We start from the raw sequence: 143,203 nt of genomic DNA on the forward strand, positions 1-143,203 counted from the left end.
TATACATATGTTCCCATATCTCTTCCCTCTTGCGTCTCCCTCCCTCCCACCCTCCCTATCCCACCCCTCTAGGCGGTCACAAAGCACGGAGCTGATCTCCCTGTGCTATGCGGCTGCTTCCCACTAGCTATCTATTTTGTTTGGTAGTGCATATATGTCCATGCCACTCTCTTGCTTTGTCACAGTTTACCCTTCCGCCTCCCCATATCCTCAAGTCCATTCTCTAGTAGGTCTGTGTCTTTATTCCTGTCTTACCCCTAGGTTCTTCATGACATTTGTTTTTTCTTAAATTCCATATATATGTGTTAGCATACGGTATTTGTCTTTCTCTTTCTGACTTACTTCACTCTGTATGACAGACTCTAGGTCCATCCACCTCATTACAAATAGCTCAATTTCATTTCTTTTTATGGCTGAGTAATATTCCATTTTATATATGTGCCACATCTTCTTTATCCATTCATCCGATGATGGGCATTTAGGTTGTTTCCATCTCCGGGCTACTGTAAATAGAGCTGCAATGAACATTTTGGTACATGACTCTTTTTGAATTATGGTTTTCTCAGGGTATATGCCCAGTAGTGGGATTGCTCGGTCATATGGTAGTTCTATTTGTAGTTTTTTAAGGAACCTCCATACTGTTCTCCATAGTGGCTATATCAATATACGTTCCCACCAACAGTGCAAGAGGGTTCCCTTTTCTCCACACTCTCTCCAGCATTTATTGTTTGTAGATTTTTTGATGATGGCCGTTCTGACTGGTGTGAGGTGATACCTCACTGTAGTTTTGATTTGCATCTCTCTAATGATTAGTGATGTTGAGCATCCTTTCATGTGTTTGTTGGCAATCTGTATATCTTCTTTGGAGAAATGTCTATTTAGGTCTTCTGCTGACTTTTGGATTGGGTTGTTTGCTTTTTGAGATTGAGCTGCATGAGCTGCTTGTAAATTTTGGAGATAATTCCTTTGTCAGTTGCTTCATTTGCAAATATTTTCTCCCATTCTGAGGGTTGTCTTTTGGTCTTGTTTATGGTTTCCTTTGTTGTGCAAAAGCTTTGAAGTTTCATTAGGTCCCATTTATTTTTGTTCTTATTTCCATTTCTCTAGGAGGTGTGTCAGAAAGGATCTTGCTGTGATTTATGTCATAGAGTGTTCTGCCTATGTTTTCCTCTAAGAGTTTGATAGTTTCTGGCCTTACATTTAGGTCTTTAATCTATTTTGAGTTTATTTTTGTGTATGGTGTTAGGGAGTGATCTAATCTCATACTTTTACATGTACCTGTTATCATCATTTATTTAAATGCTCCCCTGTTAGACATCGTTTATCGCTAATGTTTCACTATTTATAAATGTGCCAGTGATTGTGCCAATCATTTGGTCTATATTTTCAATTAGTTCATTTGGATCGAGTTACAGAAGTGGAATTACTGGGATAAAGGATGTGGACTTTTTGGGGTTTTTTATTGTATTAAATATTTTATTTTTAGACAGGAAGATGTACAAGTGGTAAAAAAAATTCAGACGGTATAAGAATATACAGTGAGAAGGAGGTCTACCTGAGACTCCTGTCTCCCAGTTTCCCACTTAGTGGCACCAAAATTGCTTTCTTGTGCATGTTTCCAGAGATGATGAGTGTAACATCAGATATATGTCTATATAACCCACATTTTTTTAGAAAACTAAAATTGGTATACTACAAACACATCTTGCCCTTTTTACATAGTATAAATTAGAGATGTCTCCTATCATTACATAAAGAGCTTCCTCATTCATATTAATAGTTGCATAGTATTTCTTGTTAAGGATAGACAATAATTTAATTAGGGATATGGGTGTTTTAAAGATGTTTGATGCATATCAATTAATCAGCAGAAGTGAGCTCTGGTTTACAAGAGAGAAGTCCATAACCCCGGCTAATTAGTGGAACCAGGATTAAAATCCAGATCAGCTCAAAGCCATGCTATCTCTGCAAAGATGTTCAAAGACTAACAGTCCTGGAGAGGGAACCAGTTGTGGGAGAATACCTTCCTCATGCCTCCCAGAGAAGATCTGACTGAAAACGACTCATGAGGTGTAAGGCCTTCCGTTTTTAAAAGAAAGAAGATCGGATACCATCCAGATAATTGAATCCTTAGAGGGGGTGCTTGCAGTGCAGAGCGGATGGCCCGTGGCTGTGTGAGAACGGGCTTGCTCTACCTAAAGGCACTCATGTTCAGACACATGTATAGACTATGTTGAGCAACGTCAGCTTGAGACCTTCAAGATGGCAAAGAGATCAAACTGTGCAAAGCAGGAAAAACAGCAAGCTCTGTGTGGGCATGTGGCTGCCTGTCTAGGTAGGTGGACACTATCTCCATCAGAACCCTGAGTATCTTTTCTGAGGTCTGAGTCTTCTTGCAAATCCTCTCAGGTATAGCATGGAGAGGAAGCAATGCTGGTGAATGCCTTCCCCAAGTGGCAGGGAGAGTGGCCTACAGAGGACATTCCTGGGGGGGACAGAGCCTATCTTGGTCCCATCCAGGGCCAGCTTCCTGGGCACGAGGCCTGTGCAGTCTCGCAGGGTCCCACATTTAGTATAACTCTGCCCTTAGTTTAATGGTTTACTGTTTTCAACTTGCAATTCTTAATTTTTTTTTTTTTTTTTTTTTTGTTGGTACGTGGGCCTCTCACTGTTGTGGCCTCTCCCGTTGCAGAGCACAGGCTCCGGACACGCAGGCTCAGCGGCCATGGCCCACGTGCCCAGCCGCTCTGCGGCATGTGGAGTCTTCCCGGACTAGAGCACGAATCTGTGTCCCCTGCATCGGCAGGCGGACTCTCTACCACTGCGCCACCAGGGAAGCCCCTGAAATTCTTAATTTTTGACCAAGGGCCCCCAGATTTTTATCTTTGCTCTGGGCCCTGCAAATTATGTAGCCAATCCTGTCCCTCTCATTTATAGGAGAGTGGTGACACAATTTTTGGCTGCCTTAACCCTACAAAGGCAAGACCCTGGATATGCCTGGAAGGCTCCTAGGTCTCCTGTCTTAGAGCAGAGTTGTGAGCGCAAGAGTGCTTTGCCTGGAGATAAAGGGGGAAGAGGGCGGGAGGAGGTGGACAAGAACCCTGGAAAGGTTTTGTGCCCTGCCCGCCCTGAAATCTCACCCACTTTCTTCACCTCTCCACAAAGGTGAGGTACCCAGGGGAAAAATGTGGTCAGCAGCCAGCACACACCGATGCACTTAGGATCTGAGCCTGGCTGTGTTTTGGTCTGATCCAAAACCTGAAGGGAAAGAGCTTGGGTGCCTGCTCTGGGCTGGACTCTGGGATAAGCGCATTATATTGAAACAGGTACTGTACAGACAGTATTACATCTCTTTTACCAAGGATGAAACTGAGGCTCCATGGGTTAAATAATTGGCACAAAATCTCAACTGTATAAAAGTATAACAAACAAGGAACAGGAATCACTTCTAATCCCATGATTCAGAGGCAACCACTGATAATATTTGGTAATTTCTAAATTAGGAACTATCTCTGGAAAGATACACAAAAGTCACTGCAATTGTCTCTGCGAAGAAGTGGTGGGAGACCGGTTTTACTTCTTACCTTGGTACCTTTTGAATTTTGTACCATGTACATAAAAAAGTATTATTTTATATAAATAATAGTAAAGAGTAGGCTCTTTGAACTTTATAAGAAATAAATTAGAAGTCTTGTCATTTGGACTGTTTGGAGTATATAACATGTGGTTTCTTTTTAAATTAAGCTCATCCACAGTGAGCTTAAAATGTGTTTATAAATCTTCACTTTAAATATAACCTCCCCGAAGCAGACCTCGATCTAAGCAGGCACTCCTGTGTCGTTTCAACATGGCTCCGGGCATCATCATAAAAAGTCAGCTTCCCATAGGCCTCTTTTCCCTATGTGCTCACCTTAGAGTTAGAAAACCCATATTCCAGTTTTGGCTATCGTACTTACAGCTGTGTGACCTTGAGTGAGTTACTTAACTTCTCTGAGAAAGAAGAGCCTTGCTCTCTCCCTAAGTAAAATAAGGATACAGAGCCACCATTCCTCATTCATAACTGCAAAATCCCAGAAATTCTAAAAATTGAATTTTCCCCTAAGTTTGGCTATAAAAACTGGTTAGGTGATGAAATCTGACCTGGGCTGATGTGAGGCCATTTATAGTTTTATTTATCACACTTAATGTGACTCAAAACATTTCACTATGGAAAAGTTACTGTGTGGGCTACACAGTGCTGTACCAGACCCCCAGTGGGGGTATTATATGACACACAGTGTAAGCCCCATATCACCTTTATAAAATCCAAGGAATTCTGACTTCCAAAACACATCTAGCCCAACAGTGACAAGAAAGATAAGGTATAAAAATAGCAGGGCAGGTATTGCTAATTGCTTACCCGATATCCATTCTTATCGTCTTGCTGAATATAGAACGTGGATTGATTTTATTAAGAATAGAAATGTGCCCAGCTAAAGTACTGCTTTCCAGTCTTCCTTGCAAATAAAAGTGGGCAATGAGATGTAATTGGAAGTGGTCGGGTGGGGCTTCCAGGAAAACAGCTCTTTTCTCCTGGCCCATCTTCTTATTTATTTATTTATTGAAGAATAGTTGATTTACAATGTTGTGTTGGTTTCTCGTGTACAGCAAAGTGATTCAATTATGCATATATGTATCTATTCTTTTTCATATTCTTTTCCATTATGGTTTATTACAGGGTTCATAGTTCCCAGTGTTATACAGTAGGACCTTGTTTATTTTATATATAGTAGTTTGTATCTGCTAATCCCAAACTCCTAATTTATCCCTCCCCTACCTCTTTCCCCTTTGGTAACCGTAAGTGTGTTTTTCATGTCTGTGGGTCTGTTTCTGTTTCATAAATAAGTTCATTTGTGTCATTTTTTTAGATTCCACATATATAAGTGATATCATATGGTATTTGTCTTTCTCTTTCTGACTTACTTAATATGATAATGTCTGTGTCCAACCATGTTGCTGCAAATGGCATTATTTCATTCTTTTTTATGGCTGAGTAATATTCCACTGTGTATATGTACCACATCTTCTTTATCCATTCATCTGTTGATGGACACTTAGGTTGCTTCCATGTCTTGGGTATTGTAAAAAGTGCTGCTATGAACACTGAGGTGCATTTATCTTTTCAAATTATAGTTTTCTCCAGGTATATGTCCTAGCCCATCTTACTGCCTGAATATGGATGGGATGGCTGGAGCTACAGCAGCCATCTTGAGTGTGTTTAAGCCACAGTTTGATATCTTTTAAAGGTAATACTAACTGAAGCAATGGCCTAAGAAAAAGTCTGAAGGCTTATAAGTGTCAAGAAAGTCCATAAGAGCACAAAAGAAGAGATGTGGTACCCATGGAGATGTTCTGATGATGTTAAGGACAGCCCAAAAGGAAGGAGTGAGCTGGTATCCCCTCAGCTTTCATTTGAGCCTGAGTTCCTGCCATGGGAAAGAAGCACTCAGGAATCTTATTGGTGTTCAATTTTCCAACCAATGATGCTAGCTTCAGGGAGAGAGGGATGGGGCCTCTAGGGTGGGAGTATAAGAGCCCAGGAGGGGCCCTTGGCCCCCTGGAGGACTTGCAGAAAATGATCAGTCAGTGGTGGTGGGCTTTCATCTAATCCTGTTCCTGAACCCAACAAGTCCTGAGAGGATCAGTCTTATGAGGGTTAGGGTGGGGTGAGGGTTGGGGGTTGCGAGAGCCTTGCCTCTGAGTGGTTCTGGGGAGGACTGCACGTCTGGAAGGCTAGAGTCAGAGGGTGGAGCCTGAGGCACACTGCAGGACTGCTATGGTCGGGGGAAGCCTAAGACATGGTTCACAAAGTGAACACTCATTGCTTCCACAAAGGCTACCGAGGGGCCCACTGGGAAAGGACAGGAGGGCTCTTGGTGCTGGGACCGGGTAGAGGGGTCTAGAGGACCTTCTGCAGGGCTCTGAGACCAGAGAGACCATGGGGATGTTGGGACCCTGCGTTAGTTAATTGTTTGAGGTCACTGGATTGTTCATGATGTGGTTTTCTCTGCAAAATTCCTGTGACTTCTGTCCAATTACTTCTTGTTTTTGAGTATCTATGTCGTCACTTGTCACAAAAGCCTTGTCCTCTTCCAAGCCATATTACAGAGCAATACTTTAGAATAATCTGTGAAGCTGGGGAACCCAGAGAGCAGTACTGTAGACAGAGTGTCTTTGTTAATATGATTACAAAATATTGAAATGTCCCATAACTGGATGAAAAAGTGCATTCATAGATGCTTCTTAACTCCGAAAGATAAAACCGTGCATCCTTCTTAACTCCAAATTCCACGATATACTGCTAGAACTGACAACTGTTTATGCCTGAAGGTTAGTATCAAAGTTGAATTGTGAAAGTGTAAGTCACATCTGTTGACTCCTCGGCGTTGTACAGAGCCTGCAGGTGCTGGGTGGAAGGTCCTGAGCAAGTGTGTGCAGGCCTTCCTGCCTTCTCGTCTCTGGCCTCCTTCCTCCATCCCCAGCCCTTCCCAGCTCCACAGAGATCAAAGCTGCTCCCTCGACCATACAAAGCCATTGCTGGAAAAGCCACAGCAATGCAGCAGCTCTTTGATGACTGGGGCTGGGAGTGGTGCCAGGCCAGAGATTTCGGAAGGGAAACCTTCCAAAGGCTGGATTAAGCCTCTGGAGCAGATGTTGCCTGTGGATCGCCAGCATTCAGAGAGCTGAGCGGGAGGTAGGCGTGGATGGGAATTTGGCTGGCTCACAAAACTGTTGAGCAAAGCCCTGGAGACACTGTCCCGATGGACAGGCCGAGGGAGGGTCAGCTGTCAGGGTCCCCAGGATAGCCCCTCTCAGTGCCTCAAGAGACCGGAGTTGCAGTGACTCATTTCAGACAGAAAGAAAGGGCACAGAACAGGCATTCCTATGAGCACCTCCCCGATACCATGTCCACACGGTACTCCATGGATATTCCTCCTTCTTTCAGCTTTACACTCAGCCTCCTCGTTTGGAAAATGGGAACAACTTAATGCCTGAATTTTGCTTTCAGCAAAGGAGTCAGGCTTTAAGAAACAATAGGAATAATGTAGGCACCATATCCATAAACCATGTGTTTTGTACACGGAGCCCAGAGCCTCAGACAAAGCTGATCTTGCCCTTTGGAATAAGTGAATGAGGAACCAGAGAGGTATGCCAACCGGAGGACATCTCTCTCCATGGGCATGTTATCATGCCTGAAATTCTACCACTGCCAGTCGGAAGAAGTGGGTGGCTGAGTCAGGTCAACGACGACCCAAAAGGTGAGGCCAGGAGGCCTAAAAAGATGTGGTGAAAGATACACTTTGCTGGCTGTGCTAATCTGCCTAAGGACAGCTTTGGGACAAAGACGTATTATTCAACAGGGTGCATTGGACTTGGAGTCAGGTAGACCATAGTTTGAATCCTGCTTCTGACAATTACTGGCTGGGTGACTTTGAACTTGTTACTTGACTTCTCTGATTCCCCATTTCCCATCGCTAAGGCAGGGTATTGATTTCTGCCTCACAGGCTTGTGATTGTGAACACGCTCTCTTACTGAGACCTTGAGCACATGTGTAATTTATTAGCAGTGGCAGCCCCGAAGTGTCACTGGCATTGCCGGCGCCGGGACGTTCTGTTAGCCAAGGAGATTCTCTCTGCTGTGATTGTTCTTCTCAGCCCAAGACCCCTGCTTGTTCTGGGGCGGTTACTACAGAAGCTGTGGTGACATTCCCTGCAAGCTGTTGAGAGGCTGGCAGCTTGGATTTCACCGAAGCCTTAAAAGGTATTTACATTTTGAGGCTGGTTTCCCTTTGTCATATTTTTTCCATTTATTTTCAGCCTTAGGGAAAAGGTTTTCATCTTTCTGAAATTAATCTTTCTCTGGAAGTATTTCTTACCGCCAAGGAAGATCTAGGCCTGCCCCCAGACACATTTGCAAAGGAGAGCAGGACAGAGAAGGAAGAGCTGGAGAAAAGTTGGATTGAAGTCGGGAAAAGGAATGGTGTGAGAGCAACAAATAGAGAAAGTGCAGGAAGTCAGAGGGCAGAGGAAGGGGGCCTTGAACCTGGAGGGTCTCTCCCTGAGTAACTGTGGGAACCGGCAGTCCCCATGGACATGCTTTCTCCCAGGGACTCCTGTCCCCACCAGAGCAGCCTGCTTCCATGGAGCTGTGCAGGGGATGCTTATGTGTAGATTCTAAAATCAACATCTCAGGACTTCCCTGGTGGCGCAGTGGTTAAGAATCCGCCTGCCAGTGCATGGGACATGGGTTCGAGTCCTGGTCTGGGAAGATCCCACACACTGAGGAGCAACTAAGCCCGTGCGCCACAACTACTGAGCCTGCGCTCTAGAGCCTGCCAGCCACAGCTACTGAGCCCATGCGCCACAACTTCTGAAGCCCGCGCGCCTAGAGCCCGTGCTCCGCAACAAGAGAAGCCACCACAATGAGAAGCCCGCGCACCACAACGAAGAGTAGCCCCTGCTCACGGCAACTAGAGAAAGCCTGCATGCAGCAACGAAGACCCAACTAAGCCAAAAATAAAATAAATTAAAAAGACACAAAACAAAACATCTCATTTGCCCTCAGAGTCTTCTAGCTCTCCTTTCCATATGCCCTCCTGCTGCCTCTGAGAGGCCCATGGATTCTGCTGGTAACTGCTCTCACTAAGCCCCCTTTCATTCACTACCTATCACTACTCTTTGTGGGGTAGGCTTCCTGGGTGTGCTACCTGTGTGGTTATACCAGGTCCTATGCTCCAAAAGGGCATTAAATCTGCCTTGGTGTTTTGTTTTTTGGCCGTGCCGTGCAGCTTGCAGGATCTCAGTTCCCCAGCCAGGGACTGAACGCAGGCCCCAGTAGTGAAAGCCTGGAATCCTAACCACTAGGCAACCAGGGAACTCCCAAAATCTGCCTTGGTTAATGCTCTTCTTCTGTCTCCATCTTGAAATTCTTAATAATTTATCTTTTGAAATAGATAAGTGTTTTGTAAGTGAAATCCAGTGGATCAATGGAGCACACATGAGACAAGACAACAGATTGGGTAGGCAACAGGAACACAGAACAATGGGCTTAGTGGCCCCACGTGCACATGCCTGCCTGGCACAGTCTGGGGCACCACTGGGCTCCAACGTCGCTGGGCCAGACCTGGGCCCAGATTGGTGGCAGTGACAGTGGTGGCAGCAGCAACCACAGGAGCAGGGAGGGGCTCTACAGGAAGGCAGCACTAGATACCCCACTGGGAGGCCTACTTGTGTCCCTGGAGCCCATCCTTGCAGTGTCCGTACAAAAATTAACTCTTGGATCTGAGCTCCCAGACAGGAATTCCTGGCCTTCAGGCAGTAGACTTTGTCAGTAAATTATTACAAAATAAAAACATATATCTAGACATTGTAATAGAGCATATCAGGGAATTATTAGAATTCTTCAAGGAGTTTAGAATCTTTAAAGACTACTGAAAAATTGCAAAGCAAGTATTCACAGGCTTAGAAAGAAGGATTAGATTTAAATCGAATTGTCTCATTCAATGAAAAAGAACACTGTATTCATATGAAACTTGGATTAAACCAATCATTAACAAGCAAGACAATTTCAAAATTAATGTTTCTTGTAATTGAAGATACAATGAAAGAATGAAGAAGTAGGTGTTTTAAATTATATACAAAAGATGAAGCCACTTTCAGTTTCTTACATGACCTCAAGATACAGGAAATGTCAGAAGAAACATTAAAAGGCCATTGTGTAGTTTACATTTAAAATCAAATTCAGACTTGCATGAAACTGATTTGTATGAAGAATTAAATCTGCCTAGAAAAATTTTTCCGTGAGAATCTTCAGCTCTAAATGTACTAAAATTTGTATTTTGAAATAATTTATCAGAAATGTATTCACAGCCCGTAAAATACTCTTAACAGCTTCAGTAACAGTTGCATCAGCAGAAAGCTCCTTCTCAAAATAAAAAAATTATTGAAAATATTGCAATCTTACATTTGCCAAGAGCAACTAACATCACTCTCCATTATACTGATTGAAAATAAAGTTGCTAAAATTATACATTTTTATGACCTAATAAATGAATTTGCAGAAAATCAAGCCAGAAAATTTTTATAATCAATCAAGATCTAACACTAATGAAGTATTATTATATACTGAATTATGTAAAATAAGTTACCAAAAATACATTTTTACAATTTGTGAGTTTATGTTGTTACTCATGTATCTCTATTACCCCTCGTAGATTCTACAAGTAATAAAAATATTTCAAAGGCAAAACCTTTATATTCTAGTACCTTTAGTGGCACATTTTTCCTGCTCTTTGAACAGGGGCTCCCACATTTTAATTTTGTACTGGACCCACAGATTATGCAGTCTGCCCTGCTCGGTACCTTGAAGGCTCTCTAAATTCCAGCAAAGCCCATAGACATATAAACTCTTACAATTTTTTTTTTTTTTTTTTGCGGTACGCGGGCCTCTCACTGTTGTGGCCTCTCCCGTTGCGGAGCACAGGCTCCGGACGCGCAGACTCAGCGGCCATGGCTCACGGACCCCGCCGCTCCGCGGCATGTGGGATCTTCCCGGACCGGGGCACGAACCCGTGTCCCCTGCATCGGCAGGCGGGCTCTCAACCACTGCGCCACCAGGGAAGCCCAACTCTTGCGTTTTAAGAGTTTTTCCAGACTCCAGAGCAGTGGTTCTCAACCAAGGGCGATTTTGTCCCTCACGCAGGGGACATGCGGCAGTATCTGGAGACATTTTTTGTCGTCACAACTAGGGGGCTGGTACTGGCATCTAGTGGGTGGAGGCCAGGGGTGCTGCTCAATGTACAGGACAGGCCCACAACAAGGAGTTACCCGGCCCACAATATCAATAGTGGGGCTGTTGAGAAACCCCGATCCAGTCTCCAAGTGTGATTCTGGACCAGCAGAACGGCATCCCTGGTGGGTTGTTTGAAAGGCAAACTCTCAGGCTCCACCTCAGACCTGCTGAATCAGAATCTGCATTTTCACAAGCTCCCTCAGGTGATTGGTGTGCACAGAAAAGTTTGAGAAGCGCCAAGCTAGGGGATGTGAATCTCTAACGGTGTATTTTAGACATGTGGGAGGAGCTGTCTCTGACCCTTCAGTCATGCCAGGTCAGGCCAGCCCTGCAGAGACCCTAAGGACCACACTGTTCCTGCCACTTTCTTCATGCTTCTTGTTCATCTCCCAAGCCCCAACCCCAGACGTGTGATGGGTAGGCCCAGGTGCAAGGACACCGTGAGCAGTGTCTGGCAGGAACTCAGCCCAGGCACTCACTCGGATTTTGACCTCGTACCTCTGTCAAACAAGTATGCAGAGAAAGACAGCAGGCTGGTCTCAGACCTCGGAACTTCCAAGTGCTGGCCTGACTCCAGCTGGTCCCAGGCTTCCCTCTGCTGCAGTGGGCCCGAGGGCTCTGCCACATGCCTCCATGTCTTAGCGACTGGTCTGCAGGCATGCCCCTGCTTTCAGAGCACCGTTTCCTCCTCCAGTGACAGGTCCTTTCCCTCTTTATTTGCCTCCCGCTGAGGGTTCAAGGCTCACTCACCTGCTCATCCTGGAGGCTTTCTGTTTTCCTCAGGGTCCCCATAGCTACCAGCAGACAGATCTGTGACAGTGGCCCCAAGCTCCAGGGTCTTCAAGACAGGGAAGGTAAATGAGGGCCAGCTGGAGACTGTGGTATACGCAGAGCCCACGACCAGACAAACAAATGCAGGCCCAGCATGTACAAAGCTTTGGATTTTGAAAGAGAAGCAGGAAGTCTTGCTTTTTATGTGAAATCTTCTCCTTTTCAAATACTGGTAACTAAATAAAAAATTAAAACAAACTGAAGGCTGACCACACCCCTCTACAGGAGGCTAGAATCTCCGATAGACAATTTGCTGGTCGATGTAAACACTTACTATCTTGCATTGTCATTATTTGTGGACATCTTGGTCTTCTCACTCAGCCTGGTGGCAACTTGAGGGTGGGACCTGGAAGAAAGTAGTCCTTAACACATATTTGGTGAGTGAATGAACGAATGAATGAATCAGTGGATGCTGCTGCTACTTCTTGTGAGCCCTGGTCATCCAGTGGGTTTAAAGCCATGTTTCATTATGGGCAGTGTCACCTCCTAGGGGTTGTCTAGACACCTGTGAGGGTATTTTTGGTTGTTATGATGATTAACAGCACCATTGGCATTTAATGGGTGGGAGTGGTCAGAAGGACAAAAATAATATTTAAACACTTACTTTGTGCTCACTGTGTGCCAGGCTCTCTTCCAAGCACTTTATTGAAAAGAACTTATTTAGTCTTTACAACAGTCTTACAAGCTAGATACTGCCATCATACCCATTTCACAGACGGCAGGGTGGGGGGGGGGTACCAGTAGGTCTGCAATGGACAGGACAGCCCTGCGCATCAAAGAACCACCCTGTGTTCCACAGCTTCTTCTTTTTTTTTTTTTTTTTACGGTGCACGGGCCTCTCACTGTTGTGGCCTCTTCCGTTGCGGAGCAGAGGCTCCGGACGTGCAGGCTCAGCGGCCATGGCTCACGGGCCCAGCTGCTCCGCGGCATGTGGGATCTTCCCGGACCGGGGCACGAACCCGTGTTCCCTGCATCAGCAGGCGGACTCTCAACCACTGCGCCACCAGGGAAGCCCTCCACAGCTTCTTGTATGCCCTGCTGGATGTTTATGCAGGAAAAAAAAGCTCCTTTGTATAACAATCAGAAATACAGCAATCACAACAATTGCAGGAAGAGTGTGCTTTATTTTTCAGCACTTTACCAAGAGCTCACCATTTCAGAAAAATCATGCAACAGGCAGCAACAACGCTCAAGGCATTTGAGTCACTAAAACTACATACCTACATCCATCTGTGTTTATAGTTACCAAAGTCATGGTAATTCTAGGTGCAAGCATTGGATTGATTGATGTTTTTGGGTTTTTTAAGTAAATTTTTTATTAACTAACTACATACTTCAAAGAAGTGAACAAATCATAAGAATATACCTTATGAACTTTTGCAAAACGAGCACTTGTGTAACCAGGACTCAGGTCAAGAAACAGAACGTTCTCAGCACCCCGGAAGTCCCCTCATACTCCCTTCTACTCACAATGCCCCCCTAAAGGTAACATCCTGACTTCTAACACCTTACATTCATTTTGCCTATTTATCTTTGAACTTTATGTAAATGGAATCATGTAGTGTATACTTCTTTTGTGTCTGGCTTCTTTCAGTCAAGATCATGTTCGTGAGATTCAGCCACATGTTGTGTGACTTGGAAGTTTGTTCATTCTTGTCACTGCATAGTATTTCATTGTATGAACATACCAAACGTGTTTATGCCTTCTGCTGTAATTGGACTTTCGGGTTGTTCCAGTTTTCGGCTATTGCAAATAACGGTTCTGTTAATATTCTTTTTTTTTTTAACATCTTTATTGGAGTATAATTGCTTTACAATGGTGTGTTAGTTTCTGCTTTATAACAAAGTGAATCAGCTATACATATATCCCCATATCTCTTCCCTCTTGCATCTCCCTCCCTCCCACCCCTCTAGCTGGTCACAAAGCACCGAGCTGATCTCCCTGTGCTATGCGGCTGCTTCCCACTAGCTATCTATTTTACATTTGGTAGGGTATATATGCACATGCCACTCTCTCACTTCATCCCAGCTTACCCTTCCCTCCCGTGTCTTCAAGTCCATTCTCTACTAGGTCTGCATCTTTATTCCCATCCTGCCCCAGGTTCTTCATGACCATTGTTTCTTTGTTTTTAGATTCCATATATATGTGTTAGCATACAGTATTTGTTTTTCTCTTTCTGACTTACTTCACTCTGTATGACGGACTCTAGGTCCATCCACCTCACTACAAATAACTCAATTTCGTTTCTTTTTATGGCTGAGTAATATTCCATTTTATATATGTGCCACATCTTCTTTATCCATTCATCTGTCAATGGGCATTTAGGTTGCTTCCATGTCCTGTCTATTGTAAATAGAGCTGCAATGAACATTGTGGTGCATAACTCTCTTTGAATTGTGGTTTTCTCAGAGTATATGCCCAGTAGTGGGACTGCTGGGTCGTATGGTAGTTCTATTATTAGTTTTTTAAGGAACCTCCATACTGTTCTCCATAGTAGCTGTATCAATTTACATTGCCACCAACAGTGGAAGAGGGTTCCCTTTTCTCCACACCCTCTCCAGCATTTATTGTTTGTAGATTTTTTGACGATGGCCATTCTGACTGGTGTGAGGTGATACCTCATTGTAGTTTTGACTTGCATTTCTCTAATGATTAGTGATGTTGAGCATTCTTTCATGTGTTTGTTGGCAATCTGTATATCTTCATTGGAGAGATGTCTATTTAGGTCTTTTGCCCATTCTTGGATTGGGTTGTTTGTTTTTTTGACACTGAGCTGCCTGAGCTGCTTGTATATTTTGGAGATTAATCCTTTGCCTGTTGCTTCGTTGCAAATATTTTCTCCCATTCTGAGGGTTGTCTTTTCGTCTTGTTTATGGTTTCCTTTGCTGTATAAAAGCTTTTAAGTTTCATTAGGTCCCATTTTTTAATTATTATTATTATTATTATTATTTTTCTGTGGTACGCGGGCCTCTCACTGTTGTGGCCTCTCCCATTGCGGAGCACAGGCTCCAGATGCGCAGGCTCAGCGGCCATGGCTCACGGGCCCAGCCGCTCCGCGGCATGTGGGATCTTCCCGGACCGGGGCACGAACCCACGTCCCCTGCATCGGCAGGCGGACTCTCAACTACTGCGCCACCAGGGAAGCCCCTCATTTGTTTATTTTTGTTTTTATTTCCATTACTCTAGGAGGTGGGTCAAAAAGGATCTTGCTGTGATTTATGTCATAGAGTGTTCTTCCTATGTTTTCTTCTGAGAGTTTTATAGTGTCCAGTCTTACATTTAGGTCTTTAATCTATTTTGAGTTTATTTTTGTGCATGGTGTTAGGGAGTGTTCTTATTTCATTCTTTTACATGTAGCTGTCCAGTTTTCCCAGCACCACTTATTGAAGAGGCGATCTTTTCTCCACTGTATATTATTGCTTCCTTTTTCAAAGATACGGTGACCATATGTGCGTGGGTTTATCTCTGGGCTTTCTATCCTGTTCCATTGATCTATCTTTCTGTTTTTGTGCCAGTACCATACTGTCTTGATTACTGTAGCTTTGTAGTATAGTCTGAAGTCAGGCAGCCTGATTCCTCCAGATCTGTTTTTCTTTCTCAGTATTGCTTTGACTATTCAGGGTCTTTTTTGTTTCCATACAAATTGTGAAATTTTTTGTTCTAGTTCATGAAAAATGCCGTTGATAGTTTGATAGGGATTGCATTGAATCTGTAGATTGCTTTGGGTAGTAGAGTCATTTTCACAGTGTTGATTCTTCCAATCCACGAACATGGTATATCTCTCCATCTGTTTGTATCATCTTTAATTTCTTTCATCAGTGTCTTATAATTTTGTGCATACATGTCTTTTGTCTCCTTAGGTAGGTTTATTCCTAGGTATTTTATTCTTTTTGTTGCAATGGTAAATGGGAGTGTTTCCTTAATTTCTCTTTCAGATTTTTCATCATTAGTGTATAAGAATGCAAGAGATTTCTGTGCATTAATTTTGTATCCTGCAACTTTACCGAATTCACGGATTAGCTCTAGTAGTTTTCTAGTAGCATCTTTAGGATTCTCTATGTATAGCATCATGTCATCTGCAAACAGTGACAGTTTTACTTCTTCTTTTCCGATTTGGATTCCTTTTATTTCCTTTTCTTCTCTGATTGCTGTGGCTAAAACTTCCAAAACTATGTTGAATAATAGTGGTGAGAGTGGGCAACCTTGTCTTGTTCCTGATCTTAGTGGAAATGGTTTCAGTTTTTCACCATTGAGAATGATGTTGGCTGTGGGTTTGTCATATATGGCCTTTATTATGTTGAGGTAAGTTCCCTCTATGCCTACTTTCTGGAGAGTTTTTATCATAAATGGGTGTTGAATTTTGTCGAAAGCTTTCTCTGCATCTATTGAGATGATCATATGGTTTTTGTCCTTCAGTTTGTTAATATGGTTTATCACATTGATTGATTTGCGTATATTGAAGAATCCTTGCATTCCTGGGATAAACCCCACTTGATCATGGTGTATGATCTTTTTAATGTACTATTGGATTCTGTTTGCTAGTATTTTGTTGAGGATTTTTGCATCTATGTTCATCAGTGATATTGGCCTGTAGTTTTCTTTTTTTGTGACATTTTTGTCTGCTTTTTGGTATCAGGGTGATGGTGGCCTTGTAGAATGAGTTTGGGAGTGTTTCTCCCTCTACTACATTTTGGAAGAGTTTAAGAAGGTTAAGTGTTAGCTCTTCTCTAAATGTTTGATAGAATTTGCCTGTGAAGCTATCTGGTCTTGGGCTTTTGTTTGTTGGAAGATTTTTTAAAAATTAATTAATTAATTAATTTTTGGCTGCATTGGGTCTTTGTTGCTGCGTGCGGGCTTTCTTTATTTGCAGCAAGTGGGGGCTACGCTTCATTGCGGTGGCTTCTCTTGTTGTAGAGCATGGGCTCTAGACACACGGGCTTCAGTAGTTGTGGCACGTGGGCTCAGTAGTTGTGGTTTGCGGGCTCTAGAGCACAGGCTCAGTAGTTGTGGCACACAGGCTTAGTTGCTCCGCGGCATGTGGGATATTCCCGGACCAGGGCTCGAACCTGTGTCTCCTGCATTGGCAGGTGGATTCTTAACCACTGCGCCACCAGGGAAGTCCCTGTTGGAAGATTTTTAATCACAGTTTCAATTTCAGTGCTTTTGATTGGTCTGTTTATATTTTCTATTTTTTCCTGGTTCAGTCTCAGAAGGTTTTGCTTTTCTAAGAATTTGTCCATTTCTTCCAGGTTGTCCATTTTACTGGCATAGTTTTGCTTGTAGTAATCTCACATGATTCTTTGTGTTTCTTCAGTATCAGTTGTTACTTCTCCTTTTTCGTTTCTAATTCTACTGATTTGGGTCTTCTCCCTTTTTTTCCTGATAAGTCTGGCTAATTGTTTATCAATTTCGTTTATCTTCTCAAAGAACCAGCTATTAGTTTTATTGATCTTTGCTATCATTTACTTCAGTTCTTTTTCATTTATTTTTGATCTGATCTTTATGATTTCTTTCCTTCTGCTAACTTTGGGATTTTTTTGTTCTTCTTTCTCTTACTGCTTTAGGTGTAGGGCTGGGTTGTTTATTTGAGATGTTTCTTGTTTCTTGAGGTAGGATTGTATTGCTATTAACTTCCCTCTTAGAACTGCTTTTGCTGCATCCCATGAGTTTTGGGTCATTGTGTTTTCATTGTTATTTGTTTCTAGGTATTTTTTGATTTCCTCTTTGATTTCTTCAGTGATCTCTTCGTTATTTAGTAGTGTATTGTTTAGCCTCCATGTGTTTGTATTTTTTATAGATTTTTTCCTGTAATTGATATCTTGTCTCATAGCATTGTGGTAGGAAAAATACTTGATATGATTTCAATTTTCTTAAATTTACCAAGGCTTGATTTGTGACCCAAGATATGATCTATCCTGGAGAATGTTCCATGAGCACTTGAGAAGAAAGTGTATTCTGTTTTTTTGGATGGAATGTGGTATAAATATCAATTAAGCCCATCTTGTTTAATGTATCATTTAAAGCTTGTGTCTCCTTATTTATTTTCATTTTGGATGATCTGTCCATTGGTGAAAGTGGGGTGTTAAAGTCCCCTACTATTACTGTGTTAGTTTCTATTACCAGGGGAAATTAAAAGAAATATTCATAGTACACCTCAGGGGAGGTGATGGAACTGACATACTTTGGGGGCATCAAATCTTTTTCACACACATTCCCTGGTAAATGGAGAATCTCTAGGGTCTGGCTGTCTCTTAGGGGTACCCCACATATTCTCTGCCCTCATTCGCCTACTGGCTTTACTGTTGAGTGTATCTAACCCTAGGCCACCTATGCTGGGTTCACCGTTCCTACATGGCAGCTTCTGCAGGCACACGTGCTGGTAAATGTTTAACAACTTGTTCTGGGAGTGAGGGTTGATTTGTAGGGTTTGCTAATTTCTGTGGTGCAAGTACTTCCACCATGTCTAATTTCAAGGTTTTAATGAGATGTTGTTGAACCTGGAATTGGGAAGAGATTCTAAGTAATATAATATTATACAGTATTTCCACCATACGTACATAATGGATGTAAATAGACTTGAAAGCATAGGTAAAAGCACAATGTAGTACAACTAGGAACTGATAAGTTTGGGTATTTATTACTTTAAAACGTAATTTTTTTAGTGTAATGTTAATGCCATTATTTATTTATTTATTTTTATTGAAGCATAGTTGATGTATTACAATAGTATATAAATTTCAGGTGTACAACAAAATGATTCACAATTTTTAAAGATTATACTCTATTTATAGTTATTTAAAATATTGGCTATAATCCCTGTGCTCTACAATATATCCTTGTAGCCTATTTATTTTATACATAGTAGGTTGTATCTCTTAATCCCCTACACCTATATTGCCTCTCTCTCCTTCCCTCTCCCCACTGGTAATCTCTAATTTGTTCTCTATATCTGTGAGTCTGTTTCTTTTTTTGTTATAGTCACTAGTTAGCTTTATTTTTTAGATTCCATATATAAGTGATATCATGCAGTATTTGTCTGACTTTTTTCACTAAGCATAATACCCTCCAAGTCTATCCACATTGTTGCAAATGGAAAAATTTCATCCTTTTCTATGGCTGAGAAGGAATCCATTGTATTTATTTATTTATTTATTATTATTATTATTTTTTAACATCTTTATTGGGGTATAATTGCTTTACAATGTATTTAATTGTATTTAAATTGTATTTAAATACCACATCTTCTTAGAGGGTCAAGAGGAACAAACTTCTAGTTATAAAATAAGTATGTCATGGGAATATAATGTATAGCATGGTGACTGTAGTTAATGGTATTGTATTGCATATTTTAAAGTTCTAAGAGGGTAAATCTTAAAAGTTCTCGTCATGAGAAAAAAATTTTTGTAACTTTGTATTTTAGTAAATTTAGTAACTTTGTATGGTGACAAATGGTAATTAGACTTTTTGTGATGATAATTGTGCAGTGTATACAAATATCAAATCATTATGTTGTACACTTGAAACTAATATAAAGTTAAATGTCAATTATACCTCAATAAAAAATAAATCCACCTCTAAAAAAAAAGTGCCATATCTTCTTTATACATTCAACTGTTGAGGAATACTTAGGTTGCTTCCATATCTTGGCTGTTGTAAATAATGCTGCTCTGAACATTGGGGTGCATGTATCTTTTTGAATTAGTATTTTCTTTTGTTTTTTTTTTCAGATAAATACCTAAGAGTGGGATTGCTGGGTCATATGGTAATTCTATTTTCAGTTTTTTGAGAAACCTCCATACTGTTTTCCATAATGGCTGCACCAATTTACATTCTCCCAAAGCTAAAATTTATTTCATTTTACATATATAATTTAATTTTTAATAAAGGCCATGTTTAACAACTGGGGCACAAAAATCTTGGGAATTTTACAGTTGGTTCTTGAGAGACAGCATGAGCAGGCTCCAGCACAACACTGCAGGTAACTGGCTCTGGTTTCCCTTTAAAAAAATCACATTTGGGGGACTTCCCTGGCAGTCCAGTGGTTAAGACTCTGTGCTCCCAATGCAGGGAGCACGTGTTCGATCCCTGGTCAGGGAACCAAGATCCCGCACGACCAGGCCAAAAAAACTACCCCCACCAAAAAAAAAAAAAAATCACATTTGTTTTTTGCAGTGCAAGTTGCAGTTGCATTCCGTACGAGGTAAGCAGGCCTGGCCCTGCTACTTAACTGTAGCCTTGGCCTTATCTTTAACCTCTCAGTACCTCAGTTTCCTTCCACAAAATGCGGATAACAGTATTAATACTAACTTCACAGGTTACTGCAGGGATTAAATGAGATCATGTAGGTAAAACCATTAGCACGGTGCCTGGCAGACAGTATGGGGTACTTAGTAAATCGGCAGTGGCACCAGAGCTTCACAGCCCTGCCTCTGCCTCCCAGGCCCATCTGAAGGGAGGGGGCCACTCCATCCTCATCCACTTGCTGTCAGCGGTAGCAGAGCCAATCACACCATCTGCCTTCCCACCATTAAGTCACTTGAAAATGAATGGTCAGGACAGACTTGAGAAAGAAACGATTGGGTGTCAAGTGACCAGGAGCAGCAAGGACGGAAGGCCACTTGTGTCTGGAAGGACGTCAGGACACCACTGCCCCCAGGGCCTTCCTCCTTCCCTGCTGGCAGCCCCCCAGAGCCACTGCCCAGCCCTCGGGCCAAGGCCAGGGAGAAGAAGTAGGAAATGAGGCTGGCTGGCACCTGTGCAGGCGGCATCTGGGCAGTTCCCGTCTGAAGACACAGCAGGTAGATGCTCTCTTTGCTGCCTTGGCTTATCTTGAGTGTAAAATGGGGCTGATACTTTTACCCTGCTTACCTGGTCTGTGTCAGAGATACAGATATCATCAAAGACTTGTCAGTGCTTCAGAACAACAGGAGGGGTTGGCTCATCCCCTTACACACACCTGCTGACTGGGCAGCCTCAGGTATACTTTTTCCAGGGCTGGGCTCAGGGTTGGGGTGAGCAGGGAATCACAGTTGCCGCTCTGGGAAGCCCCGCTCTGACCTCTGACCTCTGCAAAGCCCCTGGAGATCGGTGGCCAACAGGGACTGGGCCACCAAGCCTGACTCTCACAGGTTCCTGACACGCTTGGGGAGAGGTGCCACGGTTGACGCACAGCCACCTGAGCTCAGGGTCTTCCTCCCCCGCAGTGGGAACTGCTCTTCAACTCTGCGTGCCCAGCCTTGCCTAGCCCACGCACCTTGGATTCTGACTTGCTGTGGGGAAGGTGGCTTGAATACCTCCACCTCCCCTGGGGTCAGATGGGTTTACTTGTTTACTTTGAAGGCTGCCCAAGGAATCTTTACTCAAAACAAGAAACCCCATGCTAATTCCCGCCTCAGGTTAGGCAAGCCAGAAGTCTGCTGGATGCCTCAACTTCCTTACAGGTAAAACTGGAGGATAATAATGTCTCACTTTATGGGGAGGATGTGTGGATAAAATGAGCTGGTGTGCAAGAAAGTCCTTTCAAAAAGATCAAGAAAGACCATTTGGGTCATTATTTGCTCTTTTTAAAAATTGGGGACAGGAGAAAGCATATGATTTGTTTGAAAAAGTGTGACTTTTTTTTTTTTAAACTCGGGACATAGTAGTATCTGCCCAACAAATTAACAAATTAGGGCTTCACATTTCTTTTTTCTTATGAGTTCTGGTTATTTTTTTTTTCTTTTACTATTTATTTATTTATTTAGGCTGCACCGGGTCTTAGTTGCGGCACGCAGGATCTTCGTTGCAGCACGCAGGATCTTTAGTTGTGGCATGCGGACTCCTTAGTTGCGGCATGCGGACTCCTCAAATTCTTAGTTGCGACATGCGGGATCTAGTTCCCTGACCAGGTATCAAACCTGGGCCCCCTGCATTGGGAGCGCAAAGTCTTACCCACTGGACCACCAGGGAAGTCCTGAAAAAGTGTAACTTTTGGAACAGACAAGAGTGGATTCTGGTTTTGCAATGCTATGTAGTTTCTGATGTCACAGAAATCTCTCAGAGACTGTTTCCTCACGTGTAAAGTGGTGTTGACAATATTTAACTTGGGGGTGTTGTCAAAATTAGTGGTTACATGTATAAAGTCCCTACCAAGTATCTGGTACACAGTAAGTGCACAATAAATAGTAGCTGTCATTCCTGCTGTTATATGTAATAGTGATAACAACAGAGATACCAAGTACAGCTGACCCTTGAACAACACGGGTTTGCACTGCTTGGGTCCACTTACATGCGGATTTTTTCCAGTAAATATTACAGTACTATATGATCCCCATTGGTTGAACACAGGGATGTCAAACCGTGGATACAGAGGAACTGCATAAAGGTGGATTGACTGTAAATTACAAGTGGATTTCTGACTGCAGAGAGGTTGGTTCCCCTAACCCCACCCTGTTCAAGGGTCAAGGTACAAATTCTGAACCTTTTTTCGCTTTCGCTTTCAGGGAGCCAAGCTCCTCTTTCCTGCCCTCTAAGTGGTAGAGGCACAAGCTCCTAGATTCCTGGGAGAGGGAGAAGGAATACTGTGCCCTCTGACTCATTCCATGGGAGTGACCGATTCTTCCTGGTTTGCCCAGGACTGTACTAGTTTTAGCACTGGAAGTCCATGTCCCTGGAACGCCCTTTGCCCCAGGCAAACTGGCATGATTGATCACTCTACTCACCATCAACCTGGGTCTAGCCACCAAGCCATTTTCCAGTACCTAGATTTAGAGTATAAAGATTTGTACTGGAAATCTGGATGGACCTAGGAATATTAGCTTGAAGAGCCATCTTAAGCCCTTTTAGTACAAGGCAGGGGCTATATAAATAAGTGAAACTTAAAAAATTAGCTCTGGCCTTAAAATTTATTATGCTAGGTGTAAGATACAAAAAAATCAATTATGAAGACCACATCTTGTAGGATTCCATATACAAAATGTCCAGTATAAGCCAACCTATGGAAACAGAAAGTAGATTATTGGTTGCCTAGGGCAGGGGTTGGAGTGGGAGGAAATGGGGAGTGATTGCTAATGAGTATACAGTTTCTTTTGGGGATCATGAAAATGTGCTAAAATTGATTGTGGTAATGGTTGTACAGCTCTGTAAATATACTGAAAACCATTGAGTTGTACATTTCAAATATACAATTATATATTTAAACTGTGAGTAGTATGGTATGTGAATTGTATCTCAGTAAAGCTGTTAAATTTTCAAAAATATTTACAAATTTTAAAACAATTTTTTAAATTAAAAAAATAATCAACTGTTCCTCCCACTTGAGAATCTCTAAATTTAAATTATTCTTAACTCTCATCTTGGGAATTATCTCTTTAATGGCCTAAAAATATTTAATCTCTGCCAGGGAGTACCATCCCTATTTTGCAGGTGAGACGAGCAAGGCCCACAGGCAGAATGTAACAGGGGCTTTTGCTCAGCTCTATAGAGGAGGCCAGTGGAACCTGGCAGGAGGGGAAGTGGTGGGAGAGGAGAGGCTGGGGAGCCAGCATTTACAAAGGGAGAAAAGAGATTCACCCCTGATCCTGGCAATATAAAGCAGAAGGAAATATGTGCTAAACTGAGGATCATCCAAAATGCCACAGAAGAGCAGAAGGGAAGCTCTAGAAAGGTTGCAAAGGGTGACTGGGGAGGGCATTCCAGGCAGAGGAAACAGTGTGGGCATGGGCTCTGAAGTGTGAAAGTAGGTGGCTTGTTAGAGGCGTGCAGGTGGTGTGGGGAGGCTGGAGCGTGGGATGTGTGGAGGGATGGAGAGGATCTGGGCCAGACTGTAGGGTGCACAGTCCAAGACATGCTCCAAGTTTGATTTTGTTCTGTGGACACTGGGATGTCCAGGATAAGATTTTTAGATAGTAACAGATTTGCATAGGGTCTCAGAAGCCATTTTACAATGTGAGGTAGAGGGTCTTGCATGAAGTCACCGATCACTTAGTGGCCAAACTGACTGCAGTGCAAAACTAGGGGCTCCAATGCCTGGCCTAACCCATCTTCCATCATGCCAAGCTGCCTTCTAGGATGATTTGCCCGCTTTTCTTTTCTTCTTCTCTCATCTGTCTTCTCTGACTCCTCCCTAGCCCTTCCTTTGCTTCCAACCCGCTTGTTGCTTTCCTGGCCCTTGGGTCCGCCTGGGGTTTTCCTGCAGCTGACAGCAGGTTGCTGAACTCTTGCAGATCCAGGCAGATCTAATGTTTGCTTTCAACCCCCTTAGTGGTCTGGGCAGTGAGGCCCCAGTAGAGGAGGAAATGAGTAGGAAGGGAAGGTGTCCATCAACTGCAGTGAGTCTGGACCTAGGAGATGTTAGAAAACAAAATTCAACCAAGTAAATTTGAAGATCTAATTGTCTTTATTCAATGATTCAGGAATCAGGGAGCATCCCATCTAGCAACTAGAAGGGTGCTCAGAGGAGTTGTACAAAATGGAAGGATTTTATAGGAAGAAGGCTGGGGCAAGGGAGCTATTATTAAAAGAAAAGAAAGGATAATTTTTAGGCCTGAAGGTCTTCTTTTTTTTTGGTGAGGGGGAAGAGAACTGCCAAGGGTTCTATTATGCAGATTGCCTCTTCTTCCTCTGGGGAATGGAGAGGGTCCATGTGACAGATTACTATGTGATAGCACCTCATTGGTGCTGACCAGAAGATTCCAAACTGGTTGATTACATTTATGGTGAAGGTCAAAACTGCAATTAGGTTAGGTATTAAATCTAGGTTTGGTATCACGGGCTTTAGCACAAGTGATGCCATTTTGGGCCTGTGGGTTTTCTCTTTAACAGAACTCAAGGAGGAAAGAAGGCAGAACAAAGACAGGCTTATGGAAGAGGAAGCAGCAGCCATACGTTCTGTGGGGCCCAGAATGGGATGGGTGTGTGTGCATGGTGGTGGTGTCGGGCGGGACTGGGGTCGGCGTGACACCCTGCTTGCTTGCTTTGAGCTACCTCGAAAATTCAACCAAAAATTCAATTCAATTCACAGCACTCTTCCAGAGAACCTGCTAGAACTAGGCTAGGTGAGAGGCCCTGAGAGGGTGTCCAAAGGGCATCAGAAAGGAGAGCCTGCCTTACCCAATCTGCAGCAGAGGCTTAAGTCTCTGGGTCCGAGCGCAGACTCTGGCACTGATTCTCAAGTAGGAACGCCTCAACATTAATTGAGCTCCTCTGAGACAGGCACTGTTCAAGGCCCTGGGCCACAAAGTCAAAACTGTTGTCATTAAGGGGTCACAAGCCCTGTAAACACAGAGGATGTATCTCCTAGGGCCGCAGTGGGATCACTTATAGATGCTGTAGCTATAAAGTCCACAAACTAGCATATGTTGGAAAATAGCCCCAGGAGGCAAGGCTCAGGATGGGAAATAAAGTTAGGCGGTGGCGGGGTTCTAGCCCGGACTCTGCCAGTCCGCACTCTGAACTTCAGTTTTCTGAACCTTGAGATCCGTCGCGTGCTTTTAGTGTGATGAGGAATCCCTTAGGAATGCTTTTTAAGATAGATTCCAGAGTCCAATCGTAGCTTTTTCGAATCAGAATGATGGGACGTGGGACCCTAAATCTGCATTTTTACACCTGCACCGCCGGGACAATTTTGAGGTTGGTAGGCTTTGCAACATAGTTTGAGGAGTACCGCTTAATAGGGAGAAGTACCGCTTAGCGACAGGCCTGGCGAGGGATTCCTGAGCTAAGAAGGCAGCAGGAATGAAAGCGCCTTGTCGACCGGAGAGCAAACCAATTCTTTGCAAATAGTAGTAATCCAAATAATATCCGAATAATCCAAAAAATAATACAATAATAATAGTAAAATAACTGGAGAGTGCAGCGCAAAGGCATCTCAGTCTGAATCTGTACCACCGCCCGGTCCACTCTAGCAGCGCTGGCGTGACGGTGCCTTTAAGAACACCCCCCGCCCACCCAGTCTCGCCTCCCGCGGGGCGTGCGGGCCGACCGGCGGCGCTTGCGTGCTGCCAGCCGTCGACTGGCGGGGCTTCCCAGCGGGGCGGTCGCGGCAGCGCGACGCCGGCGCTGGTTGCGTGCGCGCCTGGCCCCGCCCCTCGCCCGCCCCTTCCCCTCCCCCTCCGCGGGCCTCCCCCGCCCGCGCGGTACAGCTGGGCCGGTGACGCGCGTACTGCTGCCGTTGCCTCTGCTACGGCCGCCGCGTTCCATTCTCCTAAGCCGGCGACATCCTCGTCCCCTGCCTCCCGCTTCCTCCTCCTGCAGCGCCGGCCAGCGCCAGCCAGACAAGGGCACACGGGGTCTCGCCTAGACCCAAGAGGGCTGCGGGCGCGCGCAGGCGGCGGAGCGGATCCCGGCGCCGCGGAAGCTGCGAGCGTCCGCCTCCCGGAGGTCGCCGCGCCGTTCCCCGGGTGAGTTGGCACCGCGGCCGGGGGGCGGCGGGGCCGGGCATTGTGTCACTGGCGCCCTCGGCCGGCTGTCAGGGGCGCAGGACCGGCGCACCGCCCGGGAGGGACGTTGGGGAGCCCGGACGGCCGCCCCGCGTCGGCTGCTCTCCGCGCTTCCTGCGCCGGCCCGGCTGTCACCCCGACGTCCGGCGGCGAGCCCGGTGCCGGCTTGGGCGGAAGGGCGGCGGGGGGGAGCTGTGCCGAGGCCGGGAGGAAAACCGGCCGGCCGGCTTGCGGCCGGGAGCTTGGTGGCCGGGATCGGGGCGTTCCGCCCGGGCCTCGCCGGGCGTGCGGGGTCGCGCTCCGGCTCGGAATTCACGGTGGAGACCACATTTTGTAGGTCGCTGGGAGGTAGTCACAGGCTGGCTGTCTTAATTACTGTTAATGTTTTTTCGTCAAGCCAGCTAAAGCTGCGCGTCCTGCGCTGGGGCAGGGTTGGCTTAGCGATGGTGGACTTCCGAGGGCACCTTGGAGCCCGGGTGTGCGAGCACCGGAGCTTTCTGGAGCCCCCGCACCTCGTCTGGTCTTTAATCTCAAAAACTTTTCTTAGTATCCGGGCTGAGACGCACCGAAACCACTTCCTGTTTACGTATGTAGACTTTCTTTTTTCACTTCTGGTTTTTAGAGACAAATACTGGTGTCGGTCTGACCCTCCCACAGGGTTGTGACTGTGGGGCTGCTGAAGTGGGAAAAGTTACCCGTAAGGAGGTCAGGAGGGGGAGGTGGTTTTGGGGACCGAAAGACCCAGGAGAAAAGAGGCGTCGAGAACAAATCTCCAGCTGGTTCGAGGGAAGTTCAGCAGTGAGGCCTGATGCTGCTGTTCCCATAGAATGTCCCCTCGTGTCAGGCAGCTCGCTGGGCTTTACTGCTCTTGCTAACTGGGCTTGTGTGTGCTCTGTACAGAGGTGCAGTGAAACTACCCAGTTCAATTAAACCGTAGGTATTTTACACCCTTTATAGGTCTGCAGAGGTGACAAGAGTGTCTTTCCATCCTTTACACTGGTTAATTCACTTCTGTTCTTTTCATTGCTCTGATTTAAAAAATATGTATGAATGGGGTGAATGCATACATACTCCTTTTCTGTTTTGGGAATTCCACGCCCAAATTGTCACCATGTAGTGAGGCTAGTAGAGACATGTGCTTGGCATTGAGTTTTGAATTTTCTGGGCTTTCCATTTTTAGCTAGATGCATATTCAACCAGAAATGAAAATTTTCAGAGTTTGGGGCATGGGGAGTACATCTACCTTCCCCTCAGTAGAGGAGATATTTAATAATGAAAAAATAATAGCAATAACAGGGGAAAGTTCTTGAGGACTTACTGTGAACTGAGTTTTGTGCCAAGAGCTTTACTTTCTTGATCTCATTTAATAAACAGCAAACTTTTGTGGTAGATTTTGTCATTATTCTCATTCTTTCAGATGAGAGCAAAGCCAAACAAATAACTTGCCCAAGGTCACAAAGGTATCTCATAGTAGAGCCCTCACCCTGAACTACTAGATTATACTGTTAATTTCTAGTTTGCTTACCATTTGGTAAAATTGAAACTGGAGTCTTTCTAGACTCTGTCCAAAGCACTACTTCCTCAGGCTTTCTCAGATCATGTGTGCATCCTTATTTCTTTCTCCAAGGTACACATTTATGGTATGTTTGCACAACATTCGTGGGTTCATTCATTCTTTTTTTTAATTTAGTACTGACAAGTATTTGTGATACAGAATATATGCTGGGCACTGTGCTAGGTATTGGGGTTACTGCAGTGAATAGGACAGAACCCTGCCATTTCTTACAGAGTTCATGGTTTTTAAGTCAATTTATTTTGGCTTATGTTGTTAATTTTCAGTGGTGTCCATTTGCTGCTTAAGGAAGTCCTGAGCAGTGCGTTAAATAGAGAACAATACTGATACCAGTCATGATAAATAGAACTCCCTGTCCACAGGGTGGTCTTTTGGGTACTGTAGTAGAAATGGCATATGAAACCAAACCATACCTACAGCTAGACGGGGACAGGTCCCTGAGTGCTCAGAGTAGGACCTGCCTCTCCGCCCTGCAGTGTTAAACCCGGAGAGCAAACCCACTGTCAAATGGCAGTTCAACTTATTTACTGAGGCTTGCCTTCTTAAAGTCCAGAATGTGGGCAGATAGAAAGAAGAGGAAGAAAGGTAGAATGAGGTGTTACAGATGCAGGCTGGCAGATGAAGAGACCTCAGCACTTTGTCTGGTTTCCTGGCAGGTCTCCATTATGTGGTGACTGAACTTGTGCTCTTACATAATGGTGCATCTCCTGGCAGGGGGTTTCCTCCTTGCCGTTCCCAGGGCAGCAATTCCTCTAGCTACCCTCCCCCTCGATACACACACATATGCACCGTCCAAAGGGAGAAATTTATCTGGCTTCTTAAAAGTAAGAACTTATTTCAACTTTATTGCTACTCAGCGTTGTTTCACTTCCTCTATGCTTTTACATCCTCCAGAAGAAAACTTGCCTTATGTTTTAAATCTTTCCTAGTACTCTCTTTCCGCATTCTTAGCTCTTCTGATAGCCAGGTAACTACTGGTATCTGTCTGTGGGCTCAGAGAATTACAGTATTTTTTTAAAAGTTAGTGAGCCACGTAATCTTCCTTGTTTCTGTACCAAAACAAGTGAACTGGGGAGAATGTCTTTAGCAGAGCCTCTTGCAGGCAGAGAAGGAAGGCCAGAGAGCACATGTGCTTGTCTTCTCCTCTAGTTCCCCATTACTCAGGGACGATTCACTGAGAGGCAGCAGCAGGGATGTGATTTCTGCTTACGGGCCTGAAATGCCTACTTGGAGGCCTGAATGTCTGCAGACCCACTAGGCCCAGTTGTGTAATTGCCATGCATGAAGCGTTTTACTGAGCTCTTAAATTTGACATGCGATCTCCTAGTGAAAGCTGCCGAGCAGGATTCATTTTCCCTCTTTCATCCCCCTAGACAGTAGGGAAGTCTTGTGTAGAGTGCATTCCCTCAAGCAGTAGGAGAAAGATGGGAAGGAACAAGGAGAGGAGGAAGCCCAGTGCCTTTTTTTTTTTAACTTTGAAAGCAAATATTGCTGTGGTGCAGACTTGAGTGTTGAGGATTAGGACATCTGCTTGTATGATAATAGAGCCTCTTTCCCCTGGTTTCTCCTCAAGATGGCTTCAGTCTAGGGGCCACCCACATATCCCACCGTGGTGAGGCTTCACTTAATGGGAATGGTTTTTTAAAAATTAGTATTTTTAAGTTATGTTGCCGCATTGCAGGAAACTAGAGCGGTGAGAAATGATACCTGTAACGTGGTAGGGCTGTTTCCCCATTGGCGGGAATGAAGGATGCAGCTCAGGGTTGGGGCTGGGGTGTGTGTGTGTGATGAGTATTTGAAGGTGCCAACAGCTGTGGATCTGAGACTAATGACAGTTTCAGGACAGCATGGGGGGTGACCGTCCTTGAGCATCAAGATGTGTTCACTCCTGCCCCGGCTAGGATTCAAGGCAGCAGCTGTTGTTCCCTTAGATGGCTGTAAGTTCCAGTGTATCCGTGTGAAACCTTTATCTGAAACAGTAGAGGTACTGGGGAAAGAGGCACCTCTTACAAGGGTTAGGTTTTAGTGGCGGAGCCTGTCGGGCACCTGTGGATGTTTCCTTTTTCTTGTGCTCACCTGTGTCTGTGATGCTGTCCTTTTTCTTTCCCTTTTAGTTCTTTGGCCTAGAAACCAGCAGGATTCCTCTATTTGCTCTCTCATCCTCTGGTTCTTACCTGAGTGTGGAAGTCTCCACTCTGTTGGTAGGCCTCTCGGTGGTGTCAAGTTGGGTCACTTCAGCTGTGAAAGGCCACCTGTGCTGCTGTCAGGGCTAGGGGACAGTTGAGTCTCCGTGAGAGACTCAGGGAGCAGAAAATGCAGCGACTGTGGTGAGAACTGAACGGGTTTCACAGACTCTCGTGTTGCCTGTGATGTATTCTCCCTCCCTGGCTCTTATATCTCAAAAAAGGAAAATAGCCACGCTTGAAGCATCTGAAGCCGCGTGCCAAGAATTCATGCAGTACTCCAGAGACAGGATATTATTGAAGCATTTTTCTCAAGCAGAAACAGATGTAGCTCCCTGTTACTGTCGCCAGTGTTGGTGGATCCTTAAAATTACCTGATAGCAGTGTGCCCTTAAATGTATTCTCTCCTCCCACACACACGTACCATTATTATTATTATTATTTTTGGCAGAGCCCCATTGCTTGATTTGGGGACAGGTAGCCTGGGATTACTGATGATAGTAATAGGTTCTCAGCGGGTTTGCAGATGGCAGAGGTGGTGACTGACAATTATTTACTACTCAGAAGAGGATCTTCTGTGGTGAAAGATTAAATGACTCAGGATTCTTTCCTCCTGTAGTTGGAGATTGGACACAAAACCTCAGAGGACAGACACAAATAGGGGCTTTTCCCCAGCTTCCCCTTTCTTTCTATCCTTTTTTAAGGAGGGGGAAAGTCTGATCTTTCCAAATCCAGCCTCCTGCCAGCAGTGACTTGCCTTCACCCACAGAAGTTTAAGAACAGAACATGAGTTGCCCTGTGTGTAGACTCTCCTTGCTGAAATTTTGGCTAGACTTGGCTTTGGTTTCTGACAAAGCCAGGAAAATGAAACTAACTTCTGGGAATAGGAGAGGAGGAGTGTTTATCCCGTTCTTCCTTCTTTGAGTTCTCAGTTGATCTCAATAAACTAAGTGGATGGAAGTTTAAAAAAGGGAACTTGAAAAAGAGAACAAAGTGGTTTTGCTTATTTTGCATTTTAAGTTGTAGTCAAGGCAAACTGAGGGAAGACTGAGGGGTTTTTTTGGTTTTGTTTTTAATCGTCAGTACGCTGGGACAAGATTACGGAAAGCTTGGAAAATAGAGGGGGGGAACCACTATGATTCTACCAACCTAACACAAACATCATTTCCATGTATTCTACTTTTTCTTTTAGTTGGTAGTCCTTGTAACATTCAATTTTGTATTTCGTTTTTTTTTTCATTTAATGTTATAGCATAAACATTTTCCTATAATAACACATAGCCTTTATAATTATTTTTAGCGGCTTTATAAAATTCCATCAAATAGATCAGCTGTGATTTAAATACCCTCTCTCATACATCTAGATTATTTCTAAGTTTTCTCAAGGAGATATTTTTTTTTGGAGGGGTGATTTTATTTTGTCATATGACATTTTTTAGAAACAGCTTTAAGACGTAATTTATATATCATAAAGGTCATCCATTTAAAGTGTACAAGCAGTGGATTTTAGTATATTTACAGAGTTGTCCAGCGATCACCATAATCCTACCTAATCTAATCTTAGAACATTTTCATCACCCCCAAAAGAAACTCCATTAGTAGTCAGTCCCTATTCCTCTATAATCCTCCTAGCCCAGGGGCACCACTCATCCGCTCTATAGTTTACCTGTTTGGACCTTTCGTTTGAATAGAATCATACAATATGAGGTCTTTAATGATTGGCTTCTTTAACTTAGCATGATGTTGCTGAGGTTTATCCATGTTGCAGCTTACATCGCTACTTCATTCTGCTTTGTTGCTGAATAGCCTGTTGTTTAGATATACTTCTGTGTTTTGTTTATCCATTCATCAGCCGATGATCGTTTGGGTTGTTTGTGCTTTTTGGTTATTATGGATAATGCTGCCACGAACCCATGGGTTTCCTGTAGACATATGTTCTCATTTCTCAGGGAGATATTTTAAAAGCTGCATCCATATTTCTACTTTGGAGTTAACGTTCTACTTGGTTACGTAGTTTGTTTGGGCAAGAACAGTATAGCGAAATCTCTTGATCCTGTGGTGTTGAGGGTATTGCCCTGAATTAAGAAAAGGTGCTACATACACATATACATATATATACCTATATATATGTGTGTATATATATATAGGTATATATATGTATATATATACACGTGCGTGTGTATGTATATATGTGTGTGTATATATATATATATACACACACATATATATGTTGATATATATGTGTGTGTGTATATATATATAGCGTTTAAGAGGGTTGAACTCTCCAGTAGCATTGTTTCCAAATCTTTGGTGCGGAACTTGAAACAGTAGTGAGTTGACAGATGCGTTAGTGCCTAGATTCAGTGCACATGTACTGCTGCTTTAAAAAAGGGGGGGCGTGGTTTCAGCATGAAGCCTCAGTTGTAAATTGCATCATTGTGTCTTTTGGAGAGAGTGTTACCATGAACCCCACAGAGCCTTCCTTATCAATGTAATTTATAGTTCTCAGAAGTTTTCCCTTTCCTTATGAAAAATTCCATGCGAGGGTTCTGTGCACCTGCTTGGAGGCTGCTGCTAGACTGGGGAGTGGCATGCTTGCTGAATAGAGAGCCAGCCCGTGAGCGGGGGAGGGAGAGGGGCTGTGAGTGTGGTTTAAACGCAGGCCTGAGAAAGAATGTTCTTTAGAAATGGGTTCTTACTGGTGGACCTTAGTTGCACCCGAGGTTTAAAATATAGATCAGGCCAGACACAAAGAGGAACAGATGGTGCTGCTGGGAGTGTCATTTCCTCTACAGATTAATCTACCCCTGGGTGGTTTTACATCATAGTAGCCTCAGTACTGAAATAGTGCAGTGCCTCCTTTCACTCTTGTTCTAATTGGAATTCCTAGCATTCATGACCAATAGCTGGTCTTGCTTTTCCTGCTCCTAGATCCCTCCCAGAAGCTCTTGAAATTGTGCATGTGTAGGCCACCTAAGGGTCAGAGAGTCAAGATGGTTCTACCTCAGAAACACATGGGACACAGGGCACATGCCCTTTGTCCAACAAGCCAGACAAAAACTAGGAAGTTGAATCATCTTCCCCTGTACCTGTTTCAGGTTCCTTCACCTGGAGCCAAGTCCAAGGACCAGTTTTTCCAGAAAGTTCCCTCATGTGTGTGTGTAAATGTGTATGAATACAGCCATAACTTCCCTGCCACTGTTCACTGCCAGAAGCTTTAGATTTGGAGTGGCTCTACCTGGTAATACAAATTCTGTTCCCAAGTACTAGGAGTCTCAAAAGGCTGAGTAAGGAGACAGGACTCTTATCTGAAGATTTGAATGCTTGACTGTAGTATCCAGATGTTACCAAAACTTCTTGCACAACAAGCCAAGCATGTGACCAGAGAGAGCTCATGAAATGCTAGAGTTGGGAGGATGGGACTCCGAGGATGGTCTCATTTTACAGCCTCACTTAATAGAATAGAAAAATGGGAAATGGTTGCTCAGAGCTCATTTTCCTGAGTGGTGACAGGGCCAGGGGAGAAGCCAGGGCTGCACATTCCTAGCCTGGTACTTTTTCTATCCCAGTGTGATCAACTTTTCTTCTCTGGGCCTGTTCCAGGAAAGGGGATTGGAGCCCAGAAGGGTATGTGGTTGATATCGTTAGGAACAAACTCCTATCCCTTCTGTGATTGTGGTTTTGAGTCTAATAGTGAAATTACAAAAGGGAATGAGTCTTTAAATTCAGTTCTTAAGAAGGACTGTTCTTAAAATGGGAGTTGGGCTTAGGCTGGGCCTGCTTAACTCTTTTATCTCTGTACTGTGCTTCCTTACAATTTAGAAAACACCCCTGACTCCAGGCCAATGGGATGTGCTTCCTGAGTCATTTTCCCCTTTGGGTCTTGCTCACCCAGGTGGGACAGTGGCAGGTAGGTGCTGGTGGCAGCCTAGATGTAGTAGGACTGCCCAGTATTTGAGAATGTGCTGTCTAGGACGGCTGATGGCCCCTCCCTCCTAGCAGACTGAAACCCTTCACAACTGTGGTTCTGATATCCTCAGGTTTATTTCATGTGGGTCAGCCACCCGTCCAAATGCAGTGTGAACACACGTCTCTAACTGTGTCTCTAACCAGCCAGGAAGGAAATAGACTTCCTGGGTTGAGGTGTCATATATGCTAGCTTTCTCCATCCCAGAAAACCAGTGAGCAGTTTGGTGTTCAGTGGGTGTTGTTCTTTCAGTTGGCACGCTCAGAACATTTTTAGAGAATTAACAAATGGTATGTTGGCTGGTGCGCACTTTTATCAATCCTTGATTCTCATCCACTCCCAGGTAGACACTCTGCCATGGGAAGGCCATCTACCGCCTCGTTTCAGTCCTGTGGGAATTTTGCTTGTTACACAGCAGGATGGCAAGAAAAACAGGCTCTGGGTTGCATAAGGTTTCATTGGTCCATCTTATTTTCCCCTTTACATGCACCTTCAAGTTCTCATAATTTGTGAGCTGAAAATCTGGTTGGGCTGTGATGTCAGGCTGGTGGGAGGTGGGTAGAGGGTTGCTGCAGAAACCAAGAGGAAGGAAGGAAGTCAAGTCATTTGTGTGGCCGGTATTCAGTGAATGCCCGTGGTGGTTAAGTGCTAGGTATGCAGTTGTGAACAAGAACAAAATGCACACAGCACTTGCCCTCATGAAGTTAACAGTCTGCGGGAATACCCACGGCTTATTTAGTTTGACAGTAGCGTTGGAGGAATCTGTTGTGTAAAGCAGGCTTTCAGCTTGGCTGCTCTGAAGGAGTGGCTCTGGCTTTTTCAGGGACATTTGTGCTCCAAACCAGCAACCACCCTGGGAGCGAGGAGGACTTGAAAAATACCCTTGGAGAATTCCTCCTGGCCTCTCTAGCAAGAGAGCAAATTGCCTTTCTCTGTAGAGCAAGCTCGGTCTAGGAGTTTGGTGTGAGGATTCCGTTTTTCCAGCTTTACTTAACCAGTTTTTAATGTGGGAATGTTTTCTGACCCTGACGTGTTTTTTTGTTTTTTTTTTTGTTTTTTTTTTAGTTTAGAGAGAAAAGCGGGTGTGAATTCAACAGTGAGAAATTGGGAGAAGGGAAATAGGTAGGATCAGTGGTGTGAATTCCTTAGGGAATCTTTTTTTTTCTCCATTTCCTTCAAGCCTCAATTTTAGGTATGTTAATTTGTGTCTCTTCCTGATATATCTGGCTTTATAACTTGCTGGAGGCAGTAAAGGACCTAGTACACTACTGGCACAAATAAGGGTCCCAATAAAAGCACATCCCCGTATGTTTTACCTCTGTGGGTAAGCCATCTCCGTGTAGGCTCAGGTTCTAGGCTGAGACTGGAAGTTCCCTGAGGTCAGTGACTGTCTTGTCCACTTCTTTATACTCAGCTGGTTGAGAAGGATTGACCAGGTATAGAGGATAAAAGTAAAAAGGGTGAGAGGGCAAGGTGACCTTGAGTCCATAAGCCTTGATGACAAGGAATGTAAGAGTGGTATTATCGATGAAATTCCAAAAAAGAAACATTTGGAGGGAGGCTTGGTTTGAGTGAAAAACAAATATAAACAAGGTGATAAAAAGCTGTTAACATTTACCAAGTTTACTCTGACTGGTGACAGGAAAAGAAGACAGCTCGGGAACCATGGAGGTGGGAGGAGGAGAAGCAAAGAGAGGGTATTGGCTGTTGTCCAAAATGTTTTAGCAAGGCCAGTCAAAAACAATCTATAGGAACCCTTAGGAATTTTGATCCGAGACCAGAGAGTCACCCCTTCTAATTTTCAAGTGCAGGTCTTTGTTTCTGGAAAACGGTGTCATTCTTTTAAAAGCCTCAGGAGGCATCAGTCATACCCTAAAGCAAATTTACATGTGTGCATCTACTGGTTTGGCCTTTTTTACATATATATATGTTATCCACTGTGAATCTGGTTGCAGGCAAGGAAGTAGTTAACACAGGATGACTTGTTTCTGTTTGTTCTCCAGAACTGAGCTCTTCTGGGGGTGGTTCTTTTGCTCCTGGAATTACAGAATATAATTGCGTGGGTCATCTCATTTGAAGGTCTGTGAATGCTTTTGAAGGATCACATCTTTGAAAGAAGGGCTGCTCTCTGCAAACGCTGATGGTTTTTCTTGGGATGTGTGTGTGTGTAACAGTGAATGAACAGATTCCAGAGCCTTTGGTGTTGGTACAACTTTCTGTGGATGGTAACAAGTAGATGTTTGTTAAGCAGTGCATCTGAACTCATTTATTAATTGAACAAGTATTGGATGCTCTTTCCCATATAATCATCTCCCCACAGGGATTCTTTGCAGCACAGTATAACCAAGGTTTTGAATTGTTCCCCAGTGTTTTGGTTAATCTTTTCCCCTCATAGATGTCAAACCCCTTGAGGAGGGAAGGGGTGGTTTAAGTTTCCTCTTCATTTACTCATGTAGGTTGGGCATTCATATTACTAGCAATAAAGATTTATTTATTTTACAAAGTGCTTTCACATAAGAAATCAGATAATTACTGTGAGGAAGGTTTCAGTCCCTTTTTACAAATGGGAAAGCCAAGGCCTTTGGTAACCAGTGGACATTTAGCATCCACTGTGCTTGTAAATAGGGATGCTGAGTCAGCCAGGGCTGAGGCTGAATCAAACATTGGTATGCTGCTGGGGAATAGGAAAGCTCTTGGAATTGCAGACTTGATAAATTTTAACTTCTGTGTGGAAAGCAATGTAACAACCCCTTTCCTCCTCCCTACCCCCATCTCAGCATAGGTACTCTAAAGGTCGGTATGTTTTTGTGTACTGATGGGACAGAGATGTGAAAGCGTGTGTAATTAGAAAGGGCAAAATTTCATCTCCTAACTAAGGAAAAAGCATTGCCATATAGTCTGAGAAGGTTTTTACTTTTATTTTTTGGAGGAGCAGGGAGGCCACAGGGGCAAAACCCTGGTATCTAGAAACCTGTGCAGTTTTCAGGTTATTAGAGGTCCATTTGGGGGTGAGCCAGAGCAGAAATTCTAAGTTCCTTGGGTTCTCAGGGCCCTGTGATGGGGATTTTGAGGGCTCTGCAGTCTGTATCAGCATGGTTGCAGTCTTGTTCTGTCTTTCTGCAGGTGTGTTCTGACTCTAGGCACCAACTGTGGGTCCGGGCCTTCCTGAGATGCCCCCCGCAGCTGTTTCCAGAGGTGGACTGTCTTCGCTTCAGTACTCCTAAGAGCTCCCTGAAGAGTGTCCTTTTTTGCTGACAGGGGGGTCCAGGGTCTCCTGTAGGCCTGGCTTGACCTCCTCTTCCCCATTGTCCTGCCCTTACTTTCAGAGGCAGAAGATGAGCCTGTCTGGGCAGTGAGGAGGTTGGAGGTGAAGGTCCTGCCTCATCCAGGACAGCTTAGATTTGAAAAACATAAAGCAGTGCCAATGTTCCTGGGGCAGGGTGTGCTCGGACAGCCTGTCTGCTTTTTCCATTTGGTTGGGAAAGTGGAGAAGTGAGACTGGCTGTGGGCCAGGCAGAGCTTCCCCCTTTCCTATGGTGAATGAAAATGGACGATTGTTTCGAGGAGTGGGTACTGAGTGGGAGGCAGTGGAGGAGAGCGGGCCTTGGGATCAGCCTCGCCCTGCTTCCCGTCTCAGCTCAGCCACTTCCCAGCTGTATGGCCTTGAGCAAATTTAACCTCTCAGATGCTCAGTTTTATCACTTGTAAAATGGAGATGATAATATTACCACTACCTATCTCTAGAGGGGTAGCTACCAGAATATTAATGATTACCTGGGGTGGGAATTCTGGGGTGATAAAGGGTAACAGGAAACTATAGCTTCTTAAACTTTCTTTTTGTTTCATTTGAATTTTCACTATTGGCATGTATAACTTAAATAATTAAAATTATGTTGAAAAGTAACCCCTCATGGGATTGTTATGAAAACCAAATAAAATGGGATAGTTAAAACACTAGGTTCAGTGTCTGTCAAGTAAAAGATACTCATGGCAGTTTATTTGGGGAAGAAGTGGTATTAATTAGTATTTGACCCTTGCTTTTTGTAGTGTTAGATTTTCTGTCTGGCTTGTGTACTTCGGATAAGTTTCTTTGTTAAGCCCCGGTTCTTGAACTGAAAATGGGGGTTAACATCAGTATCTACTACATAGGGGGGTTTGGAGGAGACGTGGAAAGCAGCTAGCCTGGTACCTGGCCCATAGTAAGTGCTCAGTAAATATTATCTGTTACTGGCTATTATCGTCTCAGTTACCCTGGAAGTGAGGTGGGAGTGACGCCCACTTTAAAGTTACAGAATGTGAGGCCCAGAGTAGTTTAGGACAAGTGTCCTGTCTTAAGGCCAAGGGCTGAGTTAGCAGCAGAAATGGTGATGCTGGTGTGGCCTGTCGGCCCAAGTAGCGAACCAGGGAGGTCTCACCGATGGGCAGACACGAAGCACCGGCCAGGTGCCGGATGTGAAACATGCTGCTGGTCTGGACAGCGGAGATTATTGAGGGTCAGTTTGTCCGAGAAGGGGAGAGGCCAGTTTAGGGCCACATCCTTCCTCTACTTTCTAAGGCAGATGGACCGCATCCAGATTGACAAAAGGGAGGGGCTTGTTTCCTCTTGCTTTTCTTTCACATCCTCCTGGCTTGTCAGGTGGTGGACTCCTGACCACTGCCTTTGTTGTGGGTTCAGTTTTCTCAGCTCCTCCAGTCTGGCCTTCTCTGTTAAACTGCCCTGCTGCTGGAGTCCACGCCGACAGCCTCCCAGCCCTCCTCCTTCTGTCCTGGAAGGCCAGCACAAGGACGCTCAGCTTCTCTGGGGTAGGCCTGTTTCCACACCACTTTGGTACTGCTGGTGGCTTCCTACCTGCTCCTCAGCTAGCTGCCTGTCTGTGCGGCTGAATGGGTGAGTTGAAGCCACACTTGGTGGGAAATCAGTTTTGAGCTTCGCTGTGGGCTCCTGTTCTGTGTATTCACATTTTGAGAGGAAAAAACGTTGAGTGATTTCTGCCCAGCATTGTTTTCAGAGAGTGAGAGATTCTCATCCCCAAGCCCAGTTGTGAGGCCATAGCTGATTATGCCCCAGTTTCTCACCTTCGGTTTGTACTGCATGCTTCTCACCCTTGCCTTCTCAGTTCTCTCTTTACCACCTCTGCCTTGCTCCATCTTCACAAGGGTCATGAAACACCAAAAATTGGTGAACAATACGGGCAATACAGTGTTTAAAGCTTTACCAACCCAGGTTTGCTTAGTGGACTAGAAGAAGGAGTGTGCCTATTTGAATATTTATGTATTTATTTGGCTGCATCGGGCCTTAGTTGTGGCACGCAGGATCTTTGTTGTGGCATGTGAGATCTTTTGTTGCGGCGTGTGGGCTTCTCTCTAGTTGTGGTGCACAGACTCCAGAGTGCGCAGGCTCAGTAGTTGCAGCACGCGGGCTCTCTAGTTGTGGCGTGTGGGCTCCAGAGTGCATGGGCTCAGTAGTTGCAGCAGGCGGGCTTAGTTGCCCCACGGCATGTGGGATCTTAGTTCCCTGGCCAGGGATCGAATCCGGCGTCCCCTGCGTTGGAAGACGGATTGTTAACCACTGGACCACCAGGGAAGTCCCAGGGGTGTGCATATTTGTACAGGCTCTTGCACGTGATAGTTTCTATCCTGTTTTCATGTGTTTCAAATACACCTTTTTCCATTTGTGTTTAGTGGTGGCTGGTGAACCTTGTAGTCCATTTTTCTTTGGGGTGTATCCTTGCTGTAGGTGTTGGGTTCACATTTTATGCTTAATTCCCCGTCAGGATCTGAAGAATAGGCCTGCTGTTGAGGCACCACAAACCGAGTCATTGCACCTTGAGACAAGTCTGCTCTGACTCCCAGGCTGCTTTCTTTTCCTTATTTATGGTGGCCTGAAGACCTCCATGAAGTGCATCAAAGTGTTTCCTGTTGGCTTGGCAAAAGGAAGGTACTTGGAGGAGCTTAAAGACCTCGTGGAGGGGACCCTCTTACTCTTAGCTAATTGAAAAATAAGACTCTTCAGTGGAGAAGCTGCCCTCCCACCTGGTTTATGAAAGCCCCTCTGAAACACAAGTTGTTCCTGCTGTTTGTCATGTTTCTGTAGTATTTATCGGGTTTTTGAAGACAGACTTGCTTAAATTAATTCTGGTTATAAGGGTGATGCCTGGAAGTTTTGGAGGAGGTACTTACAACAGAGTCAAGCTACGGGCTTATTTCAAGTCTAATCATGAACTAGCAGTAGCAGCCTTCGGGCCCCAGGGAGGGAGGGGTGGCACACTGCCTTGGAGCTGTCATGGAGGATGCCACCTTTTGGGAACCAAACTGTAGGCAGTTCCTGGCCTGTGCGAAGTTGTGCCTGGGGCTTATCAGAAATGAACCAGATGGTGTTTCTAGCAAAACTGGCAGATGTTCTTGCTGTCAGAAGTGATTTAAAAATTTTACATGTAAATGTGGAATTATGGGAGTTTTCCTTTTGGGGTTTTTAGTTGCATGTGGAAATGCTACCCTTACCTTACAGAGGCCTTTATTTATCTCCTGCTTCTGCCACAAGTGACTCTCAACTCCGTGTCCTCCCATCCCCTCTGGTTACTTTTCTCATTAAATGGGTCATTTGTGGTGGGGAGATAGAAGGTGACCGGTCCTCTCTTTAGTGTAATTTGAAGGTTGCTGATGGGACCATGTGCCCAGAATGTGCCTGCTACACAGATAACATTGGGGATTAAAATGTTCCTCATTTGAGTCACTCCTTTGAGTTGAGACCTTTGGATGTAGCAGGTGTGATACCTAGAAAGAGTGACTGTATCAGGGTCACAGAGCCCAGGGAAGAAGGAAGAAGAAAAATCCCGTGGGGAGTGGGACAAGGCAGGAAGTATTGAGTGCACGCTCTGTGCCAGGCCCTGTGCTAGGTGTTGTACCTAGGAGGGCCTGTCTCCACTTCATGGATCAGAAAACCAAGCTCTGAAAAGTTAAGTACTGTAAGTAACTGTGTGCAGCCCGAACCAAGGTTGGGAGGATTCCGAAGCCTGTGTTGTTTTCATGGCAGATAAAATACATGTGCATTAGGAAGTTGTTGGCGTGGAGGATGAGGTGGTGAGGGAGGCAGAAGACAAATGCCTGGAGAGCAGAGGACAGGGTCAGGTGGGGAGCTGCTGGGGGGCCGCTGGGGAGTGAGTGGTGCTGGGTGCAGGATGCGGAAAGGGGAGGTTGCTTAGCAAAGTGATCTGAAGTGGAAAAAAAGAAGAAAAAAAAAGGGTTACGGTATCACTTTGAGGGGGTGTACCATTGGATGATGGCAGCTCTTCCCTGAAGGAAGTGCTGTGGAGTTTGTTTGGGGTCTGGAGGGCCAGATAGACTCTGTCTTTAGGCCGGTGGCAGTCGGGCCCCACAGTAAGCCTTTTAATCCCTGGTGTTTATAGACTGGCCTGTACCCTACTCAAAAGCAACTCCCATTTCAGTTAGTGAAGGCAGCATTATTCGCCTTTGAAACACCGCATTTATGGATCCCCGTTTGGCCCGGCAGGAGGGGCTGGGTAACGCCGTGTTATATTTTCCTGATTCCCTGCTGCCTCCGAGGTTGTGCAGGGACAGTTCTGCTATTTCCCTCTAAGTGACCTCTGGCTGCTCCCTCTCCTGCAGCTGCTCCTTTTCCTCTCGGGGATGAGGTGGGAGTCAGGACTAGGAAATTAGCCCTCTTGTCTCTGTGTTCAGGGTAGCCAGGAATTCCCTAGAACAGGGACTCTGATTTGTTCCCCCGCTCCCTGCCTTAAGGCTGGGGTTGCTCTGTTTATAGCACGGCTAGCCCTTGCTGTAAACCTTCAGTGCAGTTCAGCCTTGATTTACTGACGCCTGCTGGCGTGTGTGTGGGGAGTGGTATCCAGAGATGACGGAGATGGGTCTCTGACCCAGTGACTGGGACTAATGAGCAAACAGCTCATGAGGAGCAGGCCAGGTCAGTTCCTTTTCCTTATAGCAGGAAGCATCCATACACTTTAAGGCCTGTCTCACTTAAACGGTTATTGTGAGGGCCGATTGTAGTAATTATGAATTGAGACTGCTTCAAAAATATAAAACTCTAGATTCATGCAAAACTTTCTTAGTACTGCAAGGTGGAGTCATAATAAAAGATAACACGTATTGAGTGCTTTCTGTGTGCCAGGCATTGTTCCAAGTGATTTATATATATTAGTTGGTTTAATCTTCGCAGCGACTTCAGAGGAGGTTGCTTATATTATACCCATTTTACAGTTGTGAGAATTGATGCCAAAAGAGGATAAAAAACGCTTTCTGGGATGGCACAGCTGGTATGTAGCAGTAGAAGCAGACAATCTGAAGTCTTGGCTGGACTGTGTGGCCTCTGTGAAGACCCTGAGGAAATCAGAGAATAGAGGGGGTCCCACCTCAAGGGGAGGCAGCAGCCAGGACTTACCCTCAGAGACCAGAAAGGATCAGGGAAAGGTCACTGGTGCCCAAGAAAGCACTAGCATTTCTGTACAACTTAATCAAATTACCAAAACCGTTTCCGAACTTGGAGCCATCTTTCTTGGATAGTAATGCAATTGACATAGATAATTTAAGCCAAAGAGGAAGGACAGAATTGGTGAGCTCCCATATGTGGATGGACACTTACTAACTCTGACTAAAACACGGAGAGGCAAAACCTTCAAGCGAGAGTGCATCTTTATTCAATTTACAAATGAGTGCAAAGACCTAGGCAACAAGCTTTGTGTTGGGACTTCGAAAAATCACACATTTAAAAAAAAATAACTCTTCCCCACTCAGCCTTTTGGTGTTGAAGTTTCTATTAAGGATATCTGAATTTGGTCATTAATATGCAATGTTAACTGCATCTTTGGCAGTTATTTTTCAGAGGAATCAATCTCATTTTGGGGGGCAGCTTCTAGCCAGGTTATTTCAGATGTGGAAGATTAGGGGCACATGGCTTCCTCAGATGATGCAGGTCTGTAAAGAGAGCTTTGGGAATTGAAGTCACTGAATTCCTGCTTCCCTCCACTCCATTCTATCAACAGCTTTCTTCACATGCGGTGCCTATGACTGAAAGTGATTATCTGTGTCATTAGCGGTTCGGGGGAATTAGTCATCAACATCTAATGACCTAGTTCTCAAATCCTGCAGTGGCTTCAGAAGCTTGCTAGAGGGGCTTCCCTGGTGGTGCAGCGGTTTAAGAATCCGCCTGCTAATGCAGGGGACACGGGTTCAAGCCCTGGTCCGGAGAGATTCCCACGTGCCGCAGAGCAACTAAGCCCATGTGCCACAGCTACTGAGCCTGTGCTCTAGAGCCCGTGAGCCACAACTGCTGAAGCCCATGTGCCACAACTACTGAAGCCTGTGCGCCTAGAGCCCGTGCTCTGCAACAAGGGAAGCCATCACAATGAGAAGCCTGCGCACCACAACGAAGAGTAGCCCCCGCTCACCACAAGTAGAGAAAGCCCACGCGTAGCAACGAAGACCCAACGCAGCCAAAAAAATAAATAAATCAATTAAAAAAAAGTTTCCTAGGATACCCCAAAGCAGTGTTTCTCAATGTGCGCTTTAGAATCACCTGATCCACCGTATACCTGAGGAATCCTTCCCTTGTTGGGGCCCTGGAGTTGGTCTGCATGTTAAAAGACTTCCCCCTCTGCTTAGGTTCTGAAGTAGAGCTGGGACGCCAAGTCCAAGCCCACTCGAGAGGGTGTAGAGCTGCAAGCAGCAGTATGAACAATCTTCAAAGCTTCCTGTTTTCTTGTTATAGTGAATGGAAGTTTTGCCTCTTATTCCATAATATATCCAGGATAATTCTAATACTTAAAATGAATTACATTATGTAACATGGAATTGATTTGAACCTCTAGCAAGATTATATGCTTTGGGGTCAGCCTGCTTAGTTTGTAACCTTGCTATCTCTGTGACTTTGGACAAGTTATTTAACCACTGTCCAGAAATGGAGATAGTAGTAGTACCTACCTTTTAAGGTTCTTGTGAAGATTAAATCAGATATTAGATGGAGAATGCTTAGATTCCTGTGCAGTGATTAGACAGTCAGGCTCCAGGTAATAATAACAATGTTGTTATTATTGTTGTTATTTTTATTATCCTGAGGTTTCATGTTACTGGGAGTATGACCACCCCAGCTACAGAGTAGAGTCCTGCAGGGTAACAAAACATCCCTCTCCCACTGACACAGCCAAGCCACCGGCTTATGAAAGGCCTTTTGCCAACCATAGGAAGCCTAAACCAAGCACTGGGAAAAAGCTTTGTGATAACATATTCTCAGCATCCCAGTTTTAGTCCTCCGAGCCCCTGTGTGAAGGGTGTGGGTGACTGTTCTCAGGCAGTCAGGATATGTCACAGGTGGGAGGGAAGCACTTGTTTAGAAAATGTCAGAGAATCCACCAAGTTGTTTGAACCAATAACTGTTCTTCATTCAGTCTGCACTCTTTTTTTCCTCTTATTCTTGTTTAATGGTTAGGGAAGAGGGCTAAGTTGCACTTTCCCTTTGTAATGATACACATGTCAAATTCATTTCCGCCATCAACTTACTTGTTTTCAAAAAATTTAAGAAACCACAAGTTCTACTTGTTTCTTGAAGAAAGAATAGGAAAAACAGGTCACTTGCAATCATGGAGGGAGAAACTCAGCCGTGACTTTTCCTTCCACAGGTCACCACCGTTCTCCTGTTACTGTGCTGCTTTGGTCTAGGATGATCAGGGATGGCGGTGGCTGGCAGGGTGTCAGGGTTCTGAGGAGGGGCCACCTTTTTGGGAGGCTGGCCTTCCTGTGGCTCAGAGCCTTGCACTGGGCAGCTCTACTTCGGGATGAGCGCTTGGCCGGTCCTCAAGCGTCGTCTCCCCTAGAGAGCAGTTACTGTGGAAGGCCAGCTGCTTGTTCCCATTGATTCTGTGTACTCCGAGTGTTCGGGGCCTGCTTCGCGCTGATTCTGCCGTCCTGATCGTGTGCTCATTTTTCACGTAGCCGGGTGGGGTGGGATCTTGGGCCTCTTTTCTCTGTAGGAACTGGTACTGGCTCTCAAGGTTGATACTTTTCCATCTCTTGCCTCTGCCTTGCTAAATGCCGCTGGGGAGGCTCTGCCTGGGAGGAAAACTCACTGGGTAAGGAGAACACTGCCTCAAGGCTTTTAAAATGTAACGCTTCCTCCCCCTTTTCTCCTCTTCACAGAATGAGAGCTGCCAGTAAAACTTTAGGGCAGGACTATCGAGACGTATTTATTACTGTTGTGATGGACAACGGAATTGTCAACTCCTCATCGATCTCCTTTACCCCCTTGCAGATGGGAATTACAGGAAATCACAACTAGCATAAAGAACTGTGTGTGGATGGGAAGGATGGAGTGTGTAACCCTCATTCCCAGAAATGGGCAGAATGGTGGAGCCGACTGACCTTAGCATTAGGCGGTCAGTGGGCCAAAGCATGGGCTGAAGGTATGTCACCATCTGGGAACTGAAATCCGAGTCGTCCTGCTCTCTGACTTTGCGTCATCGTGACTCCCCTCTTATGAGCGCCTCCTGTCTAGTCAGTAACCAGCTCCTGCCATTTCTTTCTTCTGTAGGTTTCTGTCACCACCACTCTGGCCCAGACCTTATCATCCTGTCTGGCCTCCCAGGCTACTTTAGTCTCTCTTGCCAGGTTCATGTCCGGTTAACATTGTTCTTATCTCAAGTGAGACTAGGTAAGAGAATGCAGCCCTATGTGTGTGGGAGGTCATATTACCATCCCTTCCCATGGTGGCGGTGCTCCTTGAGGGCGAGGACTGAGTATTCTGGCGCCTCTCACACAGTAGGCCTTTAGTAAATGCCCGTTGAATTGGATTAGGTCATGTTTCCTGCTCGAGAACATTCATTGGCTCCCCGCTACCTACTGATCCAAAGCTGAATTTCTCTGCCTGTTTTTCATAGCTGTACAATCTGGCCTTATTTTAAGTATTCGGTTGAATACTTAATACTTTGTGGAATAACCAGAGTCTGCTATGTGATAGATACCAGGAAAACCGTAAGAATTGTCCCTTGCCCTGAACGATCTCAGATGGATTTTTTTTTCTGTTCTTCCCTGATTCTTGACTTCTTTCCCCACCCCTACCTTCCTAATTTATCATGCGTACTTAAGCCTTCCAGCCCCAGAAGTTCTCTCTTTCTATCTCCATACTTACTCAGCACTCAAGGCTTTCAGGTCAGATCTCCCTTCCTTCTTTTTACGGCCCTCTTTAATTGTCTTGGTTCAGATCCATTTCTGTATCTTTTTTTCTTTCCATTATTCTGTCCATAACTCTCAAGTAGTTGCTGTTCTTCCTTATTTTCTAAAATTCATACCTCACGATTTAGTGGTTGTGTTTTTTTTTGGCCGCACTGCGCAGCATGTGGGATGATCTTAGTTCCCAGACCAGGGATCGAACCCATGCCCCCTACGGTGCACGTGTGGAGTCTTAACCACTGGGCCACCAGGAAAGTCCCGACTTAGTGTTTTATTGCACCCACAGAGACTACTGAAATAGATACTCTTGCCTTATTGTGTGCCTTGATTGTTTGCTGTCAGGGTAGGCAGCTTCTCCAGCTCCACTGAAAGTTCCTGGTGGGCCGGGGCCTGTGCTTTTTGTACATTTTGCAAGCTTTATATAGAGGACCGTCAGGAAATGATGATTCACAGAGTGGACAAAGGTGAAAGGTGATCTGACAGTGCTTGGGAGTGGGGTTCCTAGCAGGATTTTGGATGGCCTGGAGCAGAGCATGGGCTGGAGGCTGGAAGACCATCAAGGAATTTTAGGGCTCTGGAAACCCAAGACCTGAGAGAAAATGGAAATGTCAGAAAGAGTCAGGCTTGTCCCCCAGGAGCCGGTCTCACGCTGAGATTCTCCTGAAAACCCAGTTCACATGGAAATTTCGTTCATCCTAGAAGTCGGCCAGTGTTTCTTGGGGAACTGTAGTGAGGCCAGGTGCACGTGTGACGAATCCTCTCAGAAGTAGGGTGTGAAAGGTACGTGGCCACAGGGAAGCTTGTAGCTTAAGGGAACAGACCATTAGGGGGCAACGGTGATTTATTTGTATTAACGGCATTTGTATTGATTCCTCTGGGAAGTTTAGGGATTTAAATATATTCCGTAAATATGTTTTCTTCTTTGCTTTGTCACTGATGGGGCTTATGGCTTATGTTGCATTTTTCCTTCTAATAATAGACTCTTGCATGAAATTAAAAGCAGTGTCTTCCTCTTCTGACTTGGGCAGAATTATAAGTGTAGCACTGACTCCCTGCCCTCCTTCCCCCACCCCCCTTTATTTCTCAGATCCAACTGGGACTGTGAAAACAGGTTGGTAACATTTATGGGCTGGGACCAGTTTCAGCCAGCTAAATTCCCTGTAATCCAGTCTAAATCTGAGGGGCACACCTAAACTTCCTGGAATTCTAGGTAGGAAGTGTGGTTACGGAGGCAAAGCCATTTAATTGTAGCTTGTATGAAAATAAAACCAGCTTGAATACTCTTCTCACAAACTTTCTCTGAAACACTTCTTTAGATCTTTTATTTTTGGCAAATGGGTTTTGGGGTGGCAGCCTCATTACTTGTGATGGAGCGGTATAATAAGCCCGTGGGTGATTTCCCAGAATCCTGAGCCTTTGAAAACTGCTGTTCCTTTTGGGAAGTAAGAAGCGCAGAAGCCAGGCTGCGCGTCTCAGATTTATACCCTCTGCCCATTCTCTCTCCACTAGTAACTACCGTGGCTTCAGTCGGCCTAAAAACATAATGGCTTAAATTTGTTTAAATGTTCGTAGCACTTTGGTAATGAAGTTTAGCCCTTTAGTGATTATGGTGATGATGATAAAAATAGACAGTAGCAGGCAGACTGAGTTGTGAACTGCTTCTTTTAAGGTTCCCAGGAAGAAAATCACTACCTCACTTTACATGTCAAGGTCTTGGTGTTGAGTAGAGGAGGCAGCACAGTGGAGTGTAGGGAAGTCATCTGCCCAGAGGTTACCCTTTAGACAAGTACTTTGAAGGAAGTTGTGTTTTTCTGTTTGGAATGGGCTGTGTTGCTTCTTCTGAGAAGCCTTTTTACAGTAGTATAATTGTTCCTCTGGAACTCCTAGCAGGGTTCTTTGTCTGCCCTCTCCTGTGTTTACAGCTGCTTTTTCTCCCTAGGGGAGCAGTCGTCTGTTTTAAAAAGTGAAGAGAGAAGACCAGAAGTTCTCTCAAACAGTGAGGTTTGGAAGTCAGAACTGCATTTGCCTTTCAGGAGGGCAGGTTCTAAAGGGGTGTGGTTTGGGCGGAAGTAAAGGAAGTAGTGTCCCCGTTCCCTACCCTTACTGCACACCCCACGCTCTACCCAGAGCTTCCTTGTGGCGGCTGTGAAGGAGTTTGGGGTACAAGGTGCCCATTATGGCCCTTTGTTGTACTGGACCAAACATTGCTTTTCAGCTCCTGAGTAAGTCAGTTTTTCAGGCAGGCTACTTTCTGGCCCTGAATATCCATGTCCAGGGTCCTGGGCTGGTGTTGGCCCTAAAGGCCAGGACGAGCCTATGGTGATAGCACTGGAGTGTAGGGTCAGAAGCAGCATCTGAGGGCGTTTAGGGCAGGCAAGATCTCTGATCATCAGGATGCTTTCATTATACCAGTGCTTCAGGGCCTTGAAGCTGGCGTTTGCCAGGCATCTAGATGAGGTTAGTAAATCAGCTTAACCTCAATGCCCCTTAGCCTCTTTCCACCCAGTTTTTACCAGATTGCTGGTTGTGGACATGCATCTTTGTTTTATAAGAAGAGGAATTCTGCTTTGCAGTTGCATAACTGTGCCTTCTATTTAGGTTCTGTAGAGGGTTACATTTGAAAAGCTAATGAGTGTTTTCTTCCACTGTGCGCGCACACCGATCCAGAGTGGGCTGGAGGCTGGGGGACCTTTATGGAGCAAATGCTGTTGAAGGTGGATACTGAGGTGACAGTAAGGGCAGCTGGTGTGCCGAAGCTCCAGTGGCCTGGCTCCCTGGCTGATGGCCCATCCCCCAGGGCTAGGTCAACTGAGAGGGCTTCGGCTTCCCTGAAATGACTGCTTCTTACAGCTAGGTTAGTGTGACCAGCCAGAGGAGAGGGTGGGTTTCCTGGGGAAGAGGGTGGGAGGGTCTTAATTAAGCCAGTCTGGTTTGGCAGTAACTCAGACTCGCCTCCGTTTCTGTGTTGGCTGATAATTCCCTTCAGCTCTCGGAACAGCCCTTTTTCGTTTCCAAACACACACACACACACACACACACACACTCTCTCTCTCTCACACACACACACTCATTCACACACACACACACACACTCACACACACACACACTCACACACACAACAGTTCTTGGAGACTAATGCTGCTGGACTTCCTAATCTGGCAGAATTACGAATGGGCGGCAGCCGTTCCTTGGGGGCTCAGAATGGACAGAGCACAGTGAACAGTGCTGGGGCTGGCACTCTGAGGGGGCTCAGTGGTTAGACTCTGATTGGGAGATATTTGGGGAACCTTGTTTATTAGTGAGAGTTGGGAGAACTTAGTTTTGGTTCAGCCACTAACAAGCCCTGTGTCCCCAGGGCAAGTCATAATACCGCTCCAGGCGTCAGTTTTTCCCTCTTAACATGGATAGGTTGGACTTCAGGCTGTACTGTGTTCGGATCCCAAGGCAGACCCATGAGTCTGCTCCTGGTAAAGAAGGTGACCAGAGGCAGCAAAGGTGGGTGCAGGAGAACCTTGGATAATGCTAGAGTTGTTTTTGAGGCTCATCCCACTGTGGCAGAGCACTGGGTGACGTTGCTACCCCACCCCCAGGGTGCGCTTTCCAGAGGATGCGTCCACCTGGGTTTGGGCCTGGACCTTGCCCTGCTCCGCGCCATCTTCAGCCGTGGGGCAGGGGCGGGCAGGCCCGTGCAGGTGGCTGTCTCTGCCAGCTGCCTGGGGCTGGGCCACCTGCTGCTTATACCAGCGCGTGGGGTGAGGGGCGAGCAGCAGCCTAATCTCCTCCACCGCACCGACTTCTCAGCAGAGTCCAGCCCCCCTGCCCCCCACATTCTGTCCTCTGTTCCAGCGCTCTGTTGTGCTACCCTTCAGCGTGGTCTTGCTTTGTTCCAGCTGCCCCCACCCCCAGGAGAACCCTTGCTGCGTTTTTGTTTACTCTGTGTGTGTGCTTTGCCCTTTAGCCTGTGCCCGAAGAATCTTTCTGTAAGGTAAGACAGCAGCAGCAGCAAAAACAAAAACACAACTTAAGAAATGAAACTTTGGACCCCTGTTGGTCTCTGTTCAGATGCAAATGATGAATCTCCTCCCATCAGAGTTTGTACCTTTGGGTTCACCTTCCCTTTTTCCATCCCGCCTCCTGGGGAATCTTTGAACAGCAGGGGTGGGCTGAATCACTCTCAGAAAAGCTCTAATTTGGCCTGTGCTTCAAGCCTGGCTTCTTTCTCCCCTTGTGTGGATGTAGGAAAGAGGCAAGGAGAAAGGAACCTGTCCCCATGACTCTTGTGACTCTGGATTTGGAAGTTCTGAACTGGTGTGTGTGTGTGTGTGTGTGTGTGTGTGTGTGTGTGCGTGCGCGCGTGTGTGTACATGTGCACAGGGTGTGCAAGGAGGTGGGGTTAGGGTAGAATGTGGACAGAGTCTTGAAAGTCATCTTTACAAGCGAGGAGATGACAAAGCAGAGAATAATAGAAGGGCAGCATACCCTAAACCAGGACTTCTCAAACTTTATTTATTTTTCAGTTTTTTTAAATTTAATTTAATTTAATTTTTAATTTTTTACATCTTTATTGGAGTATAATTGCTTTACAATGGTGTGTTAGTTTCTGCTGTATAACAAAGTGAATCAGTTATACATATACATATGTTCCCATATCTCTTCCCTCTTGCGTCTCCCTCCCTCCCACCCTCCCTATCCCACCCCTATAGGTGGTCACAAAGCACCAAGCTGATCTCCCTGTGCTATGCGGCTGCTTCCCACTAGCTATCTACCTTACGTTTGGGAGTGTATATATGTCCATGCCTCTCTCTCGCTTTGTCAAACTTTAGCATAGGAGTCACCTGGGGAATCTTATTAAAATGCAGATTCTAATTCAGTAGATCAGGGATGAAGGCTGAGATTCAGCGTCTCTAATAAGCTCCCAGGTGATGCCGGTGCTACTCTTCAGTGGCCCTAGCCTCCCGCTTCTCCTCCAAACACTGGTGAAAAGATTGACACGGGAAAGGCAGGAGGGAGGCTAGTAAGGACTTTCATGTTTTAAACCTGAGGGCCTGGGCTGGACTTGCAGCCAGTGTTTGCAGAGCCCTTTCTGGGTCGCTCATACCTGAGCTCCAGGCTTCTCTGGACCTCCCCTTGGCCGGGTTCGGTTTCCACAGTAGAAGAACCTCTGTCCTTCAGAGGGTGGATGTGCATACTCACGACTAAGCTGGATCCTTCCCCTTTCTCTTTGGCTCATGATAAGGCCAAAGCTAGCATTTCAGATAGAGCTGGAAGAACGCTCAAGTCATCTTTTCCAACCTCTCTATTTTACAGAGGAGGAAATGGGCCCAGAATAGTTTTGTGACATGTCCAGCCAGTATGAAACAGCTAGTGGCAGAGATGGGGTGAAAACCCAGAAGTCTGAACCCTTAAGCTCCTCTCTCGAGGGCCTGTAAGCCTGTGTTAGGGACAGCGGGAGGATCAGGGGACAGGTGGTAGGACAAGAGGCTTTCCAGTGGTGTGAGGGAATTTGCAAGACATGCACATCTGCTGGCATCTGCTGCAGCTCAGTGCTCATCCACTCAGGCCAGGGTTCTCACCTGTAGCACGGTTGACATTTGGGGCCAAATTCTTTGTTCTGGGGGCTGTCCTGTGCATTGTGGGATATTTAGTGGCATCCCTCACCTCTACCCTCTAGATGCCAATAGCACCCCCCAAGTTATGACCATCAAAATGCCTCCAAATGTTGCCAGAAACCCTGGGGCTGGGGTGGCGTGTAGAAGTGTCCCCAGTTGAAAACCTCTAGTTCAGGCAGTAAAGTATTTTGGGAAGGAGGGTCCCTCTTGGACACCTATACTGGGTTTTTTTGAGAGTGTGGTGGTCTCAGAGTTACAAAGAAAGCATAAAAAACAGATGGGGCCCCAGCTTTCCCAGGACCTTATAGTTTAGTGGGGAGACCAGACCAACCAACGCCCAGAACAGATAAATTGCCATTTTAATGGTCCCTCCAGGGTAACGCCCCAGGCTGGACTCTGAAGAATGGGGTGCCAGCCCAGGTGCTTAATGAGGAGGAGACTGTGCTACCCTGGGCTGGATCGCGTAGCTAAGAATCGAGTAACTCTCATTCAGCTCTTGAGTTACTCTTACCTATTTCTCAAGGAGCATTCTTCCATTCTGAAAAAAACCTTTTATCTGAATCTGTAAAGGCCAGTCAGACACATTAACCAATAGAAGTGTACACTTGAGGAGAGGGAGGCCTCGTCAGGCCTGATGCTGGTGAGGCTAATTCATTCCTTCATGAGATTTACTTTTTATTTTTTGATTTTCTTCTGCTATGGGATGAATCCTCTGATAGACCTTTCTTGTCTTTTCCAGTGTGTTAAGGAATATGACTACATAAGAGCTATAGTCTGTAATGTTCTGAGTACATAGGTATAAAATATGGGTAAAACATGGCTCTGTATGAACCTAAGAGCCTTCATAGGATACTGTACTTGCAAATGTTTATAAGGCCACTGAGCTTCCATCTTGTGCTCAGCACAGGCCTCCGTGAAAAATGTTACTGCAGAACACAAAAAGCATTCGTGATGGGAACTTCATAGTTCTTGTCAACTTTTCCTTAACCAGTGTCAGACTGATTTTTTTCCAGTGCTTTGAGCATGATGCTCCATTGCCTCCTGGGCTGTTTTGTTTATAACAATAGACTTGCTGTAATTCTTTGTTCCTCTGAATGCATTGTCTCTCCTCCTAACCCCTCATGGCTGCTTTTAATATGTTCTCTTTAATGCTAATTTTCATCATTTTGATTACAGTGTACCTTGTGTTTTCTTTTTGTGCTGCTTCTTGGGATTTGATGAGCTTCTTGAATCTGTGGGTTTATAGTTTTCATCAAATTTAGAAAAATTTCAGCCATTGTTAAAAAAAAATATTTGTGCCTACCCATATGCCCTCCCCGTGCCCCAATTATATATATGTTAGGCTGCTTGATAGTGTCAGCACTTCTGACTCATGTTCAGTGTATGTCACTTTGGACAGTTTCTATTGCTATGCTTTCAAGTTCATTAATTTTTTTCTTCTTCAGTGTCTAATCTGTTAATCCCATCCTGTGTATTTTTCATTTTAGATATTTGTATTTTTCCCTCTAGAAGTTCAATTTGAGTCTTCATTTTGTCTTCCATTTCTTTCCTCATCATGCTCACGCCTTCCTTTTTTCTCTTGAACATACAGAGTATATTTGTAATAGAGATTTGAATATCCTTGTCCACTAACTCTGTCATCTGTGTCATTTCCTTGTCCATTTCTATTGTTTGATTCTTCTCCTCATGTGACCATATGTCATGGTTATAATTTCCTGCCTCTTTGCATGCCTGTTAATTTTTTTTAAAATAAATTTATTTATTTATTTATTTTTGGCTGCATTGGGTTTGTTGCTGTGCGCGGGCTTTCTCTAGTTGCGGCAAGCGGGGGCTACTTTGTTGCGGTGCGCGGGCTTCTCTCATTGTGGTGGCTTCTCATTGCGGAGCACGGGCTCTAGGCACACGGGCTTCAGTAGTTGTGGCATGTGGGCTTCAGTAGTTGTGGCTCGCGGGCTCTAGAGCGCAGGCTCAGTAGTTGTGACGCACGGGCTTAGTTGCTCCGCGGCATGTGGTATCTTCCCAGACCCGGGCTCGAACCTGTGTCCCCTGCATTGGCAGGCGGATTCTCAACCACTGTGCCACTAGGGAAGCCCTGCCTGTTAATTTTTGCTTTGAAGCTAGACATAGTTGGCGCAGACATAGTTGTGTGTTGGTGGGTGCTGGAACTTTTTGCATTCCTTTAAAAACTCTTCAGCTTTGTTTTCAGAAGCAATTCAGTTCGTACTTACAATTGGTTTGATCCTTTCAAGGCTTACTTTTCAGTTTATTAGGGTGGGTCCAGAACAGCCTTTCGTCTAGGGCTAGGATGGTCCCACTGCTGCGGCCAAACCCTTCTGAAGATTCCTTCCAGTGCCCTGTGGGTTAGGAGATTTTTTTCCACCTTGGCCCGTGGGAACATGTAAATTTCTGGCTCTGTGTGAGTGCCGGGGGTTCGGCTGCCTCTTTCTTTCCTTTGGTTCTTTCCTCAGCCTTGCTAGTTTCCTCAAACACCTGCGCAGATCAGTATACTCAGGCTCTGCAGATCTCTGCACTTTTTTCTCTTTGCAGCTCCCTCCTTTCAGTTACTTTGCCCTGCGCATTCTAGCCACCTTGGCATCCCCAAATTCCCAACTCTGTCTCTTCAACTCATTGAAATTGTTGAACACTTTCAGGTTTTTTTCTCCCTCCTCTGTGACCTGAAGACTCCTTTAGGGGATTGGTTGGGGCACTAGTAGGACTCACTGCATTTCTTCCCCTTTTTTCAAGGGTCACTGCCCTGTGCTGCCTATTGTTGAATGTCTGCTACCCCACTTTCATATATAAGGAAACAAGAGGCTCACAGCAGGTAAAACAGTACACCTAGCACCCCTAAGAAGCAAGAGGCAGAATCAGGATTTGAACTCCCTTTTGTATGACACTAAAACTCACATTGCGATTGACTCTGTAATTAACCGTTTCATTTCCCTCTTCTGGCTCCAGCTTACTTCCCTGTTTTGTCCTTGATACTTTGGCTGTGTATCTCCAATGTGTTTTCACTTTTTACCTCATTATAGTTATTTGTGTATGTATCTTATCTGCCCCAGTAGACTGTGAACTCTTTAATGGTATGAGCTTTCCCCCATCTTTGTACCTTTCGTGTGAATCTAGGGTAAGTAGGTGCTCATTATATGTGTTGAACAAAGTCAGTAAGCTTCTTAAGAAACGTGTGTTGGGAATGAGGGAGATATCAGATTCCCTTATTAAGTTATGCTGTTTCTTTTCTTTTTTATTTTTTAACATCTTTATTGGAGTATAATTGCTTTACAGTGTTGTGTTAGTTTCTGCTGTATAACAAAGTGAATCAGCTATATGCATATATATATATCCCCATATCCCCTCCCTCTTGCATCTCCCTCCCACCCTCCTTATCCCACCCCTCTAGGTGGACACAAAGCACCGAGCTGATCTCCCTGTGCTATGCGGCTGCTTCCCACTAGCTAGCTATTTTACATTCGGTAGTGTATATATGTCAGTGCCACTCTCTCACTTCATCCCAGCTTACCCTTCCCCCTCCCTGTGTCCTCAAGTCCATTCTCTGCATCTGTGTCTTTATTCCTGTCCTGCCCCTAGGTTCTTCAGAGCCATTTTTTTCTAGATTCCATATATATATGTGTTATGGTATTTGTTTTTTTCTTTCTGACTTACTTCACTCTGTATGACAGACTCTGGGTCCATCCACCTCACTACAAATAACTCAGTTTCGTTTCTTTTTATGGCTGACTAATATTCCATTGTATATATGTACCACATCTTCTTTATCCATTCATCTGTCGCTGGACACTTAGGTTGCTTCCATGTCCTGGCCATTGTAAATAGTGCTGCAATGAACATTGTGGTACATGACTCTTTTTGAATTATGGTTTTCTCAGGGTATATGCCCAATAGTGGGATTGCTGGGTTGTATGGTAGTTCTATTTTTAGTTTTTTAGGGAACCTCCGTACTGTTCTCCATAGTGGCTGCATCAATTTACATTGCCACCAACAGTGGAAGAGGGTTCCCTTCTCTCCACACCCTCTCCAGCATTTATTGTTTGTAGATTTTTTGATGATGGCCATTCTGACTGGTGCAAGGTGATACCTCATTGTCGTTTTGATTTGCATTTCTCTAATGATTAATGATGTTGAGCATTCTTTTATGTGTTTGTTGGCAATGTGTATATCTTCTTTGGACAAATGTCTATTTAGCTCTTCTGCCCATTTTTTGATTGGGTTGGTTGTTTTTTTGATATTGAGCTGCCTGAACTGCTTGTATATTTTGGAGATTAATCCCTTGTCAGTTGCAAATATTTTCTCCCATTCTGAGGGTTGTCTTTTGGTCTTGTTTATGGTTTCCTTTGCTGTGCAAAAGCTTTTAAGTTTCATTAGTTCCCATTTGTTTATTTTTGTTTTTATTTCCATTTCTCTAGGAGGTGGGTTAAAAAGGATCTTGCTGTGGTTTATGTCACAGGGCATTCTTCCTGTTTTCGTCTAAGAGTTTTATAGTGTCTGGCCTTACCTTTAGGTCTTTAATCTGTTTTGAGTTTATTTTTGTGTATGGTGCTAGGAAGTGTTCTAATTTCATTCTTTTACATGTAGCTGTCCAGTTTTCCCATCACCACTTATTTAAGAGGCTGTCTTTTCTCCACTGTATACTCTTGCCTCCTTTATCAAAGATAAGATGACCGTATGTGCGTGGGTTTATCTCTGGGCTTTCTATCCTGTTCCATTGATCTATATTTCTGTTTTTGTGCTAGTACCATACTGTCTTGATTACTGTAGGTTTGTAGTATAGTCTGTTGTTTCTTTCTTATCTGCTGTGTTTATCACAATCTCTTAACGTCTTCTAAGATGATACCTGGACTTTATGAAGTTCTTCATTTGATACCTCTGCCTGAACTTTGACTAACTTGAGATAACTTTTGAGTCTGTATTTGGAGATTTAAGGGAATATTCCTTCTTGTGAGTTAACCAGATTCCTTTCTTCTCCGGTCCTGACTTAGAACCCCACGTGGAGAGAACTGGAGGTATGGTTGGAGCTAGACTAGAGCATGCAGGCATTGGTGGAGGGGCTCTGTACAATGAGAGGGTCACGTAAGGGTAGAGGTGGTGCTGGGGCGTGGCACTAATCAAAGGGGAAGGAACAGTAGGCAAGTTCCTGCTTCTCATTTTTGCTTGGGGCCTTTCAGTCCAACCTTGACAACTTACAGGAAGTTTGGGTAATTTGTGAGGAGGAGGACGGGAAGAGTCATGGTTTGGTTATAAATTAGGAGGCTTCTTGGAACTTACACAAGATGGAGAACAATTTGGAGCCAGAAGGCAGTGTCTTGTTTGTTCTAAATGTGTACCTCACTGGGGCTGTTAAGCTTCAGTAGATGGAGGTGAAGAACATGCTTCTGGAATCCTGAACCTTAGGGGAAAATACTCGGCTGACATTTGAGTAGAAAGGAGGGAAATGGCAGAAATCGAGACCATATTTATGGGGCACCTTAAGGCCTGAGAGACACTAAGTCCACTTCTCTGGCCCTGCCATTAGGTTGACTGTTTCTTCTCACTCATGAATCCTACAGAAGAGGTAGTAGTTTTGGAAAAGGGGTGATGGGGTGGAGAGTCTTTTGTTGTTGTTGAACATTAAGGAAGCAGGCAGGTCTTAAATATTCATCCCCAGCGTCTCCACAGCTTTGGCAACCATAGTGTGTGTGTCTGGGTGCTCATTCGGAGGGACTCTCGATTGGGTTTGGGGGGAGGGTGTCTCGGAGCTATCTGGGCAGTTCCAGAAGCTTTAACTGAAATCCTTGGGTTAACTGAGAAAGTACAACTCATAATATATTTGGAGCCAGAAGCCATCATCCAGTGTTTCTTCTCCCTTCTTTTCCAGTTCCACCCACCCCCAATTGTTTTGCCCTTATTGTGTCTGCTTTCTCACTTTGAATTCATGTTAAAGTCAACATGATCTGCCCTCACCACTCTAATAAATGTGCTCTTGAGGAGGTCACTAGTGATATCCTAGTGGCCAGGTCCAGTGGGTAGTTTTTAGTTTTTATTTACTGGACCTTTGCTGCATCTGCCACTGTGCCCCCTCACATCCTCCTTGAATCACTCTGTCCCTACCTTGACAGCTGTGATGCACAGGCTTCTGGTTTCCTTGTGCTTTTTGGAGTGTCTTTCATGGTCTCTCCTTCCTTGATAGGCCTCTTTAAAAAGTTAGTGTTCTCCCCAGGATTCTGGCTTGACTCTCTCCTCACTCATCTCTCTCACCTAGGTGAGCTCATAGTCTATTTTGCATGGTTTCAGCCATCACTTTCAGGCCAGTCACTCCAGGGCAGTACCCGAAGTTCGGAGCACTTTGCAGACTTTCATACTCATTTCTAACTTGCCTGCTAGACTTTTCTACCTGGATATCCTTCAAGTACCTACAATTCAACCCACCCAAAAATAACCTGAACTACATTCATCATATTCTTCACCAAAACCTGCTTGTCTACCTGTGTTCTTTCCCTCCTGTGGTAGCTTCTACCGTTCACACAGTCACAAGCCAAAAACCTAAGTGTCATCCTTTATTGTTCTTACTCATCCCATCCTATTAGTTTCTGGCATCTTCTACAGCCTTTGGCACATTATGGACACGGAATGAATAAAAGAAAACGCTTATTAATTTCATCTGAAGTTAACTACAGTTTAGCACTTCGGTTTTGATAAATCCAAACATCTCTGATTACTCGTAACTTTCGGGGAAGGGCATTTGATTTTTGACCACATTCAAATTATATTAAGGAGAAGGCACTTTTTTGTTTAAAACAGGAATACTTTGTGGGGGGATTAGTTATTATTAGAAATGGGTGGATTAGCCACATGCTGTCTTTTCGGGCTCCCTAAGGAGCTGCTCACAGTTAAAGATAAGGTGGATGAAGTCGGATTGTGCTGGCCCAGGAGGGTGCTGTCCTTCATGAACATGGGAGTAGAGGCAGCAGTTGTGGGTGAACTTGCCATGTGCTGTGGCTTTCATGTGAGTCATAGATAGACTTTTCCCTTGGGGAGGGTAACACGCCCCCTTCAAGCTCATTGATGGATTTCCTTAATTGTATTCTGGTGTTTCTAACACAAACATTGAGGATGTGTCAGTAACTGTCATGCTTCTCCGAGTTGATCTCCCTTCCTTTCCATCTAACCCCCCCCTCCAAAAAAAAATAGAAAAGAAAATAAAGAGAAAAAAAAAGAAAAGGAGAAAGTGACTTAAAGAATCATAGGATTTTGGAGCCAGAGAATTTCTTCAAGTAGTGGCCATCTAGCTCGGCCCTTCCGTTTCCAGATGATGACGACAGTAATGATAGGTGGTGACATAACTATAACACCACTTTTGATGACTTACTGAGTGCCAGACAGTATACTAAGTGCTTTATATATACTTCCCATATGATATTTACAATAGCCCTATGAGGTAGCTGTTATTAGTGCTGTTTTATAGATAAGGAAACTGAGGTCCAGAAAGACTGGAGAACTGTATTGGGGCTAAGAGGATGCTGAAGCAGCTGTTGTGCAGAGATGAAGCGTCTTGCTTTTTCAAGGTCACGTTTTCCACTTAGAGGCAGAACATTAGTAGAATCCAAATCCCCTGACCTTGAACTCAGTAAGCCTATATTTTTGTTTTCACCTGAGAATTCATTCTCTGTGGTCATTTCTGTCTCGTCTCTCGCTCAGCCCCTTTTAATAACAGTGAAATTGAATGAAGTAGAGGAAAAAGTAGAGTTGGGGTTTTTGGTGAGTTTTTACAGTTTATTTTTAAATAGGCAGCATTCCCAGACTGACTGGGTGGGAATGTAGCAGAAGGCCTGAGAACCAGGAAGTGACACAGACCTGTTTATACCCTTCCACTTGGGAGCCTTTGGAAAGCGATCCACAGAGACAGTAAAAAGTAAACACAACTGCTTCAACCAGTTCTCTTGGGTTTGCTATTTTTGACCTGGAGGAGGTGTTTCCTACACAGCTATGAGTACATACTTTGAAAACCAAAATCTAGCACTGAAACATCCCCTTGAGTGAAGGTATATAGATAGATATTTATTTCCTGTTACCAGACAGCAGCATTCAGTGACTCCTGGCAGATAAAATTATCACTTTATTTTTCCTCTCTCCCTCTGCCATCCTTTTTTTTTTTTTTTTCCCCTCTCTCTCTTTATAATTAGCACTGTGCATGCAAAACTGCCCCGGGGGCTTCCCTGGTGGCGCAGTGATTGAGAGTCCGCCTGCCGCTGCAGGGGACACGGGTTCGTGCCCCGGCCTGGGAAGATCCCACATGCCGCGGAGCGGCTGGGCCCGTGAGCCATGGCCGCTGGGCCTCTGCGTCTGGAGCCTGTACTCTGCAACGGGAGAGGCCACAACAGTGAGAGGCCCGCGTACCGCAAAAACAAAAAAACTGCCCCGGGAGCGCACTAAATCTGTGTGTGAACTTCAAGGTCCAGCTCAAAGCTTTCTCTGTCACCTCCCCCTACTCCCAACCAGAAGCCTTTGTTCTTATCTCCTCTGTGTTCTCATAGCACTTTTTAAAATTAAAAAACAAAACAAAAACACAAACCCTTGTAACAGTTTCACAGTGTTATGTAGATAAACATGTAATTCCTCTCACATAGATTGAGAATTCCTGGAGAGTAAGAACTATGCTCCACTTCATCTCTGTGATCACCCAAGTCTTGCACTGAAGACAGCCAGTAAATATTTGCTGAATTGCAGTAGAGTCACTGCAAACACTGAGCCGTAAGAAATCAGATTTAGCAAATCAGCTTCCCAGACTTTATTTGCCAAGTGGGTATTGAAGCCTGCTCCACTCAGCTCTGATAGGAACCAAGAAGAGGGGTGTGATGACACATAGATGTATCTCTGGGGTCTAGGAACCAATTATAGCCACTTCTGCCAAACATCTGTTTTGCTACCTGGCAAAACTTCAGGATTTATATACCCTTTTCCCCTCCTGTTTTATATCTGCTGCTACTTTGCCATCTTGTATTTCCTATACAAATGATGGGTTTGGGGTTTATCTTTTTTTCCCCTTCCTGAACAAATAAATGTTGAGCACTTTGGGGCACAGAAAGAGGCGGAGTTGGTGCTCTGCAGGAATTTACTACCTGCAGTAAATGTAGCATGCAACAGTTAAGTAACTGTGAGTGGGCCTTGGGGGAGAATAGGATTGGTTCTCCCAGTCTTCCAGGCAGTGATGCTATGGGTTCAGAAGAGCCTTCCATGCTTGTGGGCTCAATTGAAGAGTTTTCCCAGAGGAGATGCAAATAAGCGTGACCTTGTATTTGGAAAAAAGAACAGGGAGTCCTTTGCAGTAGGAAAGCAAGAGGAGGAAAGACTTCTAGGCCCCTTTGATTCCATCTATCTGTAAAATAGGCATAATGGCACCTATATAATGAGGTAATGAGTGTGTGTGTGTGTGTGTGTGTGTGTGTATATCTCAGACATGTAAGCTCTGTGCCCTTATCCTCTCCTGTAGCATATTCAGGCTGGAAAACCTCCTTGGTCCCTCTAGACACAAATATCACTTCAGTATAGTCACATACATGATTATTTAATTTTGGGGGAGGGAATGTTAAGTTCCTTAAAAAAATATATTTTCAGAACTTCATGGGAGAGACCTTTGGAGGTTCATTTGTTTAACCTCTTGGCTCTTCTTTCATCTAAACTAACTGTGTTTCGAGCCTAGTCTGGGGGCATGTGTTTTCAGCCCAGCTGAAACAGTACCCTTCAGGGGTCTAGTGGGGGCTCAGTAACATCCTGTTAGAGCAGGAAGGGGCCTTCAACAGCACTGATTTGAGGGCCCAGTGTTCCAGACACTGTCCTGATCCTTCACGTTGATCCCATTTCCACTTCACGACAGCCCAATAAGGTGGGTGTTATTTATCCAGTTTGTAGATGGGAACTGAAAATAACTTGCCCTAGGCCACCTAACTAATAATATCCAAGCAGACCAGAGATTCTGGCACAGCCTACCAGAATCTTTCCACGGATCCAGGCTCTCTGAGAGAGAAGTACTTGAATTGTTTCGTTTTACTGATGAGGAAGCAGAGGCATCAGGAGGCGAACTGATTGGTTCTAGTCTAGCCCATCAGTCTAGAGAAGAAGTGGTTTCCTGCCTTCACTGTTGGAAATTTATGGCCTGAGCCAAGTGCCTGTGAGCAGGCACTCTGCCTTTTCTCTCCTTTTTTCTGTCCTGTCTTGAGCCTGTCTTGTTTTGTTCTCTTGTGTCCTTCTCTCTTGCATTTTCTCTTTCTCTCTGGGCCCCTACAGCTCTGCAGTGATCCGTGTGTGTGTGTGTGTGTGTGTGTGTGTGTGTGTGTGTGTGTAGGCTGGGGTTTTTTGATCAGATGTTTGTTATTTTTGGAAAGCACTTTAGGAACACTGTGTACGGATGGCCTATACAAATGTGCTGATGGATTGATTAAGCTCTAAATGGAAAAGTTGGAGTCTCCTGAGTTTGCTGCAGTGCAGAGGGAGATAGATTCTAGGATAGGTCTGGGGAGATGCAGGGGGAAAGGACTGCTCTGCGGAAAAAAGAGGGTGGATTTAACATTTCTTCCTTCTAGTCAGAACTTTTGTTGACTTATGTTTTCAGGAGAAATACTTCTGGGCTTCTCCTTTTCCCTAGAAGATATTCCAGATTCCTTAGAACTCAGAGGGCATTTGGGGATCATCCAGACCTACCCTGTGAGGACCAGGAAGAATGATTGACTTGCCTGAGGCCAATCCGCTGTTGGTTGGTGGAGCTGGGACTTAAGGGCTGTCTCCTGCACTCAGATCCATGCTGCAGTCATCCTGCTGCTAGGTTCTAGAAAAGAGATGCTGGAGACTATTGAGGAGAAGGTTTAGTGTGTCTGCTGGTGTCCCTGCTGTCTGAAGCCTGAGCAGTAGCGTAGGGGAAAAGTGGGACAAGAGGATGTAGTGAGCAGTTCTGGGGAGTGAGACAAGAATACAAGGAATATTAAAGCAATTCAAGAAAGCCTCAAACACCTACCCTACCCTGGCTTCAGTGGTTTCTGAGAAAAGCTGAGGGTTATTTTTGTGATTTGTAGGAGGTAAATTTTTTTTTTTTTTTTTTAGGAATTTTATTTATTTACTTATTTATTTAATTTGGTTGCACCAGGTCTTAGTTGCGGCAGGCTCCTTAGTTGTGGCTCATGGGCTCCTTAGTTGCCGCGTGCATGTGAGATCTAGTTCCCTGACCAGGGATCAAGCCCAGGTGCCCTGCATTGGGAGCGTGGAGTCTTAACCACTGTGCCACCAGGGAAGTCCCTGTAGGAGGCAAATTTTAACAAGAGTTTGATGTTTGTGTCCTTTGGGCTTTGGAGCTGGAGATGAAAAGGAAATGGATAAAGGAACTTATGGCTGTCAAGGATCTCAAAGTCCGATAGACAACTTTGTGCCTATTGAAGTACTCAGCTGCTGGTGGCACAAAAGAAAGGGGAAGATACAGAGGTTAGGAAGATTGGAAGGAGCCATTTATCCCCAGGGAGGAAAAAAGTAAACTGAAGACATCTAGAAGTAATACAGTTTTGTCATTTTGTGGGGGAGGAGTGGGAGGCACTAAGATCTGATACACATTTAGATACCTTTTGCTGCTGTGGCCCAGCCATTTCAGGGTGAGTGGGAGTGAAGGGGGGGACACTGCAGGCAGAAAGGGAGAGGTAAGGGAGGGCCTCCCAGCACGTTATTCCCTTCTCTTATCACACCCTCTGGGGAACTTTGGATCCCAGAGTTAGCACTTCTTATGTTTACAGTCTAAAATGTAATGGTTAAGTTCTGTTCCAACTTCATGAACTGTTCTTTGTCTCCCCCCATCACATGGTAGTGTTAATCAAAGGAACAGACTCTTATTCTAGATTCTCCCACCGCCACCATCCCCCTTCCAGACTAGTCTGAGGCAAGAAAAGGATTTATGTTGGTTGTACCTGTCCAATTCCCTCTTGTAACTAATGGAGAGATGGCCATGGTATAGGAAATAATCTGTCCTGAGGATTACATGTAAACGGAGGCTGAGCTCACAGAGATGTAGAGAAACTCACCTAGCCCCTGGGCGCCAAGCATGGCTGAGTCAGGACCCTTTGCCTTCACAGAGGAGCGCTCAGTGGAGTGTGACAGGACTGCGCCTCGGCAGGACTGTGACATTCTCCACCCGCAGGGATAGGCCCCAGGGCAACCCGGACGCATGAGCTGCGGAGATCGGGGCCCTGCCCTGCGTGTCTAGGGGACTGGGCGCCCTGGCTGTTCCATGGCTCCCCACTCCCAGCCCCTCCCCCAGCTGCTGCTGCCTCCCTAAGCTATGAGCCATTTTTCAAGGTGACTCTAAGGATACATTTCACCTTAGGCAGGCTTTTTGGTTAATCTGGAAGCATCTGTGGCAACAACAAGGAAGCAAATTGTGTGAACTTTGAGCTCGTGTTACAGGTTCTCCTCAGCACCAGAAGCCTGCCATGCTTATCATCATCTTTTTTATGAGCGGTTCCTCAGATCACCCTCTGCTGTCTTGGCTTATAGGCTAAGACTGAAAATAGGAGGACCTGAGTCTTCTTACTAGTTTACAGAGCAAGCAGTCTTTTATATTTTGTCCCTTTTAAACCTCACTATAGACTGGTGAGATATTCACTGGTGAGATATTCAAAGCAAGCAACACCTCCATTTTACAGATGAGGAAACAGAGGGAGAGATGTGGGACGGTTCTTCCCCAAGTTCAGAGCTGTGGCTTAAGGGCAGTGTCCTTCCTCTTGGAGGGTCACTCTGGACAGGAGACGAGTGTTCGTGACATCACATTCAGCAGAGCAGCCACTCAGCTTTTGATGTTTTGGGTTCACAGAGGTGGGGAAAGGCCAGACCCTGACCTTACGGGGCTGGCAGTCTAGCTCATGGGGGTCTCCCCTTGCCACAGGCTGTTGAGGCGGCAGCGTTGGTCCCAAGAAGGAAAGTCAGAAGGGTGAACGCAGACTTCCCATGACACTGCCCCACCCCGTGTTTTGGAAAAGCTGGAGGAAGAGATAGGTTATACAAAGAGAAGCGTGGATGCTCTGGAGAATTCTGTGATTGAGAGAGACCTTTGAGCTGTTTTTAGGTGTGAAAACGGAAGCCAGAGAAGAGTGGTATGAAGTACGTTCATGATGTGGAGCAGCCATCACCACCATCCGTCCCCAGAACTCTTTTCATCCGGCAAAACGGAAACTCTGTACGCATTTAAACACTAACTCCCCCCTCCCCCCCCCCCCCCCCTTAGCCCCTGACATCCACCATTTTACTTTATCTCTAAATTATAATTTTTTTAAATCAGGGGAAGTGGTCACTAACACACCAGCGGAATACTGAGGCGAAATGAATTCTTTTTTTTTCTTTTAACTACGTTTTCGTCTATGTGTTTCTCTAAGGGTAATAATGAATACTTAGTCTTAATTTGTTCTAAGTGTTCTTCTTTTCACTTGGTCTAAAGCCATGATTCAAGGGCAGGCTTTATTTTGTTTTTTAAAATTCTGTGTTCTAAGTGGATTCTTTCTGAAAATGATTAGACGTCGTGTGACCCTTTCTTCATAGTAGCTGGGTTTTCCCATTTGGGGTGATATCCTGGGGCTGTGGGGATTCACTTTTCTCTGTATTATTGTATTATTTCTGAAGCACTAACCCTTGGCTCAGCCTAGCATAAACATTCCTTGACTCTCCTCTGTTCATCTTTTCTCTTCTCTTTGCAGAGCCCCTTTTTCCATCACCCCATTCGTTTTGCACTTGATCAGGTCTTAGGCTTCATGGTGGAATCGGTCCCTTGGCCCAGGTAACTGCTTAAACAGTAAGGGAGGAACCAGCTGTTTCTAGAAAACAAAACAGAACATGGGCTCATTTGTGTGCATCTTCTCCCCAGTCCCATACTGGCTCCTCCCCCACAGTGTTCATGAGTTTGGCAGACATTTGCTGCCTGCCTGTCAGGTGCCAGGCCCTGTGCTGGCTTATGAAGGTTCCAAGTTGAGTAATTCACAGTCCCTGCCTTCAAGGAAGTTTGAGCCTAGTGAGGTGAGACAGATAAACAGATACAATAACTTGATAGAGGTACAGTCAGAGTAGCGTGCTCAGGGCACTTTGGGAGTAAGGAGGGGGTTAGTTCTACTGGAGGTGGGCGTGACATATCAGAAGAGTTCCTCCAGGAGATGACGCTTGTGCTGAGCCCTGAAACTGACTGTATTCCTGGCAGAGAGAGCAATCAGGTTTATTGGAGTATCAGTCAGTTTGTTGAGGGAGGAGACAGGTGGCTTACAGGAATGCCTTGCTACATTAATTTTATTCTGTATTTTATCTGTCTGAACAGGTAATGCATACACAAAGTACAACACTCAAGAAGATGAAAAGGGGATACATACAGTGAAAAATGAGCTTCCTTCTCTGTTAACCACTAGATTCCCTCGCTGACAGCACTTGGTAGCTACCAGTTTCTTGTGCATCAATTCCAGAGAGAGACTTCCAGTGCATACAGGGGTGTGTGTGTGTATGTGTGTGTGTCCTCTAAAAATACATGCATACACACACATACTAATTTTGGAAGTCATTGCATATTAGTACAGACTGAGCTGCCCAGTTCTTCTTAAACCACTGCGTGGTATTCTGTTATGTGGGTGTGTGGCAACTTATTTAACTAGTAACCCTTCAGTCTTGTGCCAGTGAAAATAATGCACTGGATATCCTGCGTATATATCATTGCACACGTGATTTCTCGGGACAGATGATAGAAGTAGAATTGATAGGTCAGAGAATGTGTGCATCGTGGGGACAGATATGGTCACACAGTTCTCCAAAGAGCTCTATATTCATTATAAAATACGAAATGTAAGATTCTTTACCACTTGGAAAGCCCCCCACCACGCCAGTCCTCTAAAATCCTTGCCAGAGTGATCTTCCTAAATGAATTTGGTGTTGTAACTTCCCTGTTTATAATCCTCGTAAGCTTCACGTGGTCTTCAGGATAAAGTTTAAACTTAGCCCAGCCCCTGCCTCTAGCATCTGCCGGGAGTGCTGGGTTCCATTGCTCTGAGCCACTTGGACTTGGTGTCTCCGTTTCCTTTTCCAGTAGACACATCCTTCAGCAATCTGTTTAGCATCCCCTCCTGTGGGTAATCTTTCCTCATTCCTCCAGGCGGGCACGGAACACTACGCGTCACCCTGATCCAGCCTCATCCATTCACTGCAGAAGTATTTGTTGTGCACGTGCTGTGATGTGGCACGGGCAGGTGTCATCCTTGATGATCCATTGGTTCTTGCCTTGAGGGGATGGTGACTGCCTGGTAGGGTTACCTGCTGTGGCTGCATGTACAAGGGCAGCACCAAGGGCCCATTGCTAACTGGCTGGTGGCCCTGGGCGTATCCTTTAACTTTTTGGACCTTGGTTTTGGCATCTGTCAAAAGAGGAGGTGAAGCCTGATGACCTCCAAGGTCCTCGACGCTCAGATCTTATTAATAATTACGATAGCAACAGCCGCTGGTGTTTACTGAGGACTTGCTAAGTGCCAGGCACTGTGTTGAGCACTTTGATCCTACTCCTTACATCAGCCCTGTGAAGATGATGGTATGGTTACTGTCTCCATTTTACAGATGAGAAAACTGAGGCTAAGAGAGTAATTTGGCCACAAGGTCATAATAAAGGAAATAGATTTGAATTCTGGCATTCTGACTCTACCGTTCTTAGCCACAAAACTGTTTACACATTCCACACATTTACACATGGTTTTGTGTACTGTTTTGGGTCAGTCACAGACTCCACCCCTAGACCTCTCCATGAACCATCCCTGTTCTACAGCCATAAAGGCTCAAGTTGGAATCTGGGTAAAAGCTGGGGACAGAGGACTGCTACAGTCCCAGCTATTTGGGGGTAGTGGATAAAGACCCGGTGGCTAGCTCTGTTCTTGAGCCCCTGGCTCATTCTCATTGAAGACCCTCATAGCTGCTTTTCCTTTGGACTGAGACAATTCATACTGCTGTTTGAAGTAACTCTCTTCAGAAGGGGTGCATAGGCTTGAGTCAAGGCTTCATACATGGATTAAAGTCAGGCCTGGGTGTTATCCTTCAGGGGCATCCTTTATTAGGGTTGTAGATGGCAGGCTTCTTTATCTATTTACATAAAGCCTTGTTGGAGAAGGAGGTGTATATGGAATTTAAAAAGGAAGTGTAACCTTATTATTTGGAATACCTCTTATAAACTAGGATAAATGAAATCCCATGGGTTAACTAAAATATAATAGGCCTATATCATAATGTATCATCAACCCTTCTGCTTCCCTGAAGGCAAGTAGAAAAAAATCCTGAAAAGTCTTAATCCCTGATTTTATTATTATTTTTTTAAGATACTGGTTCCTATTCTTCTTACGTCTTCGTCTGAGCTAGAGTGGATGGTGGGGCTAATTAAGAGTTACAGCCCGTTCTCCGCTCAATCATTGTCAAGTGTAGCCAACAAATGTGGGCTCTGGGGTCACAGGTGTGTTGGGTGAGCCTTGATTAATTAGTCCATTTTTGAGATTCGTGGCTGTGGAGTCAGAGCCAGGACCTCAGGGGCTCATCCAGCCAAGCCCCGGGCCCTTGGCTCCCGCTGCTGCATTCCTTCTCTCTGGGCGGTGTATTTTTCCCTTTAAGACATGTGTTCTCTATTTTTTTTTCTTTTCTTTTCTTTTTTCTTTTCGGTTAGTTGAACTTGCTCTGAGTCCGGTGGCAAAGGCAAAGCCAGACTCTGGTGTAGCAGCTCTGAGTCAACAGCCATCTATCTCTCTCCTCCTCTTTGCTCGAGCCTCCAAGGCAGGCAGCAGGGCAGAGCCACAGCAGTTTCTGAAAGCTCTGCGGAGCCTGACAGATCTCCAGGTGAGCCGGCGCTTGTCTCCTTGTCCTGTCGCAAGGATCTGGCGCCCGGATGCTGACGCCAATGGCAGCTTGCTTCGGGCCTTGGCATTTCCCCAGGGAGGAGTTGGAAAGCCGCTTATGTGCTTGTCTCTTCTCCTGGCAGTAGGGATTCAGTTGCTAGAATTCTTTCAACTTTGTATGTGATTATGGCTTCCTTACCGTAAAGTGCCTATTGTAACTAACTTATGGCTAAAGTTTTCACTTATGTCCTTGTTTTTGGTTTGTTTTTTATAGGTGAATCTACCCAGGGCTGACTTCAGTGTTCTTACTTCTGGCTTTTAAATTTTTTCGTTTTAAAATAACTTGGACGGATGAAAGATGTGCCATGGCAGGATAGCACCAAAGAGCACCTCATTGTTTGCCGTGGCCTCCGTGGGACATGGAGTGTTCCTTCTGCTGGTGATTCTTAGCACCCTCCTTGGAGACGGACTTGCCTCAGGTGAGCCCCAGCCTGCCTCCTGTGTGTGGGAGGGAGAAGACTCAGTACCATTGTTTCTCCTGAAGGCTGGGAGAAGGGATTCTCTGTGGCGCCGTTAGCAGGGGAGCAGAGAGTGGGGGCTTCTGTTCTGTTGGTACAGCAGGGAGCCAGTTGAGGGCGTGGGACTGGTGGCTGAGGTGCCTAGTGAGCCAGTGGGGGGTGGGGGTGTAGGAGCCTGCGGGGATGACGTGACCACTCCCCTCCCCCGGCTGTAGTCACGGGTGGGACGGAGGTGTAGGATTCAGGGTGCAACGTGCAGGTGGGGGTGCCGGCTCTGGAATCCACTGCGTGTTTTCAGAGCCCAGTCCTGCTACTTGCTGGCTCTGTGACCGAGAGCGAGTCTCTACTTCTGTAAGCCTCAGTTCCCTCACCTGTGCTAGATGGCAGAGTTGAGTAATTGTGACAGACCATGTGGCCCCCAAAGCCTAAAATATGTACGCTTTAAAATGCTTGACCCTTTATAGCAGAGGTTTGCCACCTTACCCCCAGCCCAGAACAGACGGTGCTCAGTAAGAATGCCTATGAATGGAGTGGCTATCAGAGTAGGAAGGAAGGAAGGACTGACTGGGCAGAGCTAGGATGGACCTCAGAGGCTGTGCACTGGCCCAGGGCCTTAGGGCAGCTCACGGCAGTGCCTGGACCAGAACCTCGCCTAGTGCCTGGTGCGCTACCACCACCATCCTCTTCCAGGGCTCTGCTGGGGAAGCGGTCCTGGTATGTTACATGGCAGTATGAGGGCAGAGCATCTGCCTTCAGTGTCTGATGCCTTCAGCCTCTTTAGCTCCGTTAAGCCATCCCCTGTACACCGCCACTCTCTCTTTTATGGGCTTCCCCCCTTCCTCCTCCCATTCCCCACCCCATTTTCCAGCTACCCACACCTTCCCAACTTTCCATTCAAGGTCTGAAATCAATTATCAGGGATCGATGCTTCCAGACTGGCTGAATAAAGGGATTATTATTTTCCAGTATGGAAAAATATATCTGTAGTGTGGGCTCAGACCAGGATGGGAAAGTTGGCTCTGTTGTTTTCTTTCCCTCCCCCATCTGCAAAGAATCCTTCCTCCCCTGCCACCCCACTCCCTCTGCCCAGTCTTTTTTACTCTCCATAAAACAAACGTACTGGCACAGAGCAGGGTGCAGGCAGGGGAAGGGGTTTCATCATTACTTCGATCCAGTGCACCAAGTTACGATGTTTTTCCCTCTCTCTGGAGTGGCTTCTGGGGGAAGGAGGTACCCACACCTTGGCCTGAGACCCAGAGCACACCTGTACGGCTGTGCCTGCCCTGAGCAGCGTGCCAAGCAAGCTTGCCAAGAAACCAAGGCTCTCAGATACTCTGAAGTCGAGGAAAGGCAATTCCGGTCAGGCAAGGTCTCCTCTTCCTTTTCCTGCATTTCTTACCTGCTCCTGTAGCTTCCCCTGAATACCCATTCCAGAGGCCTTTTTAAAGTGAGCTCTAGTAGATATGCTCGTGTGTCCCGGCACATTCGCGACGGTGAGAATCCCACGGGACAGAGGTCAGTGGGCACCCTCGGTGAGGCGCTGGCCTGCACAGTCTCTGGTCATAAGTCCCACAGGCGCCTCTAGTCTTGGCCATAATTGCTCAGGTTTAGAAAAAAGAATCACGTATGAAGAGGCACTTGAGAGTTCTGGGGTAAAGTTCTGGGAAAAGTTACCTATGTCATGTTCAAAGTTCAGTTTTCCATCCTGGTTCCTCTTATCTGCAGCTGGAGATTTGGAGTTATAACAGAGAAGTGGTTACGGAGGCATCGGGTTCAGCTTGCCCCTTGGTCATGCCTGTAGCAGAGATGGAGAGAGTTACTGATAAAGTTCCCTTTTTCAGGGTGGCAAAAGGAAGCGTATCTTATTCTTCACACCTGGTCACAGCCTGCAGGGGAAGACCAGATTTAAAAATAAGATCTGTGCTCACGCTACCCAGCTTGCTTTTCTTGGACTAGGGAGGAATTAGGATCCCAGCTGTGTAGCAGCCTCCCCCAGATCTCTCTCCTTAAGAGATCTTAAGGTCACAGATCTCTTTACCTGTGACCTGAAGAAAGTTGCTGTGTGTGTGGCCTTAGGTAAATCCCTTGACCTCTTTGTGTGCCCTGTAAAACAGAAACAAGATACTTAAGGATGTTAGATTGGTGTTGTGTAATAAAAATGATTGGAAGGCCCTTGACATATAAAAATGCTTAGCGTAATTCCTAAATAACAACAGCAGCAGAGACGGTGTTTGACCTCCTGTGGAGTCACGTTGGGCAAGAGACTTCCTGTGGATGACATCCGACGCTGTCTTTAAAAAACGAGACTGGAGATGCAGAGTCACTTTTTGGGTTGGGGATGAGGGGTTGGGAGGAGGTGTCAAACTTGACCAGTTGAGGAAGGATTGATTACTTCCGGAATCCCTTTTGCCTTCCATGTTTGCATAGTTTGATGGTCTCAACCTAGCTCATGTAAAAAGCTTTTAACTTCCATTCTCTCCCTGTTCTGAGCATATTTATTGAAAAAAACTTAGTATTTTACTTGTTTCTGATTTTTTTTTTTCCTTGAAGATGTTGCCACACACTCAGCGGCCATGTTAAACATCACACAGGCACCTAAGCGGGGAAGGCGGCCATTTGCATTTCCGTGTGGCAGAGGGAGAAAGCCAGGCACTTAGTGCTCACTGAAGATGGAACATGTGGAGAGCTAGGCTCTCAGGGGATGATACGGCTTCGGCCGTTAGCACTGCTGTGGCAGAGAGAGATGTTGGCAGGTGGCCTGGCTCACCTCACGGTCTCTGAAGGGACCTGGAGTCAGAGGTAACATACACTGAACTGGGAAAAGAGAACAGGTAGGGAAACGATGCCTGTGGAGCATCACTTGCGTGTCGGGCTCTGTGTCATCACGTGTGAAGTTCTCAGAGTGCCTGTGAGCTAGATGGTCATGTAACTGTTTGACAAGTGAGAAAACGAGGCAGAGTGAAGTTAGGTAACTTGGTCAGAGACACTCAGTCGTAGGTGGGGAAGCGGGCTTGGATTTGCGTGCAGTATGTCTGACTGTGTTGCCCATGCTCTGCTGAGAACTGTACTACCTGTGCTGAGTGGCAGGCTTCTCTGAGACCTGTTTCTTGTGTTGCTCTGTTGGAGCACTCAGATCACCCTTCAGAGGGTAACTTTGACAGAGGAAGAGAGGCACCATCTGTTTTCTTCCCTGGATATAGGATGCAGGAGTCATCTCTGGGTTACCATGTTTACCTCTGTGGTTGTTTCTGTTCTTATCTACAGTGGCCCTTGGTGGTTTGGGTCCCAGTTTAAGCACAAGGTTTGCCAAGGCAGTTCTATTCTTGGAAAGGAACAATAGGGACCACAGCAAATTGTTTGCTAAATGCGGCTGTAGTTCCCAAAACATCCGCAGAGCATCTTCCTGTCAGCTGCTGGTGTCGTGATGCAATCTCCCCATGGTGTAATTACCTGTGACTATAAAAAGACTGGGGATTGTGGTAGGAGGCTGGATGGGTCATTACAGAGCTTGCTGAACCCTGGCGTCATGAAAAGACATTGAGAAATTATCCTCTGCAGGCTGATTGTTGTGCCATGTTTAGACCATTGCCAACGCATGGTACGAGCTTTGCACTGTAACTTTCGAACAAAAGAAGACAGGAGTCCACCAGACCGAACACCTCAGTGGCTCTCATCTGGGTGAAAGCCCTCATTAGACACAGATTCCACCTACCAAACAGAGGTGCCCCACTACCCTATCCTTAACTGCAAGCTTAGAGGTTATCCTTACCTGCCCAACTCTTTCCACAAAAGGGGGTCACAGGTGCTTAAAAAAAAACAAAAGGGCTTCCCTGGTGGCGCAGTGGTTGAGAGTCCGCCTGCTGATGCAGGGGACACGGGTTCGTGCCGATCCCACATGCCGCGGAGCGGCTGGGCCCGTGAGCCGTGGCCGCTGAGCCTGCGCGTCCGGAGCCTGTGCTCCGCAACATGAGAGGCCACAACAGTGAGAGGCCCGCGTACCGCAAAAAAAAAAAAAAAAACCCAACTAGGGTTAGTGCTCAGAGTCTTTAATTATTCTAGGTATGTTTTCAGATGAATTCTTTGACCACCTCTTACCCACTGGAGGTTCCTTTCTTCTGCGTCACCCCAGCAGCATGAGCCTGCGAGGATGTGAGCAGCCCTCCCATCCCAGGTGGCTGGTACTGGTGTAGCTGGCTGCCTGGACTGGGGCCAGATCAGGAGTGACCTTGGCCCGCCTTGTGTTTAGCTCTGGGGCCCGGAGGGACAGCAGTGTTTAGAGACAACTTTGCCACGGTGTGGTGTGACTGAGGGGGGCGCTGGCCGCTGGTTTCTCCCAGCCCTGTTCACCCAGTGCACCTTCAGCCAACCTGAAGCGTGAACTCTGAATTCACTGGAAGATGAGGGTGAACGCTGCCTCTACGCCTAGCTGCCTGGATTACCTTGGATAATCTTCCAGACATTATTGTCGATGTTCCCTAGAACAGGGAAGACACTAGATACTCTTACTTATTAATACACTGTTGTGAGGATTAAATAAGATAGTATATATAAAGCACTTAGGACATTGACTGGCATACAAAGAAGTAATTCCTAGGTTTGAAGACCAGATGCTAGCACCAGTTGATACCAGTCTACACTTATGACACCAAAGCTGATTGGCTCGGGTTGGAAGGAGCTCCTTGTTTCTTCCGTGTGTCTTGGATTCTCTTGGATTCAGTTCAGCACATCCTGAGCAGAGTTAGACACGTACTGCACGAGTCCTTCATAGTTCACAGGTTCCTAATTCTCAAATGCCACATGTTGGCATCTCACGCATGAAGCCAAGCAGAGAAGAGGGGCCGTGGCCCTTTGCGCTGTTTGTGCTGAGGTGTCAGCTAGGACATCTCACAGCCAGCCCTTCCCTTCCGTGAGGCTGTCTTGTTGGCATCTCAGAGCTGGGATTCCTCAAAGCTGCTATTTGTTAGGAACTTTCAGAGTTTTTTTGAAATCTTAAAAATCTGAGAATGCCAAGGGTCTGTTCTTTTAAAGAGGTATTTCATTTCATCAGCACAGTGATGTATGATGGAAGGATTACATTTTAAAGAATTCCTAAACACATCCGTGAGAATACAACATTAGAATTAAAAATTAAGAGCTCTCTTCTCGTCTCTCCATTTTGGTAGTCCTTTTGCCTCCTCCTGCTTAGCTATATTGGACAGCATTTCTTCTTGTAAGAAGCCTTTTCCTTCCTAGATTCACTTGCTTCCCCAGAGACAAGGTTTTCCCCTTGCTTAACTTCTTTAACTTGTTAGCTTTGCCAGTAGCCAAATCTTTTAAAAGTACAACTGTTTTTTTTTGGTTTTTTTTTTTGCGGTACGCGGGTGTCTCACTGTTGTGGCCTCTCTCCTGTTGCGGAGCACAGGCTCCGGACGCGCAGGCTCAGCGGCCATGGCTCACAGGCCCAGCCGATCCGCGGCAGGCATGTGGGATCTTCCCGGATCGGGGCACGAACCCACGTCCCCTGCATCGGCAGGTGGACTCCCAACCACTGCGCCACCAGGGAAGTCCCTAAAAGTACAACTGTTTAATCATTCAAAATTCTGGGAAGTCGTGCAGGGAACACAAACAGATCCTCATCAAGGTTTATTCTTTGCAAAGCGTTTTTTCTTTTCAAATTCACAAAAGTATTTTAGGTGTTTCGACCAAGGAGGGGAAATGTGTTTCAGGAAGTTATGGCCAAGTACTCCCTCAGGATTATAAAATAATTCTGCTCTAGCCTTTGTTATTCTGAGTAACTAGTGACACTTTATGAAATACAATGGGCCCGACGATCAGTTCTTCACGTGCAGTGGACACATGTCTCCCTGGGAGAGGGCGGGACCTGTGTGTTTATTGTCACTGGCTGGAGTACTGACAGCTCAGCCTTGTTGACTCTGGCAATGGTGGGAGGCACAAGAGAATGTCGCTGGGATTGTCACACACCAGACAAGGACTGAGTGGGCGTGGGGAGTCACCTGTCAGTATTTGCCGAGCACTGATCTTGGCACAGCAAGGTACGGGGGCCGACAGGAGAGAAGCCTTGGATGTTTCTGCTTCCCGGTTGGTCTCATTACTTTGGAGGCCAGATTGCAGAGGACCCAGTGGTGTCTTGAGTCAGTGCAGCCCCACTCGGGCTCCTGAAAACCATGCACGGTCGCCCCGAATTGCTAATTAATGGTCCAGGAAGTTAGGTGGTGACATCAGTAGGTTGTGTGGCCCTCTGCTTTCTACCTGTCACACAGTAGACCCCGTCAGTCTCTGATCTTTGAGTCTTCTGTACACGAGCCACTTGATCTTAGTTCGTGTTCTTTGTTCTTGGTTTTGTAAGTGTTTGCATATAAGCTCGTTGAGGGCAGAGACAAAGTCCTTTGTACTTTGTTATAACCAGGCCAGTGATCATCCCAGAGGGGGTCACTCCTGGCAGGATTGTGCAGGATCATGGCCTGTCCTGTGCGTGAGGATAAGCAGGACGAGTCCACGGCCCTGCGAGCAGCAGCAGCCTGATCTGGGGTTCCCCGTGAGATTCTGTCCACAACCTTCTTGGGAGTGGAGGAGGATGTGAAAGTGTCTTCATGCCTCAGGGGATGCAGGTGGTGGGGCTCTTCTGAGAGGAAGGGAGTGGGACTGGGCCGGCTGCCCAGAAGAGTTTATCACAGAGTGCGCTGACTTTCAGCCCGAGTGAGGATCTTTGAACCCAGCGTGGGTCCCTTTAGGTGATGAAGAGGGAGGAAAGGAAGGCTTTCATTACCTACGGGGAATGAAGTCATGTGGAAGAGTGCATGTGAGAACTGTGCTGGCTCTAAAAATATACTGGCATTGGAGGGGGGGGAAAGGCAGCTTGCATGGGTGTGGCTTCCCTTCCCCACCCACAGCTCCCTCTACCTCTGTCCCTAAAGTCAAGGCTAAGGGGACTCCTTATTCCCCTTCCCTGAACATTAGCACAGTCAAGCCTATCCTCACGCTGTTCTTTGAGTGGCTAGATTCCTGTGGCTGGAATCCCAGCCTCCCCTCCCTCCTGTACTTCACTTCATCCTTTAAGACCAAATTCAAAGTTACCTCCTCTGAGACACCACCCATCCCCTTACCACTAGAATTAATAGGGTCTGCAGGAAGGAGAGTAGGCTATGTGTGTATTTGCTGAATGGAATTCTCAGGAGCTCTTTGGTCTCAGTCCTTTCTCTTGGGAGGATGTCAGAGAGTTTTTCCTATGAACAGGATTCCAACTCCTAGAATCTTAACTGTCTTTGATTATTTGAAGGGATTGGGCAGCTTGTTAAGACTTCAGCTTTGGGGAACCTGAACTCTTAGTTCTGCAGATCATGACACACAAGCCCTATATGGACTTGTTCCAAACCCTAATGACCAGGGTTGCTCTGGGACAGATCGGGTTTGGTGTTTCCATAAGCGGCATCAGCTCGTTTAGCAAATGTGTGTTGATATAAGGCGGGCAGGGAGGACAGCAGGAGATGGGTAATGCCGTGAAGGGCTTCCTGGGGCCAAGTACTGGACTGGCTCTTGTTGGAAGTTATCACACCTAGTTGGTCCTCACAGTCAGCCTGTGAGAGGTGGGCGGTTGCAGCCAGGAACAGTACTTTGTACCAGGAGGGATGCAGACGGGATGGTTCAGACTCTGATTTATCCACAGTTATTTGCTGAGCGCCTGCTGAGTGCTGCGACTGTGCCAGCTCCAGTCTGTGAGATACTTGCTGTGATCAGGGAAGCCATTGCTGCACTGGGATACACATGGGCGGGGCTCCTGATTCAGATAGGGGTGGTCGTAGAAGGCCTCTCTGAGGGAGAGGAGTGTACACCGAGACCTGGAGGCGAGTAGGGGGACAAGATGGCATAGTAAGGTTAAGAATGCAGTCTCGGGGCTTCCCTGGTGGCGCAGTGGTTGAGAGTCCGCCTGCCGATGCAGGGGACACGGGTTCGTGCCCCGGTCCGGGAAGATCCCACATGCCGCGGGGTGGCTGGGCCCGTGAGCCATGGCCGCTGAGCCTGCGCGTCCGGAGCCTGTGCTCCGCAACGGGAGAGGCCACAGCAGTGAGAGGCCCGCGTACCGCAAAAAAAAAAAAAAAAAAAAGAATGCAGTCTCTTGGGCCAAGCAGGCTGGTTTGAATCCTAATTCTGCCACTAACATGTTGTCTAATTTTGAGCAAGTTTCTCAGTGTCCCTCAGTTTTCATAGGTGTGACATTGGGATAACATACTTACTGTATAGGGTTGTGGTGTTACCGTCATTATGTTACTCTGTGTCACCTCAGCCAGCATGTTGGGGGCAGTCTGGAGGGAGGAGAGGGAGAGAGTTAGCTTCGTGTCTGCTGTGCTCACCTTGGCTCTTCCTTCCTTTGGAACTTGCATTGTCACTTCTGTTGAAACTTTGGAAGTCCAATATGCTCTGTTCTCTAAACTGGTTTTCCTCTTACCCTGCTGGATAAATGAGTGGTCTCTTCTACTTTGGTGGAGTATGTTTTTTTGTTGTTGTTGTTTTTTAATTTATTAATTTATTTATTTTCGGCTGCATTGGGTCTTTGTTTCTGCACGCGGGCTTTCTCTAGTTCCAGCGAACGGGGGCTACTCCTCCATACGGTGCACGGGCTCTAGGCACGCGGGCTTCAGTAGTTGTGGCTCACGGGCTCTCGAGTGCAGGCTCAGTAGTTGTGGTGCACGGGCTTAGTTGCTCTGCCGCATGTGGGACCTTCCGGGTCCAGGGCTCAAAGCTGTGTCCCCTGCATTGGCGGGCAGATTCTTAACCACTGCGCCACCAGGGATGTCCCTGGTGGAGTATGTTTGGAAGCTGGGGTTTCAGAAAAGAAAAATGAAGTCTGTCCTTAGCCTCAGAGTTCAGAGATGGGGCTGAACATCACCAGAAGCACAGTTTGGGGGAAGCTCCCAGGGGGTAAGATGCTGGTGGAGGCAGGTAGGTGCCCTTCCTAGCTGGCTGTCAGAGCTGTGGAGGGGTAGGGGGCATGGAGGAGGAACAAGCTTGATGTGAAAGATCAAAGGGTTAAAGAAAAAAGCAAACACCAGTTAATGGATTAAGGGTTGAATGAGTCTAAACAGGGAAATAAGGAGGGCTGGCAGAAGGTGTTGATTTTGGTACAAGTTGTGGAGAAGATGGGGTTGAGAAGAATGGGCTCCTGTTTGCCTGTGGGAACAGGAAGTGACTGGCTCAGTGAGGCTGCCCCTCCAGGGCGTCACTCAGGATAGGCCCTTCATCCTCTTACCTCAGCCCAGCCAACCCGTGGGGGGCGTGCCTGACAAGGATGGCTTATTGCAGCCAGTCTGATGCACTGCACAGGGTCCCCATGTAGACCTCTGCGTCAGGAATTCCATGGGGAAGTTCCTAATGCTCAGGAAGGGAGGAGAGAGGAGCAGCTGGCCACAGGCATGCGCGTGTATCCAGGACCCCTCAGCTGGAGTCAGGCCGCAGTGACTGGAGCTGTCGCGGTGAGGACTGTCTGTGATTTGATGTGTTCAGGGTGCAGAGAACCACTGTGCCTTCCGGCAGAGATGTGTCTCCAGTTTGGCCACGTGGCATGTGGGGATCTTAGTTCCTCCACCAGAGATCAAAACTGTGTCCCCTGCAGGGGAAGCATGGAGTCTTAACCACTGCACCGCCAGGGAAGTCCCAGTGTCTCGAGTTTCTTGAGAGAGGCTTTCAGCAGAGGAACCCGTTCTCCACGCTGTTGTTCTTAGCTTTGCAGTCCGTCTCAGTAACAATTTGTCAGGCACTTGAGAAACTTTGCAGTCGGTCTCAGTAACAGAAATTCTGTTACCAGTAATGGCAGACCCTGGCCCTGCAGGAATAATTAAGAGTGTGAACGATAGGATTAGGTGAGATAATATATGTAAAAGTTCTGGGAAAATAATAAAAGTCTATTCCAATGGAAAGGATTATTATAGTGCTCTTTTTTTTTTTTTTTTTTTTTAAAGAGAGTATCTCTTTTCTGAATTGCTCAAAGCACTTGGTTAATACTAACCAGTTAATCCTTCATCCATCCCTGGGCAGGAGGCTGGCATTTGATAGCCCCCTTTGTGCAGGAGATCAAACTAAAGTTTCCAACAGAGCCCCAAATCTTGAGTCTGAAGCCCAAATCTATGGAGTCTAAAGCTTGGACCTCCAGATGTGAGAATGCCTCACTCCTGAGAATAGAGAAGGTGAGAGGAGAAATGGAGGGATCTTTTAAAAAGTCTTTTTTTTCACAGACATGGTCATGTCAGACAAAGTTGTTGTAGTCAGGAATTTTAGAGGCCTAGAAATCTGACGTCCATTTTCCTCTGGGAAGCCCCAGAGTCCCTACTAGGAATGAGGGCCTGGTATAAGCTAGAGAAGCAGAAGGCTAATTACGGCAGGTTTGGACACGGGTCCTGTTCTGTTTAGGCTGTGGTTGGCGATACCTGAGGCACCAGATTCTGCACCACGGTACCTGCTCCCTGGCACACACCAGCGGAAACCCACTCACCACCCCGACGTGACCCAGTGTGTCAGGGCACCCACAGCAGGTGCCCGTTGTATTCTGCAGGTCCCATGGTAAAGCCCCACGGAGGCAGGATCAGGCAACTCCCTGAGTGTCTGACCCAGGCCAGTTTTCCTGCAGAACAAGTACTGCAGCCTCCGTGGGGCAGGATGGCATCTGGGCAGATCAGAGTCAATGTCAACTCTCCAGTCAGGAAGAGGCCTGGGCCCTTTGGTCCACCGTCGTCCCTTCTGAAGTCTGGTCTCAGCAGTGTAGAGCTGGCGAAGGGAGGTTCCGTTTTGTTCACATTACTAGGTCAGGCCCTTCAGGGTCCTCGAGACCTTTCTCCCCAAGTCTGTGCTTTCCAGCCTCTGGTCACAGCTTCAAGGACAGGTTGTGTACTTTCTTGTACAAGGCCTTGAACCTTGGAAACGGGGGAAGAGGATGCTGGGTTGGGAAGCTCCTCCTGCCTCCAGTGGCAGCTCCGTGGGCTCTTGGGCTTGAAGTTCAGGTCGTTCAGCTGTGCCAGTTAAGTCACCTACTTGTGAGAGAAGCAACAGGCTGAAGCATGTACGTTATAAGCACCATTAGGTGGCAAATTTGAGTGTGCGTTAGAATCCCCTGGAGGGCCCAGATTGCTGGGCCCTACCGCCACCTCCAGTTTGCGTCAGTATTTCTACTGAGTTCTTACAGGCTACTGCTGATGGTTTGGGGACCACACTTTGAGAATCACCAGTTTACAATGGGGCTGAACAAGCCCACTTAACCCTTCCAGAGCAAATTTGATAAGGTGGAGACAGAGGGCTGGAGAGGTCGTGAACCTCTGGGGAGAGAGGAAGTTCAGAAATAGGATGCTGCAGGTGGACCAGCCTAACTTGAAAACTGAGAAAAGGTTAAATGATTAAGGGAGATGCTGGCAGGCCTCTTGTTACCTTCACCAGTCTGGTTCTGGTCCTTGCTGACTATCCAGCAGAGAGGGAGGGGCCAGGCCTGGTGAAGCCCTGGAGGCGTCACCTTGGGCATCTCCTCCCTCCACTTCTTATTCTGCCCTCTTAGGCAGCGGTGAGCTCCAAAAGTCTGCATTTTAGAAAGTCTTGCCCCAGCTTGGGATCTGTGGTATGAAGAGCAGGGCCCTGAGCTGGGGTCCTGGGCCTCAGCCCCTGTACTGCCTCTAATAAGCAGTAACTGAAGGCCCCTCACTTTGCTCAGCGGTGAGGTAAGGGTTGGACCAGCGCTCCAGGGCCCTTTGAGCTTAGATACTGCATATTCTTTAATGCCTTCTCTGACAGCTTCCTCTGCAGGGTCAGGAACTTCTGCTTGCTTGTTACTTGTTTTTTATTTTTATTTTTTATTATTATTTTTTTTTTGTGGTACGCGGGCCTCTCAACTGTTGTGGCCTCTCCCGTTGTGGAGCACAGGCTCTGGACGCACAGGCTCAGCGGCCATGGCTCACGGGCCCAGCCGCTCCACGGCATGTGGGATCTTCCCGGACCGGGGCACGAACCCGTGTCCCCTGCATTGGCAGGCGGACTCTCAACCACTGCACCACCAGGGAAGCCCTGTTTTTTAGTTTTTAATGTGTGTGAAAACTCCCATTGACACGCAGTACTGAACCAGAATCCCATCTGGAAAGTGAAACTAGAGAAGTTTGGAAATTGGAGTAACTTGTCTTTTTAGAGAGCCTCTGGGCTCTACAGTTATGCTGCTTCCATAAAACTGTCCACAGAGGAATGACTTAGCATCCTTGTTGGGTGCTGATCCCTTTACTCCAGATCATCACACTTGTCGACCGCAGTGTTTCCCAGGCTGTCTGATCAGTTCTCATTTCCAGGTGCTCCTACATTCCCCACTGCCTGGCACAGTGCTCATGGTAGGCCTGTGAAAATATTTGCTGGTGGATGGAATAGAGGGATGTGTATCCATGTGCCTCTTTTCCTTTCCTTTGATTTCTCCCTGCTTAACTTCGTGTAATAGTCCTTTCGCCCTCCTCTCTCTTCTTCCTCTGTGCTCATTTTAACTACTCTGTGCTCTGACAGAGCTAGCCGTTGATGTTTGTACGTTGTGTGTGTAGGGGTTGGGGTGTCCCTGGGGAGATCACAAAGGCCCTACATACGCCATCTGTGTGAGGGGCACATCCAGAGCTCCCCAGTCTTCTTCTTCCCTTCTCTCTTTTGCCCACTTGGTCTGGGGTAGCTGTGAGTTACAGAATGTTTTTGCCATCCTAGGGGAGTTTGCTGTTCTTCAGATTGAATTTGACCCGGTTTACAGCCTTTATTTCCTGCTGTTTGTATTGGCAGACTAAAGGACTCCTGGCCTGGAGAAAATTAGCACATCCTGCCTCAGAACCATTGTCTGACCCTGTCTCTCCAGCCTCTTTCTGAAGGGGCAAATGAAAGATTTCCCAGCCTTGGCTAATTGTCACTTAGCCCCTCTGATCCTGCGTGGGTGGCTTTCAGGCAGCTCAAACTGAGTAGCCTGAGGTCTGCTTTGAAACAGGGAAAAGACTGAGGTTGATTTAATTCATTTTAAGTGAAATCACCAGCCTTTTGATGATTCCATTAATTTCCTCCCTTTTGAATACCCTCATGTTAGCAGTAATTGGAAATCCTGACTCTGTTTCTCATTTCCCCCCACTCCCCTGCCTTAATCTGAGGCAGCTGGATACTGCACGCTGCTTTTTCATTTACTGGAAGAGCAGTTTGAGGATGATTTTAACGACCGGCTTTGACAGTACTTCCAGAAGCTGAGACTGGCGCTGTTCTTCAGTTTACACCCACTTGGGGGCCTAAGGCTCCCCTTGCTCCTATAAAACTCTCCTTAGTTCTTGGTGTGCAGGTGGGAAGGGGTCACTGTGAGGATGCTCTCTTGTCCCAAGTTCTGTATGCAGGCTTTTCATCACTCGACATTTACAGACCTCCTGGGTGTGCCAGGCACGGTCTAGTTACTGAGTGTTTCCCTGCCCCTCCTCCCTGCCCTGGTGGAAGCACAGAGGCTGAGTAGCTGAGGTTCCAGCAGGCAGACCGTGGGAATTGTCTGTAAGGCTTTTCTCTGTGTGTTTTTATGGTAGGAATGCCTGTTTCAGTGTTTTTCCTTTCTTGGCTCTGAAGAGGAATAAATAATATGAACCACCTCCTGAGATCAGAGAAATAATGGGTAGCAATAGCTGTAACAGCTTACTACTGTTGGCAATTGACAGAATGTAAAGCACCTTCTTGTATATCATGTCATACTGGTGTCTTCACAGTAACTTATCACAGCCAGTAAAGGGTAAAGCTGGATTTGAACCCAGGTCCTCCCTTTGCAAATGAAATAAATACTTTTTGTACTACATTGTGTGTGTGTGTGTGTGTGTGTTTCACACTGACTTTCCCATGCCATTGTCTTTAGGATTATTTCAGCCACTGAAGTGTTAAGAAGCTATTATGTATGCACTGGGCCCTCTGCCAGAAACTGAGGTCCTCATAGTCTAATTGGGGAGAAAGATAAGACAGAATACATCTTGAGTGGTTCAGGTACTGAGTGCTATTAGAAAGAAGAGAATTAACCCTGACGTCATCCAGGAAGGCTTCCAGAGAGCTGAGACTTAACGCTGGGCCTGGTGGGAAGGCAGGATCCAAACCAAGGGAGAGCTGGAAAGGGGAGTTTGGTATTTGGCCACCTAGGGCTCTGGGATACAGAAAAGGTGGTGAGGTTTGAGTCCTTCACCAGACTTAGAGAACTAACATCCTCTGGGGTGATGCTTTTCCAACTTTACTGTGCTTTTAAAATCAGATTCGCATACCCCATGCCCACAAAGAACCATTCAGTCAGTCTGGAGTGCAACCCAGCAATATGCATTCTTTAAAAGTTTTAAAATAATATCAGTCTCCCAGCTCTTCAGTTGTCTTTCCTGAACAGAAGAAAGCAAGGGTGCAGGTTTCATTTGTTCCCTTCCAGAGGCAGAAGCTATTTAACACACTGTTGCACGTCGTGAGGGTGGCCTCTACCCTCTGAGACACGCTGTATTCCAAGGAAATGCCCTCCATGTTGCAGGAAGCATTAGGGGCTGGGGATCTGGGTTTTGACACCATAGAGAGCCCACTCCTGAGGACTAAGTGTTTAGGATAAACTAAGGAGGAAAGGGAGGAGTGGTATTAAATGATGTAAGTGAAGTTGACTCTGACAGTGGCTGGGTCAGTCTGGCTGCTGTCTTGAATTGAAGGCAGGTGGTGGGGCCATTGAGGCTGAGGACCTTCAAAACAGTACATGCTCAGTTACTGCATGTGCCTCTGACTTTTAGGAAAAGCATTTTTACAGATGCTGTTTGGTATCTTAGCTTTCAGATGAGTTTTGGGGGTGGGAGCAGTCAAGGGTCAGTCAATGCGTAGGTGGAGGAAACTTCTTTGGGATTGAGGGTCATATACATTGAGAGCCCTGAAAGAGGTAATCCATTGTCTTCCATAGGAGTTGGCAGTCTTGGTGAATCTTAAGATTTCTGTCTGTATTTGGGGACCAAATGGGACCTAGGGTGGTTGTGAAGAATCAGAAAACTTACCAAGTTACTAAATACCCTGTTAAGAAGTGACATGCCTGGGCTTCCCTGGTGGTGCAGTGGTTGAGAGTCCGCCTGCCGATGCAGGGGACGCGGGTTCGTGCCCTGGTCCGGGAGGATCCCACGTGCCGCGGAGCGGCTGGGCCCGTGAGCCATGGCTGCTGGGTCTGCACGTCTGGAGCCTGTGCCCCGCAGCGAGAGAGGCTGCAGCGGTGAGAGGCCCGTGTACCGCAAAAAAAAAAAAAAAAGAGAGAAGTGACGTGCCTGAGTTTTGGGGTGTTGTGAAATACCTATAGTAAATGTGCAATATGTTTCAGGTAGTAACCACTTTAAATCTATTATCCCATTCTTAGTTTTTCAATGAAAATTTTCAGACATTAAAAAAATACAGAGACTAACATACCTGGGTACTTACCACCCAGATTTAATATTTTGCCATGTTTGCTTCAGATCTTTTTCTCCAGAGATATAGCCAGTATGCTAAATCAATGTGTATCCTTCCAACCATGCCTCTGTTTTTACATACTTATACATGTATTTACATGCATTTTTTTTTTAAGGGCCCTCAGCCTGTGGAGGTTGAGTTTTAGTGGGGTGTGTGGTTTTTTTTGTATTTTTTATATGACGTGTACAAGTTTTACATACTTATACATGCATCCCTAAGCGATATAGGATATCATTTTATTTATTTATTTATTTTTACATCTTTATTGGAGTATGATTGCTTTACAATGGTGTGTTATTTTCTGCTTTGTAACAAAGTGAATCAGTTATACATATACATATGTTCCCATATCTCTTCCCTCTTGCGTCTCCCTCCCTCCCACCCTCCCTATCCCACCCCTCTAGGTGGTCACAGAGCACCCAGCTGATCTCCCTGTGCTATGCGGCTGCTTCCCACTAGCTAGCTATTTTACGTTTGGTAGTGTAAATATGTCCATGCCTCTCTCTCACTTTGTCACAGCTTACCCTTCCCCCTCCCCATATCCTCAAGTCCATTCTCTAGTAGGTCTGTGTCTTTATTCCTGTCCTACCCCTAGATTCTTCATGACATTTTTTTTTTCTTAAATTCCATATATATGTGTTAGCATACGGTATTTGTCTTTCTCTTTCTGACTTACTTCACTCTGTATGACAGACTCTAGGTCCATCCACCTCATTACAAATAGCTCAATTTCGTTTCTTTTTATAGCTGAGTAATATTCCATTGTGTATATGTGCCACATCTTCTTCATCCATTCATCCGATGATGGACACTTAGGTTGTTTCCATCTCCTGACTATTGTATCATTTTATGTTTTAAAATGCATGTTATCTTCTATAGCCTCCTGTTTTCGTTCAACATTGTTTTTGAAATTTAGCCACGTTGATACATTTGTTTTACCTACAGTATAGCATTATTCCATTGTGTTAATATGCCAGAATATTTGTAACCATTCTCTCATTAATGGACATACAGGTGACTTCAGTTTTTCATCGTTAGGAACGTACTGCAAGGAACATCCTTGTACATGTGTACTAAATATGTATACAAGATTTCTCTGGCATATACATGTAGCAGTGGAGTTGCTGGATTATTAGAAGTGTACAACTTCAGCTTTCTATATGTTGCCAAGTAGCTCTCCAGAGTAGTTGTATGAGTTTTCACCACTAGTGATACATACGAAAATTCTTAGTTCTCCACATGCTTTGCAACAGCTTGTATTGTTAGATGTTAATTTCTGCCAATCTGATGGATATAAAATGGAATCTCTCCGTGGCTTGAATTTTGTATTTTCCTTGACTGTCTTCTCCCAGTTTGCAGATTATTTTAACTTTCTCTATGGCAGTGGTTCTCAAGGGTCGTTGGGGTCTTTTCAGGAGGCTGACAAGGTTGAAACTATTTTCATATTAATACTAAGATGCTATTTGCCTTTTTGCACTCATTCTTTCAGAGGTGTGTCATGGAGTTCCAGAGGCTACATGACATGTGTTGACACAATCACTCTGATGTTTGTTATTGTTTTTATTTACTTTTAAAATTTTATTTATTTATTTGTTTGTTTATGGCTGCGTTGGGTCTTCGTTGCTGCGCGCGGGCTTTTTCTAGTTGTGGTGAGTGGGGGCTACTCTTCGTTGTGGTGCATGGGCTTCTTATTGCAGTGGTTTCTCTTGCTGTGGAGCACGGGCTTTAGGCGCACGGGCTTTAGTAGTTGTGGCACGCGGGCTCAGTAGTTGTGGCTCGCGGCCTCTAGAGCGCAGGCTCAGTAGTTGTGGCGCGCAGGCTTAGTTGCTCTGCGGCATGTGTGATCTTCCCGGACCCGGGCTCGAACCTGTGTCCCCTGCATTGGCAGGTGGATTCTTAATCACTGCACCGCCAGGGAAGCCCTATTATTATTTTTAAATGAATTTATAAATAGTAAAAATTAGGTTTATTTTCAACTGTGGTATGTATTGATAGCTGTAACACACAGACAACTTTGGGGGTCCTCAGTAATTTTCGATAGTGTAAGGGGGGCTTGCGAACAAGGGGTCTGAGAACCACTGCTACTTTATTCATATTTTTTTTTCTTCCTGGAATGTTTTCTTTTTTGAAATTAATTTTTATTAGAGTATAGTTGATTTACAACGTTGTGTTAGTTTCAGATGTACAGCAAAGTGAATCAGTTATACATACACACATACCCACTCTTTTTTAGATTCTGTTCCCATATAGGTCATTACAGAGTATTGAGTAGAGTTCCCTGTGCTATACGGTAGGTCCTTATTAGTTACCTATTTTATATATAGTAGTGTGTATATGTGAAATGTTTCCTTTGACTTGCTTAAGAAATTCTGTCCAAATTTCATGAAGATGGGCTCATATTTTCTTCTAGAAGTTTAGGAATGTACTCTTGTGGGTGCTATCTGCCATTTCCCAGGCCCGTCAGCTGCTTAATTTTACACCTTCTCAAAACATTTGTATAGCCTGAATAGAACGTTTTCCACACCTACCTTTATAGTAGAATTCTTTTTGGCGGGGGGGGGGGGGGGGGTTTGTGGGGGGGCGTGGGAAGGGATGGAAGGGCAGGCAGGGATTTAGTCACTTTTTCCAGAGCCCTTTGTTCAAGATAGTCGCCAAGCATTTTGCAGAATCCAGCAGTCTCTCCTTGAGATGCTGTACGTGCTCATTTTGGATCCTTGTGTTCATCATTAGTTCATTGCCAACTTGCTGTCCAGAGGACCAGAGTTCACTAGTGGCAGGGATTCTGGAAGCGCGTCCCCTCTCTAAAGCCCCGGACATTTGAGTTCCTGTCAGAGAAGCACTAGCTTTCTTCTTCCTGGTTGTGTCTGGGCTGGGCTGGGGGCGGTGAGGGCAGTGGGTGGGCAGGCAGCCACCAGGTTAACTACAGTGAGGGGTATAGTGGTGGCCCCTCCAAGAAAAAAATAACACTACTGACATCCCAGGCCTCATCACCTCTCACCAGACTCTTACTGATTCCTCTGTTTGCAGTGTATTCCCCACCGCCCTCCCCTCAAATCTGTCTTCCACCTTGCTGCCAGAATAACTTAAAATCTCAGACGTAGCATGATACTTCTCCCCTTAAAACAAACGAAAACAAATTCAGGTCTTGCTCTAAGGCTGCTCTTAAGGTCTGTACTCCCTAGCAGCGTAACCCTCACCTGTGCTTTCTCTCTAGCCACTTCCCTAGCCTGTGCTCCGTCCTGGAACATCACCAGGCATTTTATCATTCCCATAACACACCATCGAATGTGCCCCCAGTGCCTCACTTATGCCGTTCCCTCCATCTCACATGTTGCTCCCCATCTGAGAGCTTGTTTGACTCTCAGTCCCCACAAAACGCAAATATAAATTCTGAGAAGATGATCCCTTTTCATCTTTGTCTCCCCACTAACTCAGTGTTTCCGATTAAAATGAAGGCTTGGAGTTAGTTTCTTTTAGTCTTTGTTTCACTTGTGGCTTCGTTAGGGGACAGCTGCTACATCTCCATCCCTTCCCCCACAGGTTCCTTCCCTGTAAATTCTGTTTACCTTGTTGACTCCTGTTGTTATTTTGCATCCCAGTTCTTTAGTAGGAGGAGGGGATTTCTTTTTTGTGGTTAAGGAGCTGATGTAGACATCCTAATAGATCTCCTTCCGGCATATCTTGCCTGCAGGAAGGGAATGTGCTGAACAGCCGAATGAAAGCGCCTAGTCCCTCGCTTTCCCTACCAACAGTTTAGTTACTGCGTATTTTGAAAAATAATAAATTGACTTTTTTTTAAATTGACTGGCATATCGTAAAAGCGATGCGTGAGTTGTACGTATGCATTAACGCTGCCAGCAGAAAGGCCCTGCTCGGGGAAGGGATTCTAGATGTTGCTGTTTTTCCCACTCAGCCCCACCCAGCCTCCTGCCTCCCCTTCAGCGGCTTAAAAAATAAAATTTCACAAACCCTCGAAATCTGTTAGAGATGCAGATTAGGTAGATTAACTTTTAGTTTCTGAAAGAGCTTTGTAGCAGGAATCCACGTGGGTACGGAGAAGGGGGGCCCCTGCTGGAAAGACTGCAGGCCTGTGTGCCTGCTGTTAAGAGGTTGGGGTGGGTACCTGAGAAGGATTCAAGTCCAAGACTGTAAGCTTGCAGGAGCCTTCTTCACACCGTTATGGTGTCTGAAAGAGTTGACTTTCTTTGGCAGCTTGTTTATGGCCCTTCCGTTGGTTCTTGAGAACGGTCACTAGGTAGGTTGGGAAAGTAGGACAGCAGAAGGGGAAGAGTTGTTCCTTGGCTCGTGTTGCTGATGAGGGCAAAGCTAGGATTTGACGTGTTGCACACTGCCTTCTGGTCCATGTAAACAGTCCAGGTGGACGTGAACTCTCAAGTTCAGGGAGAAGGGGCTTATGCCAAAGAAGTGAGGTCTGAACACACAAATGCTGGTTACTAGGTATGGAAACATTAGGTCTTTATATGGATATGGACCTGAGAGGTTTCCTTGGTGGGTGATGCTTTTCTTTCTTCTTATGTGAAGAGTACTGCTAATGTTGCTGTACTGTTTGACTAGTAGTAGTTATAAAGATGAAATATGAGGGGAAGTTAGTTAAGCCTTGAAGATCAAGCACAATGATAGGAATTTTCTCCTTCTATCCCAGTTTGCTCATGCCCCCTCCCCTGAAACGCAGACACTCTGCAATATGTGAGAAAACAATCCTAATAACCAAACCTAATGTATGAATTACAAAATCCACACCCCCATTAAAAAAAAAAGTGTGTGTTTTTTTTTTTAATATTTATTTTATTTTATTTATTTTTGGCTGTGGTGGGTCTTCATTGCCGTGCATGGGCTTTCTCTAGTAGCGGCGAACGGGGGCTTCTCTTCGTTGCGGTGTGTGGGCTTCTCATTGCGGTGGCTTCTCTTGTTGCGGAGCATGGGCTCTAGGCGCGCGGGCTTCAGTAGTTGTGGCACTCGGGCCGAGTAGTTGTGGCGCACAGGCTTAGTTGCTCCGCGGCATGCGGGAGCTTCCCGGACCAGGGCTCGAATCCGTGTCCCCCGCATTGGCAGGCCGATTCTTAACCACTGCGCCACCAGGGAAGTCCAAGAGTGTGGTTACTGCAAAAGGATTTTACCATCCACCAGAGGAGTCACTGTGCAGTTGTTTTGCATCATACGGCTTGCGGGATCTTAGTTCCCCCACCAGGAACTGAACCTGAGCCCTGGCAGTGAAAGCACTGAGTCCTAACCACTGGAACACCAGAGAATTCCCTGTGCAGTTGTTTTTAAGTAGCAGTGTTCCTGGTGTATGTGAAATACTGCATTAGCACCCAACTTCATAGGGTCACGTCTGTTGTTTAAGGTGTGTAAGAGGAAGAGAAGATTGTGGAGCTCCCAGTGGCACCTTGGACAGTGTGAAATGAGGTGTTAGGTTGGGCCTCCAACTCTGAAAACTGCTGTGTTCTACATCTGGCCATAAGGATTTGCCTCCTCCCTCCCCGTGTGGCTTGTCTCCCCTGTTCCCACACAGCAGGCTTCTTTGCCAAGGACGAGGAGCCTGGATGTCAAATCCTTTCTCTCTGCCCTGGCAAGGGAAGCTGTTCTATTTGTTTTCCAAGAAGCCTTCTGCACTTGGGGAATTTTTTCTTTTCTCTTATGGGAAGTTGCTTCATCATTTCCCAAAAATATACTGCACCTCTTGTTTAAACAGGGTGCCCTTGAAGAGCTTTGGAGCCTGAAGCGGGGTGGGGGCGTTGTGAAATCCTTTGTTTGACGCTTTGATGCAAGCTGGAATGCTGGCAGAAGTCTCCGAGTCTGCCAGGACTGGGTCCAGGAGTGGGGTGTGGGGAGGAGAGATTCCCTGAGAAGCAAGAGCTGGGGACTTTTTAAGCATTTAATCAGTCCACGTTGTAAGAGGTATCAGCCCTTCTGGACACAAGCTCCATCAGGTATTTGTTCAGTGCCTTCAATGTGCCCAGGCTGGTGAAGGTGGGTTCTCTGTTCTTTTGAGCTGCTCACGGTACCCTGGAGAGGTAAGACCGACTCCCACGTAGCAATGGCGAACAAAATGGTATGTAACTGTGGGCTAGGTTGTGTAGTCTTGGGCACTTTAGTTCAGAGAAAGGAAATTCCTGTAGAAGAAAGCAATAAGACCAGGCCTTGCACTATGGGAGGGGTTTGAGTTGATGGAGGGAAAGGAAGGATATTGAGAGGAGGGGAAGAAGGAGCTGAGAAGAGCCAGAAGGCCCATCTGAGGCCATGAGTGTGGGTGAATAAGGCCAGTATGGGTAGCCTAGTGGGACTTGACGTTGGAGAAATGGGACAGACCGAATTGTGGAGAGCCTGGCGTATCCAGGAGAAACACAGACTTATATAGAAAGAAATTGGCAGACTTTCAAAGATTCTGAGAAGAGAGCATCATTAGGAAAAATGTGGTTTGGGGGACTACTAGCTCATCAGGGTGAGTTAGAATATGCCTCCAGGTGGGCAGTAGGAGAACCCCAGCTCCATCCACAGTTCTTGGAAGGAAGTTGTACTTGGGTCCTAGGAGGGAGGGGTGCTGGTAGAAGGCTTCTGTCTTGAGTGAGCACGGTCCCACAGTGCCTGTGGCCTCTGGCCTCCTGCAGCTCTCCCTGGCAGGGCACAGCAACTCAGGCCATGAGGTTAGTGCTGGCTGAGTAGGACCAGCCATTAGGTGCCAGCTCGAGTTGAGCTTTGACCAGGCCCACCGTGGAGGTGTGATGTGCCCTGGTGGGCCCAGTGGAGCCAGGCACAAGGTGCAGTGAGTTCCATCCCTCCAGCTGGTCATTTTAGGATGTGATTGACCAGGGATGATTGCTCAGATCCAGGTGACACAAGTCACCTCATGCCTAATCAGGAGTGAAAGAGTGCTATTTCCAAAATCCTTGCCAGTGCTGAGTACTATTACCGTCCCCTGTGCCTTGCACCCCCTTAACAACTTTAAATAAGGAATTTGAGTAACTTTGGATTATAAATAACATCAAAGAGTATCAGTCAGAAAGTGCTCTTTTTAAAAAAAAATTATTTTATTTATTTATTTTTGGCTGCGCTGGGTCTTCATTGCTGTGCGTGGACCTTCTCTAGTTGCGGCGAGCGGGGGCTACTCTTCGTTGCGGTGCGTGGACTTCTCATTGCGGTGGCTTCTCTTATTGCGGAGCACAGGCTCTAGGCACGCGGGCTCCGGTAGTTGTGGCACACGGGCTCAGTAGTTGTGGCTCACAGGCTCTAGAGCGCAGGCTCAGTAGTTGTGGCGCGCGGGCTTAGTTGCTCTGCGGCATCTTCCCGGACCAGGGCTCGAACCTGTGTCCCCTGCATTGGTGGGCGGATTCTTAACCACTGCACCACCAGGGAAGCCCAGAAAGTGCTCTTCTTAATAGACTGTCTAGTAGCTGCTCTTTGAGGAAAATGGAAATTGAGAAAATAAATTTTTGTTGACAGAGTTTGTATCGGTGGGGACAAACAAGCATAAACACGTTTTGCATATCACAAGATCTATTAATTTCCAGTAGAAAGAGGGAAAAGTAAATGATTGCCAAGGGAGGTACTGCCCAGTTCGCCTAAGTCAGAAAAGGAATCACAGTTTCCGTACCAGCTGCTGGGCCTGGGCCTGGCCTGCCACTCCCAGCTGACCCACCCCAGGCTCCCCAGCACGGACGCACAGCATGGCCAGGGCTGATGTCAAGTTTGCAGCCCTGGGAAGTGAGCATTTCCTCTTTGGGGATCATCCCAGCCTGTCACCAGGCCAGGGTGTAGGCCAGGCAGAGGCTCAGCTGCCAGCCTTGGCTCTCTCCACGGAGGGCTTTGGGGCCCTGGTGCAGGGGAGGTGCCGGGGCTTAGCCTAGAGCCTTGAAACTTCAGCTTTTACCTCATGTAAAAAGACCAGTGTTTTCTTCCCCTTTTTGTGAAAACTAAGGCCCTAGATACTCTGTTTGGATTGCTGGTTAGATAAACTGCTAAAACCATTCTGAGTAATCACTTTGTTACAGTTGAGTAACAGGGTGGTCCCTAAAGCGAGGTTTGACTTTAGTGGCCCGGCCCACATTTGCAGAAGGCCCAGCTGTCTTTGCGTTTGTTTTTCTCTGTCCCTCTGAGAGGTGAGGCTAGCTGGGAAAATTGAGGGGATTGTTGGGGAGAAAGGAGGAGGCCCAGAGTTCAGAATCAGTTGCTCTGCAACTTCTGTGCTGTCTTGGGGTGTATGGTTTCATTTGGTTTTGTACAAGGGCTGCGAGTACAAATGGCCTAGCCCCAAAGGACTGCCCACCCATTTGTGTGGAGTCTTTGAAGCACATGGATTCTGTCTCCCATAGGCCAAGTTGCTCCCGGCAGTGGGGAAGGAACTATTGTTCTGCTAACGTTATTTCACTGCAAGGTCTGGCTGGAGGCGTCTGGGATCCCTGATTGCGCGTGTGACAAGACCTTTTCCATCAACAAGGCAAAGAGGCTGGGGAAACCCAGGATGAGCTGTCATCCTGAGTAACAGGCCTGTGGCAGGTGCTGACTAGCTTGACTTCCCTTGGTGCTGTGCAAACCTCTGCACCCTGGCTGCAGTCCTGGCTTCTTTGTGAAGTGCTGGTGTGTGTGTTGCTGAGTGCCCGTGATCCTTGGACACATTCCTCATTTGTATCTGGGCCTACCTAAGAATGTATTTTCTTCAGGTTCACCAAAATGATTCCGGGCTTTTGGGGCTGGGGGAGCGAGGGGCGAGGGGTCCACATTGGATGCCTCGTGAGGTAGTTCTGAAGCAGTGCTGAGCAGTCAGCTTTTAAACATTTGTCTTAGGAACAACCTGTACTTTGGCGCATTGTAAATCGACACCCCACTCACCTTTGGGTAATGAGTCTGGACTTTGGTGCAGCAGCTGAGAGGGAACCTCTGGGTGGTGGGTCTGCGGTGTGGCTGCCTGCTGGTCTGCAGCACACTCTGAGCAGCCTCGCTAACTCCACCTGTGCGGCCGTGTACGCTGTAGCAGTAACGTGAATTTTTGGACATTTATGCTCTAAGGGTGGTTGAAAATGGGAAAATGACATCACTGATGGTAGTTAGAAGAAGGGTGGGACTTCTAAAGTTGATATAATAGAGGAAAAGATTCTGAAACTCAGTGAGCATGCCAGAAGTAGGGAATCATTAGTGTCAGTTGAACGCTTGCTGACTCTTAAGTCAACAGCCCTGCTCAGTTATGAAGAGGAAAAAAACACAGTTAAAGAATAGTGTAAAAAAATGCCCAAATTATGTTGTCCAAGAGTGTAAAAGGCAGAGTATTTTACCATCTTGTTTGGCTTTCTGAGAACACAACTTCCTTATAATATGTAAAGCTATTATTTAAGCTTGGTGGGGGTGTCTTTTCAGGGAAATGGGGGGGGGGGACTATCTAAAACCAGGTTCTGCAGTGACCAAGAATTGTGCAAAAACAAAACCCTTTTTTAAATTTAAAATATATATATATATATATATATATATTTAATTTATTTTGGCTGCACTGGGTCTTAGTTGTGGCACGCAGAATCTTTAGTTGAGGCATGCATGCGGGATCTAGTTTCCCGACCAGGGATTGAACCCAGGCCCCCTGCATTGGGAGTGTGGAGTCTTAGCCACTGGACCACCAGGGAAGTCCCACAAAACCCTTTCTGTAAATGTGCAGGGCCCTTCTGGGACTGAGTGTCCTTTGGAACACAGTCCATATTGATCTACTCTCTTGATGCATCAAGGCCTTTCCCCTTGCATTGTACTCATTTATATGCTAGTTTCTGTCATCTTTTTTTCTATTTAGATACTTTTAACCTATGATTTTTAAGCTGTCAGATGGGCTTTATTTATTTAAAAGGATAGGCTGCTCAAACATTGCTAGCCTTCTCTAACTGGGAAAGCCCCACGTTTGGGGAGGTAAGAGAAAACCAACCACCAAAAATAAACCAGCTCCTAGACTGTGAACTTTTTTATATTTTCCAGTCTCAGTCCCTGACTTTGTGGGTATAGAGTTTTATTATGTGTATGCTTTAAACAACTACGTTTTTAAGAAACAATAACCGACCTCCCACACCAGGGTGCCAGTATAATGGAAAGAGACAAATCCCTTTAATTGTAGTAGTGCTGCGGGCTTCTCCCATGCCTGGCTGGCCACGGCATGGAGTTGATAAGCATACAGTGTCTTTCATACTTGCCATTACAACATGTTAATTACGAGAATTCAGCTGTGGCACCAGCTGGGGATGTCTGGCTTTGTGGAAGATTGCAATTAGATGCTTTATTTTCTATTTTCTTTTTCCCCTTTCAACTTTGGTGGAATGCCTTTGAGTAGGGGCTTTTAGTCTCAGCAGTATAAATACTTTAATGTGCCTAATTATGTAATCATACACTTACACTCCTCTGTGTACACACACATCATTTTATGGATTTTTATCCCCCTTTCCAGTACATGGAACATCCAGGCCGCTTTTTGGTTGGTATGGTGGAGTCAGACTCCTCTGTGCATTGGGCAGGAAGAAGGGGAGGGCCAGAGGCAGTTAGGGGTTTTCCTCTGATTATGATCTGTCCCTCTGCTCCCTCTCGCCTTGACCCTCTCACTGATGAGTCCTTTATCTCTCAAATAATTAACATCTCAGTAGTTTCCTAGCAAAGTCAAGGTAATTTAAATGAAATTGGACTTTATAATACTGTATCTTTCCATTAATTTGCAAGTGCAGTCTTTCAAAGTGTGTAGTGTTACTTTTCCCAGTCCTCTGCTCCAGGCAGGCGTAGGGCAGGAGCCTGGACACGAGAGTTCATGCGTGCAGGCACAATGGAACCCATCGATTTCCGGCATTCAGCTTGTGCAGAGAGGTCCTGTGACCCCAGCTGTTAGACCAGGACCTGGGAGCAGCTGCTTTCTGAGATCCAGTCCTTCAGGGATAGGCCATCTGCTGCCATGCGAGAGAACCCTGGGAAAGAAATTGACCGCAAGATGTCTTTGTACTCCTTTTCTCCACTCTAGTCCCTCCAGTTTTTTCTGGCCCCCTTCACCTCGGCAAACTTAAGAAGCATGATGCATCTGCACTGGGAAACTCACGTGGTTTCCCCTTCTGTTCTTCTCCTGTGCCTACTCCACCGCACCAGCACGGCCAGCTCCACTGAAAAATAGTTGCCAGGGTAGGCAGGGAGACGGAGACGGCTGGCTTCTTCAGCTGGATTAGTACCGTAGAGCAGGCTTTCCTTTTATTAGTAGTAACATGACTTTGCATTTTGGGACTGGAAAGGTCCTTAAAATCTCATTTTATGGAAGAGGAACCCAAGACTTTTTCATTCCTTAGCTATGGAGTCAGGGCCCTCCCTGTTCTGGTGCCAGCCTGATTTTCTCAATTTCCAGCCATCTCCTGCTAAACCTGCTGCTTTACACACACACACACACACACACACACACACACACACACACACACACAGCCTCTTCTTGCTCCTCTGCCTTTGCTGCTCATGCCCTTATCTTCCCCCTTGCGTGTTCTTCCCCCTTCCTTTAGCCCAGTCACAATCCTATAGTCACAGTCTTTTATCCCATGGTCACAATCCTGTTTCCCCCTAGAATTGGAGTTCTGTTATCATTTCTTTCTTCCTTTCTCATCTCTTCCTCATTGGATTAATCTTTCTTTAGAACCTCTTATTGTAGCCCATAGTGATTTCTAACATGTGTCTATTGTGATTATTTATTAGACAGTAAGCTCCCAGAGGGTAGGACCTATATGTTTGCCATCTTCCCAACCCTCCTTCTCCCATTGCCGGCTACAGTGCTTTGGTGCTTAGTAAAAACTTGTTGAAAAGGGCTTCCCTGGTGGCGCAGTAGTTGAGAGTCTGCCTGCTGATGCAGGGGACGCGGGTTCGTGCCCCGGTCCGGGAAGATCCCACATGCTGCGGAGCGGCTGGGCCCGTGAGCCATGGCCGCTGAGCCTGCGCGTCCGGAGCCTGTGCTCCACAACGGGAGAGGCCACAACAGTGAGAGGCCCGCATACTGCAAAAAAAACCCAAAAAAACAACTTGTTGAAAGAATGAATGGATACATGTAATCCCTACGTGAACTCTGGGGGATAAACAGCGTAGATGTTACTCTTATTATAAGGTACTTGGGGCTCCTCATCTATCTCCCCAAAGAGTCTGAAGTCTCCTCAGGGACAGAACTGTGTATTATTTGCTCTTGAATTTCTAGCACCAACCTGGCACATTGGTAGGTGCTCATAGATATTTATTTGTTACATTGAGGAAGGCATTCCTATTAGGAGAGTGAAATGCAGAGAGAATAAGAATCAATGCTTGCAAATGTTTTTTACCTCTCTTCTGGGTGAAAGGCATTCTTTGGAATACAAAAGATTATCTACTGAGGCACAGAATGGGTGAGGCTGCAGCAGGCAACGTCTTCTGACCAGGAATCTCGATTGGTCAGTCAAAAGTGGCTTGCCAGGGTCAGGGGTCCAAAGACCGAGAGAGGCCGGGGGGAGGTAACAGGAGCGTGGGCCTCAGTGTGACAAATAAAAGCATGGTTGAGACTCTGTCTCCAAAGCTTCCGTAATCTCTTTTGGGGTCGCTCTGTTTAACGATCAAGGAGTCTTGACAATATGTCAGAGTCAGGCTAATAAATACTCAGGCTAAAATCAAAGGGGAAGCCAGTCCCAGGTGTGTGAGAAAGCACCCTGGGGGCCAGGCACCCTGCTTTGGACCTGACAGCGGGTTTGAGTGGATTCACAGGAGGTGAGAGGCTCCTGTCTTCCTTGCTGCCTGGGGGGAGGAAAGGGATCTGCTAGGAGTACCCTGGCTCCATCTGGTCCAGAAATTTAGAAAGATCCACAAGTTGAAAGTAGGGAAGAACAAACAAACCTCTGGGCGGATTTGACTCCTCACCGTGGCCTTTGGTCAGCTAATGATAGCGCAGGCTGATAAGTTCCCCTTCTAGGAGATGCAGAGGAAACCAAGAAGGCCTGACAAGCTCCTTTTCCTGTGCTGGTTATGTGAGACAGGGTGGTTTAAACAGATGAAGTGTTTAAAGAAGAGAATCCCATCCCCCACAGGACGGAGAAGACTCTCCAGATGAGTGGACTTTGTAACTTTTGACTGTATCTTCCCATGGTCCATTTGTCACAGTGTTCCTTATACTTGTTGGTTCAGAGGTGATAAAGACAAGACCCCTAGCCCTAGCTTCATTCCCCATGCCACCCACCCCCCTCCAAAAGAACAGTTTTTCCCTTTTATATTTCCTTTAGTCTTGTGGTAGGGTCAGCCTGACACAAGCCCCTACAGAATATACAGGGCTCACTTCGTGGCCTTAGACTCGTAGTCTGTTATTTGCACCTTGTCTGTCACAGGGAGACCCAGTCACATCTGTTTTTTCAGGAAAGATTATTCAGGCCTTTACCCCTCAATTACTGGTGAGTGTTTTTCAAAGAAGTGTGGTGCTTGCTGGTTTTAGGCCATCCCCCTAGCTGATTTCTGCCACCTCAGCTGATTTTTGCCGCCGTCCGTGGGTAGAGTTTATTGATTGTTTCCTTTCATTCTTTGCAGTTGTGTGGGCCTCGGTAAGTAGCAGTGGCTTGTTGAGCACCCAGCATAAGCAAGACGCTGCCTGACTCACTGCTTGGAGATACACGGCAGAGGAGGCTGTTTATTTTGGGCTTTGGCAGAGCTGCCCCAGGGATCCTGTGTATTCTGGGCAGCTGGCAGAAGGGCAGCCCTCTGTCTACTCTAGCTCGCGTCCCTGTTCTGCATTTAGTGGCAAGCTTCCTTTCATGTATCCCTCTTGGAAGGCTTGTGTTCCCAGCTGAAAATGCCCCCATACCCTCTCCCACTTGCAGCTTTGGGATCTGTACTCCTTAAAGAGCTCCATTGTTTGTAATGCTCAGAGCTTAGTGAAGGACACTGTCTTGCCTTCCCCCCACCACTTCTCTGGAAAAATGGGGCCCCACTTGAGATACGAGCTGAGTCCTCTGGGCACAGGCAAACTCACCAGTCCACATTCTTCTCCAAACAGGAATTACTATAACATTTGTCAGATGGACCCCACCCCCATGCTATACTTTTGTAGGTCTTGGGGTAAGTTTTTCTGGTGGCATCTGTAGACAGGGAGCTTCCCTATAATGGGGGGAAAGGCAAGCCAGAGTCTGAATCCAGACTCTACTGCTGGGTGGCTGTGTACCCTCAGGCCACTACTAAATTGTTCAGAGCCTCACTTTCCTTCCTCATAGGATGGGAGAATTAATTAGGATGGCAACTTTAAAGTGCCTAGTGTAGCGCCTGGTGATAAATGTTAATTCTCTTAGTCACTTCCACCCTGTTGGGCAACAGAGATCTCTAAATTTATTTTAAATTTAAATTGGTGTTTCTTGAAGGCCTACTGTGTGTGTGCCTGGCACCAGACTTGGCATGAAGCATTTCCATTAGATGGCAGAATTGGAAATGAAACCACAACTCTGAGCTTTGTACCCAAGAGTGCAACTCTGTTGTAAACTCCAAGCCCGACCCCTAAGTTAATTATCACTCGCTCATCAGTTATCCTTCTGAGGTTGGACAGTGCCTTAAGCAGCTGACTGGGGCCTTCCTCCAGAGGACCAGCCTACCTCCTCCTGGAGGCGAGGAATTCTGAGGGCGAGAGCCGACTCATGTGCAGCTTCCTTAGATGATAGGATGAAGGCGATGAGAGCAGGAAGTAGCAACTGCTGATGAGGAAAAAAATAAACATCTGTTTTCTCTTAACCCTTTAACTACCACTCTCAAGGGAACACAGTGTCCTTTGTTAATGCCTGTGGAATGGCCTGGCTCCCTAGCTCTGCCTGTGTCCCAACATCCTGGGGGCGGGGGCGGCAGACAATTGTGGGCGCTGCTCTGTAGGCCACTGCATTGGGGGGGGGGGGCTTTAGATGCTGTACAGCCCAGGCCTGGAGCAGCAGGAGAAGGCGAGTGGTCCTCCTGCCTGCCCATTTTATAGCAGTCACACAGTTTAGGGGTGGGGTAGGGCGTGCAGTCCCAGCTGACAGCATGTCCCCCAAGTCCCTGAGCTGTGAGAACAAGAGGGGGTGAAGGGGTAACAGGCCATATGGAGGCCATTTGTCAGCCAAGAGCAGCCCAGTCTCTGCTGAGAAGTGGGGAAGGGGCTGGCCTATTACTGAGCTGGAGGAGGAGGTAGCAAAGCAAGCCCCTCCAAAGTATTCATCCTTCTCTGCTCTCTGCCTGTCCTCTCTCCAGATATCCAGGAATTTCTGAAGCAGTCCTTTTTCTTTTCTTTGCCAGAGTCTTTGCCCTGCCCCATTCCAAAAACCAGAGGTGGGAATTGAGTTTACAATGTGAAAATAAATGTAAAGAATTTATCAGTGCCTACTGTGTGCCAGGCATGATGCAAGACAGTTTCAGGTACACAGTTTCATCTGTCCCCTAAACACTTTACGGAGGTGGGTATTGGCTGTCAAGGAGTAAGGCTCAGAAGAGCTCAGGCAGTTGACAGGGTTGCAGGGCAGGCCCCTAGGTCAAACCCAGATTCATCCATCAGGCCGTGCTCTGACTCTTTGTGGCCCTGATCCTGGTTGGCTGGGAGAATATTTTCACTGGTAGATGCCAACTTAGAGAACATGAGATGTACTATGCAGAGGGAGTCTCTTTGCTGTAAAACCGTGCAGCTCAGATTGGGACTTGAACCCATGTGCCAGGACTCGAACCCAGCCTAAACCGAGATTGGGACTCGAACTCACCGTCTTTTAACTGAGATCACACACCTGGTTTCAGGACTTAACGAAGCTCAGGTTCTTGATGTCTTGTTGCAGAAAGAATTCAGAGAGAGACAAAGTGATGGGTAAGAAGTGGATTTATTTAGAGAGGAACACACTCCACAGACAGAGAGTGGGCCATCTCAGAAGGCGAGAGGCTCTGGAAATATGGGGTGGTTAGTTTTTATGGGTGGGGTAATTTCATAGGCTAATGAGTGGGAGGATTATTCCAACTATTTCTGGGGGAAGGGGCGGGGATTTCCAGGAATTGGGCCACCGCCCACTTTTTGACCTATTATGGTTGGCCTCAGGACTGTCATGGCGCTAGTGGGTGTTACCATTTAGCTAATGCATTACAATGAGCATATAATGAGGCTCAAGGTCCACTGGAAGTGGAATCTTCCGGCATCGTGGATATGGTTAGTTCTAACCAGTTTTGTCTTGTCCTGTGGCTGTGTCATTCTTTTAAAGGTTGTGCCCTGCCCCCTTCCCTCCTGTTTCAGCTGTTACCTGCTCCTGACTTATCTCAAATCGGAAACCATGTGACCCTTTGCATTTACAAACAAGGTAGTGCCTTGAAATGTGGGCAAAATTTTCCAAGTCAAGTCAGTTTTCTACTAAGCGTCTACTCTCTGCCAGATTCTGTGGCGAGTTCTGGGAGTACAAGAATCAGAACAGGAAGGAGAACAAATGCTTGCCCTACAGCTTGGGTAGGTGGGTGGGTTAATGGAGAGGTGGGGGAAGGACTGACCTGTGAGAAAATAATTGCAGAGACAGCAATACAGTGATGTTTATAGAGAGGTGTGAAGATGTTAGGGGAAAACAGAGGAGGAGTAATAAAGCTGCTGTTTATTGAACACTTAGAGTGTGACAGGCCCTTTACCGGGTACGTTACCTGCATGATTGTGATGAATCTGCACAGCGTACCTGTGAGGTGCATACCTTTAGTGTCCCCATCTTACAAATGAGGGAACTGGCGCGTAGGAAGATCTGCCTGAGCCCACGTGGTGGGAAGCTGTCAGAGCGGTACACACCCCGGGTGCTCTCGCTGTAGGCGCAGGCTGGTAATCTCTACCCTGTGCTGCTGAGTTCTCTTTGGGACAGTGTCCTGGAGCAGGCGACCTTGGAACTGAGTCTTGAAAGATGGGCTGGGTTTCAGTTGACCCCGTTGTAGTTTCAGGTCAGGGTTTCCAGGGAGAGGATTAGCACTTCTTCTTTCAGAATGACTAGGGACTTTGATGGCTACTTCCAGGTGACAGGAGTTTTTATGTTTGGGGCAGGGTTCAATAAAGAAAATGTTCTTCCTTCTTGTGGGCTCTGACCTGCTGGCTGGCATGTCCCCTCTCCTGTGAGGTCGGGGGAATGAGGGACTCAGGCCTAAGACAAGAGGGACAGGCTCTGAAGCCGGACCCACTTGTGAGCTGCCAGGCCCCCGGAGCAGGGCTTGGGCTGGGCCCCTCTCAGGCAGGTGGTGCTAGGGGCCTGCGAGGAGCTGTGGGGACAGCCTAAGCCGTGGTGGCTTCTGCCACTGAGCCTCCACCCCGGCTCCAGGGCCACACCCTGGGAAGGGCTTGAGCACCCCGCAGCTGGTCCTCCTCCCGGCATGTGGAAAGTTCTCATGAGAAAAGGGATCCTGGCAGGACAATGGGCTTCCTGTCTGACTGCTAGGAAGGTTTGTCTTAGAGGAGAGGAAGGTTGCAAATGGCATGAGAAATCCTCTCTTCCCTCTCGCTGCAGCCTGTTTTAGACTTTTGACTATTTGAGTGGGGTCAGGAAGGCAGAAAGCCAGGGAAAGCCATGGACAGAAGCAGCCCTTGGTTCTCTCTTGAGTTAACTGACCTCCGCCTGCCTGGTTCTCTGACCTCACCACGTGCCCAGGGTAGGAATCTGCCCTGATGCTGGATGCAGGAGCCTCTGCACAGACAGGATGGTTTTCCTGGAGCCTCTCACACCCTGTGCTCAGTTCAAAACTGCGGTGGCTGTAGGACTTTTATGAACGAATCTCGGGAGGTGGTGAGGCTGGCCGTCCACCCAGCTTACACAGATTTGCCAGTGGCAGACTCGCAGGCCATCTGGTTCAGTGCCTGTGTGTACTGAAACTGAGTCCCAGAGAGACCAGTGTCCACGGGCAGCACCCAGATTTGTCTTTGTCACTGGGCTCCTCTCTCTGTGGCTCCCTTTCCAAGATGTGGGTGTGGGAGGAGAAGCTGGGCTCAGCACCCTTGCTGCTGCCCAGGGAGTGCCGTGGAGTGGGCCCCACCCCTCCTGGCTTCAAATCCTGACTCTGCCTCTTACCTGCTGGGTGACCTTGAGCAAGTTTCTTAACCTCTCTCACTCAGTTTGCTTACCTGTATAATGTTACAATAATGTTTCTTACAGGGTTTCTGTGAAGTTTAAGCGAGGTAAACACGTAAAGTGCTTAGACTGGTACTTGGCATATAGTCGATGGTCAGTGACTAGGAGCTGTAATTACTGAGATTTCTAAAGGAGGCCTCAGAAGGAACCTTTAGACTGTAGTCAGATGTAATACCCCGTCCCCCCTTGCATTTGTCTGGAATGCCCAGTACCAACTTTCTGGGGAGGCTTTCTTGAGGAGAATCATCTCCCCTTTGAACTAGCAAGCTCACACCTTTCACAGAGTAGCTAGATGTTCCAAAGGCCCTAGGCCTAGTGCATCGGGGGATGAACCGCAGAATGGAGCCTGGTGTCCTGCCCTCCTCTGCAGGCCCACCTTGGCTTCGTGGTCAGACCTGCAGCTCAGGAGCCAGAGTGCCTGTTGAGTCATCTAGAGATGTGTGGCTTGGAGCATTGTTCTTATCTATAAAATGGAGAAAATATAGTACCTGCTTCGTGTAAAGAGAGAGTTCAGAAGAGTGCCTGGCACATGTAATAATGCTGTTTGCAATCATTATTATTTTCCTTGTCTTACGTGCAAAAAGAAATCTGCACGTTTGAAATCTGCACTTTTTCTTTTCTTTTTTTTTTGCTGTTTTTGCCTTGCTTTTTCTCTGGCTCTCTCTGTTCCTAGCAGACCATTGAGGGCTAGAAGTAGAAATTGGACCTTCATATATCAAGAAAGGACTTTGAGAGCAAGCACATAGACAGTGCTCTAAAAAACAACCTGAAGGGACCCTCAGTGCTCCGTGGTGTCTTCATCTGCTGTTAGCCTCCTGTCTCCCACTCTGTTGTGTGGTCTGAACCCTTCCCACTGTTCTCAGATCCCTAGCATCTGTGCCGTCCTGTACAATGGCCACGAGCCCCAGGTGGCTATTGAGAACTTGAAATGCGATTAGTGTGGCTTGAGATGTGCTGTAAGTGTTGACTTATTATGAAAAGAATATAAAATATCGCATTAATAAATTTTTATATTGATTATGCGTTGAGCGATCAAAAATGTATTTTGCATATATTGGTTAAATAAAATATATTATTAAAATGAATTTCACGAGTTGTACATTTTTAATGTGGCTACTAAGAAAATTTTAAATCACCTGTGTGGCCGCGTCATATTTCTGTTGGACAGTATTGTGCTAGGTGTGTGCTTTCCATCCATTCCTTCCTCCCCTTTCTCCCGTTTCTCTTTGCCTGGGCTCTCACCTTCCTCTGGTCGCCAGCGGTTCTCAGATGAACAGAAAAGATGTCCCTACCCAGAAGGTCACCCCAGGCCAACAGAAGAGCTCACCTTTGAACACTTCCTTCTTTCCTTTACATCAGAGTTGGCTGTGCATGTGTCCGTGTCCTGTAGACTGTAAACTTCCTGAGGGCATGGTCCTGTCTCCTTTACTTCTGTGGCCCTGCTAGAGCGTCTTGTGAGGAGAGGCTCGCTCTTAGCTGTTTGATGGAGTTACAGCCACACAGGGACACGTCTGATAATGCCTCAGCCGTGTCCCTGATGGCCACAGCTGCCGTGTTGGTGTGGTGGGTTTGGGGGAACCAATTCCTTCTCCCCTGAATTCCCAGGGAAGCTTTTCTCTGGCCATCCTTTGAACACCTTCCCTGAGCACCTATTTCTCTGTGCTCAGTTGTGTTCTCAATGCCAGTGCACTGGTTTTGGTGTAAAACGACATTATTTCAAACCTGCAAGTGAACACTGACACAGTTTCTTAAGCCCTCAGGCGCTGTGTGTGGGAGTATAGTGTTTTCTTGATAAGTGACATCAGACGGACACCTCTTAGGTTGAGTCTTTTTAACTGCGCTAGGTGTTTACATGTCTGCTTCCCCTCCTCAAGCTGATCTTCACACTCCCTACGCCCCACACCTCGTTTTAAAGGGGCTCAAGTATTTGTTCAGTTTGTTAAACTGAACACTTTGACCCCAGGGCCATTCCTGGAGCTTGTTTTGATTCCCTTGCTATGGAATCTTATAAGACTTTGTTTTGTCTTTAATTTTTCTCTTCTTCCTAAAAGTCTGGTCCCCAAAATGGCAAAAGCAAAACACAGTTAGAAGTGCTGACTGGGGGTTCTTGTTGGTTTCTGCTAATGGTTTTAGGCTGCGGGGACTCTGGGGTAGAAGTATCAGCCAGATTGCCATGCGTCTCCTCTGTCTGCACCCTCGCCAGCTGGTCACATGGTCTCCTGCTCAATGACTGCTGTGCTCCAGGCACTCTGCGGGGCCCCCTGGAGAATTACCTCGCTGCTTCCTGTGCTCACTGGAGGCCTAAGTGGGTGTAAGAGATAACAGAAAGCGGAGAAGGAGGCTAAGGAGAGCTAATTGATTTTTTTCTGTAAAATTTCCACCTTCTGGCTTTTCTCCCTCTCTTTTTGAAATTACGCAGCTTTGCCAAATCAGATGAGTTCTTGTCTTCTTGGGGCTAGGAACAGAGCTTGAAACTCCCCCTGCGGACCTGGGGTTGTCCTAGAGCACGCCTGATTAAGTCAGCCTCTTGCCCAGAACAGGGGCTTCCGGAAGCCACTGAATGATTTATTTGCTCTTCCTGATGTTCTTCCCGTTCCTGTGAACCCCAGGCGTCACTGAGAGGGTCTCTCCAGCACCTGCTCTTTGCCACGGCTCTCCCGCTCTGCTCTTTGATTGGGCAAGGGGGCCATATTTTTTTCCTTATGTTCTTGGCGTCTTAAAACAGTCTTGCCTTTTTCTGACTTTTCCTTCTAAGGCCTCCTTATTTCTTCCTCGGACCTGGGGCAGTCCCTTTGTGACGCTGAACCTAACGTACTGTAGTTTGTTTCACTTTGTATGATCCTCATAGACAAACATAAAAGAACTTCTGTCCAGTTTATTTCACCATGCAAGGGTTGCTCTACAGCTGACCTACTCTAAAAGCTCCCTCAGCTTCTGTCCATCTTATATCAAATTCAGCTCCTCTTGTAATTCTGCCCATTGAATATAGTATAAACACCTCCTGTTGCAGCCAAGGCCCCTCTACAAGATGGTTTCATCACAATATTATTATTACTACTACTACTGTTATCATTATATTTTATTTATTTATTCATTCGGCCAAATTTTCTTATGCAACCAAGCTAACCTAGGCTACTTGCTGCTCTCTGGGCTTAATCTACACTGTCCTACTTTGGTGCATTAGCTTCAAACCACCACCTCCTTTCCTGCTGAAATCAAGCCCCGTTGGAAATGCCACTTCCTCCACGAGCTGTTCCCAGCCGTTCCCCACACAACGTTGGTCTCTCCTGCTCTGAGTTCCCTCTCTTGTGACACTAATCCCTTTCTTTGATGTGTATTAGAATAAATCTGTGTGGAGTATCTTTGGAGAGAGGCACTGAGTTGACTAGGAAAGGAGAAGGGCTTACTTTCCACATTCACCCTCTTACTTTTTGGATTTTGTACCATGTATATGTTTCCTAAGATTTTTTTTTCTATGAAGGTATTATCTGCATAACAAAGGACCCAGTCTATAAAACGTTAGAAGAAGATATTGGAGAGTATGTTTAGGAAAATGTCCTTAGCCAAGACGCAAAACCCAGAAGCCGTGAAGAAAACAACTTTTAAAATATATGTGTTGGGACTTCCCTGGTGACGCAGTGGTTAAGACTCCAAGCTCCCAGTGCAGGGGGCCCGGGTTTGATCCCTGGTCAGGGAACTAGATCCCACATACGTGCCGCAACTAAGAGTTCGCATGCCACAACTAAGGAGCCAGCGAGCTGCAACTAAGGAGCCCACCTACCGCAACTAAGACCTGCTGCAACCAACCTAATTAATTAATTTAAAAATATATGTGTGGACTTACTTGTCATACCCCTATTTGGCTACAAGTACCTGAAGTGCTTATCTTTCTATCCTTTTTCAGAGCATAGCACAATGATCCCTACCCAGTAATCGGTAAATATTAGTTGAATTGAAATAGAATTGTAAGTCGCCTCTCTGTAGACCTCATTTTTTGCACGTAAAAAATGGGTGCCAGGTGATGTCCAGGGCCCCTGTCAGAGATTCCGTGAAGATGTGGGCTTTATGGGCAGAAGTACCCAGCAGAGCGGGAATGGTTTTAGAATGAGCAGCCCTTCCCCTGGGACTGTCTTCCCCAGCACACTGGACCTGTAAGTGGGTCCTGCCTGTTTTCAGGAGGTGCCCCCCCGGTGCTCATCATTAATTACCCTGAGGAAATGAACCAATTAGACACAACCCAAGGAGAGCCGGGAGAATCTGTGGCAGGCTTGTTGCCCTGAACAAAAGAGGGTACGTGTAAAGGGTAAAGCAGTTTGCTGAGGTTCCTTTGGAAATCCAGCTGGCCAGCTCTTTGAACTACTTGGCCAGAGTTTAGAGAGGCACCAGAAGGAATGTGATGCCTGTGTCTCCCTCCTGTTCAAGACCTTGGGCGAGGTGGGTGGTGTGGGAAGAGTCTAGAGGAGGAGGTGTGTGCTTAGAGGGGACTGAGGGGGCTTACTTGGGCTCATCTGCCGGTTTCAGAGAGGCTGCCTAGACGTCTCTGGATCCCTGTGGACCTACCCTAGGGTTTTAACAGCTTTAAATATGGAGTCTTTTCTCCTAGTCTCAGTGATCAGCAGCCCAAGGGCAGGGAGCCACCATCTCTTTTTCGACTTAGTATCCACCCCACAGCCTGGCTGGCAGTCATCTTGCTTAATAGCAGGTTGAAGGGAAGTGGTATTTGGTGAGAGAGTGGTGGGTGGTCCCGTGAAGGGAGAGCACCTTTTCTCAGACAGTCAGAGACTCCAGGTCTGTTAGAGGAAGTGAAGAAAAGAAACCCAGCAGTTCTTATTCTCATACTGATGTCCTTGTGGTAGTCACGATGGGGACAGGGTATTTGTCAGCAAAATCAAATGTCCTTTAGAGACTTTCATCTTTCCTGCCTTGGTAGGTAAGGCTTGTGGTAAGTTGAAGTTTGTCGGTGCCTGGCCACCTGCCAGCATGTCTTCTCCCCCAGCCCAGCCTTCTTAACAGTGATCCCATAGTGCCCCTCCTGTCCCCTCCTATTTCTGCTAGGCATACCCCATGATCCATTGCCTGGGGACTTCAGTTCTGTAGTGTCTGTCCAGGCTCAGAAGGGGAGGCTGCCTTCTCCCTGGGCTGCTCAGGCCTTCCGGCTCCTCTGATGTATTACTGCAACTTACCTATACACCAGCGTTCCCACCACACTTAGGTACCACTTGCCATCTCCCTAACTGACCTGTTCATAGGGGAGGCAAGCTTGACATATGTGCACTCCTTAAAGGCCCGCTCACTCCTAGGGTGGAAGCAGTGTCTGCTGGTGGGAAGAGCACAGGTTTTACAATCGGAAGCCCTGGCTCTGCTCCCAGGTCTGCCTGACTTGGCTAAAAGTCATTTAACTTTTGTGGGCCAGTGTCCTCATCTTCAAAGGGAGAAATGATAACTACCTCACGGAGCTGTCAGAGGAATAAATAAGATAGGAGGTCAATGAAGGTGCTTTTAAAGCTAAACAGTCCTACCTGAATGAAAAACAATGGGCGTTACCGTGGGATAGAGACGAGTGATGCCAGTGACCGCTCTAGTCAGGGAATGGGTGGTGCATGGGGGCCTGGGAAGCCTCCCAGGAAATGCATCAGAAATCCCCTCTGATGCCAAGAAGTCACATTTTTATCATGCGAAGGAATCCTTTCTGGTACTGATGTTGGAAACAAGGCTAATGTTTCCCCTGTGCAGGTTACCAGTGTTTTATCACCTGTCACTCTGATTCGTTGTGTATTTCAGTAAGTTTTATTAAAACCACATTATGCAAATGCATTATTTCATTCTTTTTTCTTGGCTGAGTAATATTCCATTGTACATATGTACCATGGATGGCCCTGGAGATTATCATACTAAGTGAAGTAAGTCAGGGAAAGAGAAAGACAAATATATATATCACTTTCATGTGGAATCTAAAAAAAAAAAAAAAAAGATACAAATGAACTTACCTACAAAACAGAAACAGACTCACAGACTTAGAGAATGAACTTATGGTTACCAGGGGGGAAGGGTGGCAGGGGGAGGGATAGACTGAGAGTTAAAAAAAGAATACACAATTTGTAATCATAAAAGAATAAAATGCTGAAAAAAACCCCACATGCGCTAGATCTCTGTAAGTTCAGCTTTGTCAAAGTCTACTGTTCAGTGATGGATGCAGTTGTCCTAAGGCGCAGTGCTGGGGAGGGAGGGCGAGGGGAAGTGCTGCAAGCAGCCAAGCTTCCCCTGTTGCCAGGGCGCCTCCCTCTGTCATTGGCAACCTGAACTTGCAGAGTTTGGCCAGCTGCCTTTCCAAGGGGCTGGCTCTTTGCTCCTGGTGTGTTTCCTGCTGAAGCCCTCAGAGCTGCCCCTCTTTGTCGCTGACGGCAGTCTCGCTGGAAAACCTCACCACTGTACCTCTGCTCTCTCTGTCTTTGCAGTGTGTTCCCTGCCCCCGGAGCCAGAGAATGGTGGCTACATCTGCCACCCCCGGCCCTGTAGAGACCCCCTGAACTCGGGCAGCGTCATCGAGTACCTGTGTGCTGAAGGCTACATGTTGAAGGGTGATTACAAATACCTGACGTGTAAGAATGGCGAGTGGAAGCCAGCCATGGAGATCAGCTGTCATCTCAACGAGGGTCAGTTTGGCAGATGAGTGAGGGGTGCTGCTGGGCTTCTGCTTTCTTCTAACTCCCGGGAAGTTGTGCCCGCTCCCTCTGGAGCACCCTGTGCTGTGGGGCAGCATGGCCCTTCTGACGCCCTGCAGCCTCCTTTCCTTTGGGATTTCATGTCTCTGTGAAAGGCATTTGGATCGCTGGTGCGTGTCCCAGTGCATTTCAGCCGAGCTACTGAGGCATCTGCTGTGCTATGTAAAGTCCCTTTGATGCACCGGATCTCTTGTTTGCCTAGCCCAGTGCCGGTGACCTCTGACTGTGTTCTGCTAACCCATGAGCACGGTGCGAGTACCTTCTGTAGTGTCTCTTTTATATTATTTTTCCTTGAATGGATGTGGACTGTTTTGTCACGGAGCTGCAGTCCAGCTGGCCAGAAGACCTATCCCCCTCCGCCTCCTCCTGTCATGCATGACAGGAAATCCAGCTGCCTGCGGGAGAGTGTGTCATGCAGCCATCTTTGTGCTTTCACTCGAACTTCAAGACCGTGACACCCCAGAGAAGGGTGGGGACAGGCCTGAGGTTTACAACTAAAGCTGCAGGATCTTAGAACAGATTGTTATTACCGCCCTGTTCTTATAAATTTTCCTGCCACATGGGTGGGACTTCAGATGGTGGAATGATGTGTGCATTTGGATGGTTCATGTCTTCCAGCCTGCTCTTAAGGACAGGATCAGATGGGGTTTATAAAGGTAAGACCTCTAGGGAAGGGAAGTGAAGGGAATTTTAGATTCAGGAACAGAATAGGGAAATGTCCCCTTTCCCTGATGTAAAAGCCACTCTGCACCGTTACTCCAAAAGTGGCCCTGGCCATACGTAGCATGTCTCAGCGTGGCACTGTGCAGGGGGCCCTTGACAAGGTCAGCCGTGGGGCTCACGTTCCGTGTGTCAGGGTACAAAACACGTCTGACGATGGCTTGTTCCCGTAGACAAAGACGCCCACACGTCGCTCGGGGTCCCCACGCTGTCCATCGTGGCTTCCACTGCCAGCTCCGTGGCGCTCATTCTCCTCCTGGTGGTGCTGTTTGTGCTGCTGCAGCCAAAGCTGAAGTCTTTCCATCACAGCAGGTGAGCCAGGGGCAGCGGGCGGCGTGCGTCACGGTGGAGGCTGGCCTTTGGCTGGCAGAGGGGTGCTGGAGGGCCTGCTGGCCTCTGCTGGTCTGTGTGCACCCGGGGAAAGGGGAGGGCCCTGCCGTGTGTTAAGCTTCCAGATGTGCCTGGCACTGTGCTTTTGCTTTGCATGCATTGTCTTCATCCTCACAGGGTCGCTGCAGGTTAGGAAGCTGAGGCTCAGAGCGGCTAAGTCCTTCGCTCAGGGTCCTCCCTCTAGGTGATGACAGAGGTGAGATTTAAACCCCAGTCTGTCCAACTCGAGTGGCATGTTATTTCCCCTACATCAATGGTTCCCAAAGTGTGGTCCCAGCAGAATCAGCATCACCTGGGAGCTTGTTAGGAATGCAGATTTTCAGGCCCCACCCCAGACCAACAGAATGAGAAACTCTGTGATTCTCAGGCCCTCCAAGCGTTTCTGATGCAGGCCCATGGTTGTGAGCCACTGCCCTGTCTCCCTGTTCCCCTCTCCTGGATGCACATAGAGGCACCTGTGGGAAACTAAAAACAAACGCCAGCACCTGGGCCTCCATCCCCAGACGTTCTGATTTCTTTAGTTTGGGATGGGTGCCTGGCATTAGTGTTTTAAAAAGCTCCCCAGGTGGTTCTGACGTGCAGCTAGGATTGGCAAGCACTGCACTATACCATACTAGAAACCGAGGAAGTGGTTTTCTTGCCTACCTTTGTCACTTTCCTTATTCCAGGTGAGTGCACCAGCCACAAATCATCCCAGACTGGATAGGTGAGGTTGGGGTGGGGATGGCCAATGGTGGGGACCTGGCCCCCAGTGGGCCCCTCATGGTGGACTCTCCCAGGCTGGCATGGCCCCCTTACCTGCTTGGGTTGCCCTGGCCCTTCCTCGTTCCCTCTGAAGAAAACAGTTTATGTCCCTCCACAGCCCTTCCTCAGTGACGGTTGTCAGGCACAGGCACGAAGGAGCAGACTAAACGGCATTAAATAAAATGCTCCTGGTTTGGAATGCACAGACGAGGACCAGTTTAATATCTGTGCACTGTGTGTGTGATTCTTCTTTCTTCTTGTTATTTTGTTTTGTTTGGGGCAGGGGGTAGCAGCTATTTTTAAAGGTAGTTAAACAATTAGTAGACTAGAGAAGATTTGGAAGGGACTGTTTATTTGAAAGAATTGGCTACTGCCACGTAAAGTCAACTCGAGCTGTTCCTCATTTCTTCCAAATTAGGGATCATTTTCCCCTGGCAGTTAACTAGTCAGTGTGTTCAAAGTTAACTGATTTTGCCTAAGAGGCAGGGAGATTTGGGTTTCATTATAGACCCTGTTTAAATTTTGTACATCTATTACTTTTTAAACAAAAAAAAAATGTTATTTTGAATAACGAAAGTTAAGCGCCTGCCAGAATGCACTCTGCTTTCGGATGCCACCCTGCCATCAAAGTTTCCCTTCTTTCCAGAAACGTCTGAGCACTTTTATGAGTGCCACTTCTGTCATCCTCACTGTGTGTGTGCCATTTGAACTGGGTAGTACAGATTTTTATCTGCAAGTACAGGTGAGGAAATTGAGAACAAATAAAACAGTCCAGCAATGATAATATGGTCCAACCATAGACCTTACGTGTCTCCTGGTGTGACACACAGAAGAGGACATGACATCACGGACAGTGCTATGGCGTGTAGTGTTCTAGGCCGAGATTGGCCTGTTCTAGATTAAAAGAGATGCAAGAGACAGGACAACTAAGTGCAATGCATGATCCATAATTGGATTGTGGATGAAAACAAACAAGACAGCAGCTGAAGCAGATATACTTTTGGGTAGTTGGGAACATTTGTATTACAGTATTATACCAATGTTATTTCCAGGATGTAAATATTGTTGTAGTTAACATAGGAAAAGAGGTTCTTGGGAGGTGTGTGCTAACTACTGTCTTAATTAGTAAGAAGTAACTTATTTTCAGAATGGTTCAGGAATTCCCTGGTGGTCTAATGGTTAGGACTCTGCCCTTCCGCTGCCGGGGGCCTGGGTTCAATCTGTGGCCTGGGAACTAAGATCCTGCAAGCCTCACAGTGGCAAAAAAAAAAAAAAAAAAAAAGCGCATGTATAAAAGTAATCCAGAAAAGAAGTATTTGCATGGATAAATCTCCCAAACGTAATGTTATAATGTTGAGTTAAATACAAAGCCAGACACACACACACACACACGCATTTATTGTCTTTCCCATTCATATAAAGATCAAAAATATGCAGAGATAACTGGTGTTGAAGGATTCATGTTTAGGCAGTAAAATTACTAAAATAAAAGTCAAAGGAACGATTTTCATGAGTGTCAGGATCGTGGTTACTTTTGGTGGTGAGGCGATAGGAATGGACACGGCGGGGGTGGGGTAGGCGGTGCCAGCAGTGTTCTGTTTCTTGACCCAGCTAGGGCTTGTACGCCATGTTACCTCTGGAATAAGTCAGCTGTACATTTTTCGCTGTTTGTCTAATATTTGTGTTATAATTCACATTTTTTTAAGTTTACGAAGTTAAAGGAAATTAAATAAAAGGCAAGCAAAGTGGCTGAGTCAAAAGAATAAAATTCTTCAGTTTTTGAGTCCAGTGTCCCATTTCAAGACCACGGTGCTTCTTTTCCTCCTTCTCTTTTTAAAAGGAGCTTGATGGAGATGTCATTTACATACCATACAGTATACCCGCGTGAAGTGCGCAGGCAGGGGTATATTCACGGGTATTTGTAGCCATCATTCTCCCACTTTCCTGTCTTAGCTGTGCTGAGTGAATGGCTTTATTTCTGGGTCTCTAGCTTCCTCGTTTTTGCACAGGACCAGAGGGCTAGGTGCCTGTGTACCCAGAGGTTAAGAACACAGTCTGTGGAAGCAGGTGGAATGGATTCACATCCTAGCTTCCTCCCTTACCAGCTGTGCGACTGGGTAGGTTACTTAACTACTCTGAGCCTCATCTGCATTCTTGGTGAATCTACCTGAAAGGACTCAGGTGAGGACTCAGTGGGGCAAAGTGTGCAAAGCCCTTAGTGCCGTGCCGGGTACCATAGTAAGTGGTCAGAAATGGTTGGTGGTGTTGATATTGTGATATTTACCTGTGCGTGTATTCTGATTCTTCCTTTGTCCTTCCCTACGGATGCAGGCGTGACCAGGGGGTGTCCGGGGACCAGGTGTCCATCATGGTGGATGGGGTCCAGGTCGCGCTGCCGTCGTACGAGGAGGCTGTGTACGGCAGCTCCGGTCGCTGTGTGCCGCCCGCTGACCCCAGAGTGCACATTGTGCTGTCAGAAGGGTCTGGGCCCAGCGGGAGGAGCGGGCCGAGGGAGCCGCAGCTGCAGGACCAGGGGGCCTGCTCCTCCGCAGGTGGAGAGGAGGAGGCCCCAGGCCAGCCTGGACTGTGTGAAGCCCGGGGCTCTCGGGGCTCGGAGACTGTGATGGTGCATCAGGCAGCCCCCTCTTCCTGGGTGGCCGGCTCAGGGAACAGCCGAGTGGCACACAAAGAAGCCCCAGATTCAGAGAACGGTGACATGCAAAGCCTCACGTCGGAGGACTACACAGATGGTAGGTGCTCTGTGCTGACCGTAAGTTGTTATCTGCTCGGGTCCCTGCTGGGAGTGAGGAAGGAAGGCGAACCTTTCTGATGACTGGTGTATCTGGCGGCAAAGAAAGATAATACCTGGGGGATTATCCTACAAAACAGAATTTTACCCTCGGAGCCCCAGGTAGGCCTTTGGGCTCTGTATAGGGCGGCTTTTCACTGTTGTCTGTGAATTTTAATAGGTTTGGAGTCTCCGAAACTATTCATGGCCTCAGGGATATGCTAAATCAAAGGGTAGACAGCCAGTTGGAGGTGGAGTGGGGCCTGTCCTCTTGTCATAATTTTTATGTTCCTGAAAGAACAGGAATAACAAGGAGGTGTGGGGTCTTATGACAGAGGAAACTGGAGCCTGCCTCTCCCAGAGCATTCCAGCTGCTTCATTTTAAATAGGAGCATGCCAGGTCCCGTGCTAGTTGGTTTTCTTGCACTGTGTCAGTCAAACCTCACAGTGATCCTGAGAAGTGGGTATTATTACCAGCCCCATTTTACAGATAGGGATACTGAGGCTCAAAGAGGTTAAGTCACTTGCCCATTGGTAGGTGGCTGAGCTGGGATTTGAAGCCGATGGATCTGCTCCCAAACTTGTGTTATATAGCCCCATGGTGCCGTGCTGCCTCCCAGGTCACTCCAGGTCCTTTGTGGCAAACCAGCCAGAGAACAAAATTGCCCCCTCCTGACACCTCTGCCTTTACGGGAGCCTGGAGAGTCGAACATTGGGATTGACTCTGTCACTTTAAAAAACATCTTTACGTAAAATCCCACTGTGGTTCAGGATGCAGACCGAATCTAGATGTTTCCCTTTAGAAAGTGAGGACTTCTATACTTACCAACCAACCCCCCCCCCCCCCCCCCCCCCCGTAAAAGAGCCTTAGAGAAAACTCTCTGTTTCCTGGGAGTCCCGGGCACAGTTAATGTGTATGGTTTAGAATATCTGAAAGCAAAGAAGTTGGAAATTCTTAAGTGCGGATCAGGTGTAGGGTTTCCTGATTGTCAGCAGCATGCCTCCTTTTTTCTTGGTGGGATATAGAGCTAGGAAGGGGCCATTAAATAGGTGGCCAGGGTTTAAAGGTGGAAGCCAGTGACCCCATGGGCAGCCAGCTTTACATATTGTGTGTCTGCACGTATTGACAGAAGCCTCAGCCCTTACCCCCTTCCTAAGGAGCCAAGGTGGTGCCAGCTCTTCTCCCTTCTCCTCCTTGCTCCCTTGCTTTGTTCCAGGTATTGAACAAGCGTTTTTCAGAGCCCATCCTGTGCCAGGTGCTGGATTAGGTTTCAGGTGTGATGGAAAGAACTGTGAAACATGCTCTCTGCCCACATGGATTGTCAGTCAGTTGGGAAGATGGAGCCTATACTTGAGAAAAAATGGAACCAAGAATGGTAGGGTCCATGTCAGAATGAGGAGTGCAAAAAAACAAGACACATAGGTTATCGAGTTGGTTGCAGGCTAAGCCTGAGCTGTCTGGGGCTGACAGTACTGAAGGAAGCCAGGCCCTAACTTAAGGTGTCAGTCTAAGCCCGGTGACAGATGAGTCAACCAAGACCCAGAGACGGGGAGTGATTTACGCAGTATCACACAGCTGGAGGATGGCTTGAAGGAGGAGGTGAGACTTAACCAGGGCTCAGGAGCCTCATAGGGCGAGAATAAGGATAGAAAGAGAAGCAACTAAACCAGCATAGTTAAAGCAGAGAAGAGGGTTCAAGGTGGTAGGACCAGAAGGGGTTTGAGTACCCGACTGAATGTTCCGATTTTGTCACACAGGCAGAGGGAGACATGAGCAAGGAAGGCGTAGAAAAGGGTGAGGGATTTAGGCTACCTAGAAGCCTGTGAACAGGGCATTTTATTTCTTTAAACATAGGATCCCTGCGACGGGGTCAGGTGTGCTGCAGAGTCACTCACACGGGCTAACCACTGTGCTCTCCGTCCTCCTCTGCCCGCAGATATCCCACTGTTGAAAGAAGCATGAGGGCTGCCGCTGGCTTCTCTCCTCTCTGCCCTCCCTCCCTCTCCCTGTGGGTTTGAGCACCGCGTACTCCAGCTGCCCTGCCCGGATACCTGAGCTGCCACCTGTGTATCTGTGTATCTCTGTATCTCTGAGGGCCTGCAGGCCCACCTTGGCTGGAAACTCAAGGAAGATTCTCACCATCTGCCTGCTGGACAGCTGGAGGAGCTGGCTTTTTGCCTGGCCCAGCCTTCCCGTCTGTGTCGGGGACATCGTTGAATGTGCTGGATTGAGCCCTTCCTTCCCCGAGCCCTTTGGGTCCGCTCCAGCGAGCGAGCGCTTGGGCGGCAGCCCCCATGGGCCCGAGAGCGCTGCGTTTACTTGTGCCTTCCTCCCGCCCGTCCAGTGTCCCTGTCACGCGGGCTTGTTGCTGTCCTGCAAGCCTTGGTGGCGGCACTCTGCCACACAGGGGGCCGGGCCTGGGTCTGGCCTGTTTCCTTTGGGGGCTGGCACCGCTGCCCTTAGCGGGAGCAGATCCGAGAGTGGCTCGATTTGGGGCAAGCGTGTGGCTCCCTTGGCCTACCCTTGGTTGATGCTCAGCGCATTGCTTGGCTGAGCAGGGAGGCTGTGTAAAGTCATGCCAGAGCTGTCCCAGCGCCCAGCTCTGTAGCTCAGAGGTGCCAGCACCTGGCCCTGTCGAGTTTCCAAGAAGCGTCCAGAAGATCCCAAGGGAGGGGAGGACGGTGGCTGATAATGATCCATCGTCTTCCGCATATGCAAGTTCTCACTTCCTACTTCCAGCATCTGGCCTTCCTGGCCTCGGTCTTTTCTCTTTCCCTGGAGCATAGCGGGGAGCTGCATGTGGCCTCCTGGGTTTGATCCTGCGCAGCTCCGGCTTCCTTGCCGGCCAAGGCCTGAGGTGAATCATCCACGGGTCGGGAGTGTCGCTGAGATGCCATGGGATGCCCATCTGGTCGCTGGCAGTTGGGGCCAGTTGCCCTGTTCTGGGTTCATGGTGAGGGAAGGGGGCCTGAGAGGCGCCGGCGGACCGTGTCCCCAGGCAGCTGCAGGCAGCTCCGCCCCGGTCCTGAGGGTCCTCCTCACCACAGTCACGTGCCTTAGTAACTGTGCCCAGGAAGCATCCTGCTGCTTGCCTCGCTGCTGCTTTTCCTCGTTCCACCCTCCCCTGCCGCCCCTCCACTCGTCACAGCTGGCAAACGACTCCCTGGTCTTCCCGGCACCGGGAGGGCCCAAGACACAGTCGGCACACACACCCCCCCCCCCCCCCCCCCCCCCCCGCCCCCCGCCCCAGCTTGTTGGTGGAGATGGTTTGGAAGCAGCCTGGCTCCGGGGCCCTGCTGGGGCCGCTCCCTCGGCCGAGGGTCCCACACTGACAGGGCTGCTGCCTCTTCAGGAGATGTGGCACTACGGAGCGCGTGTTACTGTTTTGTTTCTGAAGCACCGCGCCTCCGCTCCTTCCCCCAGCCTCTGTCTGGGGTGGTGAAAATAGTAGAGCCCGATGTGTTTTCAGTTCCTGACCTAACAGGGTAGCTCCGGGGGGGGTGCTGCGGGTGGCCTCCAAGAGGAGAAGAACGAATGGCCCGCCCTCAGCCTCCCGCCTCCACTCTCACACGCGCACTTTACTCCGGGCTCTGCCGGGGGGCTCGCCACCCCTGTAGTCTTCCCTCGGCTCAGGTGAGGGCAGCGCCTGCGTGCGTCGGGCTCCTCCCCGCGGGAGTCCTCTCGTGCTGTGTGCCCTCAGCCCTGGCCCGAGAGCTGGAGGGAGGGAGACGGAACGGAGCAGGGCTGTCCTTGGCCTCAGAAGAGGCCGTTTTTGGAGACGTGCCTGCTGGCCGTTGCTGGCACGGGGCCCATCTGGAGGGCAGGGTCCCCGGCCCCGCTGCTTCACCCTGCACAGGTTCTGTTCCACCCACCGGCTGCCCTTGTCTTCCTGCAAAAGAGAGCAGGGACCAGTGGGGACCAGGGGGAGGCACCCAAAGTCTCATTGCTGAGCCTGCAGCTTCTGTTGCCCAATCTTCCAACACCTGAATTCTAGTCTAGGATCTTTCCTTAAATGGAAGCTCTTACCTTTTTCTATCCAGTTACTCTGGGTTTCTCACCCAAGAGATTGCACTTTTTGTTTGCGGTATATTCAGCCACAGAGGTGACAGGCTTGGCCCGCCTGCCCTCTGAACCCTTCTTCCACTTGGCCCGCCCGCCCTGGGGATCACAAGCCCAGACTTTCCACCCGGTTGGGAAGAGAGAAAAGTCAGGAACCTCCCTGCCACGTCCCCCATGTCACTGGCTTTGCTGGGGCCTCCCGGAGTCCCCCGGCCTGTGGGTGCAGAGCCAGCCTCATTGCTGCTGACACCCATGACGGCTTACCGCAGTGAGTTTTCTGCTCCCACATCAGCCATGCGCTGCTGTTTCTAGAGCTTCTGGCCTTTGTCCCTTGCGAAGGATCAGGGTCCCCCACAGCTGCCTTGGAGTGGGGCCTGGCTGAGAGACAGGGTGGTGCTGGGGGCTGCCAGAGGGGCCTGGAGCAGGTGGGGAAAACTGCCCATGGTCTGGCTTCCCGGGCTCCCCTCCAGGGGAGTCCAGCAGAGTACCGCCCAGGAGAACGGTTGGCACCAAAGGACTTTTAAAAAGGGGTGTTTTGTTTTGTTTGTTTGTTTTGCATACATGAGCTGACTCAGTGCAGGTTTTATATCCTGGCAACTTGCAGTCACATTCCAGTGACTTTCAAGGACCGGTATGTGGTGAAAATTACTTAAACTTTCCATCCCTTTCAATGCCTTAGTTCAGCACGTAGGCTCTATCTTTTGCCATTTTTGAGTTTTGTGTGCTATGCCCCCACTTCACTGGGTGTGAACCGTGAAATGGGCCGAGTCCTGGCCACTTTGTGAGTTCTTTTGGTTTTATAAGGTATTTCAGTGTACATCCTGCTAACACTCCATTTGCAAACAGAACTCATGTTGTCATCCCCATTCTTCCTGCCCTCCTCCTCTCCCCTTCCCCCAGCTTTAAAGCTCCGTGGAGAAGCTGGATGGCAAGACAGACAAAGGTACACTTTTCCGGCTAAGTTAGTGGTGGCCCAGGAATCCTAGCACTCGGCCTTTCCCCTCCCCATCCCAGAAGAGCTCAAACCACTTGCTTTCTACATAACAATGTCACTTCCATTCCCAGGGAACATCTTGATGTAGAGAATGGAAAATGCTGCAAATATTTCTAGATCCTTGCCTGTTCCCCTCCTCCCCCCCGCCCCCCACCTTGAGAATAACAGGCCCAGGAGGGAAGGGACACGGGCTTGACAGCTTAATTCCAGATGTGCTTTGCTGAGGATAGAGGCTGGGAGCGTTTCTCGTGGAGCCTGCTAGGGCTCCTGGCTCTCAGCATTGGGCCTGTCGTTACTGGTGTCCAGTGAGGGGCTCCGAGAGGATTTTGTTTGACAGATGGGTGCACCGAGTGGTAGAGTAGCCAGTTCCCCGGAGAGGGAAAGGCAGGCTCAGCTTTCCTGGGAAGCGACTCCTCTTAACCGCCAGTTGAAAATCTGGTAGAATTTTGAATGAGAACCCCAAGGCTGAACCCTCTGCTAGGAGCTGGGGAAGATGCAGGGGCAAAGCACTCAGATCGCCAAGCAGGGAGCAGAGAGGGACGAGGAGGGTTGCCTGGCAACCCACCACACCCTGCCCAGGCTTCTCATCACACCACTATGGAATCTCTGCAATGGTTTCACATGACACACGCATCATTGACTGTGCAGGATGTCAAGTCAGTTTGGGTTTGCTTTATTTTATTTTATATATATATTTTTTGGTATCCTGTACATTGCAGTGGGTGTGAAGATAGTATTTTAATATTTGTACAAAGTTTAATTTAATTTTAATTGTTCTATGTATATAACTGCATTTCTAAATAATAATAATTAAAAAAAAGTTCTTATGAAGGCAGTTGTGAGAGATGTGATCCTTCCAGAAAGTTTTTGCAGCAACCCTCCCATGGGCAGGAGCTCGTGAAGGGATGAAGCGCTAGCTCTGGGGAGAGAGGTACCTGGTAAGAGGACACAGGATGAAGGTACGGGGAAGGGAGACCACAAACGTAAGTGGAAATACATCACTTCTCTTGGTTTTTTAGTGCTCTTAGTGTGCCCCCCACTGTGCTCAAGCTGGGATTCGGCAGTGAGCAACACCGTGAGTCTGGGGCCTGCGTGGGACTCCTAACGTATCAGGAAAGCAGACAGTCACAACACTGTGCAGTGATGGCTGTGGTCGCTGAAGTTACGTCGGGGGACAGTCAGAAACACCCTTTGGATGAGATGCCACGTGAGCTGAGATGCGAAGGGCCCGAAGAGTGAGGCTGCGGAGCAGGGCATGATGTGTGTGTGGGCGTGAAGGCAGCAGAAAAGCACATTTAGTTTGAGAAACTGAAAGGCGTCTAGGGCCGCTGCAGGCAGGGCTGAGGGCAGAGTGGCTCAGGACGGGCTGAGCGAGGTAAGCAGAGGCCAGTGGTAGGAGGCCCTGGCCAGCCAAGCTGAGAAGTTTCACTTCATCCTAAGGGCAACAAGTGCCTTAATGGTTTTAAGTAATAGAAAGACTTAGTAAGCTCTGGGTTTTTTTTGTTTGTTTGTTTTTTGGGGAAGCTATCTCCGTCTCTTAAGAAGAATGAATTTAGGGGGATATAACATAAGTACCTGGAGACCATGTAAGAGGTTGTTGGTCTTGTGGGAAATAAGGCAGTTTGAGGAGCTAGGTAAACAGCAACACCATTCTCTGAGATGGGGAAATGGAAGGCACAGTTTGGGGAGGGGAAATGATGGAGATCTAGAGATGAAAGGGCAGAGGACATAGAGGTGAAGAGGTCATCATTGCCAGGTAGGAGAGGCCGACAGTACTCGAGCAGTTGCAACAGGTAGTAAAGTCAAGGGTGTGAGTAGAGAGATGTACAGGGTACTTTGGCATTGAAAACCAGGCCACTCTTAAATTTGCCCTTGGGGTAATGGTCAGGATGTGTTTCTCTAACAGTGTCAGGTGGGAAAACATTCTAGGGGCATCTGTGCCAAACGCCCAGTCTCAGCCTCAGAGCACCAGTCCTCAGAAGGGTCCGCACAGACATCACTGACATTAATTGCAAGGAGAGGAAGAGAAGAGTATTGTACCAATAGGAGTAATGGTGATAAAAGCTGATCGTTAAAAAGCACTTACCCTGTACCAGTCAGGCTTCTAAGTACTCCATGTGTATAAACTCATGGAACCCACACAGCAGCTCTAGAAGGTGGGTACCATCCCTGCCCAGAGCCCCAGACGATATAGAATGAAAGTGAGGCCTAAAGAGGTGAACTAACTTGCCCAAAGCGGAGCCAGGATTTAATTGAAACCCAGATACCCCTGCTGGAGCGATCCCCTCCCTTGGCCCGTTCCTATCCCATCACACTCTTGCCTGCCTCTCCAGGCCCTCACCCCCTTCTTTCTGCCTTTCAGAGTCTCTGTCTCACCAGTGAGCTTCAGGTAGAGGAAAAACACTTAATTTCGGGGCAGGGAAATGGCACACTGTTCACGAGGATAATAAACTATGCTCATCTCAAAGGATGGGACGTACCCATCACGGTGTCGGGAGGAGGCATTTAAGCTATGCAGAAATGTGATAAGACATAAATTCACAAAGCGGCGGGAGTTGTTCTTCTACAAGAAAAAACACAGGAAAGATTGCTTGTTTCAGTGAGAGGTAAGTCGTCTCTGTCGTTGGGAAATAGGTGCAGAAACACGTCCCATCAGGTAAGGTATGCTGGGTAGTCTTGTCAAAACGGGGTCAACCACAGGCTTGCGGCCTTTCTCTTGATGACAGATGAGGGGGACAAAGGCAACAGCCCGCGAAACCTGCAGAGCTGCTGGGGGAAGGGCTGTCTTTGAAGTGGTTGCCTCAGGTTGGAAAGTGGATGGGAGGAGAGCAGAAGAATTTTCTGCCCTGCTGCTGAACCCCTGCCTCCCAGTTTGGAAAGTGGAGACCCCTAGACGAGAACAAAAGTAGTAACAGTCTCCAGGGCAGGGCTTTCTCAGACTTACTTAAAATATCTTGCAGTACGCCAAAGTAACACATAGGCATTTGAGAAAATTTAGAAAGGACATTACAATCACCCATAATTCCACCTCTTGCTGGCAATGTCGTTCTAATCTCATAAAATTTCGTTGACTTCATTTTTGATGGTCGTATAGTTTTCTGCCGTATTGATAATTTGGACTTTGAAGTTGCCAAATTTTTTTTTAAATTCTTACAACCAGTGGTTTGATAGTATTTTAAATTATTTCTCTGGCATAAACTACTGGAAGTGAAACTGCTAGATGAGAAGAAACACACATTTTAGAGTCTTTTGATATATCTCAAATTGCCCACCAAGGAAGTTATTCCAAATTATGTTGTCATTGGCAGTGTTCATTTTCCTAAACAACCTCACCAGCATGGGGAGTTATCATTTTTAAAAGTATGCCAGTTGACAGAAAATGGTGCTTTGATTCACACTTGTTTCATTATTCCTGAAGTTGAATTTTAAAATATAATTTGCTTACTCTTGGTAACAAAGACATCTATCGAAAACTGTCCAAGTTTGACGTCCGAGACATCCATGTTTGAGATGAAAAATCAAAACCGCGATTCCTCTTCTAAATTAAATAATGCATTATATATAGAGAGAAAGATAGATGATAGATAGATAAATTCCTGAGGAAAGGAATTAATCTGAACCTGGGCAAGACATGACACGTTCCCAAGACGGGCCCGGGTTGCTGCTCTAAGCTCTGTGGTGGTACAGGAGCATCACAGGGCTTGGGGACCATCCCGTCCCACACCCAGAGGTGAACAGCTGTTCGGCATTTCAGATTTCCCATGATGCCCTACGGCCCCCAGAAAAGGAAATTTCACAACATAGGAATGTCCTGAGCAGCGCATCTGGGGCAGCTTGAACTGTCCCTGAGCCTGGGGTGGCAGACGATTCCCAACTTGGCAGAAAACTGAGGAGGTTTTGGCAAGTGTGGACTTCCCCACGGCAGAGCTTCCTGTGGGAGCAGGTAGTCCAGCCTCCAACAAAGGCAGCCTGCTTGCAGGTTCAGCCTGCTGGCTGGGGCTGAAAGGAAGGACTTTGGCTCCACACAAACACACCAAGCATGGGAGCTGCTCTGGCTTCTGGGGTGGCCTCTTGAAGCCCTTCAACATCGGCTCCAAAGACTTTTTGAGACTTTGGTGCTGTAGCCTTTCTATGGGATGGCCATTCCCACTCCTGTCCTAATCATTTGTTCATTCATTCATTTGCTAATTCAGTCAACCAAAAAAAAAAAATTTTTTTTTTTTTAGGATTCACTTTACACAAAGTCTGATACTAGATTCCAGGGGCACAGCAGTGAATAAGACTCAGTCTTTGCCCTCTAAGAGTTTGCAGACTAACGGGAGAAAAGAGATTAAATAGCTGTCTGAAACTTAAGGCAGAGCTTAAAGAAACCTGATGGCGCACCAGCCAAGTGCCTGGGGAGTGAAGAGGGAAGAGTTCATTTCTTTCGGGACGAGCAGAGAGACTCCCTAGGGAAGGTGCCATTTGCTTTGCATTGTGAAGGATGAATTGTGTTTTAACACTACAGGCAGGGGAGTAAGTCAACAAGGAGCTGTGGAAACAACAAGGTCCTCCTGTATAACACAGGGAACTATATTCAATGTCCCATGATAAACCATAATGGAAAAGAATATGAAAAAAAGAATGTACACATGTATAACTGAATCACTTTGCTGTATAGCAGAAATTAGCATAACATCGTAAATCAACTATAGTTCAATTTTTTTTAATACTAAAACTGAAAACAACAACGACCAAACAAAGAAAAAACCCAAGGAGCTGTGGGGTGGGAAGTATGAAGAAGAGGACTCTCCAGACTGTAGAGGCCTGGGAGTGTAAATTGGTACATTCTCTGTACCAATTTGGTACAGAGAGCAATTTGGCGGCAACCATCAAGTTACAGTGCAGCTCCTCTTCCCTTCTCTTCTGAACAATTCAATTCTAATGCCATTAAGTGGGGGCAGAGTTACATATATCAGAATGGGAAACAGAACAAACACAATGAACCCTGCAGTGTCAGATTGGAATGGTAGGGTTTCATGGTTTCAATCTACATAAATAGATACAGAAATATAGATGTAATGCACGTATGCATGTACACACACACACACACACACACACACACACACACACACACACACACACCGATATTCCCTAGCTCTTTCCAGAGGGTTTGGGAGCAGTGACACTTCAATAGCGAGCACATCTAGAGTTCAGATCTTGGCACTTAAATACTGTTTTCCACTAAAAGGAACCAGGGCTTCTTGGAGAAATGGCTGTTTCCAGAGCCCAGGCAGGAAGACTACTAGCTGAGCCTGCAATATTTTGTTGTGTTGAGCAAAAAAAGTGCTCAAGAAATGATGGGTACATGTCCAAAGGACTCCCACTTGAGGGGGCTTCTACTGGCCAAATCAGGAGCAATATGAGCATCAAAGTAAAGTGATGATAATGTAATAGATTATAATCCATTGAATAAGATAGGAGACCAGGAGTCCATACAGATAAACAGAAGCCTGGTAGACATTACTTCATCTAGGGGGACAAATCAAAATCATGCACTGCCTGATAGAATGCAGTGAGAGAACCCAGCATCACTTCCATAACATGCCCTGAAATGCAACCTAAATCTAATCATGAAAAAGTGAGACAAACCCAAATTGAGTGATATTTTACAAAATAACTGGTCTGTAGTCCTCAAAATGCCAAGGTTGTACAAGTCAAGGAAACACTGAGGAATTGTTCCAGAGAAACGCAAGGCATGATTCTAAATTAGATGCTTTTGCCATAAAAGATGTTACTGGGACAACAGGCAAAACCTGAATGGAGTGTATTAGATGGTAGTAATGTATCCGTGTTCATTTCTTGTTCTGTTGGTTATATTGAGGTTATGCAGGGGCATGTCCTTGTTCATAGGAAATACATGTTAAAGGGGATCCGACAACATACTCCCCACATGGTTCAGGAAACTTTCTGTAAATTTGTTTCTAAATAAAATTATTTACTTAAAGAATATTACAATACACTCTTTGACCTAGAAATTCTACTTGCAGGAATTTTTCTGAAAGATATCCTCGCATAATACATGGCAAATCAAAAAGTATACAAGCTATTCATTGCAGTTGTCTAATAAAGCCAAAATTTGAAAATAACAAATAATCATCACCATAGGCTGGTTAAATACATATGATACATCTGGACATAAAATGAATACAGGAAAAAAAAAGAGAGAATAAAATAGCTCTGGAATAATCTGCAGGATACACTGTTGTAAAAAAAAAAAAAACCCAAAAAAAGCCAGGTGCAGAAGAGGGTGTTGGAACGCTATCATTTGTGTACAAAAAAGGATTTTTAAAATGTGTCAATGTACATCCTTTTCTGTGCACAGAGGATCATTCCAGATATGGTCAGCATTGGGTGCCTCTGGGGACGGAGCATGACTTGGGAGGAAGGGTCATTTTCTACACCTTTTGTACTTTTGAATTTTGCAGCAAGTGGATATATTACCTGCTCAAAATTAAATTATTTCTTAAAAAAAACAAAATGCATGATACCTAGGTACAGAGAAAATATTCACAAAGAACTTTTGCAAATGTATCTGATCTTTTCTCTTGTTACAAATTAGTAATTTGCCTTCTGGGAAGGGACACACAGCTCCCCAAAGAGCTTTGCTTAAGAACAATAAACAGTATTCATTGCCTGTTATTTCCACCTGCCTTCCTGGAGAAAATAAAAATTATGGCTTGGAATCTTTCATGTTATGAACTGAATTGTGTCCACCCCCATGAATGCATATGTTGAAGTCCTAACTCCCAGTACCTTGGAATGTGACTGAAATTGGAGATAGCATCTTTAAAGTGGTAATTAAGTTAAAATGAGGTCATTAGGGTGGGTCCTAATCCAATATGACTGATGTCCTCATAAGAAAAGGGAATTTGGACACACAGATACAGAAGGAAGACGATATGGAGACACAGGGATAGCCACCCACAAGCCAAGGAGAGCCTCCTGGGACAGGTCCTTCCCTCACGGCCCTTGGAAGGAACCAACCCTGCCGACACCTTGATCTCGGACTTCCAGCCTCCAGAACTGAGACAATGAATTTCTGTTGTTTAAGCCACCTGGTCTGTGGTACTTTGTTACAGCAACCCCAGCAAATTAATATAACATTCAATTTCCAAAGGGAGCTCTGACCAAGGCTCTCTCCCACAGTGACGTATCCAGGTGGCAGACAGCGTGGAGGAAGTTAGTGAGGGAAAGAGCTAGAAAGATATGACGGCACCAGCTGGAGCAGGACCTTGACTGCCGTCTTAAGGATTTGGATGTGATTCCCTAGGCAAGTGGGAGCCAAAGAAGGATTTTGAAGAGCAGAAGGACAGGCTCTGAGTATATTAGGAAAGAACTTGGTGGACAATAAATTAGAGTGGAAACCTAACCAGGAGGCCACTGCAGGCATCCTGGTGAGAGAAGGAAGAGCAGCCCTCAGGTGATTAGACCAGAAGGTGGGCTTGAGTTAGTGTGGAAGAAATGAGACCATTGCTCACATATTTGGGAAGATCGTTCAGGTTAAGAGGTCTGAGGTCTCTGTGGTTGACTCTACTGTATGGAAAGGAATAAAAAAACAGGTCAAAAAGACTGTACAGGTCTTTTGAACAACATGGGTCTGAACTGTGCTGGTCCATTTATACATGGATTTCTTTCAATAGTAAATACCGCGGTACTACGTGAGTTGAATCCACAGATGCAGAACCTCGGATATGGACATTGGACTGTAAAGTTATACTCAGATTTTCCACTACTGGGTGTGGGTACCCCTAACCCCTATGTTGTTCAAGGGTCAACCGTACATCTCTATGGTGGAGGAGAAAAAGAGGAAGAACAGAGAAGTGCACAAGGGCTTTGATTGGAAAGAGGGAATGTAGGGAGCTGTGCAAAGGGTCCCGGAGTATATGGGGCTGAGGGACCAGGACCCAGGGAAGGGTCCATCAGACTTGTCCAGGGGGAGAATCAAAGCCTGTTCTAGGGAATTGCTTCTGGGGTGAAAAAAGAAGTGGTTGGCCTCTCATAGGAACATGTAGGGGAACTCGAAGGACCAGAACACAGCCCACCTGGGAGGGCAAAACCCAGGGAAGGGGCTTCCCTGGTGGCTGAGAGTCCGCCTGCCGATTCAGGGGACACGGGTTCGTGCCCCGATCCGGGAAGATCCCACATGCCGCGGAGCGGCTGGGCCCGTGAGCCATGGCCGCTGAGCCTGCGCGTCCAGAGCCTGTGCTCCGCAACGGAGAGGCCACAACTGTGAGAGGCCAGTGTACCGCAAACAAACAAAAAAACAAAACAAAACAAAAAAAACCCCCAGGGAGGTGGGGAGGTGAGGGCAATAATTCGGCTCCTCTGATTTCTCCCCACAGCAGCTCAAACTCGGAGGCTGGGAAGGACAGTTTGCAGGTGAAAGCATCTGACTTCCTCCCTCTGATAGAACAAAAGCCAACTCTTTGGGAAGAACTTAAAAAGTTGATGTCTGTTCCTTGTCTTGGCCTTGGGAGCTCAGCCCACAGTGAGGGAGCCGGGATGGCTCAGCCTGCTGGCGCCATCTAATGTCAGACTAGACACTAGTCCTCTGCCGGTCAGAGAAGGGAGGCTTAGGCCAGGCGGGTGGGATAAACTGGAAAGCTGAGATGCAGCCTGCAGCAGAGTTTTGGGCACCTGTGGCCTCCTGGGGCCGTGGAGAGGGAATGTGACCAGGAGTTCATGGGCAATGACCCTGGGACTCTGCATTAATTTACTAGGGCTGCAGTAACAAATCACCACGAGCCAGATGGCTTAAAGCAACAGAAGTTTATTCTCTCACAGCTCTGGGGGCTAGCAGTCCAAAATCAAGGTGTCAGCAGGGCCTGTCTGCCTCTGAGAGCTCTAGGGGGAGAGCTTTTCCTTGCCTCTCCCTAGCTTCTAGTGGCTGCCAGCAACCTTTGTCGCTTGTTGTTTTACAGATGCGTCCCTCCTATCTCTGCCTCCATCTTCCCTGTGTCTGTGTCCAAATTTCCCTCTATTTCTGCCAGTCATCAGATTAGGATCTACCTGATCCAATACGACCTCATTTTAACCTACTGATATCTGCAAAGACCCTATTTCCAAGTGAGGTCACATTCACAGGTATTGGGGGTTAGGACTTGAACGTATCATTCTGGGAAACGCAATTCAACCTACAACAGACTCCTTTCACCCAGCAGATTTTCCCTGAGCGTCTGCAAAGTGCCAGGCCTGCGCTGGGGGCTGGGCTTGTGGAGCTGAACGTGTGGACACTGCTGGGTCCTGGAGGTTTTCGTGTGTGGCTCTTTAATAGTCTTGTCACTGATCTGTGGCCTCCTGGTTCACCCTTGACTCCTCAGCGCCCAGCAGGGCAGGTCCAGAGACTCATTATTTCACTGAAGTAGGAAAGGAAGATGGAGGAAGGGCAGGAGAGAGGAAAGAAGGGCTGCAGGAAGGATGAGGAGGGAGACAGCACTGGGGAAAATAGGGGGGAGTAGTGCAGGACCACCGGCTAGAGCTTTGCAGAGCAGCTGACATTTAATCTGGGACTTAAGTTTGCTCAGCAGAAAGAAGGTGAGCAGGGGAGGGGCCTTCTGGACTGAGCTAAAATTGTGAGCCATGGCCTAGAAGCCTGAAAGAGGCTGTGATGTTGGGGAGCAGGGGGGCGTTTGGTGTGGCTGGAAGGGAGGGTGTGTGTGTGGGGATGTGCTGCCCAGTGGCATGGACCTGGAGACTGCTCTATGGTAAAGGGCTGGGGGGGACATTCTCATGACTTTAAATGCTACCCTGTAGGTGGAGGGGCACCCTAGGAGATTCTAAAGCATGCTTTAGGTGTCATCATTATCAGGGGTAGAGACTGAAGCAGGGAGAGACTCGTGAAAAAGGGGGAGGTCCAGAGGGCCTCCTAGATAAAAAGGGAAATTTCCAATCACAGAACTACCTCCACTTTCTGACAGCCCCCAGGCCAGAATAAAACCATGTTGCCTTGAAACTTACCTCAAATACTTAACACAAGCTTCCAAAACAAGCCCCTGGTACCATCTTCTTCCTGAGGTGTGCATGGCAGCAAATACCAAGAAACCCCTTCTGTGTGACTTTAGGGACATTCGCTCATAGGCTGGCTCTCATAGGCTAGCATAGCTAAGTGTCTTTTAATTCCTAGTTTGCTGTTAATAATGAACGAGTGTTTAATTTTATCAAATGCTTTTACTGACAGAAAAGATAAGATGTAACGTGTTTTTCTTTAATCTGTTAATGTAACGCATTATATTGAATAGTGATAGAATCGATTGCTATTAAACCATCCTCATATCCTTGCTAAACCCAACTTGATTATCATAAAAGCATGTAGCCGTGTGTGCCTGTTTTAAAATACACTGCCGTTTTAGTTTAATTGGCATCTACTGCCAATTAAAAATTGTCACTCGTGTGCCCGTGTGTCTTAAAATACACCGCAGTTTTTGTTTAATTGGCATCTACTGCCGGTTAGAAATTGTCGCTCGCCATCTGGTTCTGCAATACTGAAGTCACTAGCCCCTGCCGTCACTGACCCTCAATACACCCTGAAAGGGGTTCGGGGTGGAGATCAGGAATGAGGCCCTCTGTGCTTGGAGAAAAGCTGGCAGAACAGGCCTTCAGATACTTAGATATTTTCAGGAGATTTTATGAGCTCAATTTCTTGCATCTTCTCATATCTAGAAAAGGACTAAAATTGTTAACAGAGGCATCTGCTCCTCGTGACTAGCAGCGACCTTCGGCCGAAATGTGTGCTTGGCTGCACACACCCCCTTCACTAAAATCATATATATACTGACGCTCTCCCCCTCCTCTTCAGAGCAGTTCCTCAGGGCTATCTGAGAGGCTGTCTCCCGGGCTGTAGTCCTTATCTGGCACCAAATAAAACTTAACTCACAACTCTCATGTGTTGTGCTTTTTTTTTCAGTTGACATATATTCGTAAGTGAAAACGGTCTGAAAATTTCTTTTCTTGTCCTTGTTTGCTACCAGAGCTGTACTAACCCCATGGAACAACATTTTATTGACTTCTCTCTTTTGAATTTTCTGAAACTGTAGACTACAGAGTTTATTGGCTCTTAACAGTTGGATAAAACTGACCTATAAAACCATATGTGCAATTTCCTGAATGATTATTGATTTAATTTGATTTTCCATTTCATTGAGATAATTTTGGTGATTTTTTTCTATAAAGTTATCTATTTAAATATGTTTTCCAAATTTGTTGGCATTTAGTGTTTTAATTTTTAAAAATTTTACTATCTGTCATCATGTACCCTTTATTTATTTTTCTTTTTATTAAATTACTACAAGCATATTGTTTAAAACACAAAGAAGGCAAGTAATAATGGAAAAAGCCATCTGCCTTGCCTCCCCCTCCACACACCCACTTCTGCTCCCCAGAGGCTCGGTATATAACCATTCCTGCTTTTGTACTCCTGGTATTTACACCTCTCCCTCTCTCCCACCCCTCTAAATAGATCACTCATACTGACATTTTTTACTTACCTACTTTATTTTTATTTTTTTTGAATTTTATTTATTTTTTTATACAGCAGGTTCTTATTACTTATCCATTTTATACATATTAGTGTATACATGTCAATCCCAATCTCCCAGTTCACCAAACCATCACTGCCCCCCCCCCGCCACTTTCCCCCACTTGGTGTCCATACGTTTGTTCTCTACATCTGTGTCTCTATTTCTGCCCTGCCAACCGGTTCATCTGTACCATTTTTCTAGGTTCCACATATATGCGTTAATATAAGATATTTGTTTTTCTCTTTCTGACTTACTTCACTCTGTATGACAGTCTCTACATTCATCCACGTCTCTACAAATGACTCAATTTCATTCCTTTTCATGGCTGAGTAATATTCCATTCTATATATGTACCACATCTTCTTTATCCATTCATCTGTCGATGGGCATTTAGGTTGCTTCCATGACCTGGCTATTGTAAATAGTGCTGCAATGAACATTGGGGTGCATGTGTCTTTCTGAATTATGCTATTCTCAGGGTATATGCCCACTAATGGGATTGCTGGGTCATATGGTAATTCTATTTTTAGTTTTTTAAGGAATCTCCATACTGTTCCCCATAGTGGCTGTATCAATTTACATTCCCACCAACAGTGCAAGAGGGTTCCCTTTTCTCCACACCCTCTCCAGCATTTGTTGTTGGTAGATTTTCTGATGATGCCCATTCTAACTGGTGTGAGGTGATACCTCATTGAGGTTTTGATTTGCATTTCTCTAATAATTAGTGATGTTGAGTAGCTTTTCATGTGCTTCTTAGCCATCTGTATGTCTTCTTTGGAGAAATGTCTGTTTAGGTCTTCTACCCATTTTTGGATTGGGTTGTTTGTTTTTTTAATATTGAGCTGCATGAGCTGTTTATATATTTTGGAGATTAATCCTTTGTCCGTTGATTCATTTGCAAATATTTCCTCCCATTCTGAGGGTTGTCTTTTCGTCTTGTTTGTAGTTTCCTTTGCTGTGCAAAAACTTTTAAGTTTCATTAGGTCCCATTTGTTTATTTTTGGTTTTATTACCATTACTCTAGGAGGTGGATCAAAAAAGATCTTGCTGTGATTTATGTCAAAGAGTGTTCTTCCTATGTTTTCCTCTAAAGGTTTTATAGTGTCTGGTCTTACATTTAGGTCTCTAATCCATTTTGAGTTTATTTTTGTGTATGGTGTTAGGGAGTGTTCTAATTTCATTCTTTTACATGTAGCTGTCCAGTTTTCCCAGCGCCACTTATTGAAGAGAGTGTCTTTTCTCCATTGTATATCCTTGCCTCCTTTGTCATAGATTAGTTGACCATAGGTGTGTGGGTTTACCTCTGGACTTTCTATCCTGTTCCATTGATCTATATTTCTGTTTTTGTGCCAGTACCATATTGTCTTGATTACTGTAGCTTTGTAGTGTAGTCTGAAGTCAGGGAGTCTGATTCCTCCAGCTCCAGTTTTTTCCCTCAAGACCACTTTTGCTATCCGGTGTCTTTTGTGTCTCCATGCAAATTTTAGGATTTTTTTGTTCTAGTCCCGTAAAAAATGCCATTGGTAATTTGCTAGGGATTGCACTGAATCTGTAGATTGCTTTGGGTAGTATAGTCATTTTCACAATATTGATTCTTCCAATCCAGGAACATTGTATATCTCTCCATCTGTTGATATCGTCTTTAATTTCTTTCATCAGTGTCTTATAGTTTTCTGCATACAGGTCTTTTGTCTCCCTAGGTAGGTTTATTCCTAGGTATTTTATTCTTTGTGTTGCAATGGTGAATGGGATTGTTTCCTTAATTTCTCTTTCTGATCTTTCATTGTTAGTGTATAGGAATGCCAGAGATTTCTGTGCATTAATTTTGTATCCTGCAACTTTACCAAATTCATTGATTAGCTCTAGTAGTTTTCTGGTGGCATCTTTAGGATTCTCTATGTATAGTATCATGTCATCTGCAAACAGTGACAGTTTTACTTCTTCTTTTCCAATTTGTATTTCTTTTATTTCTTTTTCTTCTCTGATTGCCATGGCTAGGACTTCCAAAACCATGTTGAATAATAGTGGTGAGGGTGGACATCCTTGTCTTGTTCCTGATCTTAGAGGCAATGCTTTCAGTTTTTCACCATTGAGAATGATGTTTGCTGTGGGTTTGTTGTATATGGCCTTTATTATGTTGAGGTAGGTTCCCTCTATGCCCACTTTCTGGAGAGTTTTTATCATAAATGGGTGTTGAAATTTGTCAAAAGCTTTTTCTGCATCTATTGAGATGATCATATGGTTTTTCTTCTTCAATTTGTTAATATGGTGTATCACATTGATTGATTGGCATATATTGAAGAATCCTTGCATCCCTGGGATAAATCTCACTTGATCATGGTGTATGATCCTTTTAATGTGTTGTTGGATTCTGTTTGCTAGTATTTTGTTGAGGATTTTTGCATATATATTAATCAGTGATATTGGTCTGTAATTTTCTTTTTTTGTAGTATCTTTGTCTGGTTTTGGTATCAGGGTGATGGTGGCCTCCGAGAATGAGTTTGGGAGTGTTCTTTCCCCTGCAGTGTTTGGAACAGTTTGAGAAGGATGGGTGTTAGCTCTTCTCTAAATGTTTGATAGAATTCACCTGTGAAGCCATCGGGTCCTGGGCTTTTGTTTGCTGGAAGATTTTTAATCACAGTTTCAATTTCATGACTTGTGATTCGTCTGTTCATATTTTCTATTTCTTCCTGGTTCAGTCTTGGAAGTTTATACCTTTCTAAGAATTTGTCCATTTCTTCCAGGTTGTCCGTTTTATTGGCATAGAGTTGCTTGTAGTAGTCTCTTAGGATGCTTTGTATTTCTGCAGAGTCTGTTGTAACTTCTCCTTTTTCATTTCTAATTTTGATTTGAGTCCTCTCCCTCTTTTTCTTGATGAGTCTGGTTAAAGTTTTGTTAATTTTGTTTATCTTCTCAAAGAACCAGCTTTTAGTTTTATTGATCTTTGCTATTGTTTTCTTTGTTTCTATTTCATTTATTTGTGCTCTGATATTTATGATTTCTTTCCTTCTGTTAACTTTGTGTTTTGTTTGTTCTTCTCTCTCTAGTTCCTTTAGGTGTAATAAGGTTAGATTGTTTATTTGAGATGTTTGTTGTTTCTTGAGGTAGGATTGTATTGCTATAAACTTCCCTCTTAGAACTGCTTTTGCCGCATCCCATAGATTTTGGATCGTTGTGTTTTCATTGTCATTTGTCTTTAAGTATTTTTTGATTTCCTCTTTGATTCCTTCAGTGATCTCTTGGTTATTTAGTAACGTATTGTTTAGCATCCATGTGTTTGTGTTTTTTACGTTTTTTTCCCTGTAATTGATTTCTAATCTCATAGCACTGTGGTCAGAAAAGATGCTTGATATGATTTCAGTTTTCTTAAATTTACTGAGGCTTCATTTGTGACCCAAGATGTGATCTATCCTGGAGAGTGTTCCGTGAGCACTTGAGGAGAAATTGTAATCTGCTGTCTTTGGATGGAATGTCCTATAAATATCAATTAAATCTATCTGTTCTATTGTGTCATTTAAAGCTTGTGTTTCCTTATTAAATTTCTGTTTGGATGATCTGTCCATTGCTGTAAGTGAGATGTTAAAATCCCCCACTATTATTATGTTACTGTCGATTTCCTCTTTTATAGCTGTTAGCAGTTGCCTTATGTATTGAGGTGCTCCTATGTTGGGTACATAAATATTTATAATTGTTATATCTTCTTCTTGGATTGATCCCTTGATCATTATGTAGTGTCCTTCCTTATCTCTTGTAACATTCTTTATTTTAAAGTCTATTTTATTTGATATGAGTATTGCTACTCCAGCTTTCTTTTGATTTCCATTTAGCATGGAATATCTTTTTCCATCTTCTCACTTTCAGTCTGTATGTGTCCCTAGGTCTGAAGTGGGTGTCTTGTAGACAGCATATATATGGGTCTTGGTTGTGTATCCATTCAGTGAGCCTGAGTCTTTTGCTTGGAGCATTTAATCCATTCACGTTTAAGGTAACTTGTCGATATGTATGTTCCTATTACCATTTTCTTAATTGTTTTGGGTTTGTTTTTGTAGGTCCTTTTCTTCTCTTGTGTTTCCCACTTTGAGAAGTTCCTTTAACATTTGTTGTAGAGCTGGTTTGGTGGTGCTGAATTCTTTTAGCTTTTGCTTGTCTGTATAGCTTTTGATTTCTCCATCGAATCTAAATGAGATCCTTGCCAGGTACAGTAATCTTGGTTGTAGGTTCTTCCCTTTCATCACTTTAAATATGTCATGCCACTCGCTTCTGGCTTGTGGAGTTTCTGCTGAGAAATCGACTGTTAACCTTATGGGAGTTCCCTTGTATGTTATTTGTCGTTTTTCCTTTGCTCCTTTCAATAATTTTTCTTTTCCTTTAATTTTTGCCAATTTGATTACTGTGTGTCTCGGCGTGTTTCTCCTTGGGTTTATCCTGTATGGGACTCTCTGTGCTTTTTACCTTTTAAAAAATGTGGCCACTGGAAAATTTAAAATAATATGTGTGGTTTGCTTTTGTGGCTTTCATTATATTTCTATTGAACAGTGTTGGTTTAGATAATCATTGTCATACTGGAGGCAAAAAATAAGAGAAAAGAAGAGAGGAAGGGAAGGGGAAAGGGAGGAGGGGGTGGGGGAGAGGGAGAGGGAGAAAGGAAGGGAGAAGGAGGGGGAGGGGAGAAGGATTATCAGAAACCTCCTAGGACTGTAAAAGTCTGTAGGCTCCTCCCAAGACCATGGTAGGGTGGTGAGGTTCCAGAAAATGTACTACAGCCTGTTAATGTCTATCAGAAGATTGCTCAAGTGTTTTATCAAGAATGCAAAATTCTTCTGAGAAAGAATAGCTATTTATACCAGACCAGAGAGTTCCATTCCTGCTTAGATTTGGGACAGTTTCTTCCTCAACCCCCAGAGAATATGATTCCATGGGTCTAAGGAGGGGCCAGAAATTGCATGGTTAAGCAGACCCACCAATGGGGTGATTGGTGTTTCTCTGAGTTTGAGAGCTGTTGACTTAGAAGGTGGTTGTATAGACTTGGTGACCCCACTGGAAGGGCTAAAGGTGCCACGAGAGGGCCCTGAAATGGGCCTTTGAGAAAAGCCCTGTGCTTCGTAGAGTGTCACCTGAAGGGAAATGGGAGAGAGGCTTCAGGGTGAGGCCAGGTCTCAGTCTCTCTGGGGGTGGGGTAACTCCCAACACTCACCTTTTTAAATCTAGCCCCCTGTGCTCATGGGTTGAGTTCGGTGGCTCAGGCCCGTGCTCTTCCGATCTTACTGTTCATCTAGCCTTTAAACAAACTTTGGAAAGCTATGTACTTTTCCCCACATTTTTTTTTTTTTTTTTTTTTGCGGTATGCGGGCCTCTCACTGCTGTGGCCTCTCCCGTTGCGGAGCACAGGCTCCGGACGCGCAGGCTCAGCGGCCATGGCTCACGGGCCCAGCCGCTCCGCGGCATGTGGGATCTTCCCGGACTGGGGCACGAACCCGTGTCCCCTGCATCGGCAGGCGGACTCTCAACCACTGCGCCACCAGGGAAGCCCTTCCCCACATTTTTAAGTAGACAGACATCTAAAATCTTTCATCATCTAGTTAAATAGTTGCAAAGGATGTAATTTCAGGTGTAATTTCAGTATTGACATTTCTCAAAGAAACCATTAGATCACTTTTTAATAAATCCATTGGGAGCTGCATATCATTGCAATTTGATACTCATCATGGTCCATTTTAATACACAGGAACCAGCTCTGCTAATGAGACAAAAATTTATATCATTCCTTCTCTTCTTGAGCTCACCTCCATTCCACTGCCCCCATAGAATTTTACCCCAATGTAATGTGTTTTTATATCTGAAAGTATTTTTAAGCACCGCTTCATATTTCTATGCATCAAAATTAAGTGTATAAATTGAAATTTTAAAAAATTTAATTACCTGTGATCAAAACAACATAAAATATTACAAACACATTACAAGTTTTGATAGTTATTCCATTTCAAAAGTAATTTTACTGGAAATACATCTCTTAATGGGGTGGATAGGGCTATTTTTTCCATATAACCTTGGATGAATAATATTAATTGCAAGAAAGAGACATCTATACATTTAAGTGCTGAAGAACATTCTCTATACAGACAAGTTGATGGGAATGGGTGGAGTTTTGTTGCCGTAATCCCACTCAGTTTGTGAAATTCCGAGTCATACATAAAAAACCTTTTTATGAATGATCAAAAACGATGCTTAATGAGGTGTCAGCTGGCAACCTGGTTATGTCCCCCTCCAATTATTCTGAAAGCAAAGGATTGGAAACCATTTGACTCACGAGGGATTTGTAATCCTGTTATTAGACACATCGTTTTTTTGATACCTACCCAATAGTATTTCTAACGATCCCTTCGTTTGATGCCTCGGAGGTGCTCCTCTCTCACTGGACAAAAGAAAGTTAACCTCCCACTCATCCGGAATCTTTGTCTAGTGGGAAAGGGGCTAGTGGAAAGGAGATGCCTGAAACAACGGGAAAGTTCACAATCAGATCAACTTGGGAAAGAGTTCACATCAAATTGGAGGATTGTCACAGACTTTATGTTTGTGTCCCCCAAAGTTCATATGCTGCGATCCTAACCCTCAAAGAGGTGGTATTTGGAGGTGGGGCTTTGGGGAGATAATTAGGTAACGGGATCAGTGACATTGTAAAGGAGACCCCAGTGAGCTTCCTCATGCCTTCATCCACGTGAAGACACAGTGGGAAGACGGCCGTCTACGAACCAGGATGTGGGCCCCCATCAGACACCTAACCTGCTGGCACCTTGATCTTGGACTTCCCAGCCTCCAGAACTGTGAAAAATAAATATTTGTGGTTTACAAGCCACTCAGACTATAGTACTCTGTTATAGCAGCCCACACTGACTATGACAAGGATCTTGAATGGCAGGTGGACCTCTTAAAATGGAATTTAGTGCCCAGATATCCCTTGGGAAGTCTCGGTGTGTCCCCCAGGGGTTCACATAGCCCAGGCATTCTGTGCCATAGCTGCTGCAGCTGAGAACTCGATGTAAACATAACCTCGACCCACCGGCAAGGAGGTGACAGCTGCTCCCTGGTATGTTTTGTGGCCCATCACACCCAGAGCTGCCTTTCAGTTCAGCTGGTTTCCCCTCCATGGGAAAATGGCTTCTTAGCCTCATCCTCTCCTTTATGTGTCATATTCCTTCCTTAAACTTCTCTGGGTAAGTCCTTAAATTTTTCTTCAGCACATATCCAATATTTATTGCTTTGTCATGGTAGTAAAACTTTGAGACCTCTGAGATAAACAGCTTGAGTTAAAATATTTACTTGTTGGGCTTCCCTGGTGGCGCAGTGGTTGAGAGTCCGCCTGCCGATGCAGGGGACACGGGTTCGTGCCCCGGTCCGGGAAGATCCCACATGCCGTGGAGCGGCTGGGCCCGTGAGCCATGGCCGCTGAGCCTGCGCGTCCGGAGCCTGTGCTCCGCAACGGGAGAGGCCACAACAGTGAGAGGCCCGCGTACCGCAAAAAAAATAAAAATAAAAAAATAAAAAAATTTACTTGTTGTGCAACCTTTGGAAGTTACTTTCAATAAGCCTCGTCCTTCTCTTACGAAAACTTGTTTTGTTTTGAGGTTTAAGTGATTTAACGTACACGAGATTCTGAGCACAAAATGCTTTGAGACTCAGAAGAGAAACCACTGAGCAGGTCTCAGGCTCTGTTGTTCCATCACGTTAACTCTGCTCCTCCCTGGCCCCGTTTTCCTGGGGAAGGTTGGGTCAGGGAGGCAGAGAGGCAGTGTGCTGAGTTAGGGCTCTGGGAAGTCAGTGTCAGAGCCTCAGAGAGGAAGGGGGGCATCCACAGTGTCTGAGACCCTCAGCCTGAACTCAGTTTCACCTTCATCCTCTGCTTGCAGAGGCACATCGCTGCACTCTGTCCACCCTCTAATCCATAATGAAGGTGACCTTGGCCGTAGAAAGAGTTTAGACCGACTTGGGTTTGAATCTCCGGCTGTCACTAATAGTTATTGAACTTGGGAAATAGACCTCTTGGGACATAGCTCCTCTCCCATAAAACAGGCTCAGCAATACGCATCTTAGGGTTAACGTGAAGGTCAAAGGAGATAAGTCAATGAAAACCCTGGCGCAGTGCTGGGCATATAGTAGGCCCCCAATTATTCCTGAATGCTACCAGGTACAGTAGGTAATTATTACGGTATCTTCCTAGTTAGACGTAGTGAGGAAAACAGGCATGACTCAGGCAGACACGGTGGTTTCACACACCCTCACCCGAGCAGAGCCTGGTGTAGGAAGACAGATAAGCCACTTTGGCTTGCTCTGGTGGAAGGGTGGTGGGTGGTTGTGAGTTAGATCCAGGGCACACTGGGCCATTTTGAAGTTGAGCTGCTTGTTTGTTCAGCATTGGAGGTGTCAGCCTGGTTTACAGCACCCCTCTGAAACTTCATCCTCATCTATGATGTGGGCTCTCTGATGGCCATGCTTGTACCATGGGACATCATTTCCTCTGATTGGACCGGGACACACATCTCGCCCAAACTGGGCTTATCAGATTTTCCTCTCCAGGGAACTTGGAATTGGGACAAAGAGCTTCCACTCTCGTGCTGGGATCTGCTTGTGGACGGAGGAGATATAAAACCTGGGTGATATGATGTGGCCATCTTCTGCCATATGCATTGAGAGAGGGAAAGCCAGGCTGCAGGGAGAGAGGAACTGAAGTAAAAACAAAAACAGAAAACAGACAGGAGAAAAGAGACTATATTCCTGAGTTCTTGACAGTTCCCACTTCCTGTTTCCAGACTACTTCTCTGACCTGGGCACCTTCTTGCCCTCGGATTTCATGAGACACTTTCTGAGTCCTCAGTGATGAACCTATCTTTTGCTGCTTGCACTGGATAATGTTGCATGTTAAGCTATTTCATGCTCAAGTTACAGAAGTCAACTTGAGCTAGCTGAAACAAAAAGAGGAAATTAGTGCAAGGTGCTGGGACATCTCATGAAATTCAGGAGGTTTAAATCAGTTTCAGAAGGTGCCAGCATCAGGGCAGCTCTGGGTATGTCAGCCACAGACTGGGAAGCCGACTTCTTTCCGGCACGCTGCCATTAAGATGCCTCAGTGTGGGGTGTTTCAGCTCAAAACTCCAAATTCCAGGGGTGGAGAGAACCTCGTTGATCTGTGATGTGCATGTTAGTGATGCCTGTGGAGTAGCTTCAGGCAGCAGCAATATAACTGCTGAGAGAATTTACTATGAGGACAGGACGTGCTGCTCCCCAAGAACAAGGAGTGGGCACTGACCAGCCAGTGCAAGTGACATCCTGTGAAAGCTGGTTCCTACAATTTACGGCTCAAGGGGAATCGTTCTTCTCACTGAGTGGGCTGCGAAGGTTTATAAAACAGTGTCTCTGACATCAAAGAATTTATAATCTGCCCACAAATAATAATACTCCAAGGCAGCCTGTGATAGCTGCTAGAGATGTACAAAGATGAAGTGCCACAGGAGTTTCGAGACAGGCAAGATGTCTTTGAGCTGTTGGGACTACAGCCCAGACTCCAGGCCATGTCAAGGTTGGCAAATGACTTACTGAATGAAACACTAAAAATACACTTAACGTGCCTTATGGTAACAGCCAGGAACATGTATTTACAAATAAATGTTAAATGCAATAAAACAAGAATGTGTTTTTGATGGACTAATCCAGAGTATGTGAGCCAGGTTGACATATGCAAATGTATAAGGTGAAAAGTAGACACACACCAGCTGGACCAGGGTCTTGTCTGAATTTGAAGGCAAATTAGTCCTATCCCTATACTTTTGGCCCCAGCCCAGACTGTAAGTTTCTAGTCCGCTAGTCTCCCCAAACCCTCGTCCCCATAGTGTTCATGCTTGGGATCTTACAGGCTGATGGCCTTTTCTCCACTGGCCACTGGAAAGCTCCTTCCAAGACAAACACATTCTTAATCTGCTCACGAAATACTCCCTCCATGTCTTTGCCTCAACAAAAACCTGAGTGGTTTTTTAAATTTTCCTAGCCATATATATGGGGATTCCTTTCAACTTGATCTTAGAAACTGCTCTGACCCATATCTGTCTCCCATGCTTCAGACCTATGGGTCCTGCTGCCTGATGGAATCTCCTCCCTGGACGTTGCAACTCAACTAACGTGAGTGAGCGCGCGGGCATTACCCCTTCTTCCTGTATCTTCTACAGCACCCACTCTACAGCCTGGAAGTGAAATTTGATTCTTATCGCCCTTACTCTCCATGGCAAATCGATCACCAAGTTGTTATAATTTGCCTCCTCAATATCACTCCCATTTGTCCCCTTCCTTTACCAGTGCCCCATCAATCCCATGATTGACTTAATGCGCAACTCTTTGTTGTGCCTCACCATCTGTGTTATCTACTGCTATGTGACCAGCTACCCCAAAACTTAATAGTTTGAAACCACAAATATATATTATCTCCCATAGTTTCTGAGGATTACGAATCTGGGAGAGGCTTAGCTGAGTGGTTCTGAAGGTCATTTCTGAGGCTGCAGTCAAGCTGTCAGCTAGGGCTGCAGTCGTCTCAAGGCTGTCGGGGTGGAGGAGCTGCTTCCAGGCTCACTTACGTGGCTATTGGCTGGGGGCTTCAGTCAGACTCTCCATAGGTTGCCTGAGGGTCACAATGTGGCAGCTGCCTTCCCCACAAGGGTGTGTGTGTGTGTGTGTGTGTGTGTGTGTGTGTGTGTGTGAGAGAGAGAGAGAGAGAGAGAGGGAGGGAGGGAGGGAGGGAGGAGTTCTAGATGGAAGCCATAGTCTTTTTAAAAAGATAATTAAGTTTTTATTTCTTTTTTTTTAATTGAAGCATAGCTGATTTACAATATTGTGTTAGTTTCAGGTATACAGCAAAGTGATTCAGTAATGTATATATATTTTTCAGATTATTTTCTGTTACGTATAGTTTATTACAAGATATTGAATATTGTTCCCTGTGTTATACAGTAAATCCTTGGGGTGTTTTTAATTTCTAATTAATGATTTTTGTCTTTTTTTTTTCCAGCTTTTTGAGGTATAGTTGACCTATAGCACCGAATAAGTTTAAGGTGTGCAGCATAATGATTTGACTTACATACATCATGAAATGATTATCATAGTAAGTTTAGTGAATATCCACCATCTCATACAGATACAAAATTAAAGAAATCTATAAAAAGCCATAGTCTTTATTTATTTATTTATTTTAAAGCCATCGTCTTTTAAAACTGAATTTCCAACATTTTCACTTCTGCTATATTCTATTGGTCACATACACCAAACCTGATACATGTGGGAGGCTATGTGTGGATATCAAGATGTGAGGATCCTTGGGGGTTATCTTGGGAGTTGGCTAACACAACATCCTTTTACCCTTTTTGTTGGGTAAAACAATCTCTTGCTTTTCCTTTGGGGAACCACCCCTCCCCCACTGGTAAGCTATAGTTTGAGTGGAGCTGCCCCACCACCATTTCTGGTGAGTGTCCCCATTTGCAGTATGGATCCTGCTTAGCTAAAGTCCATATCAGCATATTTTACTATGGATTGAATGTTTGCATCCCTCTAAGATTCATATGTTGAAACCCTATCCTCCAACATGATGGTATTTGGAGGTGAAGACTTGGAGTTGTAATTAGGGTTAGATTAGGTCATGAGAGTGGGGCCCTCATGATGGGATTAGTGTCCTAATAAAAACAAGAGGAGACACAGGGTCTCTCTTTCTCTGTGCTCACACCAAGGAAGGCCCTATGAGGACATAGCAGGAAGAGGGCTCTCACTGAGAACCTGACCATGCTGGCACCCTGTTCTTTGACTTCCAGCCTCCAGAACTGTGAGAAATGAATATTTGTTGTTTAAGCCACCCAATCTGTGGTCTTCTCTTATAGCAGCCCGAACAGACTAAGACCCAGTCACTCTGGCCTTAGTGATAGGGTCAGGGATGAGCAGATGACCCAACTGAAAGGCAGTGAGACATTAGGAAATGTTTGCTAGAGCTTCTGGAAGGATCTGAGTTGCTTCACTGGGAGATCCTGGAAGAGATGCTCTCTCTTCCTCTGACTTTGGAGGTGTGAGGTTGTGAGGCTAGGGCTGCTGGCATCTTGCTAACACAAAACAAACCTGCCTGGGAATGAAATTGATATTCAGAGGAAGTCGAGCAAAGAGATGGATGCCAGAGCTCTGCTTGGGCTCTGGATAAAACCAAGCCTACAGCTGGGCCTATCTGTAAATTGCTCCGTTATACTCGCCAATAAATAAACTCATTTTTTTAGGTGGTTGTACCAGGAATTCCGTTCCTTGTCATATAAAGAGTCTTGATTTTGGCAACTGTCCCCCTTCCAGCCCTCCCCCTCTAAAACATAAATCTAATCATATTTTCTTCTTGCATAAAAACTTGCAACACCTACTCAGTGTCCTCTGGATGAAGTCCCAGCTCATTAACATGGTAGATGAGATCCACCACTATCCTCTCTGTCTCCACCTCCAGCCCCTTTCTTTGCTTCCATTTTATACAATACTCAACTATTTATACTATGTGCCCTGCTGTTCTGAACAGGGTCTGGGAGCACATGAGCCTTAATCAGGATTTAGGGTGGTGGAAACCATCAGAGAAGATTAGAGTCAGCCTCCTCAAGATCACCTGGAAGCCCCAAACCTCAACCCAGAAGCTGCACTAGTTCGTATGTGCTAAT

General features: G+C 46.3%; 1 protein-coding gene across 6 annotated transcripts; it reads left to right on the forward strand.

The window, feature by feature from the left end:
- Positions 1 to 25,794: 25,794 nt before the first annotated feature.
- Positions 25,795 to 117,112, forward strand: SUSD6 (sushi domain containing 6). Of its 6 annotated transcripts, XM_029238341.1 has the most exons (7): positions 25,795 to 26,041; positions 68,738 to 68,942; positions 108,973 to 109,170; positions 110,133 to 110,271; positions 113,425 to 113,843; positions 115,099 to 115,257; positions 115,819 to 117,112. In XM_029238341.1, exons 2-7 carry the CDS (start codon positions 68,822 to 68,824, stop codon positions 115,842 to 115,844), a joined length of 1,062 nt encoding a protein of 353 aa, XP_029094174.1. In that variant the 5' UTR covers positions 25,795 to 26,041; positions 68,738 to 68,821; the 3' UTR covers positions 115,845 to 117,112. The 6 variants fall into 6 exon arrangements, with proteins under 6 accessions (XP_029094174.1, XP_029094170.1, XP_029094176.1 ...); XM_029238337.1 differs by having other exon boundaries at positions 115,099 to 117,112; XM_029238343.1 differs by lacking the exon at positions 115,099 to 115,257.
- The last annotated feature ends 26,091 nt before the right edge of the window (positions 117,113 to 143,203 follow it).

This window comes from Monodon monoceros, unplaced genomic scaffold (genome assembly GCF_005190385.1).
Source record: "Monodon monoceros isolate NGI ecotype Baffin Bay Population unplaced genomic scaffold, NGI_Narwhal_1 Super_Scaffold_21, whole genome shotgun sequence".
Taxonomy (NCBI): Eukaryota; Metazoa; Chordata; class Mammalia; order Artiodactyla; family Monodontidae; genus Monodon; species Monodon monoceros.

Bases quoted from the DNA above. Each gene is read 5' to 3' on its own strand.
- SUSD6 (XM_029238337.1), top strand. From the start codon at position 68,822: ATGTGCCATGGCAGGATAGCACCAAAGAGCACCTCATTGTTTGCCGTG. The intron at 68,943-108,972 runs GTGAGCCCCAGC...CTGTCTTTGCAG, and splicing joins TGGAGACGGACTTGCCTCAG to TGTGTTCCCTGCCCCCGGAG. The intron at 113,844-115,098 runs GTAGGTGCTCTG...GCTTTGTTCCAG, and splicing joins GTCGGAGGACTACACAGATG to GTATTGAACAAGCGTTTTTC.